At 39.0% G+C, this 140,590-nt stretch overlaps 2 protein-coding genes, 1 non-coding gene and 1 pseudogene across 4 annotated transcripts in view; 1 reads left to right on the top strand and 3 right to left on the bottom strand.

Annotated features, from left to right (window-relative positions):
• The first annotated feature begins 33,160 nt into the window (after window positions 1-33,160).
• Window positions 33,161-71,140, top strand: ACOT9 (acyl-CoA thioesterase 9). Its single transcript, XM_049766756.1, has 16 exons — window positions 33,161-33,316; window positions 35,247-35,344; window positions 37,615-37,641; window positions 39,099-39,144; window positions 41,694-41,864; window positions 42,098-42,135; window positions 51,645-51,728; window positions 52,621-52,724; window positions 57,358-57,431; window positions 64,783-64,850; window positions 68,856-68,967; window positions 69,121-69,211; window positions 69,388-69,473; window positions 69,900-69,987; window positions 70,122-70,272; window positions 70,710-71,140. Exons 1-16 carry the CDS (start codon window positions 33,294-33,296, stop codon window positions 70,796-70,798), a joined length of 1,350 nt encoding a protein of 449 aa, XP_049622713.1. The 5' UTR covers window positions 33,161-33,293; the 3' UTR covers window positions 70,799-71,140.
• A 12,287-nt stretch (window positions 71,141-83,427) lies between these two features.
• On the bottom strand, window positions 83,428-96,539 carry LOC125998759 (signal transducer and activator of transcription 1-alpha/beta-like; annotated as a pseudogene).
• Window positions 96,540-123,858: 27,319 nt separating this feature from the next.
• On the bottom strand, window positions 123,859-123,965 carry LOC126000315 (U6 spliceosomal RNA). Its single transcript, XR_007492665.1, has one exon. It is a non-coding gene; the product is annotated as a U6 spliceosomal RNA (small nuclear RNA).
• Window positions 123,966-134,068: 10,103 nt separating this feature from the next.
• The window catches only part of PRDX4 (peroxiredoxin 4), a 21,129-nt gene continuing 14,607 nt past the window's right edge, over window positions 134,069-140,590 (bottom strand). Inside the window, exons 6-8 of one of the 2 annotated variants that reach the window (XM_049766763.1) lie at window positions 140,521-140,555; window positions 134,554-134,600; window positions 134,069-134,182 (exon numbers count right to left, since the gene is read on the bottom strand). In XM_049766763.1, the coding sequence (XP_049622720.1) occupies window positions 134,179-134,182; window positions 134,554-134,600; window positions 140,521-140,555 (86 nt within the window). In that variant the 3' untranslated portion in view covers window positions 134,069-134,178. The remainder of the gene's footprint in view (window positions 134,183-134,553; window positions 134,601-140,520; window positions 140,556-140,590) is intronic. The other variant, XM_049766762.1, reaches the window with a different exon arrangement.

Here is a 140,590-nt window from a genome sequence, read left to right as displayed (position 1 = left end):
TGGCACTGAGGATAGCATCTTTCTTTGTGCTTCCAGAAGCCAGATTCCATTACAATTGTCTCTGCTAGACCTTTGGAAGTGGGGTTCATGGTTGTTGTGCAGGTCGTAGTTCAAACCCTAGACTAGGGCTTTTTTATTGGTCCCACGGTGTATACCGTCTGGTCATGGTTCTAGCAGCCAGTCATCTGTAAATCGCGATCTAGTAGCCTCCTTCAGCTGCTCTCCATCCAGCTTGCTGTCTCTGCCTCTGTTCTCATGCTGCATCTCATCTCCACTCCTCCCCCCAGGCCACTCTAATTACCAACCACAGACCCCTCCCAGCTGTGGGAGGATCTGATCATCCAGGTAAGATTAGCATTTGGCTTTGGGAAGGGATAACAGTTGTATATAAGAGAGCTCAGTGTAGGTCATCTTAAAGTTCTTGGGTTTTTTGTTTGGTTTTGTGGTACTGGGCTTGAATGCAGGGCCTATGTACTCAAGGCCTGAGTTTTATTACTGGGCTGTATTTGGGTTCCAATTTTTTAAGTTATATTTGACTGCTTTATAGCACTCACTGAAGGTTAGAATTTACTTTCTTTCAGCTTGTTGATATGTCTTCTTGTTTTTATTGTTAAAAATTGTACTTGCTCCCTTCTCTGTACCTCCTCCCATTTTAACACCCTTCTCATTTGAAATGACTCTAAATGTAGAATATGTGTGATGCTATTACTTCTCTGGTGACTAAGCATTGCTCTAGTGTATTATTAGGCTTTCTAGATTTTTCTTTTCTTTTTTGTTTTTGGGTCATATGTTGCATACTTGGGGATTACCCTGGTGGTGTTGGGGGACCATATGTGGTCTATTGGGGATCAAACCAGTTACAGACATGTGCAACTACTACCTTATAGTGATTCTCTCTCTCTTCCTAGCTACTGGAAATTTCAAAACTTTTTAGATTCCTCAATCCTTTTGAAGACCTGAGAGCAAAATGTTTCATAAAGGTATATTTAGTATAGATATTTCGTATAGATATTTCTGGTTTGTACTCATTGACTCAAGTATTTAAGCCTTTAAAGGTATTTTCTTTTTCATTCACCTTTCTTACCCTCATTAGGTCTCTGATTTGGCTTCTCTGCCTGGGTTGCAGGATGTGTCACAGAGATAGGATAAGAGATAGTACAGGGGGTTAAGGTATTTTCCTTGTACATGTCTGGCACAGGTTTGATCCCCTCCCTAAGTACCACCAATAATAATCTGAGCACAGAGCCAGGATTAAGTCCTGAGCACTGAGAAAGAAAGTGCATAAAAGAGGCCTGCAGTGACTATAAAATGAGAGGTTGGAATTTTACCAAATTACTACACCCTAATATTGAACAGGTGATTCTTTGCTGAGCAATGCTTTCTGTGTAAAAGAGAAAACAAAAGTAGATTCTTCGATGCCCTTCCCATTCCATGCCTAAGCTACTGCAAGTGCAGTAATGTCTTTCTTGACACCGTGACATATGAATGATCACACATACTCTTCATTTCTTCTAACATGTGGAAGAGAGCTTGTCACAAATTTACTCATAACCATGAATGTCCTCACTAAGCATTAATGATAACTGTCAGGTTGAGGCAAAGATAATGCCATTTTGAATTGGATTGTTTGTTTTCTAGAATAAATTTCTTCATAAGAATTTATTATAGTTTTTAATTGTTTATTGTTTTTACAGTTTAAGTTTCATGCCCTTGTGCTTCATTTTTGCCATTATGAGAAAAGCTTATCTGAAAGACAGATTGCTAAAGCAGTATCATTGTGAATTGTGTTTGTGCACATTAAGAAGCTTAAATTCCTAGGAAATTTGAATTTTCTTTATAGCATTGAATCAAGGTAGTTCTTTTAATAGTTCAAATGAATACAATGAACGACAGATATTATATACTTTTGATTAATACTGGAGCTTTATGTTGTAATTTTCATAAAAATTTATAAAAAGGGATCAAGTGCCTGGTATTTGCAAAACTTTGGATTAATGAGCCAACAAATTATCAAGTATTAATATATGAATCTTATGCTTGGTGTTTAGAGGTTATTTATAATCCTTTAGGATGACTACATTTGAAGTTATACCTCAGAGGGAACATGCAATTTACTTTTGGAGATGTGTTTACTAAAACAATGTAATTTACTAAAACAGAATTTAATCTGTGAGAAAGGAAACTATTACAGAGGAGGTCTGAATAGGGGATAAGTAGGCCTGTGGGTGTTTAATATTTATGATCTCATTTGATCCTTGAAATTATCTTGTGAAATAGGTCATTTTGGCTCCATTTTTACAAATGGGATCTCAGAGGGGTTATAGAATTACAAAAGCCAGGAAGTGGTAGAGCTAGGAAAGAAGGAATTCAGTTCTTATTAGTGTCTGTCCTTAGGAAGAGGTCATAGTTTATTTTTTTTGGTCAGGCAATTCAATATAAGGATCTAAGGATATAGGGCTGATGCAACTCTGTGGTGCAGGGCCATTCCTGCGTTACTCAGGGACTCTATCCCTGGACCACACACTGTGGTGCTCTAGGTGGGGCAGGGCATGTATTTCAGGACTCAAACTTGGGTCCAATTTGCCTGTACCCCTGTCTGTTGAGCTATCTTTTTGTCCCTTCTATTCTTTTCAAATGTACATGTACATTTAGGATCTATAATCAGTTGGTGGATATAGTGGTGGATTTAAAAGAACTACATATTCATTCCAGCTACTTCCTTCAAGAGGGAGAGCATATTTCTTCACTCCTTGAATCTGAACTGACTTTATGACTTACTTTGATTGACCAATAGAAGAGTAGAAGTGGTGGTATGTAATTCTGAGCAAGACCTGGAATACTTATTTTTATTTATTAAGATGTTAGGGTTATAATTGTATTAACATTATTGTTTTATTCTTACAATTTTATTGTACCACACACCTATCATCATAGTACCAGTACCCCTCCACCACTATCTCTAGGTCCCTCTCCCTACTCTCTGGCAGCCTCAGTTCTCAGTTCTATTGGAAATATCTCAGAGTTTGTTCTATTGGCAACTCTTTGTCTATTCCCCTGTTTGTTTCTTTATATTTTATTTATGAGGCATATCATCCATTATTTCTCTGACTCACTTCATTAGCATGATGTCCTCCAGTTCTATCCAAGCTGAAGAAAAATGTAAGAGCCTTAGGTCACTTGTGTGACTGCAAAAATCTGACAATTAGGGTGTACAATAGTACAACAAATACTTGCCTTGCTCATGGCTGACCTGGGTTTGATTGCTGGCATTCCTTATGGTCCTCTGAGGCTGCCAGAAGAGATCTATCAGTACAGAGTCAGGAACAAGCACTGAGCACTGCTGGGTGTTAACCCCAAAACAAACTAAAAAGGAACTGAGTCTGTTAAGTGTGGGGGTGGAGCGTGAGAGAAGCCCTAGAGACAAAGTGGAGAAATCCTGATGGTATGTTAGAGCAACATGGTATGCTTGAAATATTAGCACTATTATAAATCACAGTGCCTATATAAGTATGCTTTTAATTAAAAAAGGTTTATCCATATTGTAGACTATGACAAAATTTTCATACTTAGGACTGAATATATATATATATATACCATATATATATACCATATTTTGTTCATATATCTATTGATCTAAAAATAAGTTGTTTTTTTACCTTTTGGATATTCTTTTGGATATTCTGAGTAGTAATGCACTAAAAATAAGTTTTCACATATATCTTTAGGATTTTGTTTTCAATTCTTTTTGGTATATACCCAGAAGTGGGATTCTAGTTCATATGGTAATTATTTTAATTTTAGGTACTTTTATACAATCTTTTTTGTTTGTTTTGGGGCCACACCCATTTGATGCTCAGGGGTTACTCCTGGCTAAGTGCTCAGAAATTGCCCCTGGCTTGGGAGGACCATATTGGACGCCAGGGGATCAAACCACGGTCCTTTCCTTAGCTAGCGCTTACCTCTAGTGCCACCTCCCTGGCCCCACTTTTATACAATCTTATATCGTGTCTACATCACTTTAAATTCTCACCAACAAGGGCTGGGGAAATAGTACAGTGGGTAAAGTGTTTGCCTTGCTTGCAGCTTACCTGGATTCAGTCCCAGAATCCCATATGGTTCCTTAGACTCCTTCTAGGAGTAAACTCTGAGTACCTCCAGGTGTGACTCCTCAAAAATAAATAAATTCTCAGCAATAATGTGCAAGAATTCCCTTTCCTCCATATACAGACACTAGACCCTAATATTTTCTGTGATTTTAAATAGTTGTTTAATAGATATAAGAGGCAATATCTAATTTTGATTTTGTTTTTATAATTTTCTAATAATTAGTGATGTTAAACATATTTTTGTTTGCTTGTTGGATATTTGTATGTCTTATCTAGAGAAATGTCTATTGAAGTCCTTTTCTCATTTTAAAATTAGGTTATAAGGATTTTATTTTTGTTGCTGTTGATTTGTTCTTACTTTTTCTTTAATTCTGCAGACTGCTTTTCACTCTATTCATTGTTTCCTTTGATATTAATACATTTTAAAGCTTGTCAAACATTAAATTTGTTTTTTTTTTTGCTTTTGTTACCAGGAAAGATGGTCTTTAAATTTTTTTTCTCCCCTGACTCCAGGCCTTCCCTAGGTGCCAGCTCAGATGGCTAAAAGTGGGTTCAGGTGGACTCCTAGTGGTCCTCAGGCTTCGCCCCCTCCCTCCGTACTCCAAGGGGGAGGTGCATGGGGAGGAGGGCGGGCAGACATCTGGCTTCCGGTTCCCTCTTTATTCTGGAGACCAGCTCTTGCCAGGTATGGGGTTTGGGGAGGCCCCATACCGAAGCCCTTCTCCCGGCCTGGGGGGTTCTGGGAGGCTTGGCAGGCCCCCAGCCATCCTTGTCTTTTCCCCCTGACTCCTGGTCTTCCCTGGATGCCAGCTCAGATGGCCAGAAGTGGGTTCAGGTGGACTCTTAGTGGTCCTCAGGCTTCCCCCCTACCTCTCCCTACACTAATGGAAATGCGCTTTGGGAGAAGGGCGGGCCATTTTAGTAGTGGTTTATGTTGGGACAGTCACTGGAATTTTTTTCTCCTTGTTTTCCTATTGATAGTATTGTATGCATATATTTTATATATCCATAACATCCGGGGCCGGGCGGTGGCGCTGGAGGTAAGGTGCCTGCCTTGCCTGCGCTAGCCTAGGACGGACCGCGGTTCGATCCCCCGGCGTCCCATATGGTCCCCCAAGAAGCCAGGAGCAACTTCTGAGCGCATAGCCAGGAGTAACCCCTGAGCGTCACAGGGTGTGGCCCAAAAACCAAAAAAAAAAAAATATATATATATATATCCATAACATCCATCTTGTATTGTGACCTTGATACCTCCCTACAAATCTCATTTCTAATATTTTACTGCCTCAGTCCCAACCCTTATTTCCCCCCATCTTCCCATGTAGGTGCAGCTCATGACATGAAGCTCACCACATAGAGTGATAAGTGCAGTTAGAGAAATAACTACATTGAAAACTCTCATAACAATGTGAATGAATGAGGGGAAAAAGAAAGCCTGTCTCGAGTACAGGTGTGGGTGGGGTGGGGAGTAGATAGATCTGGGAAATTGGTGGTGGGAATTCTGCACTGGTGAAGGGGGGTGTTCTTTACGTGACTGTAATCATACAGTCATACAATTATATTTGTAATCACGGTTTTTAAATAAAGATAATTTATTTAAAATATTTTTTCTGTTATAACATTGTGATTTTCCAAGTTGCTAATAATAATGTCCTTTCAAGCCTTAAATGTTCAAACACCAATTCCATCACCAGTTTAATCTTCTCTTCACCAGGGTCCTCAATTTCTCATTCACCACCATAACCTGTCCCCTTGCGGGCACAAACAAATTTACTTCATATAGTTTGGTCCAATACAAAGGCAAATGGAATTATCAAAACTTAAATCAACAAGGGTCAACTGAAATGATTGTTATTTCTCTCCATGGTGTTACTAAAGTCAGCATCTAAGAGCTGTAGTTGGTGCTAGTTGACCCTTCTGTGATATTGTTTAGGTTCACTGAGCTTAGTAAATTACTATGTAACTTTCCCATCAGATTTCATGTAATACTACTGGGCTGATGATGTGTGACTCTAAGCAGCCGTGTGGTCCAGAATCTATAGATCTGAAACAAAATTGATGACTTGGAAATTTGGTAGGGTTAAGTTGTGGAGCTTGGAAGGGTGGAGGGTGTGGCATTGGGCTGCTATGGTTCATACAGAAAGGGGAATCTGCCCCATTCATTCTGAGAATACCACAGAAACATCAGTCTGGACTAGACTACCTAGAAAGAGTCGCCAGCCATTGTTTTCTTTTGGAGCTTGGTAAAGGAGTTGCACCATTTTTCTGCCAGGAAGATGGCGGGTATGGGCAAAAGCTGCTGGGTTTTCTGGTGGTGGGGTTTGTGGGTGGGGACCTTGACCCATCCTTGTTCCAAAAATAATCCTTTCAACCTGTAGTCTGGTCCCACCTGAGAAGTTTCAGTTGCTCATATTATTTGAGTTCAGTTTCAGAGCTGGGTCATTTCTGTCAGAGGAAATACGGTGTGGTGCTGGGCTTCTGTGGTTCATGTAAAGAGGAATCTGCCTACACTTATTCAAAGAATGCCACAGAGATATCAGCCCAGACCAGACTACTTGTGAAGATTCAGAGGCCATTGTTTTCTTTTGGGGCTTGGTAGAAGTAAGATAGAATTTTATCTACGGTAACTTAACTATGAAAATGACTTTATAGAAGTCTGTTGGTTAAAAGAAAATTACAGGTTATTCAAGGTGAGAGAATCACAAAAAGGAATAGATAGGAAGCAAGAGGCCACCTTAAAGTCTTTCTGCTTTTTAAAAAAATAGTTTATGGAAACCATTGTGACTAAATTTTCCATAGTTGAGTTTCAGATATATAATGTATGCCAATCCCACCACCAGTGTTGACCTCCCTCCACAAAGTTCCCAGAGTGGATCTCATGCCACTACCCCCGTCCCTAGCCTGCCAGGATAACAGGCCCTTTTTAACTTTTGGCTATTACGATTTAGATCTCATGATCTCAAGATTTTGTCTTGGATATTTAGTTTTGTTCTTTTTTAACACCACCAATGCACCTGACACCACTTGACCCCTAGTCCCCATTATTTCATATTTGTGTTTCTCCTCCTCCACTCAGTTCTTTCCTTCTCCTTGCTTTGGGGCCAAGAGTGTTCAAGACAACTCCTATTTTTTATTTATTTATTTTGGTTTTTGGGTCATTCCCAGCAGCACTCAGGGGTTACTCCAGGCTCTATGCTCAGAAATTGCTCCTGGCAGGCTCAGGGAACCATATGGGATGCCGGGATTCAAACCACCAACCTTCTGCATGAAAAGCAAATGTCTTACCTCCATGCTATCTCTCTGACCCCGACAACTGCTATTTAAAGCAGTGCATTTCTTCATGCAGTTGTTCTAAGTACCACGTCTAACTGATATCATTATGTTTAACCTTTTTCTGGCTTACTTCATTTAACATAATATCTTCCAGGTCTATGTTGCAGCACATTGCATGATTGCATCATTCCTTACAGCTATGTAGTATTTCTTTATATATATATATATATATATATATATATATATATATATGTATATATATGTTGTTGTACATCTAGTTTGATTCCAACTCTTAGTTATTGTACTGAGTGTTGCAATGAATAGCTTTTGGATCAGTGTTTTTCTGTCTTGGTGATAGATACCCAAAAATTGGAATGCTCGGTCATATGGCAAATAGATTCTGCGTTTACGGAGAACCTTCCATAGTGTTTTCCAGTGGGGTTAGACCAAGCAACATACCCACTAGCAGTAATGAGAGTTCCTTTCTTCACCACATCCCCACCAATATAAAGTGTTCTCAGTATTTTTGATATGTGCCATTCTCACTGGTGTAAGATGATATCTCACTGTTGTCTTGATTCGGAGTTCCCTAAGTGATGATGAGCATTTTTTCATGTGCCTGTTGACCATCTGTTGGTCTTCCTCAGAGAAGTGTCTGTTTATTTCCTCTCCCCATTTTTGTTTGGTGTTTGGATCACACCCGGCAGCACTCAGGGGTTACTCTTGGCTCTACACGCAAAAAATCACTCCTGGCAGGCTCGGGGGACCATATGGGATGCCGGGATTTGAGCCACTGTCCTTCTACATGCAAGGCAAATGCCTTACTGCTGTGCTATCTCCCCAGCCCCCTCTCCCCATTTTTGATAGGGTTTTTCGGTTTTGTGGAGTTAAGTTTTGTGAGCACATTGTATATCCTAGATATCAAACCTTTATCTGATGTGTTGAGTGCAAAAATTTTGTCCTACACTGCTCTCTTTTAATTTTAGCCCATGTTTCTTTTTCCATACAGGAACTTTTTTAATTTGGTGTAATCCAATTTATTCAGATTTGATTCTATAATCCTTGCTATTGGCATCCTATCATCGAAGACTTCTTTGAGGTTTCAGTTTTGGAGTGTTCTCAGTGAACTTTAAGGGCTCAAGTATAATTTCAATGTCTTTGGTCCACTTTGAATTGACTTTGTACGGTATGAAATATGGATCAGTCTTTAATTTCTTACATATGGTTATTTAATTGTTTCAATACCATTTACCGAAGACTGTCTTTATTCTATTTCAGGTTCTTGGCTTCTTTCTCAAATATTAATTTAACATATACATATACATATACCTGGAGCTTCTATTTTATTGATCTCCTATTGGTATGAAAGTCTCTCTTTGTTCTAATACCATGCTATTTTGTTCACTATGGCTTTGTTGTAGAGCTTCAAGTTAGATAATGATATGTCTCCCAGTTTCTTGTTATAAAATATGGGTTTGGCTAGCCTAGATCTTTTATGGTTCCACACAAACTTTATAATTGATTATTCTAAGTCCTTGAAGAATGTTGTCTGAATTTGGATAGAGATTGCATTGAATCTATATAATAGGTTAGGGAAGATGGTCATTTTGATAATATTGATTCTTCCAACCTACTAGCAATGAATGTTTTTCTATTTTCTTAGGTCTTCTTCAATTTCTTTCTTAAGTGTTTTGAAATTTTTTGTGGTATAGGTTCCTCACCTCTCTTGTTAGGTTGATTCCTAGGTACTTGATGGTTTTGGAGTCTGCCTGCTTTTAAAGGGAAGTAAGCGCTTGCTTCTTATTTAGTATTCAACAAACACTTATTAAGATCAAACATTGTATTTGGGTCATGCTGAAATAAATTCATTATGGTCCTTGATCTCCAGGAACAGCGTTCTGTATTTTTCTCATGGTTAAAAGGGCTCTTCCCTTCTGGAAAAAGTACAAGAAGAACAATCAAGAGTGAGAGGCATTCAGCATGTTCTAACTCCACCAACCAACCCTCTCTTCCCTGTTTCCACTTCAGAAGCTATGTGCAAAGTAAGGACTGCTACCCATCATTCAACTAAGGGATCAAAGCTATAACTCCTCATAAATACTTAGAAAATCTGAAGAGTGCAATCAGGCATCTTTAGGCCTCCTTAAATATCAGCTCTTTGATACTGGGTATGGAGGTTACTCAATAAGATCATAGGGAATAATTGCCTGTTAATGCACAAAGTATTGGACACCCCCTCTTTTCCCTGTGGCCCCTGGGTACATACAATAGATGTTAAAGTTCAGAATCAAGCCTACCAATATTTATATGGTTCATAAACTGGCAATTAAATGTTAACAGTGATCCAGAAAAATAGAGGATACTTCAAAGAAGGAAATGCAAGGGAGTGAAGGCCACCCAAGCAGACTGCTCCTTAAGGAGCAAGAAACAGACCATGTTCTGGCCCTGATGTGAATAGATTGTGGGTATATTCTGTTATAAACAACAGAAGTTGTTACTTGAGAACTTATTCTGGAGGTAAAGAGTATGAGGGTGAATCATTTTTTGGAAGATGATGGAGGTAGGAGAAAAGTACATGAAGATCAAAAGAAAGCCCATGAACAAAAGAATCTAAGGTTCTTCTAAAAGATTAATTATAGTAGTGTGCAGAGGAAGAAAGGATATATGTGCCTAATGTTTCCTAAGTGCCTACTGTGAGTAATTTGCCTTGCTGAGCATTTTACAGATACAATTTTATTTATCTTAATTTACCACTTACCATTACTTATTTTTCACTTGTGCCTTGCTTTTGTATCTAGATTATATTAAAAATATTTTGTCATACTAAAAATAATAATGAGGTAACTGTTTTAGTGGGAACTGGGAATACTATCAGTCATTTAAATAAAGCTGGCTGGAATGAAAAAATAAAAATAATCTGGAATATGATTGATTTCCTCCAAGGTTCAGCCAAAGTACCCCAATAACTATTATCTCTATGGCTAATATTTCTGTTGTCACAGACTGTTAGTCATTTCTTTGTCTAAATTCCTCATCTTCTAGCTAAGAAAACAAAACCCAGCAAGGTCAAAGTACTTTGTTGAGGTCACATAATTAGGAAGTAGGATATTTAGGGATATATCTGAGGTCCCTGAATTTTAATTAAAAAGTAATTTTGTTTGTTTGTTTTGTTTGTTTTCGGCTATACTTGGCAATCCTCACTCCTGGCTCCATTCAAGTATCAGTCCTGATTAGAGGGCTTATGGAATTATTATATGGTACTAGGAATTTGAACCCAAGTTAGCTGCATGTAAGGCAAATGCCTTACATGTTATGCTATCTCTCTAGCCCAAATGATCTTAAACTGTATTTCTCTGTAATTATTGCTCTTTTATATCTTCTACTAAAAATTAAATATAAAAACAGACATTGTATCAAATACCGCCCAATGCTAACTCTGGCTCAGGCCTGAAACTATAAGCACTTGAAACATTATTAGGGAATAATAGAAATTTTTAGTCTTAAAAAAATTCTGTTTTCAACAACTACTTCATGTGTCTTTTTTACCTTGCATGCTTGCCCATTACTGCAAGAATAGAGCTGATAAGTAGAGCTTTGGTGTCAGGTGCATCCTGAAATTTGTGAAACTTAAGGTCTCTGACACGAAGATTTTTCAGGAATTTGCTTTCACCCAGAACTCTCATATAATTATAATTCCAGAAGCCGTAGGACTTTCTTCTTGAGGAAGACATCTCTCAAAATATCTACCCAGTCAGCTAATCTGAGGCATAACAATGCCATAATTCTTTTTGAGATAAGTGCTCCTCCTGTACATTGAAAAAGATTTATATCTCTTTGTTTTTGTTCTTCCTTAACAGATAATAAACATACTAATCAGCTTACACCAAGAGTGGCTCTTCCCATCAAGTCAAATTACATGAACCAATCTGTTGATATAAGTAAAAGGAGAGTTGACTCCAAGTAAGATTTTTGGATGATGTAGCTTATTATATTCATGGGGGATAAAAGTGAGTGATTTTCAAGACCAGGGACACATAGATGCAAATCCTAGTGCTACTAGTTACCAACAGGTTTTTTTTTTTTGGACAGTGTTCTTTTTTTTTTTTTGTGGTTTTTGGGTCACACCTGGCAGCGCTCAGGGGTTATTCCTGGCTCCAGGCTCAGAAATTGCTCCTGGCAGGCACGGGGGACCATATGGGGCGCCGGGATTCGAACCGATGACCTCCTGCATGAAAGGCAAACGCCTTGCCTCCATGCTATCTCTCCGGCCCCTGGACAGTGTTCTTAAATCTTGGTTTACTTATCTGTAAAATGAAGTTAGAGATAATAATTTTATCCTTCTAGAGTTGTTAATATTAAGTACTTTTATAAAGCTCTTTGTAGAGTACTTTAGATGTGGTAGATATGTCCTAACCATTTATTTATTTCTAGCCACCTGGTCATATAATCTATATAAACGTTTTCAAATTAGGAAGAATAATCAAATGGCCTAACAGGGAAGAGATAAATTGTCCCTTAAAATGTTTGTTTGGGGGCCCGGAGAGATAGCACAGCGGTGTTTGCCTTGCAAGCAGCTGATCCAGGACCAAAGGTGGTTGGTTCAAATCCCGGTGTCCCATATGGTCCCCCGTGCCTGCCAGGAGCTATTTCTGAGCAGACAGCCAGGAGTAACCCCTGAGCAAGCTGGGTGTGGCCCAAAAAACCAAAAAAAAAATGTTTGTTTGGAGGGAGGAGCACATGCAGTGGGTCTCAGGAGTTATTACTACCCAGTTCTGTGCTCAGGAGTGACCCATGAATATGCTTGGGTGATTCTGTGTGGTGCCAGAGATTGAACTGAGGTCAATTGCATGCAGGGAAAGCATGTCACACCCATTACTATCTCTTGGGGCCTTAAACCTGTTTTTATGTTGCTCTCACATAAGATTATATTTGATTACATTTGGAACATTTTATCTGCATCACAGAGGCAATATCCAATAAAGAATCATCACACAGGATAAATTATTTACAAACTAGTCACACTTTAGAAGTGAATTTCATCTGTTCCCTGATTAATATTTAACTATAAACCACAATTAAAGTGATTTATAAAAAGTGCCAACATAAAAATACGAAGTGGAACAAGTATGCTGATTAACTATATGAAAAAAGTGAACTAAGTTCTTTCTTTAATGTTGTGTACAAAAGTCAAATCAAAATGGGTGAAAGACCTTGATATTAAACCTGAAACCAAAAGGTACATAGAGTTTCCTACATGTAGGCCATGACATTGAAGCTAAAAGCATCTTACGGATGTAATACCACTGGCTAAGGAAGTGGGAGCAAATACAAACAAATGGGACTACATTAAACTAAGAAACTTCTGCACCTCAAAGGAAATAGTAACTAGGATATAAAGATTACCCATGGAACTGGAAAAAACTATTAACCCAATACCTATCTAATAAGAGGTTAATATCTAAACTACACAAGGCTCCAGCTGAGTTTAGCAAGAAAAATAATCTAACCCCATCCAAAAATGGGGAGAAAAAATAGACATTTCTTCAAAGAAGAAATACAAATGACCAAAAGACACATGGCAAACTAATTATTATTAATCATCAGAGAGATGCAAGTCAAAACTATAATGAGATACCATCTCACATCACAGAGACTGGCACACATCACAAAGAACAATGAAGAACACAAGAACAACCAATGCTGGCATGGATGCAGAGAGAAAGGATTCTCATTCACTGCATAAAGGAATGTTGGCTGATTCATCTTTTTCAGAAAACAATATAGATATTTCTCAAAAAAACCTGAAAGTGAACTTCCATATGATCCAGAAATACCACTCTTAGAAATACACCCTAGGAGCTCCCAAAAACTCAATGTAGAAAAGCCCTCTGCATTCCTATGTTCATCGCAGTGCTATTTATAATAGCCAGAATCTGTAAATATCCCAAGTTCCTGAGAACAGATGAGTGGCTAAAGAAACTGTGGCACACCTACACAATGGAATAGCATACAGCTGTTAGAAAAAATGAAGTCATGAAATTCACTTATACATAAATGGATACAGAAAGTATGCTGAGTGAAATGAATCAGAGAGAGAGGCATAGATATAGATTGATCTCTCACACATTTGTGATATATGGAAAAATATAGTATGCTAATAATATTCACAGACAATAGATTTGAGGACCAGAAAGACCAGTCCATGGTAGGGAGTTTGCTACAAATAGCGGGAATTGTAGTTAGGGCAGAGAAGGGACTATTATGCCTATGACAATAATAGCTGGAAAATATCACTCTGATCAAGAATTGGGTATTAAAAGGAGATAAAGTTATATGCATGAATACCCCTGAGCAAACACTATTGAAAACCACAATGTCTATAAGAGAAAAAAAGAAAACACAGAGAGGAGAGAGAGGAGAGAGAGAGAGAGAGAGAGAGAGAGAGAGAGAGAGAGAGAGAGAGAGAGAGAGAGAGAGAGAATAATAATAATAATGTCTGACCCAGAAATAGGCAGAGGGATGGTGGGCAGGAGGGAAACTGGGGACATTAGTGGTGGGAAATGTGCACTGGTGAAGGATATTGCACATTGTATGACTGAAACTCAATCATGAGCAAATTTGTATATGGGAAATAAAACCCAACTGTATTATGAACAACCTTGTAACTATGATGTTTAAAGTTAAGTTTTTAAAAAAAGTGTCTGCCATATATATTGTTTTGACTAGTATCTTGATAAGGCTTTTAAGACATTAAAGATAGACTCCATAGAAATGAATGTATAAAACAACCAAGTAAGACTGAAGTATTGACCTTTTATTTATTCCTAATAAAACCTTGTCAATAAAAATGAAAAAAAAAAAAAAGGGTCTGCCATAGAGGCAGGACTGGTGGGGGGAGAGGAAAAGAAGGGGGGTATATTGGTGGAGAGTAGACACTGGTGAAGCTATTGGTGTTGGAACATTGTGCCCCTAAAACTAAATTATGAATAACTTTGTAATTCACGATGATTCAATAAAAATTTTTAAAAGACAATTATGGAAAAGATTAAAACAGGAAATTGTTGAAAACAAAAATTCATCAACCTTTGTTTCGCCATTTAACTGATATTTTATACCCATTACAAATAGAAAAATATGCTAATATATTTTATAAGTATAAATTATGCTTATACTGTTTAGGATAGCAGATAGAATAATTTCCTAAACTTTCTTTTATTACCTAGTTCCTGAATATACATTTAAAAAGTCAATTAAAGAACCAAATATTAGTTAATCACTTTTTCTTTACTTCAGCAATGTATGCCAATGAAATACAACTTACAATTTTGTAATTCTCAACTTTGATGTTATACATATGGCATACTATATGTGTAACACATACATAGAAAATCATGCACCAAAAAAATGAAGCTGGTTGGAGAGATAGCACAGTGGACAGGGTGTTTGCTTGCTTGCATGTAACCAACCTTGGTTCAAGCCCAGCATCCCTTATGGTTTTTTGAGTACCTCCAGAAGTAATTCCTGAGTGCAGAGCCAGGAGAAGCCCCTGAGCACCAACAGATATAGTTTTACCCCCACCCCCCAATAGTGTTTCCTTTGCACACAGCTGACCCAGATTTGATCTCTGCATCCCATATGGTCTCCTGAGAACCACCCAGAGTAATTTCTGAGCGCAGCCAGATGTGGCCCAGAAAAAAAATAAAGAAGCATACATGAAACAATATGTGGGTGAATAGAAAAGGTGTTTTTAAAAGTCTCCATACACTACTAAAGCACCAATGGGAGAGTAAATGAACTAGAAAGGAGTCTATAGTTAATCCCATGACAATATACTCCAAGGGTGGAGAAACCCTGTATCTCTTAGGCCAAGGGAATTCTTTTTCGAATGACCCCAATGTTTACTGTGCCTGTGCAGGAGGGGGAAAAAAAGAGACAAAAAGCACAAAATAATCTTTTTTTTTATCTATCTAGTTTTTTGTCAATATCTTTGATTTGGTGTGGATATTGAACTGATTGTCTCCATTTTATTTATTTATTTATTTATTTATTTATTTATTTATTTATTTATTTATTTATTTATTTATTTATTGGTTTTTGGGCCACACCCGGCGGTGCTCAGGGTTTTCTCCTGGCTGTCTGCTCAGAAATAGCCCCTGGCAGGCACGGGGGACCATATGACACATCGGGATTCGAACCAACCACCTTTGGTCCTGGATCGGCTGCTTGCAAGGCAAACGCCGCTGTGCTATCTCTCCGGGCCCCTCCATTTTTATTTATTTATTTATTTATTTTTTCTTCTTTTCTCTTCTTCCGTTTTGTGTTCTGTCATATTTTTTATCTCAAGACCATGGCAAGTATGTGATGTCTATCTTTATTGCTGTAGTGCTCACTAGATATTTTATTCAATATCTCTTTTTATACTGTTGTGGTGTTTCACCTCCTTTTTCCCCTTCATCTCTCAAACCGAGGATGAGAGCCTCTAGAAGGACTCCGCCCATTTTCGGCATATTTGATTTTTACCCCATCTTATTACTTTTCTCTTCAAACAAAACCACATAATTTTAACTATGTAGTCCCTCCTCCCAATTAGAGGGGGATACAAGATCACTAAGTAGTAAGCTAGGCACAGAGGGGATCACTCATTCTAGCAGCCCCGGGGGTGAGGGTGGAGGATATGGGAGGCAGGACAGGAACGGAGGTGGAGGGAGGACAATTCGGTGGTGGGAATTCCCCTGATTCAATGTTAATATGTACCTAAAATATTACTGTGAACGATATGTAAGTCACTATGACTAAAATAAAAATTATAATAAAAGAGAATGCTTAAAAGATTATTTGAGGCCAGAGTGATAGATAGCACAGCCAGCAGGACATATATATGCCTTGCATTCGGTCAACTTGGGTTCAATCCCAGGCATCACACATGACCCCCTGAGCACTGCCAGGAATGACCCCTGAATGCAGAGCCAAGAGTAACCTCTCAGCACTGTAGAGTATAGTCCCAAACAAAAAAAAGTTATATGTAACTATTTAAAATTGAGAATAATAATATATCATGGGATTTATAAGATAAAAATGGGTCAGGAATTTATGCATTTTCATTTTTGCAAAAATGCCTAAAGTGACTAAAGTATGCTACAGAGGTTGCAAATTTTAGATCTGGCTCATACCATCAAGACCTCTAATGTCTTTTTTTTTTGGTTTTTGGGCCACACCCGGTGACGCTCAGGGGCTACTCCTGGCTATGCTCTCAGAAGTTGCTCCTGGCTTGGGGGACCATATGGGACGCCGGGGGATCGAACCTTGGTCCATCCTAGGCTAGCGCTGGCAAGGCAGACATCTTACCTCTAGCGCCACCGCGCCAGCCCCGTGGACCTCTAAATATATTGTGAATGACTTCACAGCAAAATACAGTCAACAACTGAACAATATGTGTGTGAAGAGGGGCACTAACCTCTCTAGCCACTTCCCCTATCCCTAGTCCACCTTACCTTGTAAAAAGTAGTTCCAGATGAATTTCAGAAGTATTTGATCCACTTCTTTGAAAAATGTCATGGGTATCTTTAGAGGAATCGCGTTAAATCTGTACAATGCTTTTGGAAGTATTGCCATTTTAATGATGTTGATCCTGCCAATCCATGAGCATGGTATGTGTTTCCATTTCCGCGTGTCCTCTCTTATTTCTTGGAGCAGTGTTTTCTAGTTTTCTTTGTATAGATCCTTCACATCTTTAGTCAGGTTGACTCCAAGATATTTGAGTTTGTGTGGAACTAATGTGAATGGGATTGTTCTCTTAATGTCCATTTCTTCCCTATCATTATTAGTGTATAAAAAGGCCATTGATTTTTGTGTGTTAATTTTGTATCCTGCCACTTTGCTATACAAATCTATTATTTCTAGAAGCTTTTTGGTAGAGTCTTTAGGGTTTTCTAAGTAGAGTATCATGTCATCTGCAAACAGTGAGAGCTTGACTTCTTCCTTTCCTATCTGGATTCCCTTGATATCTTTTTCTTGCCTAATCGCTATAGCAAGTACTTCCAGTGCTATGTTGAATAGGAGTGGTGAGAGAGGACAGCCTTGTCTTGTACCAGAATTTAGAGGAAAGGATTTTAGTTTTTCTCCATTGAGGATAATATTTGCCACTGGCTTCTGGTAGATGGCTTTGACTATATTGAGAAAGGTTCCTTTTATTCCTATCTTGCTGAGAGTTTTCATCAAGAATGGGTGTTGAACCTTATCAAATGCTTTTTCTGCATCTATTGATATGACCATGTGATTTTTATTTTTGTTGTTGTTTATGTTGTGTATTATATTGATAGATTTACGGATGTTAACTGAAACTATAAGGTATATAGAACAACATGTAGGTGAAACACTCCAGGACATTGAGACTAAAGGCATCTTTAAGGAGGAGACGGCACTTTCCAAGCAAGTGGAAGCAGAGATAAACAGATGGGACTATATTAAGCTGAAAAGCTTCTGCATCTCAAAGGAAATAGTGCCCAGAATACAAAGGCCACCCACTGAGTGGGAGAAATTATTCACCCAATACACATCAGATAAAGGGCTAATATCCAAAATTTACAAGGTACTGACAGAACTATACAAGAAAAAAACAACTAACCCCATCAAAAAATGGGGAGAAGAAATGAACAGACACTTTGAAAAAGAAGAAAGGCAAATGGCCAAAAGGCACATGAAAAGATGTTCAACATCACTAATCGTCAGGGAGATGCAAATCAAAACTACTATGAGGTACCACCTCACGCCACTGAGATTGGCACACATCACAAAAAAGGAAAACAAGCAGTGCTGGCGGGGATGTGGAGAGAAAGGAACTCTTTTTCACTGCTGGTGGGAATGCCGTCTAGTACAACCTTTATGGAAAGCGATATGGAGATTCCTTCACAAACTGGAAATTGAGCTTCCATACGATCCAGCTATACCACTCCTAGGAATATACCCAAGAAACACAAAAATACAATACAAAAATCCCTTCCTTACTCCTATATTCATTGCAGCGCTATTTACAATAGCCAGACTCTGGAAACAACCAAGATGCCCTTCAACAGATGAGTGGCTGAAGAAACTGTGGTACATATACACAATGGAATACTATGCAGCCATCAGGAGAGATGAAGTCATGAAATTTTCCAATACATGGATGTACATGGAATCTATTATGCTGAGTGAAGTAAGTCAGAGGGAGAGAGAAAGACACAGAATGGTTTCACTCATTTATGGGCTTTAAGAAAAATGAAAGACATTTTTAACAGTGTCTCAGAGACAAGAGAGATGAGGGCTGGTAGGTGCAGCTCAGGACATGCAGCTCATCACAGAGTGATGAGTGCAGTTGCAGAGATGACTACACTGAAAACTATCATAAAATGTGAATGAATGAGGGAAGTAGAAAGCCTGTCTCGAGTACAGGTGTAGGGGGGTAGGGAGGAGGGAGATCTGGGAAATTGGTGGTGGGAATGTTGCACCGGTGAAGGGGGGTGCTCTTTACATGACTGTAATCATACAACTATAATCATCTTTGTAATCACGGTGTTTAAATAAAGATAAAAAAAAAACCTTGTAAAAAGTAAAGGACCTGGAAATCCTATCCTTAAAGTTGATCTTTGATCTTGAAAGTATCCTCATGCCCACTTTTATTTGAACTAAAGACATTCATGTGGATTTTCCTGAGATTTGGTACCTTGGAAACATGGCTACTTTAATATATTGACTCATTTAAAGTATGTGATGGATGTAGAACCAGCTGAGATTTGAGACAAGGAGTCTTAGTGATATTTCTTCACAATGGTTTTCAGATTGAGCTTCAAATCAACATCTGGGGCAGATGAATTTTTGAACAGATTTGGCGACAAATGTCCCCAGGAGAAGCAATTCTTATATGGAATATAATGTGTGTGGCTGACATGATTTTTCACAATCTGCTTTTCACACACTGGCATTATCCTGATATGGGGACTTGGCTTTACTCTGAGATTCAGCAGGAGTACCTAGATTGCTTTGTGTATGGCTAACTTGATTGACAGAACATGAGAATTTGAACCCGGAGGTTGTGGATTTGATCCCAGTGAGATTTTTATTGTTATTGTTGCTAGCTGACATTGAAGGAAGCTGGAAAGGTGATAGGATGAGAGCAAAGCAAAGGAATTGATTTTCCGCTGCTATCAAAACCTGTATGAATGTAAGCTTCCTTAAATACACACATGAGCCTTGCCATTGAGGCACACCCCTAGGCTGATAGTTATTTTTTTTGTCACACTCCACGGAACCCAGGGAATGTTCTCCACAGTTGCTTAGCAGTTTTTGCCACTGGTTTGCTCCTGATGGTACTCTGAATCCATGTGTGCTGGGGTTTGAACCGAGGCCTCTGTGTGCAAAGCATGTACTCCAGCTCTTTTTTCTTTACCATTTTTATTAAGGTACCGTGATTTACAATATTGTTCATTATATTTTTCATGCATACATGGTTTCAACACTACATCCATTACCAGAGGGCCTGCTTCCCCTATCAAAGTTCCGAGTGTGCCTCAAAACCGCTCCTCTCCCAGGTAAGTTCAGTTCTATAGTTAAAATCTCCAGTTCAAATGCTTTTGGCTATTGTAGTTCCATTACACGTTTTTTTATGTTCCATACAAGGAAAAGATCTTTTTAATTGTGAAGGTGGTGATGTCGGCACACATATAGATAAATCTACACTCCCTAAAGTTCACAAAATTGTGAATCAATTGTTAAAATGTTTTAAACACTATATATTACTTTATATAGGTTATATAAATTTATAAATGATAGCATAAATAATTTTATGTGAGTCAATTAATAGTTTTCATGAAATAGAAAAATCCTACAAATGATGGGGCCGGAGAGATAGCATGGAGGTAAGGCATTTGCCTTGCATGCAGAAGGTCATTGGTTGGAATCCTGGCATCCCATATGGTCCCCCAAGCTTGCCAGGAGTGATTTCTGAGTGTAGAGCCAGGAGTAATCTCAGAGCCCTGCCGGGTGTGACCCAAAAACCAAACCAAAACAAAACAAACAAAAAAACAACAAATGCACAATTTACTAAGAGTCAGGAAAGGAGTATAAAAAACTTTAATGAAAAATCTGAATAGGCCTATAAAAGTATAAAAGTGTGTTTAATCCTAAAAGGGAATATTGGCTTTATGTTATAATAATTATATTATATATAATGTTTAAATGTTTATATTAATAAGTAAAAGATTGGAATCAAATTTACGGATGTAAAAAATCACCTGAATAGATATAGAACACTCAATATAAACAAAATATTAATTCATTATTGAATGAGTATAAAAACTCTTAACAAGGAATAAACATACTTTTATTTTTTTAGTTTTTATTGGGGGCTGGAGCTATAGCACAGCGGGTAGTGTTTGTCTTGTAAGCAGCCTACCTGGGTTTGATTGCTGGCATCATCCCATATGGTCCATTGAGCCTGCCAGGAGCAATTTTTGAGCACACAGAGCCAGGAGTAACCCTTGAGTGCTGTCAGGTGTAGCCCCAAAACCAAAAAAAAAGTTTTTATTAAATTTCCATGAATTATAAAGTTACAGAGTTATTCATAATTAAGTTTCAGGTGCACAAAAATACTTTTCTTAATCTTGTAGAGGGTAATCTCTACATCATGAATGAATGCATCCTCAGTGATAGTGTGCTGAGTTTTTCTTGTCTTTTAAATAAGTTCCATAAATGCATCTTACAAAATTGGTTTTAAAAGACTATGAATTCTGGGCCCTGTGAGATAGCACAGCGGCGTTTGCCTTGCAAGCAGCCGATCCAGGACCAAAGGTGGTTGGTTCGAATCCCGGTGTCCCATATGGTCCCCCGTGCCTGCCAGGAGCTATTTCTGAGCAGATAGCCAGGAGTAACCCCTGAGCAACGCTGGGTGTGGCCCAAAAACTAAAAAAAAAAAAAGACTATGAATTCTCTGAATGTTTGGCTGTACATGAACTTTTGTATAGTTTCTACAAATCTGAATTTAAAGTCAAGCTGGATTCTAATTAGTGAGGTTCATTTAAATGAAGGATTATTTTAAAAACTATATCCCACCTCTCTCTTCTGACTTTGTTTGATAGATCTTCTATATGTTTTATAGGATTTTCTTCATATCTAAATTATTTTTAAAATATTGTTTTCAACATTTTGTGTCTATCTTTGGTTTTTGTCATTCTGATTATATGTCTCCTCAATTCTGGTTTTCTGTGATACCTTCAACTAGTGGTTTTTCATCAAATTCACCTTCTTATTCTTCATTGACACCTCAGAGTCTATGGAATGACCTCTTGAACTCATCTCATAGTTCTCTGGTGTGGTGTCCATTTATTTTCAGACTTTTAAAATATTTTATTGATTTTCAGAGATTTCCTGTATCTCACCATTGAGTTGGAGCTTACCAGTCTTTTCCTCAGCTGCTATTATGCTGCTCAGACCTTCTATTGAGTTTTAAAATATCACCTTTCATACTCTTCATTTCTATCCCTTATGATTTTAGTTTTCTCATTTCAGCTCTATAGCATTTGTGCCTTTCTGACTACTGGTGTTATCATTTCTTTGAGCTCATTAAACATCTATAACATAGAATAACTCAGGTCTTTCTCTGAGAGTTTACAGAGCTAATTGGTATTGGTAGAACCTTCTGTGCTATTACGTTCACTCACTGAGCTTCTCTGAAGCTTCCCTATTGAGTTTGTAGTGCTCCGGTGATTATAAGGGTGAATCTTTATAGTTAGCCCTATTAGGAGTCTGAAAAATTAGGCTGACTATTGCTCTTTATCCCTCACTTCCTGTCTTTTCCAAGTAACAAAAGGTATATGTGTAAGCAGTGTGAGGTGTGATGAGTAGAAATGTTGCCTTGGGGCTGGAGAGAAAGCTTGGAGGTAAGGTATTTGCCTTGCATGCAGAAGGTCGGTGGTTCGAATCCCAGCATCCCATATGGTCCCCCGAGCCTGCCAGCATTGATTTCTGAACATAGAGCCAGGAGTAACCCCTGAGTGTTTCCGGGTGTGACCCAAAAACCAAAACCAAAAAAAAAAATAATGTTGCCTGGCCACACAGTTCAAGAGATATGGAGGTGGGCTTGCTGAGATGGCTCAGTTTTGGCATGATGTGATGTCTGTGGGGATTCGTTTGAAAGTGATGTGAATCTGCCTCCAGTTGCAAAAAGCCAGGAGGTTAACCTCACCTGGAAGGGTGGAGAAGCAAACAGAGGGTCTGAGATATGGAAATGGGCCTGCTGAGATGGCAGAAGTCTGACCTTCAGTTTTTAAAAAGTATTTTTAAACTTTAGGCACCATGATTAACAATACTGTTACTGATAGGGTTTTTGTAATCAGTGTTCCAATAACACAAGTCTATCAAAATGTCTTTCCCCCAACCTATCCTCACCCCCAATTATGATAAGCTAAGTTCTGTAGACCAGTTCTCAGGTTCTGATATTTTGGACATTTTTTTCTTTTTTCTTTTCTTACTATATCTCCTTGTATCCCACACAGAAGTGAGAGATTATTTTTATATCTAAACCTTTCCTTCTGATTAATTTTACTCATCATGACACTCTCTGTATCTATCCACATAGCAACAAATTACATTGTCTTTCTTATAACCAAATAGTATTTCATTTTGCATATATATTATAGTTTCTTTATCCAGTCATCTGTTCTTAGAGAACTCTAGTTCTTATTTTTAATTTAATTTAATTTATTAAAAATGCATCACATAGTTGATATAATATATTTGCTTACAAATAAGTGAAAGCAAGTTTATTGAAAAATAGAAAGAAAAAATAAAATGAAAGAGAAGAGAAAAAGTACAGTAGCAAGCACATTAGTGAAAATTATTGTATCACCGAAGTCATTAATACAATGGCAGAAGGTTTAGTAAGCACCGTTATATGTGTTTAACTTGGGCGTTCCTTTAGGGATGACAGCTTTGAACAAATAAAGTTGTCCAGAAAAGCAAAGCTAAGATACTTTGAGATTTAGGGGCATATACTCAACTGCAGGGCCTCCTGAAAGAACGCCAGATTTGAAGATAGTGACTGCATTTGTGGGCGTGGTTACAGCTGACAGGCATTCCCAGAAGAAGGGAAATACAGGGGAGGGTGCCCACACTTGCTACAAAACAAGACCTGGTGATATCAGCCCAACAATCGGTATATCAGATCAGCATCCCTGAAGGGAATCATAGAAGGTCAGTGAGGAGGCAGGCCATTGAGAAAACAGTGATTCTGGGTAATGGAGGCAGCAAGTGTGACTTTGGCAGGATGGGGGCCTGGCCCATCCTTTCCTCCTGAGATGGCCAATTTTGTGCTGCATAGGTGACTGTAGCCATAATCTTTCATGGCTCCGTTTACATCTCATTTGAGAAAAGAGTGACTATGTTCATGGGTGTGGTTAGAACTGCCAGGCTTTTCCAGAAGAAGGAAGATACAGGAGAGGGTGCTCACACTTGCTCTAAAACAAGGTCTGTTGATATCAACCCAACAATCGGTGTACTTGAAGTATGGTCAGATCACCATCCCAACAGGGAATCATAGAGGGTCAGTGAGGAGGTAGGTCATAGGGAAAATGGTGATTCTGGGTGATGGAGGCAGTTGATCGAACAACTGCTCAATCTAAACATCTGTATCCATTGCTGAAGGACATCTTTGAGGGATAAAAGAGAAAATTTTAAAGTTATAAATTTGTAGTATAATAGAAAACTGTTTGATGATACCCCATCAATCAATCTAGAGCTATTCTTAACTATTTTATAATTAACTAAAATAAAAATAACTGCAGAATACATTTTTCTACATAGAGAAACAGGCCAGAAAGATGGAAAAACAAGCTGAAGCCAGGGAAATGCTTGACTATATACATCAATGGGGGAGGAGGGAATACTACAGGATTATGGTTTGAGGCTCTGTGATACCTAAGCTTCTAGATAGTTTCTCCTTTTCTAGTTTGTTTCCTCTGACTACAAAATTAACGAATTTCAGCTGTGATAGCTCTGGCTGATTTTTTTTTAAATCTTACTTTCCTAGTTGTACATGCATTTTTAATTTAGAGGAGCAAATCTTGGTGTAAGACTATGCCCTCTGGTGGAGATGGGTACAACTCATTGCATGTCTGCTGATACTTAGGAAATTGTTGCTAGCTGTGGATTGCTAGCCATCTTGATAGTTGGAAGAGTTACTAAATATCTGTAAACACTGATTTGTTTACATATAAAATGAGGGCAGCGGTAATACCTATCTCCTATGGTTGTGAGGCTCAAAAAATAGTAATGTTGAAAAAATAGTACTTTCCTTGTTACTCATCTCTTGTTTATTCATCAAATATATACATGTGTATATACATATAAATTTTTTAAGTTGGGGTCATCAACCAGCAGCGCTCAAAGACCCAAGGGCCACTCACAGTGATGGTAGTGCAAGCCTGATGGCCAGTGCTTGAACCCAGTGGTACTTGAGGACCACCAGGCCACACCTAGCAGTGATTAGGGACCATGTGGTGCTGGAAATAGAACTCAGGGCCTAGTCCATGCTAGGCATGTGCTTTATTACTTTGAACTATATTCCCTGTTCCAACAATATTATGTATTTTCATGTTAGGCACTTAGATAAGTACTTATGATATGTATTAATACTGATATTTACTCATTTGGTCTTCCCATATTATTATATAATTATGATGAATCAGGCTCCATGGCAGGTATAAAACCTAAAACAGTGAATAAGACAGAGCCTTCATGATTCTAAATAAGTTTTTTATAGTTCTACCAGCTCTCTTATGATTATTCTGAATTTTCATTTCTTTTCTTTTTCTTTTTCTTTTTTTGGTTTTTGGGCCACACCCAGTGATGCTCAGAGGTTTCTCCTGGCTATGTGCTCAGAAATCACTTCTGGCTTGGGGGGACCATATGGGATGCCGGGGATTGAACTGAGGTCCATCCTGGGTCAGCTGCATGCAAGGCAAGCACACTACCACTCTGGCCCCTAATCTGAATTTTTTTTTTTTTTTGGTTTTTGGGCCACACCCGGTAACGCTCAAGGGTTACTCCTGGCTATGCGCTCAGAAGTTGCTCCTGGCTTGGGGGACCATATGGGACACTGGGGGATCGAACCACGGTCCATCCTAGGCTAGCGCAGGCAAGGCAGGCACCTTACCTCTAGCGCCACCGCCCGGCTATTCTGAATTTTCTTAATGAAATCTTCTCACACACTTCATACAATAGTCTGAATATAGCATGGAAGCAAAGTAGTAAAATATGAAGTCATTTTTCTCTTAGTAAGTGGGAGATAAGCCACTCCTGATAGAATGATATTTCTGTGGTTTTATTTCTAGATTAAGCATACATGTACAGGGGGCCAGAGCGATAGCATAGCGGTAGAGAGTTTGCCTTGCACGTGGCTGACCTGGGATGGACTCAGGTTCAATTCCTGGCATCCCATATGATACCCCGAACCTGCCAGGAGCTATTTCTGAATGTAGAGCCAGGAGTAACCCCTGAGTGCTGCCAGTGTGGTCCCCAAACCAAAAATCAACCTCTCCTCCCTAAAATAAAGAATACAGTGTTCAATGGAAAAAGTTTTGTTGAATTGTTAGTGTGAATTTTTGCATATAGGAAAAAATAATGCAGATATCAAAGCAACATGACCAAATGTTCATATACCCTTCACATGAGACATCAGAATAAAGCAGGAATTTGTCTTTTTCAGCCTATAGGGGAAACCTAGCCCTTTGTATATTTTTCCCCTCTTCATTTTTCAGATGCCCATTTGTCATCAATTATCCAGTTCCTTCTTGAGAAGGACTGAGGATTTACTTGGTCTTGAATTCTGCAAGTAAGTAGGATAAGGAGAGAAAGAAAAAGGTCCCTTATTATGGTCCTCCTTCAGAACTACAAAAAATATCATCCTTTCCCATATGTTCTCTTGTGCATGATAATACTACAAAGAATTGCCACCTCTTTTTGTTTGTTTGTTTGTTTTTTTTCACCTCTATTTTTTAATGCCCTCTTTAAAATAAAACTTTAATGAGGCACCAGACTCCAGGAGTAGAGATAGAGAAGTCAAACAATTACTTATGGAAAATTAATGTTGTCATACACCTTTAAAATCACTTTGCTTTTTCCTTTTGCCCTTTCTGAGCTGATTGGCACGGGTGCCCTTGATTGCATCAAGCCTGACCCTAAGGTGATTTATGTTGGACTCTGACTAGTGGAGTGGCAGGGAAAAGCAGCAGAAAAGAAGCTTGACTGACTCAGTGAGATCCAAGACGCTGCTTGACAACCCCTAGCTGAAAAATGCACTTTTGACTCTGTCTGATTTCTTGTGCGAAGCTGCAAGTTGAGATCCCCACTGAATTATCCCCACAGAAATTAGGTTATTTTAATTAAAAACGAAAAATAGTTAGAGTAATCCATGGATAATAGATTAATTAAATTTAGCATACTATAGATTGACACTTACCAAAATTACATTACTATTCCATTCAGTAAAGCTTCCTATTTTTAGCGGCATTTGCCTTGCAAGCAGCTGATCCAGGACTAAAGGTGCTTGGTTCGAAACCCGGTGTCCCATATGGTCCCCCGTGCCTGCCAGGAGCTATTTCTGAGCAGACAGCCAGGAGTAACCCCTGAGCACCGCTGGGTGTGACCCAAAAACTAAAAAAAAAAAAAGCTTCCTATTTTTTTCAGTGTGATGAACCCACACTTTAAAAGGATAGAATGTGAATATGATATATAATGTGGATACTTTTGGTTGTATATTGTGTCCTTATGGAAGTTATTTTAAAGCAGTATCTTCAACTACTATTATGAGATCAATGTTGTCCTATAGATGTACAGTGGTTGAAAACCACTGGTCTATCACCACTATGCAGATCAGGTGCTGGCCCACAGGTATAGAAAGGTTGAAGAACACTGCTTTTTAATTAAAAATTAATTAGCCAGGTATGTATTGTAACATAAGACAGACAAAACATTATTTTCTTCTTGGTTGTTGTGATGATAGCATACAGGGGTCATGCACTTTGCTTTGTGCCATGGATTGCAAACCCAGAGATGGAAGATGGTGCTAGGCCTTATCCATGCAAAGGGGGTATTATACCTTAGTCACTAATGCTTACTCTTTGTAAAATTTTCCTAGACTTGTAACAAAAGTTTAATTACAAATCTGGAAAATTTAGTTTGAATGACTTAGTCTCTTTTTATCTAAGGCAAGACTCCTCAAATATCACCTCCTCTTTGGGTTTTCCATGATACTGATGTTTTTCATCAAGGTTATTCCAACAAGTGGTGCTGCAGTAATATATTGTACAGGGTTAGGGTGTTTGCCTTGCATATGGTCAACTCAGGTTTGATCCCTAGCATTACATATGGTCCCCTGCACACTACCAGAAGTAATTTCTGTGTACAGAGCTAGGAGTAATCCCCGAACACTGATGGGTGTGGCCTCCAAGCAAAACAAATTAGAAAACATTAATTCAATAGAGTTGAGGAGGTACAAATACTCAGTTTCCATCTGCAGCATCACATGGTCCCATGAGCACCACCAGAAAAAAATCCAAACACCAAGCTGGAAGTAGCTCCAGCACTGCGAGGTGTGCCCCCCAAATAAATAGACAAAGATTCTGCCAGCACACCCTCCCTGTACAATACATTATTTGTCTCTTCCTTTGAGATCTTGTGATACTGGTCATTGGGGCAGTTTTAGAAACCATATATTTTATTATATTTATGCCTTTTCTGCCTCACTGGTGAGATCCTGAAGATCATGAACTTGCCAGGTTTGATTTTTGTAGCTTCACATCTGGAAGAGCACACCCGAAAGTATACATATGATCAATACATGAATTAAAAGTACTATATAGGGGGCCGGAGAGATAGCACAGCGGCGTTTGCCTTGCAAGCAGCCGATCCAGGACCTAAGGTGGTTGGTTCGAATTCCGGCATCCCATATGGTCCCCCGTGCCTGGCAGGAGCTATTTCTGAGCAGATAGCCAGGAGTAACCCCTAAGCACTGCCGGGTGTGGCCCAAAAGAACCCCCCCCCCAAAAAAGTACTATATACGCTCTATTAATTTGTTTTTGCTTTGGGGCCACACCCAATGATGCTCAGGGGTTACTCCCAGCTATGTGCTCAGAAATCGCTCCTGGCTTGGGGGACCATATAGGACACTGGGGTGATTGAACCGCGGTCTGTCCTAGGTTAGTGCACGGAAGGCAAATGCCCTACCACTTGTGCCACCGCTCTGGCCCCATCTCTATTAACTTTTTATTTATTTATTTATTTATTTATTTATTTATTTATTTATTTATTTATTTATTTATTTAGGTTTTTGGGCCACACCTGGCGATGCTCAGGGGTTACTCCTGGCTGTTTGCTCAGAAATAGCTCCTGGCAAGCACGGGGGACCATATAGGACACCGGGATTCGAACCAACCACCTTTGGTCCTGGATCGGCTGCTTGCAAGGCAAACTCCACTGTGCTATCTCTCCGGGCCCTCTATTAACTTTTTAAAAGAATTGATGAAAGGAAGTCAGATGTGGCTAAAGTGGTATGGCTTATGCCATGCATTGGTGAAATTCTGAATTTGATCCCAAACTCCATATTGCACTTGGAACACTGTGTTGAGTGTGGCTCTGGAAGCCCATAAGCACTACCAGAAGTGGCCCATATTTAAAAATATTCATTGTATTTTATTTCTGTAGCTTACACCAGTGTTCTTCAACCATTTACTATTTGTGGACCAGCTTCTGTCCTGCACACTGTTATAGAAGTTATAACTTAGGTAGTAAGCCTGTGGTTTTCAACCCATCTACATCTGTACATTGGCATTTGTTCACAGACTGGTGCTTGAAATATTCTGGCTCTGACTATTAGAGTCTCTTGCTCAAATAAAAGGCATCCCAGAACTGTGTTGCAGATAATTCTGAGAAAAGGCTTAGGGATATGAGGGAGGAAGCAGAAACTTTTTGAGGTGAGTCAGAATTCAAAGAGAAAGTGAGAAATTAAATGTAAAATTGACTGAATTATAATCATATAAAGTATAAAATCCATAAACCTGAGAACATCACTAAAAATAAGAACCTTATGCTCAGATCTCATAAAAGTGGGGTCTAAGGGGCTCCATGGTGTTAGTAAAATTAGTGTCTAAGGATTTACTGAGCTGTGGTTGGTGCTAGTTGAGTCTTCTGTGATACTGTTTAAGGCTCACTCATCTTGGTAGATGACTGTAATTTTTCCATCAGATTTCCGGTGATACTACTGAATTGACACTACTATAAAATTAGCAGTGTTGCAGTGCTGCTTGTGGACGTGTAGTCCAGGATTTCTGAAACACACTGGGTGGCTCAGCAGTTTGATATGGCTAAGTTGTGGAGCTGGGCTGTTCCTATTGGAGAGTGTAGGATCTGATGCTGGACTGCTGTGGGTCACACAGAAAGGGAAAACTGCCCTCCCAACGATTCTGAGAATGCCGTACAGATATCATTCTGGAACAAACTACCTGGGAAGTATTGGTGGCTGTGATTTTCTTTTGGAGTTTGGTAGAGGAGCTATCTAGACCTAAAACATTTTAGACCTAAGTTAGATATATGAGATACCCAAGGAAGATGGTAATTGGATACTGGTCATTCATAATTCTATACAGAACTGACAACCTGTTATAATGTTTTGTGATTTGATTTTATTATTTTTTTTGTGGTTTTTGGGTCACACCCAGCAGTGCTCAGGGGTTATTCCTGGCTCCATGCTCAGAAATTGCTCCTAGCAGGCACCGGGGACCATATGGGACGCCGGGATTCAAACTGATGACCTTTTGCAAAAAAGGCAAGTGCTTTACCTCCATGCTATCTCTCCGGCCCCTGATTTTATTATTCTATACAGAACTGACAACCTGTTATAATGTTTTGTGATTTGATTTTATTATTCTACTTGTAATAATAACATTTGTAAAATCTTGCATACCTATCAACAAATAATTGTCTTTTATTCATTAATTTTGGGAGCATACCCAGTGGTGCTCAGGGGAGCGTGTGGTACCATTGAATACAGAGGTTTCATGTGAAAAGCATGTGTTGCAGCAATTTGTCATCTACCCAGTCTATACCTTATTCTGATGACATGTTTGATAATATATCTTATCTGAGGCCACATCAAATAGAATGATTGGAGAATAATAGGAAGCAAAACAGTGATGTTTTGTAATATTTGTAATATTTGTAATTAATTTGTGATATTATATTGTAATATAATATCTGTAATATGTTTTAATATTAATAATATTCTATTACTTAAAGGAAGTGAATGTGATGATGGGGAAGATAGTATAGCACTTAGGACACATGCCTAGCATGAATGCAAAGATGTGTACCTGATTCTAGTTGATCAATGAATCTATTCTTGGGCCTTTTTATATTTGGGACACAGAAATTTGTTCCTCTGTCTCTATGCATGTGACCATGGTTTTACAATGTTTTGTCTACAAATGTATATGTTTCTCTTTGATTTTTGGACCGCACTTGGCAGTGATCAGGGCTTACTTCCTGGCTCTATGGATAGGGAAATCAGTGCTGGGTCAGCCACTGGCAAGGCAAATGCCCTACCTTCTGTACTACCTGCACTACTCTCTCCAGCCTCTCCAGGAAGTTCTTTTTTTTTATTTGGTTTTTGGGCCACTCCTAGCGGAGCTCAGGGGTTACTCCTGGCTGTCTGCTCAGAAATAGCTCCTGGCAGGCACGGGGGACCATATGGGACACCGGGATTCGAACCAACCACCTTTGGTCCTGGATCGGCTGCCTGCAAGGCAAACGCCGCGGTGCTATCTCTCCGGGGTCCAGGAAGTTCTTTTGTAACATAGAAAAGACCATAATTTAGAATAAAGAGAAAGAGGCTCACAGGCAAAGGAAAGCAGAGGCAAATAATGGAGAAAAGGCATCTTCCTGGCATTGAGTCCCTAGATCCTGCTGTTTCAGTCCAAATTTATACTATTTATATACATTAATAATGTATTTGCTTGGAACTTTACTTGATTGCACAAGAGAATAAGCATCCCTTCTTCTTATACCATAAATACTTAAAAAATTCCCTGAACTTAATTTTTCTCCATTAACTTACCACCTCAACTAAAAGTTAAAGAAAAACAAAAACTATTAGTTAATAAAACAGTTGTTGCACTATTATAAGTATGGAAGTGTAGCTGAGGGGCTGGAGTGATAGGTCAGCAGTAGGGCATTTGCCTTGCACGCGGCTGACCCAGGGAAGACCTTGGTTTGTCCCTGGTGTCCCATATAGTCCCTGAGCCAGGAGCGATTTCTGAGCACAGAGCCAGGAGTAACCCCTGTGTGTCACTGGGTGTGGCCCAAAAATAAAACAAAACAAACAAAACAACAATAACAACAACAAGTGTAGCTGACACTGGGCAAAGCAAAAAGATCACTGAAAGGTACAGACAACCTACAGAAAAATGAGATCTCTTTAGGAAAAATGATAGTGTTCTGGATGTGGGACTAATAAAATCAGGGAATATTAGGTAGAGAGGAAGAGAAAGCCAAAATCCATGTTCCATTTTTATTATGTGAGAGTGACAATTATACACGTATATAGAAGTGAAGCTAAATTTCGTAATATGGAGGGTGCTAGGTTCAAACCCCAGCACTCCACATGGTCTCGAGCACCATCAGCAGTGATCTTTTAGTTCAGAGCCCTGAGTAAGCCTTGTGTACTTCCATGTGTTGCTTCAGAACAAGCAAACAACAGTTTTTTTTTAATTAGAAAGAAAAATATGGACCATATTCACTTGTAATTCGTGAAGTTATTTTTTAAAATCCAGATTAATTTAAATAGAGAAATTTTTACAATCATAAGTTATCAGAAGAAGAAAACTAGACCCCGATCCTTGGGAAATCCTATGTTTGATGGCAAAGCAAGACTTGTGTATATTTTGGAGCGCTCAGTTCATTACTTTATTTCTTTTTGAAAAAAATTTTTTTACCGTGTTAATCCCTAACTGCTTTACTAACTTGCTATTTTTTATACTTATAAAGTGGACAATCTAAGGGTAGGAATATTACATTTTGGTGGGTCCATAGCATCAACAATAAAGTTTGGAGCACTACCAACAGATCAGACGTGGCCAATCTTCGAGAAAAGACCAATGTGTTGAATAAAATGAAAATAAGATTAGAAATTAAAATCCTCTTAACTGTAGTATTGACTCTGGCTGGTCAAGATCCCCACTTGCAAAAGAGGGGATTCCCGCCGCCCCACCCCGTTTTTACAAGGATGATTCACAGCCTTTGTTTATTGGCAGCCAGGGCCCTTGTAGACCTCCCGAAGACGAGGCCACACCCCAGTAAATCAGCTTTCCCAAAGGGCGGGTCCCAGGCGTCTGAATTTGGAAAGGTGCCCAGAGAATTCTGACGTGCAGCTCAGGGCAAGAGCCAGAGTCCAGCTGCCGAGGCCTGAGTGCCAAGGTTGCATGCGACCTGCAGCGAAGTGGAACGAGGGAAGTTCTGCGGACTCGGGTGCATCCAATAGCTGGCAGGTGGAGAGTGGGGATGGGCAAGTCCTCCCGTTAGCAGCACGAGGGGGGCCAGCTGATTGACAGTCCCACGGCGAATGACACCAGCTTTGGGCCAATGAGATGAGAGGGCAGCGGATGCGCGATGGCCGCGCCTCCACCAGCAAGGCCCGCCCTCTAGCAGCGAGGTCCGCCCCCCGGAGAGAGGCCCAGCCCCTGGCCGTCCTTGTTGGGGAACGTGGGTGCGGCTGCTTCCACGCTCTGTTTCCACTAGGGCTGGGGATCGCAGCCTTGTCAGCGCAGCTTCCTTCAGCTAGCTGCTGCCCGGGGCCAAGATCTGTGTTTTAGAAAGCTTGCTCGGTGGCTGAGCATGATGAGGCGCACTGGACTGTGGTAGGTAGTTTGGGGCCTAGTGGGGTGCAAGCTGGCTGAGAGTGTGCCGTTCACGCCCCATCTCTGCACGGCCTGGACGGAAGGAGAGGGCCTCGGCGAAGTGGCACTAAGATTTTGGGCAACGGAAAAGAATGGGGTTCAAAGGGTATTCCGGAACTCAGGCCAAGGGTGGGGTGAGGTGCGCCTTATCTGAGAGCCTTTCTGCAGTTTTCTGTTAAATACGAAGTGGCACTTTAGAGGAGAAAGTTGGGTGTTCCCCGAAATTCCTTTCTCTTTGCTCACCAGGACTGTGACTGCAAACTGGTTTTGCAGCGTATATTTAGAACTTCCCGTTATTTATCAGACCTTTGCCCTCCTTTGAAGAGCACTTTTAGGGTTAAGTCTTAGTCCCACTTGGACTCACTTAATGTGTGTTGCAATGTGGGCACAGATTGTCCGCTACCTATTGGGATCTCAGGACTGTGTGATTTAGTCACGGTGCTAAGTCCCCTGGTGCAAAGTAGAATGTCCCTTTTAATGAGCAACAGGCCCTGTTAAGGAGGTTGGAGGTGAGGGAGCTCCAATGGGGCCACTTGGACTGAAGAATGTCTTTGTTTCTATTCTGTTAAGGCCTCGCAGACACTCCAGTGCCTGTGTGTTGGAGCATTGCCTCCAAAAAGCGAGAAAAGTGAGCTTTTCTGCAGTTCCATCCATCTTTGATCAACTGGCATTCTCTAAATCGAATTGCATTATCTGTTCTTGCACTGGAAACCCACCCTAAACTTGGGACCCAGAAGAGAACCAAGACTATTTTGGTGACTTCTGTTCATTCTTGGTGACTTCTTTGACTTTCTTGGCAAAGCATGGAGAAGTTGGGCTCTTTTCCTTGGAAAGGTTCATTGATGGAGGCTTAGGACCCTCCTAATTTTCCCACAGGCCTCTTTTTTTTGGACTTGGGGCGCACATGGTGGTGTGCAGGGCTTACTCCTGGCAGTACTTGGGGGACTATATGGGTTGCCAGGGATCAAATCCTAGTTGGCCTCATGCAAGGCAAATACCTTACCTGCTGTTCTTTCGCTCTTGCTCTCCCAAAGGGCCTTTTGATTCTTCAGTTTTCCCTTTTAGTTTGGAAATGTTTGATTCTATTTTCAAAGATAATTAATTCATACTTGCTTTTAACGTGTTTTTGTTGTGGAGTGGTGACACTTAGGGCTCATTCTTGGGTTTGTGCTCAGGAATCACTTCTAGTGGTACTTGAGGAACATATGGGGTTCTGGGGATCAAACCAGGGTTGACCACATGTAAGACAAAAGCTTTACCCCTGTACTTTTTCTCTGGCCTCAGCTTTTAGCTTAATTTTTAGTAAAATGGTATGGCAATAACGTTCCTGTTTAGTTTTCTCAGGTTTCTATTTAATTTGTTCAGGTGTTTACCCAATTGATTCTGAGCTAATAGTGTAAGAATAAATTCATTACACCCAGTTGCTATCATTTATTTGTTTTGCATATAATTGCCTACAGTTGTGTCCTCTGCTCTCCAGATAAGTTGACTCTAGTCTAGATGAAGTGATTACTTATGAAATAACTTTATATCCAAATATGCATGTATTTGAGAAACAAGCATAGTGTGTATACAAGATTGTGTATTCTTTTTTCTTTTTTTTTTTGGTTTTTGGGTCACACCCGGCAGTGCTCAGGGGTTACTCCTGGCTCTATGCTCAGAAATCGCTCCTGGCAAGCTTGGGGGACCATATGAGATGGCGGGATTTGAACCACCGACCTTCTGCATGCAAGGCAAACACCTTACCTCCATATCTCTCCAGCCCCAAGATTGTGTATTCTAATGGGATGGAATAGCCAAGAACTCTCGAAAGAGACAGTGTCTTTGGGCTTGTGAGGGAAGGAGCTGTGGTACATTGTTCTTAAGTGTGTGTGTCTGTCTTATTTTGTAGGTTTTGTAACTCAAGCAAGGGGCTGCTTACTCCTGGCAAAGGACTGACTCCAGCATCTCAGAATCTGGAGAAACAGAGACTCCTCTACACTCACAATGGCAAGCTTAAGTGTTTACCTTTTATGTCCTATTTGTGAGAGAGCATATGTATTATTTAGGGAAAATGAGGCATGCTAAAGGTAGATTATTACTATTTTTAATTTGGGGCACACCTAGTGATGCTCAGGGGTTACTCCTGGCTATGCACTCAGAAGTCGCTTCTGGCTTGGGGGACCATATGGGATGCCGGGGGATTGAACCACAGTCCGTCCTGAGTCTACTGTGTGCAAGGCAAACACCCTACCACTGCACCATCACTCTGGCCCCAAGATATTTTATAAATTTATGTATATATTTTTGGATGACCTCCCAAGTCTGGGGCACTCACTGGAAATTCTCTGCCAACTGGGCTGGTGGTTCAATGCAAGATATTGCAAGCTGTATCACCTAATGTGTGATACTTCTTGGGTCCCATAGTACCAGGGCCACCCTGGTTGTGCTTGTCTCCAGAGTGCACTTGGGACCAGATGCATATGGTGCTAGGAACTGAACCAGGTTTGCTACATGTTAGGCATGTGCTTTTGCTACTTGAGTGAAATCCTCTTCCTGTATAAGTAGTTAATGAAGGGAAAGGCTTGGAAAAAGACAACTAATATATAAGTGATGCTTCCTTTAGTTTTATTACTTAAATGCTCTCAGTTCATTGTTTTGTTAGGCAGGCCCTTCTTATATAAGGTTAGTTGAAAATACTTTCCATTACTAACATGTCTAAAATATGGATATGGGGGATAGAGACATAGTACAGGTAGAGTGTCTTCCATCCAGCTGACCTGGTGTTGATCCTTGGTATTCCTGAGCCTGCCAGGAATGATTTCTGAGTGTAGAGCCAGGAGTAACCCCTGAGCTTCACTGGGTGTGTCCAAAAACAAATAACTAAATGGAATATGTCTTTTATAGTTTATTCAAAATGATGTCTTCTTTAATGGTCCAAGTAAATATATGTATATATTATTAAAAATTCTACTGCCCAGAGAGATAGCACAGTGGCGTTTGCCTTGCAAGCAGCCGATCCAGGACCAAAGGTGGTTGGTTCGAATCCCGGTGTGCCATATGGTCCCCCGTGCCTGCCAGGAGCTATTTCTGAGCAGACAGCCAGGAGTAACCCCTGATCACTGCCGGGTGTGGCCCAAAAACCAAAAAAAAAAAAAAAAACACACACACACACAAAAAACTACTGTCTAAAGCAGCATTTCTCAAAAGGTTCCTTATGGCCCTCTGTATATTCCAACATGCTTGCCAACAGGTAAAAATCATATAAATGGGGGAAGTCACAATACTAAATTTAGGGACCAGATTGTAGTACAGGGAGCCATAGGAAGGAAAAAATGTCACAAGGTAGTCATGGTCTGAATAAAGGCTGAAAATCACTAATATAAAATATTACCTCAATAAAAATTTTTGAAAAGAATGAACTATATTAAAAAAAAAGAAAGAAACCAAAATACCTTGAGGACTTTGCCTATATCTGAGGGCTAGGGATTTGACCTAGTGGTAGATCACATACCTTGCATGTTTGATGCCCTAAGTTCAATCCCCAGCATTTGAAAAATACTCTATTGGAGTCACAGTGTTCCTTAAAACAGTGGTCTTCAGCCTCACTGTGAACTGTTGATGGTGTACAGGTACAGAAAATTGAAGAAAGCTGTTCGGGAGCACTAGCCTTGCACGTGTGAAGAGCTGGATTCAATACCCAATACTACAAACAAAATTCTACTCTCCTTTTGGCTTTTAATATTTAGCCCTCCTTCTAAGCCACACACTAAGCCAGTAATAATTATTTTATGTCAGTGAGTATCAGTAGCCTGTAAGCTATAAGATAGCTATAAGATACAGCCTATAGCCTATAAGATAGTAGCCTATCCTAGCTTAAGGAACTTTCTGGGCATTTTTTTAAAGGAAGGTAGGAGGAACAAAATAAGAAATAAGACTAATTTGCTAATAGTTTTCATACAGTTTTATTGTTAATTATAATCAATTTGAACCACATTTTTGTATATATAGAATTATGTCTATGTAATATATAATCTGTATAGGTATATATGGAAAGTTTTGATAGAAGAATCAACTTTTTCCTGCAGAAAGTTAAAGTGCATGTTAATCTAATCATATTAGCTTGTGATCAATTATTAAAAGGCCATGCTGTAGTTAATTTTCTAAAATTGGAATATGTATTTTGAATGCTAAAAACCTCCAGGAAGTTAACATATTTGACGTTATATAGGTTTTTTAACTACTGTTTATCTAATTCATTTTCTTTTTATCCAATGTAGCATGCACATCTATTCACGTGAATAATGGTAACTATTATCCACTTTTTTTAAAGCATTTAATCATATTTTTGTATAGTTAATTCTTGTATGTCTGGGCAGTGTGTATGAACTAAAATCTAATTACATTCTTCGTCTTTCCTTGATTTCAGTCTCTGCTTCATTTTTCTGGTTTAAACTTTTCTGGTAGTTAGAGGAGTATAAATAAAAGTCAGTGTACAATTCAGAGGTATTGGTTTTAGTCCCTGAGCTATGTAATATGATCTATTAACTTCTCATAAAAAGATATATGAGGTCTATGGATGTGACTCAGTGGCAGAGCACACACCTTGTTTTTGGATTTAATCTTTGGCCTGGCGTTAAAAAAAAAAAAACTCTTAAGATGGGATTCTTCGGGGCCGGGCGGTGGCGCTAGAGGTAAGGTGCCTGCCTTGCCTGCGCTAGCCTTGGATGGACCGGACCACGGTTCGATCCCCCGGCATCCCATATGGTCCCCCAAGCCAAGAGCGACTTCTGAGCGCATAGCCAGGAGTAACCCCTGAGCGTCACCGGGTGTGGCCCCCCCCAAAAAAAGATGGGATTCTTCTCATAATATCTCTATTATGAGGTCCAGGGAATGGCTCAGTGGCATGCAGAACTTGCCTTGCAAGCATGATACTATAAGTTTGATCTCTGCTGTCACCCAGATGTGCCAAATATAGTCCTAGTAGATTTGCTGTTTGGGTTCCCTCCTCAGCTACAACAATAGCCAGGCTCACCACTGTCAAGTGTGTGTGTGTATGTGTGTGTGTGTGTGTGCGTGAGTGCATGTATGCACACACGCACACACATGTGCATTGCAACTAAAGTACAGCCCTCGCTGAACATTGAAATTAAAAGATCAGTGAGCATCGTGGACAACATGTGAACCCCCAGCAAGAACATATGTGAGCTTTATAGTTGATGCCTGGCAAGTACTACAAGCAGATTGTTGCAAAATATCAAAACAAAAGAAGTGTGAAGCTCTTCTCAGCCCCCAGCAAGCACATGTTTAAGCATTGCAGCTAAAATATGTAGCCCCCAATGAACACATAGTTTAGTGTACAAGCTTGGTGACTAGTGTGTGAGATCACTGATATATACCATATAATTGCATATGCCCCCATATTGCAGTTATTACAGTCACAAAGGAAATGGAAATAAACTCGATAGCTCCACCGTGAAGGAATGCATTCATTTGCTGTTACTAATACAACTCCATTTAATGATATAATTATCATTTTGGTTGCTTATATAAAAACTAGTGATTGACATGCACAATAGTTAATCTTGTGTTTTTAGGAAGCAGAGGCCCAACCCTTGAACTGACCTAAGTTTAAAATAATGGAGCTTTAAAGCTTTTGAATGCATGAATGGTTTTCCTGGTTCTTGAGCTGTTTGCATAATCAACACATTTCTCATATCTTTTGTCTCATAGAATAACTTTTCTGTTTCATTTTCTTTTTCAGTTCGTGATAAGTTACGGGAGATAGTAGGAGTATCCACTAACTATAAGTATGCACTCTTTGATTAATTCATTTTTCCATCCATAAAGTACTAGGCTGTATTTAGGTTAGTCACATTGTAGGGATGTGTAGGGTTTCTGTGGATGGGTCAATTTTTTTAAACTTTGAGGTGATCAACAGTACAACTTATCATTCATGCACTGTTTCTATAAAATAACATGATTCACATATAATTTAGAGACTTTCAGTGTTCATCCTGATATATTTATTACCTCACTGACTCTCAGTGAAACTTGAGGTATGCTGATGACTTGCATTTCTATATCCATTCTACTATATGAGATAAAAGTTACACTCAAGGATATTGAACAATTATGTATTGGCATATGAGGCTTGAACCTAAGACTCAGGGTTTCTGGTTTATGTACACTACCTCCTTTCTTGCTTGTCACAACATAATTAACTTTGTCTTCCATATCGTTTGCTTTTTCAATATTCCCCTAATAGAAAACAGGATAATGTCTCTTTTGGTATAGAGAATTTTGAAATTGAAATGAGAGAAAGTGAAAAACTTTTAGTGATCAGTTGCTAAAACAGTAATCTATGTTGATAGTCTAATGACTTAATTTTTTGGGGGGGAGTCACTTCTTGTGTACTCAGGGACTACACTCAGCTCTGGTCACTTTAGGTGGTGCTTAGGCATCTATGCATTGCTGGGGATTTTACCTCGGCCTCCCAAATGCAAAACATGTGCTCCAGCCTACTGAGCTATCTTTTTGGTCCTCTAAAGACTGTAACTCTTGTTTTTGGGGGGGTGTCACACCCAGAAATACTCAGGTGACTCCTGGTTCTGGACTCAGAAATCACTGTGAGGTGTTCAGGAGATCATATGGGATGCCCGAGATCGAACCCAGTTTGGGTACATGCAAAACAAGCACCTTATCTTAGCTTCTGTACTCTCTCTCCAACTTTGTGACTCTTTATATGAAAACTGTTCAACATACATAAAAATATCAAGTGATCATGATATGTGCCTTAAATTTACCTTCAAAAATACCTTAACATGGTTTTGTATTGATTATATCCAATAAGAATAGGTTTCAAAAGTTCAACTGACTGTAAAGAAGAAACAATGAATATCTGTGCACTGAGTGTTGGATGTGAAACTTTTTTTGGGTGGGAGTATAGTGCTAGTGCTCAAGGCTTATTTCTGACTCTGCTCAGCTGTCACTCCTAGTAGTGCACAGGAGACCATCTTATAGTTCAGCTATCACTCCTAGTACTGCTCAGGAATTGCAGTGTTGGTAATCAAACTGAGATCAGTTGCATGTGAGGCAAGCACCTTACCATCTCTTTGACCTGATACTTAACATCTTGCCTTTGTTACCAATAAACATACATTGTCTAAGGATGTAGCTCAGTTGTAGAGCACTTGTTTTTGCATATGTGAGGACCTGAATCTGATTCTCAGCATTGTCATTTCCTCCCACAGCTAAACTATTTCTAAGTAAATATTCATGATACTACTTCCTACTGTGTAACAATTTTTTATGTATATTCAACAAACTAGCAAGTGACTATTTTTGGTTGGGGGATCAGTCAATGAAGTTTTCAGAATACCAGATGATTCTGGGGATCAAATATAGTACTCTTTTTCTGTTTTTTTTTTTGGGGGGGGCCACACCCGATGATACTCAGGGGTTACTCCTAGCTATACACTAGAAATTGCTTCTGGCTTGGGGAACCATATGGGACACTGGGGGATTGAACCATGGTCCATCCTAGGCTAATGCATGCAAGGCAGATGCCTTACCACTTGTGCCACAGCTGCGGCCCCCAAATATAGCACTCTTGTATGCAAAGCATGTGCTCTAGTCATTTGAGCCACCTCCCCAGTCACCTTAAGTCATTCTCTTACTTATTGAAGTTGATAGTAATTTCCCAATAATTTAATGGTCTTCCATGTTCATAATTCCCCAGTTGTTTGATATCATTTATAGCTTTAAAATATATCAAGGCAGGATGATAGCCTAAAGAGCTGGAAAACATACCTGGCATGTAAAGATGCTCTGCACTGCTTGATCCCCTAAGCATTACTGAAGTGGGCCTGGTTGCCTCCAGCACTGTGGGTTCAACTAGCAGCTAGCTGAGTATCACTGGGAATAGATCCCATACACCCTGAACACTGCTTGGGAGACTCCCTGAAACAATGTCAAGATTGCGTATTGGGGGGCCAGAGATACAGTATAGCAGGAAGGCTTCCTTGCATACAACTAGTCAGTCTCCAGCACTCCATCTGATCCCTTCAACCCTACCAGGAGTGATCTTTGAGCACAGAACGAGGACTAAACCCTGAGCACTGCCAAATATTGCCCCCCCCCAAAAGAAATAAGATTGCATTGGTAGTTATGATTCTTTACTTTCCCCTGATTTAGAATACCATAGTCATGTCTCTCATTTTAAGGCAGGGAGTGGAGAGGAGATGAAGCAGATACAGACCTTTTGTCTCCTATAATGGTGTGCTACTGGCTTGATCCACTAGAATTTCAGGACAGCACTGCTCCTATGTTTCATGAAGCTTGCCTGCTTTCTTCTCAGAGACCATGTGAGAGCAATGGAGGAAAGAAAATTACTTCACAGTTTTTTGGCGAAGTCTCAGGAACAACTGCCACCTAGGAGAATGAAAGACAGTTTCATCGAAGTTCTCCTGCCTTTGGGCACTCAGCCTGAATTACGGGAGAAATATTTGACTGTTAAGAATACCGTGAGGTAATACAGCACTGCCTTTATCTATATAATGTTCTTTTTTGTGTGACCTGTGATAGAATCATGTACCATATGTTCTACTTTTAGTGAAATTCTGTGCTTTTTAGTCTGTTCAGAGAGTTATACAACTATCATCACAGTCAACTGCAGACAGTTTTGATCTCCCCAATGTATGTCACTTATTTTTAAGTGGAGATCATGATTTTTGTTTAATCACGGTTTTCTTTATTTTACAGATTTGGCAGGATTCTTGAGGACCTTGACAGCTTAGGAGGTATTGGTATCATTTTAATATCTCAAAGTAGATAGTTATGGCAATTAACTGAATCTTGTAGCTGAACAGGCCTTTATTATTTTTTATATTCTAGGCCCACAGCTGGTGGTGTTAGAGGTCTTGGGCTACATCCAGCAGTATGTAGCATTCCCTCTTTCACTAGAACTAGTTACCTGGTCCAAGAACCTTTATTCTTTCTTTGGGTGTATGGCACATATTTTGAGTAATTCCTGGTTCTGTGCTCCTAGTAGGTTCTGGGCACTATATAGGGCACCAGGAATCAAACCCAGGTCAGCCACACGCAAGATAAGTACCCTAACCACTGTACTATCTCTCCAGTTCTGAGCCTTCATAAGTGAGGATAATATGAAAAAGGCAGAAAAATAAGGGTGTCTGCTTCTCCATTGTCACAATTTCCTCCTGAAAATGTAGATTCTTATTGAAATGTGTTATTAATTTCTTTATATTTTTATTATTGTTTTATAGTTGACTAAAGTACTGATTTACATTATTGTTAATAATGGTTTCCTGTGTACATACTCTAGCAAATCATCACCAGTGTACCCACTTCGTGATTAACTTTTAAAAGTCTACCAGAACAAGAACATAACTGTTCTTCCCTGATTAATGATATATTACATTGTTAACATGATGTACAACACCAGCAATATTTTCATATAGACTTCCTGCAGACAAGAACATTCTGCATAACATTAGTACAGCCATCAAAATGAGTGAAACACTGGTGTGTTGAAGTGCTAATCTTCAGACCATGTTCAACTCTTGCCAGTGCTAATAGCAGAAAGATGGAGTTCTGAGTCACATTGTGTGGTTTTCCCATCAGAAATATATTTCAGTATTTCCTTGGCATTTAGATCTTGACACTTTTGAACATTATAGGCTGGACTTTTTTTTTTGAATGGGAGTCATTTATGTTTTAATGAGAGTCCTTTATGTATGAATGGAAGTCCTTTACTTTGGTTATGTCTCCATGATTAGATTCAGGACTTGTAACTATGTCAGGAAAGCCACAGAAGGTATACTGTGTTCTTATTGCATGCTACCAAGTGGCTTATAAGTATAATTTATTCAATTATTGTGATATTCACTGTTTCCTCCAGGCAAAGGTGGAATCTGTCATGCTTCATTATCATAGTTACTCCTTTCAAAAATTTTATTTAAAGAAAATGCATCACATAGTTGACATAGTTGATCATAATATTTGTTTCCAATAAGTAAAAGCAGTTATTAAGAATTATAAAAAATAAAAAAATCAAATGGCCCCCCTGCCGCAAATATTTACCAATCTGAAGAAGGTCAGGGGGTGGGTTAGGAAGACGCCTGGGAACCCACACACCACAAGAAAAACCCAAAAGACAATGGGAAAAACTGTACTTCCAACATAGGCATAAGACCTGTAATACACCACCTCTTTACCTGCCCTCCCCCAAATGTAAGGTAGTCTTTTGCACCACTTTGGTCCCATAAAAATTTCGCTAACTCATTTTATTTCTTTTTTTTTTTAATTTATTTATTTATCTTTTTTTTTAAATGTTTGTCCTTCATATATATTTGTGAGCACATACAGTTTCAATCCCCCCCCCTTTTTTTTTTCTTCTTTTTTTGGTAGGTGACCTGTGGCTGTTATCCCATCAGTCCACCCACGAATACACAGACATTATAATGTAGCACCACTTCCCCCTACAAAGGCACACTAAGTAAAGGGGAAATTTTACATTTAAAAAAAAATAAAAGAGAGCTCTTATCTACTAGAGATAGGAACTCATAGTTATTTAAAATATAGGGATATCTCCTGCCTTGAAAATATGTCATGTGGAATCAAATTAGACCTCAGGTGATTAGATACCATTCATCCAGCCTTGAACCCTGGATCTCCGACATAGAAACGGCACAGCTCTCCACAACAGCTGCAGGAAACAAACTCCATCCAGGACGGCCTTAATACGACGAGACCAACAACAAGGCCCACCTCTAACATGATATCCTGACAACGGGGAAAATGCGATCATTTTGACCTTAGAGCAGATTAGCCTACCTTACCAACTAACGACAAGACAAAACCAGAAGTCTTGGCTCCCTTTGGTAGGACAAAAACCCAAGATCGGGATTTACAGATGACTGGCTGCTTGATTCACGACCAGACTGTATACATCTTGGGACCAATAAATAAGCCCTAGTTTAGGGTTTGAACTATGACCTGCACAAGAATCATGATCCCCAGCCCCAAAGATCCGGCAGAGACAATTGTAACGGAATGGGGCTTTTGGGAGCACAAAGAAAGACGCTATCCTAGGTGCCACCCTAGGCTCAGTGCAAAGACCAAGATCATCAACCACAGAAGATGGGTTAAAATGACACTGAGGTAACAGAACCTCTAGAACCACAAAGACTGACTTCATCATAAGTCCCACCTCAGGATCTGTACAGATACTGAGACCTCTAAACACAGAGCAGAAGTCTTCCACACACCAAAGGAAAAAAAAAAAAGAAAGAAAAAAAAAAACAAAAAAACAAAAAAACACCACCGGGAAAGTAAAGGATCCTGAGCAATGTCTAGAGTTGATCTCATGACAGTATGCTCCAAGGATGGAGAAATCCCATATCTCTTAGGCCAAGTGAATTCTTTTTCGAATGACCCCAATATTTACTGTGCCAGTGCAGGAGGGAAAAAAACAAAAATACAAAAAGCACAAAACCTTGGTTATTTTTTTGATATAAATATATATAGTACCTTCATTTATTATTGTTATTATTATTTTTGATTTACCAATCTATTTTGGTCGATTTCTCTGTTTGGGTGTGAATATTGAAAGTGTAGTCCCCAATTATACTTATTTTTTTTTTATTTTTTTTCTCTTCCTTTCTTCTCTTTCGTTATGTGCTATGCCATGTTTCTTAATTCAAGACCATGGCGTGATTTTTGTTTGTCTGTTTTTGTTTTATTTTTTTTTCTACTTGTTTGTTTGTTTGTTTTGTCTGCTCTGTGTGGTGCTTATCGAAATAGCTGGAGCCCTCACTGGATATTTGACACTTCTTTTGGTACTAGTGGAGTGTTTCACCTACTTTTTCTCCATCTCCCAGAGTGATGATGAGAGCCTTTAGAAGGACTCCGCCCATTTTCGGGGTATTAGACTCTTACCCCAGTTTATTGCTTTTTTCTCCTTCAAACAAAACCACGCAACTTGAACTAGCTAGTCCTGACTCCAGATAGAGGGGGAAATAAGGGAGGCATCAGGACCAAACAGGTGCAAGACTACTAAGTAGTGGGTTAGATACAGAGGGGACCACATATTCTAGCCGCCCTGGGGTGAGGGAAAAGGAAAAGGGAGGTAGGATAGAAACGGAGGCGTAGGGATGACAATTTGGCGATGGGAATCCCCCCTGATTTTATGTAAATATGTACCTAAAATATTATTGTCAACAATATGTAAGCCATTATGATCAAAATAAAAATTTATATTAAAAAAAATCAAATGGAATAGAAGAAAGTTTTAAAAAATAAAACAGAAAAATTATAGGAGCAAGCATATTTGTGAAAATTATTGTACCTCCAATGAAGTCATTAATACAACGACAAAAGGTTTGGTGTTAGCTGTCCATTCTGTTAAATTGGGTAGTTTGTTTAAACAAATGAAGTTTTCAAAAAATTCAAAGCACATTTACCAATACTATGACTTTTAGGGGGCATGTATTCAGCTGACAGGTCTACTGGAAGAAAGAGGATATGGAGGGAGGGTGTCACACTTGCTCCAAAAGGCCCTGGTGATATTAGGCACCAAACCAGTGTCCCTGAAATCTGGTTAGAATAGTATCCCTGAAGGGAATCATAGAGGGTCAGTGATGAGGCAGGGCCATTGGGGGAAATGGTGATTGTAGGTGATGGAAGCAGCAGGCATGGCTTCAGCAAGGTGGGAGTTCTTTTATCCTTTGCAGTACATAATTTTAAGGAAGTACTTTGGAATCTAGTAAATATCCCATTCTTCACCAGACTTTTTGTTATTAGTTTTATTATTGTGGGACTATGAATCAAACCCAGTTCCTCATCCATGTGAAATATGTGGTTTAGCACTGAACTATTGTGCCTGCTCAGTATCAATCAGTGTGCACTCAGGGATTCCTATTACATCAGTGGAGTTGTATTGCTTACTGTCATTTACTTTTATTACCAGGATTGTCACAAATATTTAAGTTGTATGGGATATTTTTTGGTTGTTCCTATAATTTTCATAGCACTCTTACTCTGGTCCTGAAATAGGCCAATTCTTTAAGGAGCCCTGGTGTTTTTCTTTTGCATTATTTGTGGGGGGCTTTGTTTTACTTTGTTCAGGTGTCCTCCAAGCTAAGCTGGGAGATTGAGGGCAGCTTCAAGCAGTGGTAGGCCAACTGAGACAGAGAGTTTAATGCCTAAACCTGGCAATGATGTGCTTCTTGAGCCTGAGTTTGAGATGATCTGGTTCCATCAGAGCCACAACTGGTGGAGTCCTTTAGGGTGCTTTGCATTCATTTGGGGTCTCATCCCTTTGAACTAATAAGTTCCCAGCTAGTTCTTTTTTTAGGCTTGGGAACCATACTTGGTGGTTCTTGATGGCTACTCCCAGCTCTGTGCCCTTAGAATTAAACCTGGGTATCAAAAATGAAAAACATTGCGCAGTCTGTTGAGCTTTCTCACCACCCAGCCCTGTTCTTTTATATTTTTCCTTTTGAGGGTGTTTTTTGGAGCTACACTCACATGTACTCATAGCCTTCCTGTCTCTACACTGAAAGAGATCATTACTATTGGCGGACCTATGCAGTGTCAGGGATTGAACCAGGGTCACCTGCATACAAGGCAAAGCAAGCACCTTCCCTATTGTACTATATGTCGAGGCAGCCCTGGTTCTTTAAAATGGAGGCAGGTGTTTACAAGCCTGGATATGGGTGCTAGGAAGAGTAGTTGCTGCCAGGGCGTCACTGCTCTCACTTATTCCCTCTTACTTAGCATCACCTAACATTTATGTGCATTTTATCTGACTATGAATCCATGGGACCACACTAATTACTCCAGCTCCAGTTCATCACCACAGAGTTTGATTTCCCTATCCATATACCTTCATTATCCTAATACATTTACTTATTTGGTCAGTTCCCTGTTTGTATAACCATTTACATATCATGGTAACTGCTGACCCATCATAGATGCTTCTCCAGATTACTGAGATTCTACTCCATACCAGGCCTCATCTGCATTCACCCTCATTGGACTCATGCTGCGTCATGCTTGCCATTATTGTCTCATCTTTCTGCATGTCCTGTTCCCACTATCTATGCTCTCTTGCTTTCTCCTATTTAATGTGTTTTGAACAGAACTATTGGGAAATGAGTTAAAGATGAATTCTATGCACATTCCTTAGGCTTATACCCAGAGACTTTCCATTCAGATTAAATAAACATGGTTAAAAATGAAAAGTCTTTAGGGGAAGATTTTATATATAAGAAATAATGCCAGGGTATAGATGGCCAATGAAAACAATCCCTAAGATTCTGCAAACAGATTTGGGACTGCCAAATTGAGAAGCAGTGTGATAGGGGTGGGAGGAGGTATGGATGAAAAAGGACCTAAGGGACAGTGGTGGAGGGATATTGCCACTTTGATGAGTATATGCTGCATAACATTGCATGCTTAAACCACTAATAACATTGTTGTGAATCATGTTACCTCAATATATTGTATAGAAAAGCTTACATACAACACATTCACTCACTAGACTTTGATTTACTTATGTGTCCTTAATTACAAGATCTCTTCCACTGTCCTGTTTATTTTCTCTCATTACTTCTGTCATAGCCACCAATTCTTTTATATTTTACACTTGGTATTTTTTTCTTCTAGGAGTTTGCCTCATCAACTATGCTTTCTCTCTAATTTTCAAGTCTTTTCTTAACTTCTGTTCCCCATTAACTTATATTCATGGCTCTTTCATATTAAACTGAGATGTACAAAAAATATCATTGCTTTTTGATACCTTCAAACTTTTTAATGTTTTTTAATGCTTTCTCTCTAATTTTCAAGTCTTTTCTTAACTTCTGTTCCCCATTAACTTATATTCATGGCTCTTTCATATTAAACTGAGATGTACAAAAAATATCATTGCTTTTTGATACCTTCAAACTTTTTAATGTTTTTTAATGCTTTCTCTCTAATTTTCAAGTCTTTTCTTAACTTCTGTTCCCCATTAACTTATATTCATGGCTCTTTCATATTAAACTGAGATGTACAAAAAATATCATTGCTTTTTGATACCTTCAAACTTTTTAGTGTTAGTTTTTATTTTATTTTATTTATATTATATTTTTAATAATTTCTTTATTTAAACACCATGATTACAAACATATTGTAATTGGGTTTCAGTCATAACAAGAAAACCCCCCCTTCACCGTGCAACCTTCCCATCACCAATGACCCCATCTCTTCCCTCTCCACCCCCTGTCTGTATTCGAGACAGGCTTTCTACATCTCTCATTCACTGACATTGTTATGATAGTTCTCAGCATATTTATTTCTCTAACTGTACTCACCAATCTTTGTGGTGAGCTTTATATCTTGAGCCGGTCCTTCTGGCCCTCTTCTCTGGGAATTATAAAACAATAATGATAGAGAAGAAATGGATATCAAAAAAACAATCCCATTTACATTAGTGCCACACAAACTCAAATATCTTGGAATCAACTTAACTAAAGATGTGAAGGACTTATACAAAGAAAACTACAAAACACTTCTTCAAGAAATAAAAGAGGCTATGCGGAAATGGAGGCATATACCCTGCTCATGGATTGGGAGGATTAATATCATTAAAATGGCAATACTCCCCAAGGCATTGTACAGATTTAATGCAATCCCTCTAAAGATTCTCATAACATTCTTCAAAGAAGTGGATCAAACACTCCTGAAGTTCATCTGGAACAAATAATAGCTAGAGCAATCCTTGGGAAAAGGAATATGGGAGGCATCACTTTTTTTTTGATTTTTGGGTCACACTCAACAGTACTCAGGGGTTACTCCTGGCTCTACGCTCAGAAATTGCTCCTGGTGGGCTCAGGGGATCATATGGGATGCCAGGATTCGAACCACTGATCTTCTGCATGCTAGGTAAATGCCTTACCTCCATGCTATGTCTCCGGCCCCAAGTGAGGCATCACTTTTTGCAAGTTTAAATTGTATTACAAAGCAGTAGTCATTAAAACAACATGGTATTGGAATAAAGACAGACCCTTAGATCAGTGGAATAGACTGGAGTATTCAGAGCATGCTCCCTGGATATACAATCAATTAATCTTTGCTTTAGGGCCAAGAAATGTAAAACGGAGCAAGGAAAGTCTCTTCAACAAATGGTGTTGGCACAATTGGTCAGCCCCTTGCAACAATACAAATTTAGACCTCCATCTATCACCATGCACCAAGGTCAGATGCAAATGGATTAAAGACCTTGATATCAGACCTGAAACCATAAGGTATATAGAACATCATGTAGGTAAAACACTCCAAGACATTGAAACTAAAGGCATCTTCTAGGAAGAAACAGCACTTTCCAAACAAGTCGAAGCAGAGATACACAAACCTTCAAACTTTTTTTGCTCTGACTTCAGATCTTTGTTTCTGGAAAGAACCAGGCAAAATGATTTGCATTCATTGCCCCCTGGTCTTGACCTGTTAAGTTTCTTCTCTGTGCCATTGCAGCGGCACTTGCCAAACTCATCAGTGGCTTCTTCATCACCTGGTCCAAGTGTATTTCTCATTGAAGTACTGACCTCAGGTGGCCTAACCCATTTTTTTTGTAGAGCTCCTGATTTTGTAGAGCACACCTTGAGCTTTGATGGTATTTCCTCCTGCTTCCCTGCTCCTTTTGGTCTTATTTGTAAGTTCCTCTTTATCCTTAATCCCTAACAGCTGCCTCTTTGGTTCTCATCACATTCTCTATAAGCAATCACATCTGCTCTCAGTGCTTCACTTGCTGTCAGCATCTCGATTACTTAGGAAATTACCTAGTACCTCATGTACTTTTCTGATATGAAGGCAAATTTGTTTTTCTGGCAACTGCACAATTTTTTTTTTTTTTTTTTTTTTTTTTTTTTTTAAACTCACATTTTTTTTATTAATTATTTTTATTATTTTAATTATGACAACAAAGATGCAAAGAAAGAGGACAGGGTAAAGTTACAGTGGAAGCCCAATCACCCATAAACAGGATTCTCAGTAGTTCCATCAATGATATCCCAGCCTTGAACTTTCAGCCAAAGAACATGCAACTGCACATCTTTGTTTGCACAGTGTACCATGTTGAAAATACCCTATTCTGTTTATCAAGTATTCCTTTATTCACTGAACGGGACAACACTTCACACATGCCAGTCTGGGTTTATTCTTATCTTTTCAGATCTATCTTGGATCTCCATTTCCAGCAATAATGCCATAGGTCATACAAGTATGATTCCTGTGTACCAGATAGACTTTTATTTTTATTATTTATTTATTTTTGCTTTTGGGCCACACCCAGTGATGCCCAGGGGTTACTTCTGGCCATACACTCAGAAATTGCTTTTGGCTTGGGGGACCATATGGGACTCCAGATCCATTCTAGGTCAGCCACATGCAAAGCAAATGACCTACCACTTGCACCACTTCTCTGGCCCCCAGATAGGCTTTTAAGTGGAATTTCTTGCTCTTATTTGTCACTCCCACAGTCTTTAGCATGTGTCTGTATAGAGAATCTGTTGTCATTAAACAGATACTTTGTGAGCTCTCCTCTGTCCTGAGGGCTTATTCTACAGATATAAAAGTCTGTGGGGGAATGAAGGAATCCACTAAAAATATAAGTACAACGACTTAAATAAGTCATTGTTATATAAAACAAAAAACGAAGGCCAGAGAGATAGTACAGAGATGCTTTCCTTGCATGTACCAGGTCCAGATTTTATTCCCAACACCACATATGTTCCCCTAAGCATCCCGAGGAGTGATCTCTGAGTACTGACGGTATAACCCCCAAACTAGAACAAAACAAAAAGTTTGAAAATATTGAATTGGGAACTGAGATTGTTGTGGAAAGGAGGGATAACTGAGCAAAATAATTTCTTCATGATTAGGAGAAAGTTAGGTGGAAAATAGCTGACTGATTTGTTTCTTGTGATGTGCCTTCTCTTTTCTAATGCCACGTGAGTCTATCAGAGTCAGCTGAGGATCTTTCTCTGATTTAGACATTGAGGTTCTGTGGAGTCCTGACAGGCCACTTAGAGACCTGAGTCTGTGTGTTTGGGTTCCTTATCATGTCTACACTGGATGATAGTGATGTTAAGAATATTTGAATGACTTCCATATGTAAAACTCGGTGTTCCTAGGATAAATAATGATTGGAACTCATGGTGCAACTTCTTTGGATTTCAGGAACTACATTTTCAATGTAAATACGTAATGTTACTTTTAATTTCCTTGCCTGCCTTCTGTTTTCCTACAGTTCTAGTTTGCTACATGCACACCAAAGTTGAAGCAGCAAAGATGTCTCCTTTATCAATAGTTACAGCGCTGGTGGACAAAATCGGTAAGCAATTTTGTTATTTATTTTGCACTTTTGGAGATCTAGTTCAGCATCAATCACACTTATGTGATTAGTGGCGAAACAGCATAGGACTTTACCACTAAGCTACATAACTAGCCTCTAATAAATATTATTTCCAATGTGTATTTTGAATGTTTGTATTCATTATAATTTATTAAAATTAGAAAAATAATTTTATTAAGTAATTTTGGTGTATATGTGCATGTAAAATATCTATCATACTATATACCACAAATTATATTATACTTTGTGTGGAATAGTGTAAATAATATCAGAAATATATATTCTTTGCCTTGACTGCCTTTCTTAAGGAGATAGCTACATTTCTTTTATATGTCTAATATTTATTTTGGGGGCAAGAGTTCAGTGGGTTGGTAGAGTGTTTGCCTTGCACATAGTTGATTCAGGTTAGATCCCCAGTATATGATATGGTCTCCTGGACAGCACTAAGAATGATCCCTGAGCACAGAGCCAGGGATAAGGCTTGAACACCACTATGTGTGACCCCCCCCCCCAAACAAAAATAGCACTTTTCAAGACAACTGTATGTGGAATGTACCTAAATTGCAAATTAAGTTGTTCACTTTAAGTGCAGTACATTTTTGGTATTGTTGAGGTGTAGTTTCATTTTTCTTTTTTTTTTTTTTTTTTTTTTTTTTTTTTTTTTTTTTTTTTTGGTTTTTGGGCCACACCCTGTGACGCTCAGGGGTTACTCCTGGCTATGCGCTCAGAAGTTGCTCCTGGCTTCTTGGGGGACCATATGGGACGCCGGGGGATCGAACCGAGGTCCATCCTAGGTTAGCGCAGGCAAGGCAGGCACCTTACCTCCAGCGCCACCGCCCGGCCCCGTAGTTTCATTTTTCTATTTTGGCAGATATGCGTAAGAAGAGCTTAAGCCCGGAACAAGACATCAAGCTTACTGGTCATGTTAGCTGGGTCGGTAAGACATCCATGGAAGTGAAGATGCGGATGTTTCAGGTGCGTATATGCCAGAGAGTGATCATGGTCTAGTGTACAACCATGTTTACAGTGAAGGTACAACTTAGTTACCTATTGATAGTAGACAGACATATAACCCTCTGCTTGTGGAAATGCAACTAAATTTTATGTGGGGCCTGGAGGATGGTCCAGTGGCTTAAAGTGATAGCTGGACAAGTATGGAACCACAAGTTCAAAACCTTGGTGCCACCCAAAATCTCTGGGACCATCCTGACATATGGAACTACCCTGACAGCTCCACTACTTAGAATTCCTGATGAGAAGGGGGAGATGGATCAGTTTCTTTAGAAGGTCTGTGGGAAGTGTGAGGTCATGAACTCAATCCTGATGTTGCATGAACTGAGGAAATTTCAAAGAACCCCATGAGAAACAACCTATAGCAAATTCCATGGCTCAGATGATAGATTATTATTGATAAATTCCTTCAGGGAAAGGATATTTTAATTTGATGTTCAGGTTTTAAGTATATATACTTATGCACACAAATGCATATCCCCATGTTAAGGTGTTTTTTCCCTGGTTTTGCACATGAGACTTTCACAAAAAAGGCATAGTATATTAGGTATTAATGGTTTGGGGGATTGGTCACTGTAACCATTTCGTAGGATTGCTGCAAAGAAGTGCCACACCTGAGGTGACTGAAATGATAACCCTGAGTTATTCCACAGTTTGATGACAAGAAGTCCAAGATCAAGATCCCACGCAGCCATGTGCCTCTGAAACCATGGAGAGGACTGTTCCTTGCCTTATCCTTGCTTTCTGTGGTTTTCTGGCAGCCTTTGACATTCCTTGACTTGACTTTGCCCTACTTCAGTCTCTCTCTGTGTCATCACATGCCATCCCTCCCTCGTGTGACCATGTCTTTGTTTTGCTTCTCCTTTTCTTAAGAAGACATCACTCATACTGATTTCAAGGCTCATCACTCTCGTGTAGGACCTCATCCCCTTGGTCATGTAGCAGTGAGACTGTTTCTAAATAGTCATATTCACAGGGGGTCCCAAGAGTTAGGACTTTTGCAAGTTTTTATGATACACCTCAACTACTATTGTACACATCAATGTGTAAAATGGTACACATTCACTTAGAATTCTCACAGCAATTCAGAACTGTTACTCTAATAAGCAAAACCTAGGATGCCATTAGTCTATGAAATGAAGAGGTTGTTCCAAGAAGAAATATCATAGGGAAATAGTAGCACGAAAATGAAATAATTCAGAGTATATCCAGGATTTTAATTAGGAAAATATGTTTAAGAATGACCTATTGAGTCCTACTAGGGTTTTTAGTAGAAACATTGTTTAGATAACATTTTTGTCATGGAGTTATGAAGCTTTTAATTTTTTTGTCAAAGTAAAGAAAACTTCAGTAGAGGATCAAATTTAGACATTATATTTTGTAATAATAAATATTTAATCTGATGTAGTATGCAAGTGGTATTATTTGACTTCTATGTTGCCTATAAATTAAAATATGACATGTTTTAATTTTGGTAGGGGCCACACTGGCATTACTTGGGTACCCAAGGCTAGTTTTGTGATTTTGGGCAACCAGGAAAATTGTAGAAATCCATGGGAATCCAGGTCCTCACTCAGCAATGCCTGGGGCACCATGAGGTATTAAGGATTGGACTGAAGACCTTGTAAATATGATGTGATGTAATGCTCTATAGTTGAGCCACATCCCCAGTCACAGTAATCCTTTTCAAAAATACTGTTTGGGGGCCAGAGAGATAGCATAGAGGTAGGGCATTTGTCTTGCATGCAGAAGGATGGTGGTTCGAATTCCAGCATCCCATATGGTCCCATAAGCCTGCCAGGAGCGATTTCTGAGCGTAGAACCAGGAGTAATCCCTGAGTACTGCCAAGTGTGACCCCTCAAAAAACAAAAAATACTGTTTGAGGGTATGCTTCTGTGATTTTTCCATGTTCTTTTTATATCTACACAGTTAATTCCCAATCTGATCCACATTTTGGATTGCAAATAGCTGGCATTAGTCCTACTTTCTGTGGATGCTTGTCAATTTTAATATTGGACATATAGTTTAAAAATCAGGAACTAATGTGGCTAGAGACCAGTGAAATTTAGTGTCAGACTATAAATTGCTAGGGGTTTTTGTTTTGTTTTATTTTGGGCTATGTGCCACACCTGGCATTTTCAGGGGTTACTCCTTGATCTGCACTCAGAAATCACTTTGGCAGGCTCCAGGGGCCATATGAGATGCTAGGGATTGAACCTGGGTTGGCTGCATGCAAGGCAAATGCCTTACCTACTATACCAATGCTCTGACCCCTATAACTTCTGTTTTAAATGTATATTTCTCATTGGCCATTTTGATAATGACTTATAATTAGAGTGATTCTTTTTTTTTTTTGGTTTTTCAGGCCACACCCATTTGATGCTTAGGGGTTACTCCTGGCTAAGCACTCAGAAATTGCCCCTGGCTTGGGGGGACCATATGGGACGCCGGGGGATCGAACCGTGGTCCTTCCTTGGCTAGCGCTTGCAAAGCAGACACCTTACCTCTAGTGCCACCTCGCCGGCCCCTAGAGTGATTCTTTCTATTTCAGAATGGACAGCTGCTATTACTTATGCTTTTTTCCTTTGTGCTTTATCTCTCTATATCCACACATATATAAACACACACACACACACACACACACACACACACACATATATATATATATATATATATATATATATATATATATATATATATATATATATACCTTATGTTTTCTCAATATATGTCCACATTCCACATGGGCTTCCATGTTTTCTTTCTGGCTTGAGTTTCTAACCTTCCTCCTAGCTCATAGTACCAATTCCTTCTCCTTTCTCAGCAGCCTTTCTCTGACTCTCTCCAAGCACCTGCTAATCTCTGCTCCATAGAGAAGCATACAAACCTGTCTTTTCTTTTCCAGGGACTCTGTGCTCCTCAACAGGATCCGGGTGTGAGTCACCTAGACAAGCTTCCTGACATTGTTCATTAATGTTCTCTTAGCCACTTTTAGTGTGCACGCACCTATTCTGTACTAGCTATGTGGCAGTGAGCAGAACTCAGGAAGTCCCACCATCTTGGATTCTGCATCTAACTCATTCCTTGCTTGCCTCATTTACTTACTGACAATTTTGTGTGCAAATGGAAAGAATTGTCTTGGTACTGTACATGGTCAGTGTCATGGGGATATGTCACATAAATACAAGGAGATGGCTCCCAGGGCTGGTGTGCATGTATTGTATACATAAGGTCCTGAATGTAATTTCCAGTAGTGCGTGACTCCCTCTTCCTGAGTACTATCAGATGTAGCCCTGGGAGCCCCGAGTAGTGTGGAGCCAAAGTGTCTCTGTATCATGGGCCTGAACAACAATCTGGCCTGCTCATCAGGACTGAGTATCACTGAGATTGGCTCTGATCCCCCAAACTCTATTTAGTAGCTCCCACCAAATGTTTATGATAGAATATACTAAGCACCATGATGTGTGTTTCCTCAGGAATGCTGTTGGCATTGTGGTTAGTGTCCAGGTATGTGGAGAGTGTTTGGTGAACAGCTGGAAAGAAATTTGGCATGTACTGTTGCAAGCTTTATACACAGTGCCAGTGGGCCTTAACCAGATATTAGGATAAAGCCAAGAAGGAAAGTTATAAGAGCCTGGACAGGCAGTAGGGATAAAAACTCAGGAGGAGGTTTGTTGAAGAGGGACCCTAACATAAGCTCAGGGACTTTCTAGAAGCACTGGCCTGTAGTGGCTAAAGGAACAGCTCAGAATATCAAAGGCCTATATGTTATAAATATTGATCTTATTCTATAGTATCCTTGCTCCTTTTACCTATCTGGAGTGATACTGTGTTCAGCAGAGAAAACAAACAAGTGCTGGTAGTTGGCACACTAAAGCTTCCTAAAATGCCTATGGTTGTGTGAGTAGCAGTAGGTCATTCTGACTGCCTGTGTCTTTGTGAACATGGACAGAATTGCAGACAGTCAGATTTGAATTCTCTGCAGGGCACTTAAATGGTCATGATGCAGAGTCTATGGAGGTAACTAAAAAGAGTGGTGTGCATGACTTTCATGTTCAATAAACACCACCAGGTGGGGTTTTTATGGCCCCCAGAACTGCCTGGCTTGAGCAGCACATTACTGAGCCTTATTTCCTGTTAGAATCCTGATCTCAGTAACTGGTGGGAAAGTGCCTACCTTCCATATGACGATGATGCAGAATGTTCCTTTTTTTCTCTCTTGGATTCCAGTTGTTCATGGATCCCAGGATGGTAGTTTGTGCCCTTGTCAGCTCTTCTCATACGTGCTCTATTTGCAAGTATCCTCTGCTACTTCACAGGATCATAGAACATGCTGCTATTCCAGAGCTCAGTTCTGTGCCTGGATCAGCATAGGAATTTCAGCATATGGTGCTTTGGTGTGTGGCTCTTGTAAAGTGAATTCTTAGCATGCTTGAGGCCCTGGTTTACATCCTCTATGCTAGAGGTATATGTGGACAAACTTATTTTTTCTAATATTAACCTTTCTTAAAGCATGCATAATAGAACCTGATCACATTTATATTAGATTTTCCAGGGAATGCTATTTTAACATGTGAATTCTCTTTTTCTTTTTAGTTTCATGGCAATGAATTTTTACCTGTTTTGGAAGCAACATTTGTAATGGTGGCTCGTGATTCTGAAAATAAAGGGTACTTATTATTTTATTCTAATTATTGTGGGTGGTGGAGTGTTTCTTTCCATGCTGGTGATACTTGACATTATGGTGCCATAACTAATGTTTAGATGCTTGGACTCATTGATGTTATGTCTGAGAGGTCATATAAGTTTGTGCTGCAGGGGAGAAGACATGTAGTGCCAGGGATGAAACTCAAGGTCTTATGCAAAAAGAATTGTTCATCTCTTTATATAAATAGTTGGTCCTATCATAATTTTTTATTTTAAGGAAAAATATTCCTCATCATTACTCAGTCAAATAGTAATTAGAATTCAGAAAATGTTTTTAACTTAAACTTTCTAGTGCTACTTACTAAGGTTTTTATGCCATTTGTTTAAAGCCTTTTTATTAAGCTACCATGATTTACAAGTTTGTTCATAATAAGTTTCAGGCATGCAATGTTCCAACACCAATCCTACCACCAATGTCAATTTCCCTCCACCAATGTTCCTAGATTCCGTCCTACCCATCATCCTGCCTCCTTGATGGGTGTATTTTTTGTTTGTTTGCTTTTTGCTCCTACCTGGTGGTGTGCAGGACTTATTCCTGGCTCTAAGCTCAGGGATAACTCCTGACAGTGCTCAGTGAACCGTATGGGGTGATAGGGATTGAATCTGGGTTATCTGCATGTAAGGCAAATGTCCTATTCACTATTTAGTGGTCCAGCTCAACAGGAATATTTTTATGTTTGGTTGTTATAGTTTGGATCTCATACTTCTAGTGTTGTTGAGTGTGGTTTAGATATATACATATATGATACTTCTATACCATTGATGTTCCTGAGGACCCTTACACTTGTTATTTAAAGCATTTCAAAGACAATAGATTATGTGCCTTGATGTGTGTGGCCAGGGTTTAATTTCTGGCACTCCTCCAAAAGGAAATAAAAACCAAATATGAATCTCCATATATCCAGTACCTAGACTTAATTTTTAACATATTTTCATGATTTTCTTTATATGCTTATTATATATATTTACCTTTATGATAATTTAAAATAAACTCCAGAGATATTTTTATTAACGATAAATATGGTCAGATAGTTATTTTTAATTTTTATAAGTAGTGAAGTTTTACTTAGGTCAGGATATATCTATGTTTCATGTCCATATACACAAACTGATAGAGTCTTACACTTAGCTGATATAGTCATTTCTTTAAAATGACTATGTTTCTTGTTAAGTTCTGTCAATATCTTGTATATCTTCTTCCTTGTATATCTTCTTCCTTGAAGACGCCTTTAGTCGCAATGTCATGGAGTGTTTTGACCTTTGTGCATGAAGGTCCAAGTTCTCTTTTTTTTTGCATGTGACTGACCAGTTACTCTAACACCACTTGTTGAAGAGGCTTTCCTTGCTCTATTTTGACTTTATTGCCCCTTTATCAAAGATTAATTGGATTGTATATCTGGGGAACATTAGATGAAAAAAAATCAAACCTATCAAAAAATGGGGAGAAGAAATAGTTACTTCCTCAAAGAAAAAATACAAGTGGCCAAAAGGCATATGAAAAAATACTCCACATCACTAATCAGGGAGATGATCAAATCAAATCAAAACTACAATGAGGTACCTATTATGCCACAGAGACTGGCAGACATCACAAAAACAAACAAACAAACAAACAAACAAAACAGAACAATCAGTGCTGACAGGAATGTAGAAAGAAAGGAACTCTTTGTCACTGCTGGTGGGAATGCTGTCTGGTCCAGCCTTTATGGAAAACAATATAGAGATTTCTCAAAAAACTGAAAATTGAGCTCCCATATGATTCAGCTATACCACTCTTAGGGTTATACCCTAGGAACACAAAAACTCAATACAAAAATACCTTCTGTACACCTATATTCATTGTATCACTGTTTATAATAGTCAGAATCTGGAAATAACCCAGATGCCCAAGAACAGATGAGTGACTAAAGAAACTGTGGTACATATACACAATGGAATACTGTGTAGCCATCACAAATTTTCCTATACATGAACGGACATGGAAATTATGCTGAGTGAAATAAGTCAGAGGGAGAGAGATAGAATAGTCTCAGTCATCTGTGGGATAAAAGAAAAATAAAAGACATTATTGTAATAATATCCAGAGACCATAGAGATGAGGACTGGAAGGACTGACCCATGATATAAAGCTTACCACAAAGATTTGTGAGTACACTTAGATAAATAACTACACTAGCAACTATCATGACAATGGTAGTGAGTGAGAGAAATAGAATGCCTGTTTCGGGCCGGGCGGTGGCGCTAAAGGTAAGGTGACTGCCTTGCCTGCACTAGCCTTGGACGGACCGCGGTTCGATCCCCCGGTGTCCCATATGGTCCCCCAAGCCAGGAGCAACTTCTGAGCACATAGCCAGGAGTAACCCCTGAGCGTTACCGGGTGTGGCCCAAAAACCAAAAAAAAAAAAAAAAGAATGCCTGTTTCGAATACAGGTAAGAAATGGGGAGGAGGGAAATGGGGGCATTACTGGTGGGAAGGTTGCACTGGTGAAGTGGGGGGTGTTCTTTTTTATAACTGAAACCCAACTACAAACATGTTTGTAATCATGGTGCTTAAAGATATTAATTAAAAATAAAAAATAAAATGAATATGTTTTCTCAAAGGATTATGTACCATTGTCACACATAACAAAAATAATAATGTGTCCTTAATATATTCTAATACTTATTTTATATGACTTTTTGCAAAAATGTTTTGTTTTTGTATGATTTTTTTGGTTTTTTGGCCACACCCATTTGATGCTCAATCGCCTCTGGCTTGGGGGGACCATATGGGACACCAGGGGATTGAACCACGGTCCGTCCTATGCTAGCGCTTGCAAGGCAGACACCTTACCTCTAGAGCCACCTTCCCAGCCCATTTTTTGTATTTGTATTGAGGATTGAACTCTCTGTTCTCAGAGACATGTAACACAAGTGATCTACAGCTGAACTAAAGTCTTAGCTTCCAAATATCTTTTGAATGTTAAGTTCAAGTCAGAGTCCAAATAATGCCACTGTATTACATTAGATTTCTATATTTCTAAAGTTTGGATGTGTTTATTACCATACTTAATGAGATATAATTCACAGACTGTAAGATTCACTTCTTGAAAGTATATCAATCATTAACTTTTAGTATATTTATAGCTTAATGTGTACCCTTAACTCTCTTTTTTTCCCTTGATGTTTTATTTTTTAAAATTAATTCTTTAATTGAATCACCATGTAATACACAATTACAAAGTTGTTCATGATTAGTTTTAATCATACAATGTACAAATACCCTTCACCAGTACAATCTAGCCACATAGTCATATGCCCCTTTTGATCCAGAATTGTTGTGTCCCCAGTGCTTCCTTACTTCAGTTCATTGACACATTTAAAGTGTAGGTAGGTTGTTCTCTGCAGTGTCCTGCTTTCTAGATTTGCCTCCTTGTTTCCTCAATGTGGTGTGTTTGAACATGATTCTCTAGCCCAGTGGTCAGCAACCTTTTTTTTCAACTGAGCCAAATCTCGCCAAAACCACAATTGAAATTTATTTTGAGAGCCACACAGGGTGCGCACTGACAGAGGCTAGGAGCAGAGTCCTTACTCCTGGAGCAGCCGCCCAGCACACAGAAGAGCCAAATTCTAAGTGTAAAGAGCCACATGTGGCTCACAAGCTGCAGGTTGCGGACCACTGCTCTAGCCATATCCTTTCTGAAGCTGAAGTTTGAGCATGAGTATCATTGATTAGATTCAAGTTCAACCTATGAGGCAAGAATACATAAACATGAGTGTGTATGCATGCTATATGCTATGGGGGGAATTGTTTCCTATAAATTGGCACCCAACTATCAACCCCAAACAAAGGTGTTCCCCCAACTTCCTCCTCCTTTAAACCTCTTCCTTTGATATGTAAAAACTACTGGATAGGTACTTTTGTCTCACTCTCCACCTTCCCCCAACCTTCCCGCTCCTTGCTCCTTGACTTTCCTGACTGGCTTGGTGTGTTCTTTCTATGCTTCTACCCTGCTTCTTCAGATCTGGCTGTGTGGATATTAGAAATATGGTGCCTGGAGTGATCTCACAAATCATGGAGTTTTATTTTACAGTTTTCCAAAGTGATGTGTAGATTTTTGTTAAATTTTACTTATCTTCTCAGGAACAGCAATAATTTACAGGGCATGGTCCAGTATGGTCTAGAGATTTTCCTAGTAACTTTGAGAATAGTTTCCCAACAGTCTTTCTTCAGTACTTGTCATGTCCAAGGCTGATATTGCTTTAGTTATTTTCATTGGGGAGTGACAAATGATTACAAATTGTGTCATTCCAAATAAATAGAAAAAAGAATGCTGGTATCCCTCCCACATTTATTTGCACGTTTTTGTTTTGTTGTTGTTGCATTGCTTTTGGGATACATTAGGCTGTGCTTAGGGCTTACTCTTGTCTCTGCACTCAGGCTTAATCCTGGTAGAGCTTGGGGGATGATATGGAGTACTAGGGATTGAATTCAGGTTGGCCATATGGAAAGCAGACACCCACTGGACTATCTGTGTCCCTATTTCCAGTTTTGTAAAGAAGCACTTCTTAGGGAATGTACGCTGGGGACATTGGTAGAGGGAGGTCTGGTGGTGGGATTGGCCTTGATACATTGTGTCTGAAACTCAACTAGAAGAATTTATAAATCACAATGGTTTCAATAAAATATTTTTAAAAAGAATAACTTCTTGTTTAGTAGGGTCATTTGATTTGTGTGTCAGAATCTGGGAGATAGTACAGATTAGGGTGTATACTTTGCCAAACACTCAGCCTTGGTGAATCCCCAAGCACCTCCAGGATATTTCAAGCCCACAGGGCCACAGGGCCTGAGCAGCACTGTATCCTCAGCCGTAACATCAGTTGTCCAGTCCAATTGACCACTAATCGCCAAACTACCAGGCTACCAGGTGCTCTGAGTACTGTGTGGGAGGCTCGTGTGTTTCCCCACCCTGCAAACGAAAGTCAGGATCCTTGTTTGATTCTTGCCCTTTATTTACATATTACAGTAATGAGTTTAGAGAGCCAAATCAAGGTACTAGAACTGTACCTTGTTACTTGTCCATGAACATAACTATGATGTATGTTAAGGGACAGCAACACAACAACCTCCCTCTTGAGTTTATAATTTGATCTCCCAGTCAAATTTAAGTGGATAGACTATTTCCTTTGATTTTGATTTTATATTTTTTCTCTCAGTTTTTGAATTCTTAGTTCTTAAAAATGGTTATACAGACTTTCACACAGAAAGAAACAAGCTGTGAGCAGGTGTGGGGAGAGAAAGTGGAAAATATAATGTACTGGGGCCGGAGAGATAGCATAGAGGTAAGGCGTTTGCCTCGCATGCAGAAGGTTGGTGGTTCGAATCCTGATGTCCCATATGGTCCCCTGAGCCTGCCAGGAGCGATTTCTGAGTGTAGAGCCAGGAGTAAGTAACCCCTGAGCACTGCCGGGTATGACCCAAAAACTGAAAATATAATGTACTAAATGCTCGTATGTCCTTGAGCTAAATTTTTCTACTTAGATGACATTTGTCTTACTCTTTCACCTTCTGAAAGACATATATTCACACATTTAAGCAATCAGTAGTTCATCAAATAGTTCTTCAGAATAAGTTAATTTTCCTTTATAGCCTTAGTTAAGTCTTTGTTAAATTGAAGAAATTTAACAGTTATCCAATTATATTTTCTAACATATGCCCAATAGTCGAACTTGATGTTTACATATATAAAACTTATATACATATATAATATAAATATATAAAACATATATGTTTACATATAAGCTTGTTTTGGGGCCACACGGGTGATGTTCAGGAGCTATTTCTGGCTCTGTACTCAGGAATTACTCTGAGTGGTGCTCTGGGGACCATATGGTATGCTAGAAATTGAACCCCAAGTCAGCCAAGTGCAAGGCAAGTGCTCTATCTACCTGAACTATCTCTCCGGCCCCATGACTATTTTTAGATATATTTTGAGCTTCTTTCCTAGAGCCAAGATCTGAGTAAGGATTATGCTTTGATTTAGTTTCCTCTCAAATAGTTTCCCTGGTTGGCATTGTAGCTCTGCTGTAAAGTACATGCCTCTCATGCCTGACCCCCCCACACCACTACAAAAATGACAGGGAAGGTATCTCACAGTGCTGAGCCTATGTTTTCTATACATGAATTCCAGTTTTAATTCACTTCAAGCACAGTTGTCAGTGACCCCTGAGTTCCAACCCCCACCTCCCAAAAACCCAAAATGGGAGAAATGAAAAAAAGTATTTTTGTAGCTCTGAGCACTGGTGTGTGTGTGTGTGTGTGTGTGTGTGTGTGTGTGTGTGACATCTGGCAATGTTTGGTGGTTCCTGGTTCCTCATAGCTTATTGTTATGGAGGATTACTACCAGGGTGCTCAAGACTGAACCTGAGTCTCCCACTTGCAAAGATTGTGCTATAATAGAGATGAGGACTAGAAGGACTAGTCCATAGTGGGAAGCATGTCACAAAAAGCAGAGAGTGAAGTTTGAGTAGAGAAGGGTCTTCTGTGAGAGGGATATGCATGAAATCCCTTCATTAACAGTAGTGCAAACCACACTGTGTGTATATATGTGTGTGAGAGAGAGAGCGAGAGAGAGAAAGAGAGAGAGGGAGAGGGGGGAGAGAGAATATGTTTGCTCCAGAGGCAGGTGGGGAGGGTGGATGGATAGGAGGGAAAATGGCACCAGGGAGGGTGAGAAGGAAACTGTTGACACTGTTGGCAGGAAATGCACACTGGAGAAGGTTGTTATATGTTGTAAATCATGAACAACTTTATCTATAAAAAAAGAGCTGTAGTATGACTAACCTTGTAACCGTTGTGTTTAAAAAAACCATCCCCAAAACGATTGTGCTCCAATCCTTTGAGCTATTTTCCTTACCCACGATGGACTTTTTGGTTTGTTTTTGGGCTGGAATACAATATGGGATGCTGGGAATTGAACCCAGATCAGCTGTGTGCAAGGCAAACACCCTACCTGCTGTGTTATCACTCTGGCTCTCACAACTGACATTTTTTGAAGCATATAGTCAAGCTGTCTTGTAGAATGTTTCACAACATATTTGGGATGTTTCCTTATGACTAAAATCAGATGAATCCTTATGGCAACTGGCATTATGTTTTTGATAATGTGAAAATTTCAGTGTATAGGTAAATTCATAACTACAGCCTCCCTAGTTGTTCTGGAATTCTTCGGTGTTACCCAGATAGAGTAACAAACTTTGAAATTTAGGTAATTATTTCCTGTTATTTTAGATAATGTCACTAATTATATTATACTCTTGTTTTTTTCTCTTTAGGCCAGCATTTATAAATCCATTGATCCTCGAAAGCCCAGAGGAAGAAGAGCTCTTTAGACAAGGAGAATGTATGTTAATTTGTTTACAATATTTTAGTTATTTAAATTTTTGACTTTCTAGTTTTTAAATTTTCACTTGCCTATCATTTGCTTGCAATATTATGGAATTTTAGGGTTTAACTTCAAAATTCTCTATATTTATAAATAAATATATTACTCCCACCCCCAACTTTCCAGTGCCCAGAAGACCACTCTACCCATTTCTCCATTATTCTCCCTTTTCCCTCTGGTATTTATCATAAATTTCACTGAATCTTAGAATTGTTTTTGTTATCTTGCCAGTCCTTGGAATATACAAATCATGATAGACTGTTAATATAACTTAAATATATTTTGAAACCATTTTTGTGTGTGTGTGAGAGAGAGAGTGAGAGTGAGAGAGAGAGAAAGAGAGAAAGAGAAAGAAAGAAAGAGAGAAAACAGGGATGAGGCACTTGCCTAAATATAGTCTCTCAAACGCTCCAGGATTGATCCCTGAGCACTTAGCCTAGAGTAAGTCTTGTGCAAAGCTGAATGTCATCTACAAACAAAAGGGAAGTTAGTCCAGTTTACTTATATATAATCATAGTAGTCTCTGATAATACTTTGTACTTCTATAGTATCATTAATAATTTAACATCTATTTTTTAATCTGTGGGGTTTTTTTTGGTACTAAGGATTGAAAACCAGGGTCTCATACATTTAAGGCAAGTGTTTTACTGCTGAGGTATATCACTGTCTCCCTAATTATTTTATTAGTCTTTTGCTCTCCTTTTTCTTGGTGACATTAGCAATGGGTATATTAGTTTTATTGATCCTTTTAAAGAACCAGCATTTTGTTTCATCATTCTTTGTATACTCATTTTGGTTTCTACTTACTTATATGTTTTTATTTAATTGGTATTTTGTTTTGGAGCCATACCCTGCTGTGTTGAGAGACTTTTCTTAGCCAGTTGTCTGGGGTGATTCTGGCTGTGCTCTGGGCACCATATGGTGCTGGGGATCAAACCCTGGCTTCCCCACAGGCAAAGCACTTGCCCTTTGTCTATCTCCCTGGACCTCAAAATTTTTTTTTGTTTTTATCCATCTATAATTTTTTATTTTTTTGCTCATTTTGTTTCTGTTTGTTCCTCCTTTTCTAGTTCCATCATGTGCAAAGTTAGATGCTTTAGTTGATAATTGTCTCGTTTATTGATCTTGGACTGTGGTATGGCAATAAATGTTCCTCAATACTCTATTTATTGAGACTGTAGTGTCTGATAGCTAGTCTTTCTTCATTGTTATTTAGGTAATATTTTATTTCTCTTTTGATTATTTTTGTTCTCCAAAGTGTAATTCAGAAGCATGTTTTTAGTCTTCAACTGTGTGGAAGATTTTATGTTTTTCTTTCCTGATCTCGATTATCATACTATTGTGATTAGAAAAGATCATTGATAATTTCAGTAGTCACTGTTTTGTTTTTGGGTCACACCCGGCAGCACTCAGGGGTTACTCCTGGCTCTACACTCAGAAATCGCTCCTGGAAGGCTCAGGGGACCATATGGGATGCTGGGATTCGAACCACCATCCTTTTGCATGCAAGGCAAATGCCCTACCTCCATGCTATCTCTCTGGCCCCAGTCACTATATTTTATTTATTTTTGAGAATATTACATGTGCAATTGAGAAATGTTTAATCATTTGTTTTAGGACAGAAATTTCTGTATATGTTTATTAAGTTAATATATTTTATTCTTTCATGTAATGCCATTGATCCTTAATAATTTTTTCTTGAGTTATTGTCAATTGTTATAAGTGATATTCCAATACCCCTACAATCACTGTGTTGATGTTAGTGAAGTTTGTTTATAATTGCTTAGATTATTTGGTGCATTTGAATTGTGTATATATATTGTGGATCATTATATCTTCCTGCTGTATTAACTCCTTGATCAATATATAATATTTATGCTTTTAGTAGAAAGTATTTTATCAGATATGAAATAGTTCCTTTCCTTTTCTCTCATTGAAGGTATGAAAGACCTTGCTCTTGCTCTTGTTCTGAGCTTATGTTTTTTTTTAATTTAATTACTGTGAGATAGAGTTAAAATTTTGTTGATGGTTGAAAATCAGTCATACAATGTTCCAACACCCATCCTTTCACCAGCATACTTTTCCTGTGACCAGTGTGTTCAGTTTCCCTTGTGCTCACCTCTCAACCTGCCTTTCTGGAAGATACTTTTTTCTTTTCTCTCTTCTCCCCGCATTTTTTGTTTTTACTTTTAAGTACTGTGGCTTGCAATACTGTTACTGAAAGGGCATTCATATCACTTTACTTCCTTTCAGCACCCAGTTCTTATCCAGAGTGATTATTTTCAACTATTATTATTATTTTTTTTTTGGTTTTTGGGTCACACCCGGCGTTGCTCAGGGGTTACTCCTGGCTGTCTGCTCAGAAATCGCTCCTGGCAGGCATGGGGGACCATATGGGACACCGGGATTCGAACCAACCACCTTTGGTCCTGGATTGGCTGCTTGCAAGGCAAACGCCGCTGTGCTATCTCTCCGGGCCCCAACTATCATTTTTTTTCTTTTTCTTTTTTCCAACTATCATTTTCATAATGGTCCCTTCTCCTTTCTAACTACACTCCCCTCTCAGTTTTGTGGCAAGTCTAAGCTTAAGTTTTTATTTCTATATAATGTGAGGTTGTTGTATGATTAGTATATATGGCTCCTGGTTTTTACTTCTTCAAGTATTCAGCTACCCTGTTTGTTTGTATTAGTGAATTTGGACAATACTCATTATTTGATATATGTGTCTTACTTCCTCCTACTATAGCTTTTGTGTTCAAGTTCTTTTTTTAAAATAATATCTTTATTTAAGCACCATGAATACAAATGTGCTTGTAGTTGGGTTTCAGTCATAAAAAGAACACCTCCTTTCTCACCACCAATGCTGCTTATCTCTCTCCTCCCCCACCCTTCCTGTATTCAATGACATTATCATTGTCATGTTTCCAAGTTCATTCTTTTATTCTAGTTTGTTTCTGTTTTTTTTTAATTTTGATATTTTCCTTATGTTTTTTTTCTTTCATTTGGATGTTTTTTCTATATCTTATTTTTTTCCCTTTTAAATGTCTCTACACCACAGTTTTGTGTTGTGATGAATATGTGGAATGCATCATAGTTAATTTACTGATGCCTCTTATTTTACTGCTGGCAAGGTTCCATTGTCATTAGAATACTGGTCCTCATCATTTTTCTCCTCCCCTTTCACTTTTTGTTGTTTTCTCAGACCACTATTGTTTTTTTCATTTGCTGTGTATCATATTGATAGAATGTTCTTATCTTATGATTTTTTTTAAAGTATAAAACATTTTTCAATGCTCAGACATCACTCCTGATAGTCTCAGGGGAGCAAAAGGTTACCAGGGATCAAATGCAGGTCAGCTGCATGCAAGGCAAACACCTGCTGTTTTATGGCTCTAGTTTCCCTTTCAGCATTTATTATAGAGCAAATATGGTAGTAATACTCTCCATTCACTTTTATCTGATACAATTTAAGAAGCAATTGAGATGAAATTTTCAAAGTACACTAATGTACCAGAGACACAATTATTTAAAAGATGTCTGAGTTTTCCAGAAATCAAATTTCTTATTCAATTAAGAATTTATTAAAAATTAAAATACCTTATTTTGTTTCATATTTTGATGATTTATTGCTTAGATAATATTTATTTTAAGTAACTCTTCTTATCATTTTTAATTAAATGGGAACTGGATCTTACTGAAAGAACTGCTGATCAGGTGTCTAGATCAGGATGACTGTAAGGGATCTCACTTGTGGTTTTGTAATTTCATTCTGAAAGCAAAAAAGCATGGGATGTTTTATGAAGCCATCCTACATCCCAGTGTAGGATAGTCTGTGGAGAATATCTCTACCTTCTAAGTAAGTTTTTAGAAAACTTGAAATACTGCCTTGATAGGGAACAAGAAACTTCTTCCTGCAGTGCTGTAGTATTATTTGTGATTATAGTTTCTTACTCTGTGTTCCAGTAAACAAGGGAAAAAGGATTGCCGTTTCATCTGCATCGTTACTGAAAATGGCTCCCAGTGCTGAAGAAAGGACAACTGTCCATGAGCTATTTCTGACCACATTAGATCCAAAGTAAGTGAAGATTCTAAAATGGGAAAACATTTAAAACTTGACCATTCCAAGAACCATGTTTGCCTAAATATGTTAGAAACTGTTTGAAAACACTGCATTTTTTTGCATGAAAACTGTTATTTTAGCAGCATTTACAAAAATCTCTATTTACAGGACCATCAGTTTTCAAAGTCGAATTTTGCCCCCTAATGCAGTGTGGATGGAAAACTCAAAACTGAAGAGCTTGGAAATCTGTCACCCTCAGGTACCATACTTTAGTAAACAATCTTTTAAATGGGGTAGCTTGCATTTATACTACTCATCAAAGATATGACTCTCATTGAAACTGACCTGAAATCTGTGGCAGTACTAATTCCTTTGTTCTTTATGGGAGAGTGGCCATACATTTATATTTAGTAGGATTTATTTTACATTCAATAGGAGCGGAACATTTTCAATCGAATCTTTGGTGGTTTTCTTATGAGGAAAGCTTACGAACTTGGATGGGCTACTGCATGTAAATTCTGGTGAGTTAGACTTAAGGCAGTCTGAGAAGCAATTTCTATTATCACATTGAAATAAAATGTTTTGAATTAATCTAGACATGTAAGGGAGTAGTGCCATATTAAAATAAACATGATTCTAATACCAGCTGGACCTGAATTTTATTCTAGAAAATGGTTGCCCTGACTTTGTAAGTTAGTTCCTTTAAGACTGTTAATCTGATCTTGTAAGTAGTAACATTAAAGACCTATTGAGAAAACAAGGTGATAAAATACAAATGGAAAAAATAATGATGTTGGCATTGGACACAGTGGCAGCTCATTATATTTTCCTCTGGTGTGGCTCTTTTCCCTTTTCATTGGTCATTTGAATTTGACTTTTGTCAATTTTTAGCAAAATTAGAGATTATGTGAATTTTACAATTTACCCTAAATTCTATCTTTCATTAGTGGTACCCAGCCATTTGTAGTAGCAGTGGATGATATCATGTTTCAGAAACCTGTTGAAGTTGGATCATTGTTATTTCTTTCTTCACAGGTAGGTGTATGATGAAAGATGAGATTCTTTTTTATTATTTGGTCCCAGGAGAGGTGTTTTCATGTTCAAAAGCCACCCTTTCTCTTATGTATGCCTCTTTTGAGAGACTAACTACCGTATCCATGATCTCTTAGGTCTGCTTTACTCAAGGAAATTACATTCAAGTCAGAGTTCACAGTGAAGTGGCCTCTCTTCATGACCAAGCACATACAACCACCAATGTTTTTCATTTCACATACATGTCAGACAAAGAAGTGCCTTTGGTTTTCCCCAAAACATATGGAGGTAAGCTGCAATGATTCCTGGTCCTTTACGAAGGAAAGAAACTAAACAGAGTTTGTCTCCCTTTGAATTGTGGGAATTTCACTGATACCTGTTAGTACAAGAGCATATTTAGGAGATTTTGATTTTGACATGCTTCAGCTTTGTAGGCAAAGATGCCTTGTGACCCTCAGGTAGCCATTGCAGCATTGTCTGCTGTTGTCTGAGGTGGGTTCCAGCTGCAAGCAAATATTGGTATACTGGTGGTTGAAGATTGGTTTTCCAGTGGGAAGAACAGGAGTTTGGGTTTGCTCTCCTGGGCAGCTTGCATACCCCTTGCCCAACCATGCATACAAACACCTAACTTTGCATGTTCATTGCTGGTTCTGGTCCTGTGTTTATACAGTGATAATTTTCTAAGGATTGAGAATTTCCCCATGGTTATTTCTTTTCTGTTTCAGAGTCCATGTTATATTTAGATGGGCAGCGCCATTTCAGTTCCATGACTCTGCCTGCGAACGTGAAAGACTCTTATGTTGTTAAGCACTAAGAAAACTCTCTCCTTTGAAGAACAGCACTCCACAGTAATAAACCCTTGATGAAGACTATTGTCTTTAGAGTTTATTCTTACCCTTGGTAGAGAAGAATGAATTCAGTTTTTTTCAAAATCAGAAAATCAGGATAAGAGAGTGGCTGGGTTATGCTATTGAACAATGAATTTTAAGCATAGGAAATTTTAATTGTTAATCTGCCATTGTACATTCTGTCTGCTAAAGAAATTAGAGCAAATATGTATGTAATTGGGTATATTATTTTATCATACACATATTACATCTTTTAAGTATTGACATATAACCTTTATGCCAAGGTATTGAGTGAATTTCTCTGTGTGCATGTTGTTGATATGCGTGTGTTTATATGCTAATGGAAATCAATCCCAGAGTCTCAAATGTGTGAGTTTTTTTCTCTGCTGCTGAACTACATATATTGCTATTCCTTGGAGGTCATTTTAAAGCCTGTTATTTGCTGAAATTCCTCTTTGTTTTCTGAATATACCATCAATTTGTCAGATTTTATTTTTATTTATTTCTGCTATTCTTGTATTTCAAGATTTTGTTGTTAGCAGAGGATAAATTGGGGTGAAAGAATTGAACAAAATGTATAGCATCTAAAGAGTCATACCAAGAAGGATATAGATATTTAGATAAACTCAGGGCCACATATTTGTTCATTATTTTATAAATTTTTTACTGAAGTGACAATGATTTATGTATGTGTTCATTGACCACAGCTAAAAAGCACACTCTACAATGGGCCTTGCAGGATCTATGTATATATATGTGTGTATATGTATATAAATGCATATACAAAACAATGCAATTAAAAGCTGCTTTTGCTTATAGAGCACTTACTATATGCTATGCAGCTACTGCCTCAATCTCATGACATGTATTAACTCATTTATTTCTTCTACTAGTGGAATGATGTTGATCTGTAACTACCTCTTGAATTAGATCACTCAAAAAACTGAAGCATGGAGAGGTTATAGCATTTGTTCTAGATCCTACAGCCAGTAATTCATAGCGCCAGGATTCAGAGCCAGGCAGTGTGAGTCTTGCATACTCTTTTATTTGTTCTGGTTAAGCAAGATCATTTTTACTGAAAGTTATTTAGAAATATGTATTGGGAGAGAAAGATAGAATTATATATTCAAGAGAGAACATATGCTTCTCCAGAGTAAAAATAAACAAGCAAAGAAACCTAGAAGCAGGCAGGATATGTGTTCAAGGGAGAACATTTTCTTGAAGAATAAGCCTCATACTTTTTATTTGTTTGGGGGGTACATACCAGGCGGTGCTCTGGGACACTGTTCTTGAATGTATACTCAAGAATATACATTGGCAGTACTCAGGAGATATATGTGGTACTATGGATTGAGACAGTGTCAGCTGCAAGGCTCTTTAATGCCTGCATACTCTCTCGCTCTCTCTGGCCCCTAATACTCTTGTCTACTGACTGTGCTGCTTTTGAGAATAAAGTCAAGAACAAGAATAAAAGTCAAGTACAATACCCACATCAGCGATGACCCCTGAAGTGAGATATTTCTGAATCTATAGCCAAGGTGCATTTTTTTTCCTTGCTGTGACTAGAATATGATTAAGTGCAGAGACAAAAGCGAGGGCACACAGAAGGAAAATGTCTCTTCAAGAAAGATCTGCCAATATGAGCAATCTTTTTCTGTGGAGTCTAGCTCAGTGGTTACATTTCCAGAAACATCTAGTCAGCTCTTAACAATTTATCACAGTTGAATGTTTATTGAAAATAAATAAAACCTCTGACATAATTAATCATGAGAACAAAGGCTCGAGGGCTGTAATTCCACCCAGAAATTCAGCCTTTACTGCAGTGTAGTGCCCTGCTGGCTTCCAACTTTGTCTTTTTATGCTGTGCCACTGTTTGGGGCTTCTCCTGACCCCATTACTGCCTTTTGCATATCTTCCTTAAACCCAATGGTGCCCCCTGATGACTAATGGGAGGGACTAATCCTGGGAAGTTGTGGAGCTGTGTTAAGTAGAGATGGATTATGAAACCCACGACAAACTGTTGGATAGATTATAAATTCTACATTTTACCAGTTCTTGTAAAGCTCTTACTAGAGCTTTCCTTGACATACATAAATATGTGCTTTATCACTTGATTTGCATTTCTGGCCTCCACAATAACATGTTAACTGTCTTTGAGTTACATTGAGATTAAACTTTAAGAATTTGCTTATTGTTGTTTTATTTCTTGTAATTTTAGTAACTAGTTAGATTAATATTAATATTAAAATCTTAAGACAAATTCTGTTATAAAATAAAGGTCTTTCACTGTAAGAATGGAGATTTAGTCTCTATTATTGTGCATTTGCTCATTTATTCATTTATGGGTGTCAGGAAACCCAGCCTGTCATGGATTCAAAGCATGTCTTCTTCCACTGAGCTTCTTCTCCAAATCAGAACTGGAGGTTTTAAAGAACACTAAGATCACTTGGCATGAACTTTAAGAAGGTATGATACAAGTTCTAGATATTTAGTGTTCTATTTCTCATCATGAAAAAATTAGAAAACTTGTATTGCATATCAGTACTGCTAAGAGTATATCATGGACTTCCCTAGTATGGCTTACATGGATCTTTTTTCTCTAGTGAGTAATCTGTGATTGATATCCCTATTTTATTGCAGGCATGTATTATCAAGCTTTTAGTTTGCCATTGATTGTTTGCCATTCAACAAATCAATGTAAAACAACATGTCTTTATCATTGCGACATGTAGAGGACTTCGCTTTCTCTAGTTTTTTTAAAATTCTGTTTTGTGTATATGTTTATTTTATGTGGGGGGTGGGCCATACTTAATGGTGCTCAGGAATCACTCTGACTCTGTGTTCAGGAATCACTCTTGGAAGACTCAGGGGACCATACAGGATGCCCAGGATTGAATCTGGGCCATTCACATTCAAGGCAAAAGTCCTACCCGCTGTGTTCTGGTCTCAGTGGGTGTTTCTTACAGAACCTGAATATACTTTACAGTCCACTTTGTGATTTATATTCTTTCTCTTTTTTTTTTTTGAGGGGGGGAGATCATACCCGGCAGCGCTCAAGGGTTACTCCTGACTATATGCTCAGAAATCACTCCTGGCAGGCTTGGGGGACCATATGGGATGCCAGGATTTGAACCACTGTCCTTCTGCATGCAAAACTAATGCCTTACCTCCATGCTATCTCTCCATCCCCAATGATTTATATTATCTTGATATCATTTTTCATTAGCTTTTGAGTTAGCCAGGAGCTTGATTCCTGAAGAATTCAAGTTTTCTCCTTTTTAAGAACACCTCAGAGAGTTCACAATTTATTTTTGTTTTTGTATGAGTTTATACAGAGAGCAGATCTTTCCTTTCTTTAATATTTTAAAAATAATTTATTTGTATCATAGTTTTCAATACTGTTAAAATTGTTTTCCACAGTTGCATGGTTATTATACCAATTCCTTTACCAATCCTTCAGGATCCATCCACCAGGAGCTGGAGAGATAGTACAGTCGGTAGGACACATGCCTTGCATGTGGTCAAACTGTATTAAATCCCTGGCATCCTGTACAGACCCCTGAGCCTGCCAGAAGTAATTCTTGAATGCAGATACAGGAGTAATACCTGAGTATCTCAGTCTGTTCCTTAAACCAAAAAATAAAAGACCCCATCACCACTATCCCACCAAACCTATTTTCTTTCCACAAATGTTGTGTGATTCTGTGGGATGGTTGAGTTCACTAGAGAGATTCTTCTGGGGATGTGGTATTGACCACCATGGGAATTCATCCCCCTAGCAAAAAATCAAAGTTGGGATGTTCCCCTAAATTAAATAGTTTAGTTCTTAGTATGCAAAGAATTTGTGAATGTGCACCCAGAGAAGATTAAAATAGCAGGAAAGAATAGAATAGATGACAAATACTGCCAGCTACAAACATATGTGCCAGAAAGGCACATAATAAAACTGCTAAGGTCTTTTTGAGGTAGGGAACAACCTGGAGAAAACTTGAATAGGAAATTGTCATACGTTTTCTATATATTTTAAGGGTGTTTTTGATTGGCTATGTAAAATACCCAAGTCTCTGCTTTTTATGTACCTATTATATATGATGTACTTGCTAACTGTCCATGTCTCTGTCAACTAAAACAATGGCTCATGTATTGAGAGGCCAGGTGGAGAATTGAATAAGTGGTCTGTCTGTGAGTCCACTGATGGCTGCACAGACAATCCTAAAGTTTGGACAGTCTTTGTGGTTATCTTACCCTCTGCAACCATCCTCATTGGTTAAGGCTGCAGGAAGGATTCATGACAGACTAAGGTCACTGAGCTGTGTTCAGCTTAGATGCTTACTGGGATGGAGTAAACTGGAGCTGCAATATCTGCCACTTAAGCTGGGGTGACTGGAATGAGTGGTCATTTGGCTAGTCTACTTCAGCAGGCTGGTTGGATTTTGTACATGGAGGCTTACATTTTAAATGGTAGCTGTCCATTGAAGTCAGATTCTTAGATCCCAAAGTTCAGCATACTATTTTTCAAAGTCATGGGGCTGGAGAGATGGCATGGAGGTAGGGCGTTTTACTTGCATGCAGAAGGATGGTGGTTTGAATCCCGACATCCCACATGGTCCCCTGAGCCTGCCAGGAGCGATTTCTGAGCATAGAGCCAGGAGTAACCCCTGAGAGCTGCCGGGTGTGACCCAACTCCACCCCCAAATGCTATCCAAAGTAAATTCCTATAAGATAATTTGAAATAGGGGGAACTACAAATACATAAGAAAATAGGAAGTAAAGGCATATACAAATTGAAAAAATACACTAAAGAAAATATTCACAAGAAGTATCTTTTCAGAGTTTGTTTGAAAAACTATGGTGGAAAGAAGATTCTGGGAAACCATTTCAGTCATCAATGGAGTCTGGAGGAGTCCAAATAAATGGCTCATAACAGTTACGGGTTAAAGATATTCCTAGAGCTGAAAACCAAAACTATAAGCTGGTATCAATCCATGGAGGTAAGCTGGTATTAGTCCATGGAGGAGATGACTGGAGGAGAGGAGAGAGTTCCTGAATCTAGAAAGTCAAGGGCTGAAGGTAGAGAGGATGACGTTTGGCAGAAAGAACAAATCAAGGGAGAGAGTGCAAAATAAGACGGGGAAGTGAGAAGGGAAGGGGCTATATACAATATAGACAGACAAAATACAATATAGGCAAGCATTGAACAGATAGAGAGGTGGCCACTACATGTGTACACACACACACACACACACACTTTAACAATTCAATTAAAATTAATCCAAAAGTAGATGAAAAACTAACCCAGATGGAATGGGTTAAAATGCTTCAAAATATAAAAGCCAGGGAGCCAGGTGGAAAAATTATCTCAAAATTGTAAAAAAAATCATCCGGGAGTGGTGAAGAGCATATCTGGAAGAGATATGAACATAATGAACATGGCATATACTCAGAATAATAGTGATAATAAACCTATAATTCTGTAAATAATGGCAAAGAGCACTGAAGAAGGAGTCCATATCAAGAAGTATAGAATCACCAGAATTGTGCATCCAGATTCCATCCTGAAAGCAAGCTGAGGGTAAAGGAATATGATATATTAGTAGACCACCATGGATTAAAACTAAATAGCCCCCCTGGGCTGACCACTTAGTCCAGGGGAACAAGATTCCCCCCACACCAGGCGGGTCTTCAGGGCCACGCCTGGTTAATCAGGCCCTGGGGGGAGGGAGGGAGAAATTCCTCCCTAGGCATCCAAAAACTACAGAGGCTCGGCTGGGCTCAGAACACTCCGCATGCCAGGATTTCTTGGTGTGTTTGCCTGGTATGTTGGGGGCTCTGGGCAGGACAGCTAGCCATAGGCCCCCTGGGCTGACCACTTAGTCCAGGGGAACAAGATTTCTCCCCCACACCAGGCAGGTCTTCAGGGCCACGCCTGGTTAATCGGGCCCTGGGGGGAGGGGGGGAGAAATTCCTCCCTAGGCATCCAAAAACTACAGAGGCTCGGCTGGGCTCAGAACACTCCGCATGCCAGGATTTCTTGGTGTGTTTGCCTGGTATGTTGGGGGCTCTGGGCAGGACAGCTAGCCATAGGCCCCCTGGGCTGACCACTTAGTCCAGGGGAACAAGATTCCCCCCCACACCAGGCGGGTCTTCAGGGCCACGCCTGGTTAATCGGGCCCTGGGGGGAGGGGGGGAGAAATTCCTCCCTAGGCATCCAAAATCTACAGAGGCTTGGCTGGGCTCAGAACACTCTGCATGCCAGGATTTCTTGGTGTGTTTGCCTGGTATGTTGGGGGCTCTGGGCAGGACAGCTAGCCATAGGCCCCCTGGGCTGACCACTTAGTCCAGGGGAACAAGATTCCCCCCCACACCAGGCGGGTCTTCAGGGCCACGCCTGGTTAATTGGGCCCTGGGGGGAGGGGGTGAGAAATTCCTCCCTAGGCATCCAAAAACTACAGAGGCTCGGCTGGGCTCAGAACACTCCGCATGTGGGGCCGGGCGGTGGCGCTAAAGGTAAGGTGCCTGCCTTGCCTGCGCTAGCCTTGGACGGACTGCGGTTCGATCCCCCGGTGTCCCATATGGTCCCCCAAGCCAGGAGCAACATCTGAGCGCATAGCCAGGAGTAACCCCTGAGCGTTACCGGGTGTGGCCCAAAAACCAAAAAAAAAAAAAAAAAAAAATAAAGAACACTCCACATGCCAGGATTTCTTGGTGTACTTCATGTATTGAGAATATTCCTTATTTTTATGTTATGTTTTGTGTATACAGAATGTTCATTTTGTATTCTGCCCTTTCCCACACCCCTGCAAAGCTCTTTTTTAGTCCTTAACTCTCTAACCCCCTCTCAAGCATCACTAACCTACTTTTTAACTTCAGTAGTGTACAATCCTAATCACAGTCCAAAGCTGTGCATTGTGTGTGACAACCCCAAACTGTTTCAAGATACATAAAATGGACACGTATTTTTAGAATATTTTGTGCTTTTTCTCTGACAGCTATAATTCTTACTAAATGTTGTTATACAGTGATGATTCTAACCACTTTTTATCTTCTCTTTTTGGGCTGTTTAACAAGGAATTTTGGTGGAAGAGTCCCCCAGTTTAATGCTTATGATTGAACCATGTCATGGGAATCATTGGAATTGTTCTTATGGCCCCCATATGCGCCAATAACACCACGTGGCATTGCTTCTTATTTGCATAGGCACATTAAAATGGGAAAATACTATACATACAAATAAGATCCTATCTAATAGAGATTGGAACACACAAATCTTGTAGTGCAAAGGGACCTTACACCCTGAACATTGACATAACGACCTGGCACAGACCTCAGAAGAAAGGGCATAATCCATTCTCCCCTGAACCAGGGAAGCCATCCACGAAACATCCAGGCTGGTCTATAACATCACCTGGAAGCAATCCTCTACCACGGAAGACCTACACTGCTCAGACTTCGACCTGCCCAAAAGAGACTTCCCTTAACACTGAGAAGACTTAACAACAACAATGACCTGCTTATAGGACAGGGCTCCCTGCATTGCCCTTTGATTGTGAGGTGAAAGGAGAGGATGCTCCACATCCTGACTTCAATGTAAGATATGCAGATTCCAGGATCTTTAATACAGAAACATGATACCAACAACAGAGACTGTGTGAAAAATAAAAGTGTGTTGGCACTACAGACAATGTATTGGATTGGACGATCTAGCTTGCCTGGAGCCTAGACTTGGTCTTGTGCCAGGAAACTTCAGGGGTCTGGTCTCTTTGTACTTAGGCCAAGGTTATTTCTTTCCATGTCCCTCATATTTTGGTGGGCCTATGCAAACAACAATTGCCACTCTAACACCATTTTTACTGTGCTCCTTTGACTCTAATCCTTAAAAATAACTCACTTAAAATTTGAGGTTAACGTAAGCTAATATGCATGTATATGGAAATGTAAGAAAATACTATGCCTGTAATGTTTAAGGAGTTACGTAAGTTTTATGGCTTTAGATTGCCTTGTGTACTGTTAAGAAATATTATAATGTGTTACAATCTGGGGACTTGAGGGACAAAGTAATTGTACATGGATTCTGTCCTATTTATCTTAATGTTCTTTGGCTGAAATTTCAAAGTTAAGATATCAGCAAGGGGACTTCTGAGAATTATGTTATGGGTGATTGTCCTTCCACTGTAACTTTACCTTGTTCTCTTTCTTTGCACCCTTGTTCTCATAATTAAAAATAAAAATTAAAAAAAAAACAAACTAAATAGCAAAATACATTCATAGTCTGGGCACTGAAACAATAGTCTATAAAATGCAGAAACTTTTTCCAGAAAATCTTGGTGGATGAAAAAAGGATCATGCAAATAGACATAATTAAACGAAAAATTAATAACATAAAATACTTTTTAGGAAATCACCACAAGTCACACCATAGTGGGAGTCCAGTGTTTCCAAATTCATTCTGCACCTGTTTCTGTGGGGGGAAAAACACATTAATATAGACAAAAAGTAAAGGGAGTAGTTAGCTGAGAACCTGAAAAAACTAAATTATTGAATCTGATGCTATAGGTCTCTAAAATATAAAAAAGAATATAAGCTGCTGAAGACTTCACCGGTGTACTGGAAATTTCTGCAACTTCTTGGTCATCAAATTTAAACTAACGTCTTGCAGCATTTTACAATAGGCTGTGAAGTGACTGCTCTCTGTTTCACCATAATGGTTCAAAATTGGTGATAAATTGAACTTCTCAGATTTTTTTTAATTCAGTGGTGAGCTGTGACAAACTGAACTTTTTCTAGAGGAAAGTTCACATAGGTCTGTAGTTTTTTTTTTATCTCCTTTTTATCATATGAAAGCATTTCAAATATATTAAAAGCACAAGTGTCAATTTCCAAATTTGTTATTTTCAAAAATCCCTTTGTGTATTGCATTGATTGCAATAAACCTTATTATCATCTCTCAGCTCTACTTTGAAAAATAATTTAAGGCAATCTTGTAATGTACAGTTACCTATAGATGTCACAGGTAAGGATAAATGAGTAAACATCTCAAATACCCAAGATTCTTGGTGGCAGGTGAAACATAGAAGTATGGATGTGAACTGGCCTTGGAAAAGTACATAAATAATAGACCCATCAAACTGCTTGTGTTTATGCCAGGTTTGTCTTGCATTTTTACCATCCATAAAGTAATCAGCACATTCCTCTAGAGATATTTCCTGCCTAGCATCTTTAAGTCCTGATGGAATCAATCTATGAGAAATATTAGTAGTTCATGAAGATCTTGTTTATTCTGTCTAGCAAACTGTTCATTTAGCTTACCAATAGTCATTTTAAAGGCTTTAGGATCAATATTCCTGTGATATTTATCCCACAAGGTTTTTGATGATTTTACTTAATTCTTCTGCTATTTTTCCTTTATGACATAAAGGATTTAACCTGGTAATGTCCTTCTTATAATAGTCCTGATAAAAAGTAATCTGTCAAACTTGGAATATTATATGGGCATTGTAGTATTGAGTTCATGTAGCAAGATTTTCCTAAATTTTAAGTCCAGTGAGAGCAGGACTCACTCTCTCATGTTCTTGTCTGAGGTTTGGGGACTGGTCAGTCTCATGCCTAACAGTCTCAGACTTAGTGTAAGGTGTGAGTTTATTGTCTTGTTGAGGAGATCTTTGTAATTCTTCTTTTGCTCTTATCCTCTTGAGTGATCTGTGTTAGATCTGAGGGAGGGTTTTCAGTCTTACTATTCACTGGTATCTGAGTTTTTTTATTTGTGAGAATTCGGTTACTGACAAGGTATAGTAGACCCCAGAATTTCTTGGCAGGGTTGTCTTCTGTGGAAACATAAGTATATCCTCTTCCTCTAATGAAGAGGTTAGAACAATTCATTTATTATCAATTTTACCCAAATAGGTGAATCAATTGGTTTCTTGCGCTTGAGTGTCCTCTTTGAAGTGTCTGTTGGCAGCTGTGTAGGACTCTCCTTGGGGTAGATTTAAGTAGTTTAGTGTAAAGTAGATTTAAAGATAAAAGGTATTTAAGTGGCAAGCCTCTTTTCCTGTATTTTAATAATTGAGTCTTTGGCATTCAGGAGTGATTTCTGAGCCAAGAGCCAGAAGTAATCCCTGAGAAACTCTGGGTGTGGCCAAAAACAAAAAAGACCAAAAAAAAAAAAAGAGTTTTGAGAGTTCTGTAAGCCCTTTCATCTATGCCTTGTTCTTGAGGATTATAGAGAGTGCCAGTGATATGTTTAATTTGCCACTCTTTGCAAAAGAATTGAAAAGTTTTACTGGTGTACGAGGGGCCATTATCTGTCTTTTTTTTTTTTTTGGTTTTTGGGTCACACCCGGAAGCGCTCAGGGGTTACTCATGGCTCTATGCTCAGAAATAACTCCTGACAGGCTCGGGGGACCATATGGGATGCTGGGATTCGAACCACCAACCTTCTGCATGCAAGGCAAACACCTTACCTCCATGCTATATCTCCGGCCCCCATTATCTGTCTTAATGCAATATGGAATTGCCATCACAGATAAACACTGCAGTTAAAAGGTGTAAGCTGCTTTAATCTCTTTCTGAAGTCATAGTTATGACCCATATAAATTGAGAATAAGTGTCCACAACTACATGGAGATAAAGCTTCCTTGGGAAAAAGTCTACATGAATAATATCCATTTGCTAAAGCTCATTTGTTTGTAAACCTCGAGGGTTCGCTTTTTCAAATGTGTTTTTTATTTAAAGGTGAAAAACAGTACATTCCTCTACAATTTGGTCTTTCCTCCATGAAATATGATAGTTCACATGCAGGTGGCATGCACTTGTATGAAAAGCTATGTTCTTCAGAAGGTGTATAAAATATAGTCATGGCCAACTGACCTGCAATTTTATTCCCTGGAAGACCTGAATGGGCTCTTATGTGATTGATGAAGACTGGTTCTAAACATTTCTGGAGAATAGTCTGTAATTGCTTGAGTAAATCCTGTATTATCTTGTTATTGGCATTGAGGAAGCTGTAAGTATACCAGGTAATATTCTGACTATATAAGCTGAGTCACTTGCAGTGTTACACAGTCCTGTTATGTGGTAAAGCAAATAAATCAGGGGAGCAAGTTTCACCTGTTGAGCAGAAGTGTAACTGGTACACACTTGTATTCAGTGAAGAACCAGAGATATTGCTGTTTCCTAATAATGAGCCATCAGTATGAAACATTGGGACATCAAGTATAGGTGAGGACCAAATAATTAAAGAAATTACAAAATGAGTCCTTCTAAAAAAAGCCTCATGCCTTTCCATCAGGGCAATGGGAAGAAATTTCTCCTTAAATGTCTGAAAATCCCTTTGAAGAGGTGCCCTGAGGGATAAGATAGATTCAGTTTCTTTTTTAGGAATTGGCTGTGCTATTGTATCAGGATCAAAACCCAATAAAGAAACTATTCTGAGAGGCCAGAGAGCTAGCACAGCAGTTTGCCTCAACCCAGGACCAATGGTGGTTTGAATCCCGGCATCCCATATAGGTCCCGTTGCCTTCCAGGAGCGATTTCTGAGCAGTAACCCCTGAGCACAGCTGAGTATGACCCAAAAACAAAAACAAAAAACAAAAAATAAAAAACAAAAAACAACAACAACAACAACAAAAAAAAACGAAACTGTTCTGAGTCTTGTTTTGATAAGAGCAGAGATCAGTTCTAAATAGGGCACCCCAGTACTATGTTGCTTGTTATGTAAATAAACCAAAGTCCCATATATGTGGGTGATAGCACCTGTAGCCACACCTTCTCTCCAGGTATGAACCTGGAAAAAGGGATTTTTTGAGTCTGTCCAAGAAAAAATCCAATTCTTTATGACTTGCTTCAGAGATGATTCTTTTCTTTTCTTTTCTTTTTTTTGTGGAAATTATAAACGAATCTTTCAACACGTTTCCCTAGGCTACATTTTATGGGACTGAAGGAAAGTAACACGATATACTTCACAAAACAGCAACCAGTCACAAAAGAGATTTAGGAAAGGCACAATAAAGAGAAAGGACCATTTGCAAGTGTATTTGTCAGAGAACATTAAGAATTAGTGAAGAATATACAATTGATAATGCAGTTACACAGGACAAGTTTTCAAATTAGTTGTCAGATTCAGGTTAAATGATTACTCAGTAATTTTTTTCTTTTGAGTTTGAAAACTCTGAATAACTAAAATCTAGCAAGCTAATACAAATAAAGTCAAATTAAACAGAGAGACTATCCACATTTATGGTTAACTTCAAGTTTTGGAAAATTAATAGGATTTGTCTCCCAGAATACTGTTGACAGGCTGGTTCCCTTGATGGAACTATGAAGGCAACACAGAATGTATTAAATTCTTGATATCAAAGTTTAAAAAGAAAATTCTAGGCATGTATTTGTAAGTGCACTTACTTTCTTCTCTTGATAATAATCTGTATCCTAAAGTTACAGCAAACAGACTATTTCCTTTCAAAAATACAGAATTTGTGTTTTTCTTTAAATATGGAGGTGTAATAAAATATGCCCCATGAGCTGCTGAGATGCAGGATAAGTTCTTGTGATAAAGGTTTTTTTTTTTTTTTTATAATGTCAGCCTCAGTCTGAAAATTTTCACTAATAAACCAATGGAACACTTCCAGTTACATTTAAAGCAGAAAACCCCCCAAGAATTTTCCTGAGCAGAACCATGTCATTCTCAGATCCAAAAGTTCCCTGTGACCTATCCAGCTACCTTTAACAGGTAGATATTGCACTTGCTTCTGCAAACATTTTCTCAACATTTTCTAGATGCTGCAAAACTTGTACCTTACCAAAGCCCTCCCGCTAGAGTTCTCGTGCTTTGGGTATCTACAAAACCCACTCTTCAGAGACTCGGTCCTTCATTTTTACCTTGGACAAGATAAATGAAGGCCTTCAGAGTGTCTAAATAAAGGGGAAAATTCACTTGTTATCACAGGTTGCAACACATGTGTTGGCCGTTCTTTCATTTCCCAAGAAACACAGGATGTGGAGGAACAGAGTAGCAGGAGGAACTCACAGATGAGAACACATGGAAATAGCTGGCCAGAGAAGCTGAGAAAAATGCAGGATCTAGACTCCACTCATCATGTCGAACTGCACATTGCCCACTATCCGGGATACCTCATCAAAGTCCTCGGGAGACATGAGGAGAAGGTTGTCCATGGACTGCAGTCGAGAAGGGTGGACTTCAGACACAGAAATCAATTCGGTCTTGATATATCCTGTTCCTTTAGGGCCATCAAGCTCCATTGGTTCGGATGCTTCCTTTGGCCTGGAGTAATACTTCCGAAAGGCCTGGTCTTTATCAATGTTTGGATACAGATACTTCAGAGGATTCTCCGGGATATTTTCTGCGGCCATGACTTTGTAATTGCGGATAATGTCAGGGAAAGTCATAGCAGACAGTTCTTTCTTGGTGTAAGGTTCAACTGCATGGAAGTAAGGCTCGCCTCCACTCTGGGACCGTTCCACCCACGTGAAGGTGCTGGCGACCTCTCGGCAGCTATCGCTGAAGCACAGCAGAAAGGTCCCGGGCTGCTGGTCCTTGAGCAGTGCTCGCTCTGCCTCCTTGCTGATGAAGCCCACAATGCAACCGTCATTCCAGAGTAACAGCAGGTGCTTCTTAATGAGTTCAAGGATGCTTTCAATCCAAAGCCAGAAAGAAAAAATTTTATTGTTGATTGTTGCAAGTCAGCCCCTGAAGAGGTTGACTGATGGAGGGATGGAGGATGAGGTCTTTCCCCCTCCAGCTCTGAGCACGCGTCTGCCACCTTGTCTAACCAACAGTTCTGAGGTGAAACGGCGGGTAAACAGCTCGCAGACAGTCAGGCTTGTGGAAATATTAGCTTTATTCGGTGGACAAGACTGAAGTCCAAAGACTCAGCATAAGTTTCAGCAAAAAGCCCCTCGCCTTCTACAGACCCTTGTTTTTATCCCCCAGAATCAGGTACCACCCAATGGTGGGATCAGATACCACCCAATGGTGGAAGCAGAATCAGGTACCACCCTAGGGTAGGGGCAGAATGCCAGGTCACACCCTAGGGCAGGGCACAATCACCGATCAGGGTAGGGTCAGTAACATAATAATTCCCTAAAATATTTACATACACAACAAGTCCCCCGTTTGTTTTTAGTAAACAAACAGTATTGTCTACAATTATTAAAGGAAAAACTAGTCAATAATAAAAGAGCGGCTGTTTGCATAAGCGCATCACAGGAAAATTTAAAGAAAAACTTCTAGCATAAACACAGGGTGTCTAAAACCAGAAACATGTATCAAGGAATCAACTACAAGCTCCTGAGAAGATAAATCTAGGACGTACATAAATCCTTCGAAGACATGCCAGAAAGGTTGTGTAGCAGACGAGAAGAAGCAACTTCATTATTTATAGTTGTTGTTGTTGTTGGTTTTTGGGTCACACCTGGCAGTGCTCAGGAGTTACTCCTGGCTCCACGCTCAGAAATCGCTTCTGGCAGATACTAGCATTCGAACCAATGACCTTCTGCATGTGAGGCAAATGCCTTATCTTCATGCTATCTCTCCGAACCCATTTTCATTCAAGTCCAGGTAGACCAGAAAGCCCATCTTTGAGGTCATTGAATTAGGCCCTTATTTTGGAGGAAGAAGCATATACCCCCTACACAGTGGGGGGCCACTGCAAAGATAATTAATAGGCTTCTGAACTTAATCCAGTTCCTAATCCAGGCTGAAGTCCATATGATGTCCGAAATTGATGTACCAATAAGGTCGATTATTTATAGATGGGAGTTTAAGTCACAAACCAAAACAAAATGTTAAGGCAGAGACCCTCCCTGTGTAAATAAACAACTTGAGGGCCCATCCAAAATGGATGGAACCTCTTATAAACCTAGTATTTTGCCTATGATGTGCCCACGCAAAAAGCCCTGAGACCAGACAAAAATATTATTTAGGAAAATATAGACAACAATGTCTAACCCACTAACCTAAAGTCAAGAAAGCAAAACCCTAATGTAATACAACATCAACTCCTAAGATTAAAAACTAAAATAGAAAAACATTAATTACAATAGTCAAAAGAAGTGTAGTACCAAATATAAATTTAAAGGATTACAATTATAATAAAAATACAAAAGGTGAAATTTCTACAGAGTCCAATACCAATCTGTAAAGATGAGAGGTCTGGAACTCTGAAAAGAGCGACCAAAGACACTTGATGGGTCTGGAAAAGCAGGTTGAAGCCATCATGAGTTGGTTGGGCTTCTGCATTTTCTTAGGGATCAGTGCAATCTAGGGGTAGCCATTGTAGAGATGGTCAACAATAGCACTGTGTATGTGGATGGAAAACCAGAGATTCAGATAACACAGTTTAACTGGGATCCAGAGATTGTGGGTCTTATCCATGGATTTTTTCTCTGGGGTTTCATTGTGACACAAATTCCAGGTGGCTTCATTTTCAACAAGTTTGCAGCAAACTTGGTACGAAACTACAACAGTCACGGATTTCTTCCTCGGACCGAGATCAGGAGGCTTTAATTGTGGGTGAAGGAGATGAGTTGCACATGTGAAGGGAATCCTGAGAATTAAATGTTAAGGACTAGGAAGGAAGGATAAGGAAGACTAAATTGGGGAAGATAAAGTTAGGAAGGAAAATAAAGTTAGGAAAAAGGGAAGTATATACAAAATATGCAAAACAGACAGACACTGAACAAGACATGCACATACAGACTTAACAAAAATATGGCCATAACACTCACTCATACGAAAAAATATTTGTTGGAAAGGATCCAAAATAGAGCAAAAGAAAAGAGAATTCAGCTGAATCAACTAAAAGCGCCTTAAAATGTAATAGCTGGTAACTGTTTAGAAAAATCAGTTCAAATTAAAAAAAATTTTTTAATGGCAGAGCAGAGCAGACCTGAAAGAGAATTTTATGCATAATACTAACATGGAAAACTCTACTATAAGTGTATAACAGTAACTCTATAATAATCAATCATAGGCAAGAAGCACTGTGAAGAAAGTCCACCTAAAATTATCATTATGTCAGCGTCTTAAAACCTAAATTGAGGGAAATAAAGCAATGATGTTAAAATAAAAAGAGTGAAAGTCGTTAAATGAGTATACATAGAAAGAAAAACAACATTAATATGATGAGAAATTTTTCTTTCAGGTGAACCTTGACTAAATTAAATTGTAAGATTTCATGATTAACTGAGACCTAGAGCAATAATGAAATTAAGACATAAATCCATCATACAAGGAAACACATTGGGGGTCCATGATTTCAATCCATATTCATTGATCATGCCTGTGGAAAGAATCCTAGAGCATTAATAGCAACCGATAAGGAAGTGAAATGATTATGTGGTGTTCATTGTAGATCTTTAAGAAGTATAAAACAGGATGTATGCTGCTGTGGATTTCACCAATGTATTAGGGACTTTTTTGAACTTCTTGTCATCAAAATTGATCCAGTGTTGTTTTGCAGCAATTTTACAGTATGAAGTACAGTGTCCATAGTGAACTTTACCATAATAGTTTGACACTGATGATAAGTTGTGTTTCTTAATCTTGCTTTTATTCTCTGAAGTGAATTCTACTAAATTGAGGTCTTCTAAGGAAAATATACATAAGTGTGCAATTTTTTTATTTGTTTGCCATCAAAAGCAAAACGTTTCAAGTGTATTATGAGTACTGGTGGCAGTTTCCATAAGTACGTTTTCTTTGAAAAATCCCTTCTAGTTTTGCAGCTGTTGCACAGAACTTTGTTGTCATCCCTTAACTCTTCTTTAAAAAATTCAGAGAAGCATTCTTGTAATGTACATTTATCTGAAGATGTAACAGCCAGAGACAAATGAACAAATGTCTCATAAACCTCAGACTTTTGGTGGCATGTGTGACACTGTAGTATAGATTTGAATTGTCCTTGAAAGAGATCATAAATAATAGATTTGTGAGCCTTTTGGTGTTCTGAACTAAATTGTTCATAATTTTCATTTTCCATAAGATGTGTAGTTTTGTCTGTCATTAGATTTACAGTAAGCAAGTCCTGATGTAGTCCCTCTATTAGAAAGTTTATTAGTAGTTTGTGTGGATCCTGCTGATTGTGTCCAGCAAACTGGTCATTAAGTAAACCAATTGTTACTTTGAAGCTTTCAGGGTTAATATATCCATGAAATCCATTTTTCATGGTTCTGATGAGCCGACCAAATTCTTCGGCTAATTTACCTTCATGCCCCATTGGATTTTTCTTGTCAGTATTATTTTTATAATGATCTTGATGAAAATACTGAGTCAAGTCTGAAATATTATGCAAGCATTGCAATATTGAGTTCATGTAGCAAGAGTTTTCTATATTTTGGAGCCCAGTTAAGACAGGTTCCTGTCTTTCCTTTTGCATCTTGGAGTGTAAGGGTTTATCACTACCATCAGTCTCACTCAATGTATGGTGTGTGACAGCTAAATCCTTGTTCCCGGCCCCAGAGACCTCAGCAATATTACTGCTGTTAGTGTCTGGAGTATTCTGTTTTTGCTCTGAAGAGGAGTTTATAGTCTGAACCTGATCATTTGTGCTAGCCCAATTTCTTTCTTTCTTTTTTTTTTTTTTTTTTTTTTTGATTTTTGGGCCACACCTGGTAACGCTCAGGGGTTACTCCTGGCTATGCGCTCAGAAGTTGCTCCTGGCTTGGGGGACCATATGGGACGCCGGGGATCGAACTGTGGTCCGTCCAAGGCTAGTGCAGGCAAGGCAGGCACCTTACCTCTTGCGCCACCGCCCGGCCCCGATAGCCCAATTTCTAACAAGGCATTATGGAACCCAAAATTTCTTGGGAGGGTTGTCATTTGTAGAAACATAGGCATAACCCCTTCCTCTTAGGAGAAGATATCCAGCTATTCATTTCTCATATTCCTTGATCCAGATAGGTTTCTGGGTTGTTTCTTGTCTCTGAATATCTTCTTTAAAAAGTCTTTCTGCTGCAGTGTAACTTTCCCCTTGGGGTAAGTTTAAGTAATATAGTGTGATAAGAGTCAAAGATAGCAAATCTGTTGGTGGTAAACCTCTTTTACTATTTTTTTGTAATTGAGTTTTTTCTACAATGGCCTGTCCCCAACAATTGTAAGGAATTCCTTAGAGATGTCTTATTTGCCATTATTTACAAAAAATTCAAAAGTTTTGCTAACACAGGCTGGCCCATTATCAGTTTTTATAGAATATGGAATACCCATCACAGAAAAACATTGTAAAAGAAAACTACAAACAGCCTTAGATTTTTGAGAAGACATGGGAATTGCCCACATAAAAAGAGAATAAGTGTCCACCACAACATGAAGATAAGATTTTCTTGGAAATAAATCTGTTTGAGTTATATCCATTTGCCAAAGTTTGTTAGACTGTAAGCCTCTTGGGTTTGCTCCTGCTACGTGAGTCTTTTGTTAACAGTGCACATATGTTGCAGTTTTCTACAATTTCTCTAGCTTGCCTCCATGGAATTTGGTAATTCACATGTAAACGGCGAGCATTTGTGTATAGGGCTGAATGTTCCTATACAGGTGATTTAAATATAGGCATTGCTAGCAAGTCAGCAGTTTTATTTCCTTGAGCCATAGGTCCTGGAAGACCTGAGTGGGCTCTAATATGCGTGATGAAGATGGGCTCAGTTCGTTTTTGAAGAAGCTGCTGTAATCGTTTAAGTAAGTTCTGTATGACCGAGTTATTAGCATTAAGGGAAGCAGTGGCTATCACATGACATAAATTTACCACATACAAAGAATCAGAAACTATATTCATGGCTTCAGATATATTTTCTAATAGGTAAATTAACGTTGCTAATTCAACTTTCTGTGCAGATTTATATTTGGTATCTATGGTCATATTAATGTTGTCTCCAGTTATTCCTCCTTTTCCATTTTGGGATCCATCGATGTAAAAAAACTTGGCATTGGGAAAAGGGGAATCCCGAACAATTGAAGAAATAACAAACTGAGTTTTCTTTAAAAAGTCTCAAGTTTTTCCTGCTGGATAATGGGAGAATATTTTTCCTGTGAAATCTGAGAGGGCCCCTTGTAGAGATTCATTAAGAGGCAATATTGACTCAATTTCCTTTTTTGGTATTGGCAAAACTATTATATCTGGGTCAAAACCTAGTAAAGATATAGATCTGAGTCTTGCCTTGATAATAATCTCTGAAATCAGTTGCAAGTAGGGGACAACTAAGTGGGGCTGTTTGTTATGTAAATACACCCATTCCAAAGGTCCTGACTGTTGCATCAAAGCCGCTGTGGGGGTTTCTATCATAGGGAAGATTAACAGAAATACCTTTTCTCCTGGGAAGAATCTTAAGAGAAACGAGTTTTGTAATCTGCTCAAGAAGATGTCCAATTCATTTTTGGCAGCTGTTGTTAAGTTTCTTGGGCTATCTAAAGCAGGGTCACCCTCCAACGTTTTAAATAGATTAGATAACTCTGCATTCGGGATTCCTAGTGCAGGACAGAGCCAATTTACGTCACCTAAAAGTCTCTAAAAATCATTAAGCGTTCTGAGGTTTTCTATTTTGATAGAAATTTTTTTTGTGGACGTATAGATGTCCAGTCCAAAATACAACACAAATATTGATACGGTGGCATTATCTGTATTTTTTCTAGAGCTATTTTCAGTCCTGATATTTGTCAACAGTCAATAACATAAGAGTATAAGTCCTGTAAATATGTTTTATTGTGAGCAGGATATCATCTGTATAATTAAATATCATGGCTTGAGGAAATTTTTCATGAGCAGGGCTCAAAACCTTATCTACAAAATACTGGCACATTTTTGGGGAATTCAGCATGCCTTGGGGAGAACAGTCCATTGGAAATGTCTTCAGGGATGGGTATTATTGACAGAAGGAACTGAGAATGCAAAACCTTTTTTATCATCTGGGTGGATAGAAATATGGACGAAGCAATAACTACAGGTGATGGTAAACCAGTCTGCAATTTGCCCATAGGTATCATGGATACATTTACAGCTCTAAGATACATCAAAAGTCTCCATTTACCGGATTTCTTTTTTATAGTGAATATAGGTGAATTCCATTGAGAAAAAGATAGTTCAATATGTCCTAAACTTAGCTGTTCCTCCACTAATTCTGTCAGCACCTTTAATTTATCAATTTTAAGGGGCCACTGACCTGTCCAAATTGATTTGTCAGATTTCCATTTTATTTTTATTGGTGCTGGTGTTTTTATGGTAGTGACCCCTACTAAAAATTTTGGGTTTTTTAATCAAAAGAAGGTTCAGGCTCTTCTGGAGCTAATGGGATGTGGAATTCTGCTGTCCACTGTTTGTGTAGGTCACGGCCCCACAGGGATGGTGAAAATGGGCCCACATGAGGTCTGATTATTGATTTTTGATTTTCTGGGCCATAAAATATCATAGTCCTTGTACTCAACAGACAGGAAGGAGCTCAGACCTCCTATTCCTTCTAGCGAATATGGGATTTCCTGAAGAGGCCAATTTTCTGGCCATTCTTTATCAGAATTTATGGTAACCTGAGCACCCGTATCTATCATTCCATCATATTGTTGCCCTTCCAAGTGAAGTTTGATCATTGGGTCTTCATCTTTAAATTTAGTAACCAGAGCCACGGTTGGGTTTTGAGCAGCACCTGGATCTGTGCTTCCAAAACCTCCAATTCTAGTCTGATCTGAAGCCCCAAATTTGACATAAGGCACTATTACTATCTGGGCAATCGCTTCTCCTTTTTTTAAAGGTCCATGTAACTGGTACAGTAATAACTACAATGATTTCTCCCATAAAATCTGAGTCAATGACACCAGTGATTACTGATATACCCTTTATCTTGAGGGAACTTCTGCCAAGAATCAAACCCATAGTATCTGGGGGTGGTGGACCCAAAATGCCACTTTCTAATATGTAAGGGCATGATCTTGGGTTAATTGTAAAGTCCTCTGGGCATAATATGTCTAATCTGGCACTCCCTGATGTGGAGTGAATTAATTCCCTTATTGTGATGAATTTTCTTGGGCTGGGCTTGGAAGGATTATTGTCTGTGAGCTTTGCCCTTGATTTGGAAGGACCTGGGGGGAGGCCCTGTGGGCGTTTCACTACATCTTGTATGTGTGTCCTTGAGGAGCTGCATTTATAAGGAAACAGCAATTTCTTTTGATATGCTCCTGTTTTCCACAATGGTAGCAGGCGATTTGCCTCCTGGGGACTGTGTTAAAACCTCTACTTAGGTTATTATCAATGAGGTTTCTGGTTCTGCAATCTTTCGCCCAGTGGCGACCCCTTTTGCATTTTGGGCAAACACCTGGTTTATGAAAAGTGTTTTGTCCCTGAGGGGAGTAAGGCATCATTCCCTTGATAACTGGGAAGGTTTGTACGAAGTCTAAGTGGGGTGGGAGTTGGGGTTCCCCATAGACATTCCCACAGGCATAAAGGAAATCATTCACATCTGCCTTTTCATTTAATGTATTCAATATTAATCTTCAGGCCGAATTTGCATTATGATAAGCCAAAGATTTTACTAGGAAGTTTCTCATCTCCTCATCTTCGACTTGTAACTTCAGAGCATCTTTAATCTTACCTACAAACTCTGCATATGACTCATAAGAGCCTTGAGTAATTTTTAAAAAGTTTCCTCTACTAATGCTGTTAAAATCAATTTTTTCCCATGACAATGCAATATCCCTAATTAAATTTAAGATTTCTTCAGGTAAAGCTGCTTGCGTCTGAATATTTGCAAATTGATTTTCTGCCATGAATAATTCATACAATAGAGTAACACCTGCCACTTGCTTTTTCGTACCATCTGGGCTATATAATTTGGCTTTTACACCTTCTGAATAGTACATTTCCCATTCAGTTTGCTGTTTAGATGACAGGCATATTTCATCGATTCTTTTAAAATCATACAAAGTCCAAGATGAGTTATGACTCCAAAGTCTTAGTAACTCCAAACTGTATGACGATTTTGGGCCATACTCTTTACATGCTTTTTTAAACCGATCTAATTCTTCCATCTGATAGGGTACATAGTTAGAAACATTTACCCCATGTAAAGGGGATGAGGCCGGATTAGCGAACTTACTCTGAATAGAGCTCTGAGGTTGTGCGTGTGGTTCATCGTCTGAATCTGCACTGTTGTGCGATTCAATTTTGTGAATAGAACGAAGCCTCACTTCTTGAGTTAGCACTGGAGGTTGATCATTGTCTGAGTCACTACTGTCTTGCGATTTGCTAGAATCAGGCTTAACTTTCCGAGTTGTTTTTCTTCCAGCAAAAATTTCTATATTGTTGATGGTGGGGATGGATTCATCAGCTCGCACCTTGGTCTGAATTTTTGTCGGAAAGATTTTCTTATTATCCACACTGGTTTTAGCCTCACCATTTCTACACTTTCTATTTCCTAAATACCAGCAATAACTATGCTCACAGTAACAACGTGAGCCAACACAGAAATTCCACAAACTATGATGGCTGGAGACAATGCAATTTTCATTTGAAATATAGTCCACAACCACCCAACTGCAGTGATTGTCCTTAGATCAAAATCAATTAGTTTTAAACAAAATGGAATAATCCACTTGTATACTAGAGCACCAACGCGTAAGCAAAAAGGTGGCAGAATCCACATGACTAACCACAAAAACCATTTAATAGTCAGCAGAGGAAATTTCCAATGAAGTATTTCACTTACAGTTATTGAGGGTCCAGGTTCAGCCTGTTCAGGCGCCATTATGTTGCAAGTCAGTCTCTGAAGAGGTTGACTGATGGAGAGATGGAGGATGAGGTCTTTCCCCTCCAGCTTGGAGCACGCGTCTGCCACCCTGTCTAGCCGACAGTTCTGAGGTGAAACGGCAGGTAAACAGCTCACAGACAGTCAGGCTTGTGGAAATATTAGCTTTATTCGGTGGACAAGACTGAAGTCCAAAGACTCAGCATAAGTTTCAGCAAAAAGCCCATCGCCTTCCACAGAACCTTGTTTTTATCCCCCAGAATAATACCTAATACCCAATGGTGGTATCAGATACTGCCCAATGGTGGAAGCAGAATCAGGTACCACCCTATGGTGGGGGCAGAATGCCAGGTCACACCCTAAGGTAGGGCACAATCACCGATCAGGGTAGGGTCAGTAACATAATAATTCCCTAAAATATTTACATACGGGCATGGACGGGCAGCTGGCATGGATGGCTCCTGGGAGGAGCTGACGGGGCACCCTGGGTTTTCCCCACTCCCAGGCCGGGCCGGGACACTGACCTAGGGTGGGGCTCAAATCCCTGTCCTTCGGGCTTGGGAGGATCTCTCTCCCTTCCTGGAGCAGGATTTTTAGCCGGCACGGACGGGCAGCTGGCAGGCCCCCCCATGTGCCAGCGGCCTCGTGGTCCGGCCTAGGGTAGGGGGGCCCGGATCTGGGTCACCCGACCCCCCTCTCCCCCATTCCTCTGGATCTCCAGGTGGGTTACTGGGAGGAGCTGACGGAGCACCCTGGGTTTTCCCCACTCCCAGGCCGGGCCTGGACACTGGCCTAGGGTGGGGCTTAGGGGGTGAGTTTGATCTGGTGGGTGGCAGATAGCTGCTCAGCTATACTCAGGCTGTCATGGTAATTTCATACCAGTCTACATTTTGCAAACCGCGTGATGGCTAGCGCCCCCGCGCGAACATTTGCTCCTTCCAACCATCAGTACCCCAGATTTACCCTTCTTAACTTCAGTAACACATAGTTCTAATCTCTGACCTAAGACATACAGTAGATCTAACAAATCTCAGAACTATTTAGAAGGACACAAATTGAACACATATATCTTTTGAATATTTTATGGGTATTTTCTTTAACTGATGTAACTCTCTATATATTCTTCTACCATGATGTTTCTATTCACTTTTCATCTTGTCTTTTCTTTGTAAGCTGTTCAGTAAGGATTGTTTCGTGGAACTGTCCCTCAATTTGATGCCTATGATTGAACTATGTCATGGAAATTGCTGGTCTTGTTCCTATTGCCTCCAGATGCACCAATAATGCCCCATGGCATTGATCCTTGTTTGCATAGACACATTAAAATGGGAATACACCATACATACAGATAAGTTCTTATCTAATAAATCTCAGTACAATGGACCTTACACCCTGAACATTGATATAATGACCTGGCACAGGCCTCAGAAGAATGGGCGTCCTCCATTCACGCCGGAATCAGGCAAGCTATCTACGAAACATCCAAGGTCTTTTATAGCAACAGCTGGAAGCAGTCCTCTACCAGGAAAGACACTACCAAGGGTCTGACATCGACCTCTTAAAAAGAGACTTCCGTTTACACTGAGAAGACTTGACAGCAACAATGACCTGCTCTACAGGACATGGTTTTCTCTAGTGCCCCTTAAGTGTGAGGTGAAACGAGAGGATGCTCTGCACCATCCTGACTGCAATATGGGATATGCAGACTCCAGGATCTTTAATACAGAAGCATGATACCAACAACAGAAACTATGTGAGGAATGGAGGTGTATTGCCACTACAGACGATGACTTGAATTGGACAAACGAATTTGCCTGGAGCCTAGAGTCAGTCCTGTGCCAGGAAACTTCAGGGGTAGGGTCTCCTTGTATTTAGACCATAATTTGTCTTTCCATGTCCCTTATGTTTTGGTGGGCCTATGCAAACAAATGCCACTTTAATACCATTTTTTACTATGTTCCCTTGACTCCAATCCTTAAGAAAAACAAGCCACTAAAACTTTTGAGGTTAACTTAAACTAGTTAGCATGTGCATGGAACTAGAGAAATGTACTTTGCCCTCAATGTTTAAGGAGTTACATAAGTCTAATGTCTTTAGATTATATTGTGTGCTGCTAAGAAATAGTATGTACTACAACTGGGGATTTGAGGGACAAAGTAATTGTATTGTACATGGGTTCAGTTTTGTTTTTCTTGATGTTCTTTGGCTGAAAGTTCAAGGCTGGGATATCATCGATGGGACTACCGAGAATTCTGTTTATGGGTGATTGGGCTTCCACTGTAACTTTACCCTGTCCTCTTTCTTTGCATCTTTGTTGTCATAATTAAAATAAAAAAATTAAAAAATAAAAAAAATGAATTACACACATGAAAAAAATATTTACATACACAACAGTTGATGTTCTCCTTACAGTACCTTGTCCACGGAATCAGACCTTCAGGGCTGGTGTTAGGACCCAGAAGTTTCTCTCCCAGCATGTTCAGCTGGTCCATGTTGAGACCTCTCTTGGTGACAGAAAAAAACTGCCAGCTCAGCACCTCTGACAGTTGGGCCCAGCTTGCACATGGGGAGTTCAGGAAGAAAGACAAATTCCTGGTTTCTGAATTCAGCATGTTGTACTACAGGATGGAGACCCAGCCACTAGGCAATTGGCTGACATTGGAGATCACAACAACAGGCAGGGAGGTTGTCTCCAGGTCAATGATCAAACCAGGATGGCACAGCTGAGTTTCAAAACTAAGGGAGTGAAGCTCCTCAGAAACAATGAGAGGACCCTCATTCATCCTGGTGCCCGCATTTTTCTGTTCCTTCAGTTACAGATGTCGAAACTCAGCTGCCAGACTTCCATTGATGGACTCCTCCATGTTCATCACCTTAGTGTGTGTGCCCAAGATGTTGAACTTTCTAAATCCTTTTTACTGTATTTTTATCATTCACATCTTTATCAAATAAGACTTTGACTTTTACTCCCCAAAGCATTGTACAGATTTAATGTGATCCCTCTAAAGATACCCATGACATTCTTCAAAGAAGTGGATCAGGCACTTTTGAAATTCATTTGGAACAATGAACACCCTCGAATAGCTAAAGCAATCATTGGGAAAAAGAATATGGGAGGAATTACTTTCCCCAACTTCAAACTTTACTACAAAGCAATAGCTATCAAAACAGCATGGTATTGGAATAAAGACAGGCCCCCAGATCACTGGAATAGGCTTGAATACTCAGAGAATGTTTCCCAGACATACAATCACCTAATTTTTTATAAAGTAGAAAGAAATCCTAAATGGAGCAAAGAAAGCCTCTTCAACAAGTGGTGTTGGCACAACTGGCTAGCCACTTGCAAAAAATTGAACTTAGACCCCCAGCTAACATCATGTACGAAGGTTAAATCCAAATGGATGAAAGACCTCGATATCAGACTGAAACCATAAGATATATAGAACAACACATAGGTAAAACACTCCAGAACATTGAGAATACAGGCATATTCAAGGAGGAAACTGCACTCTCCAAGCAAATGAAAGCAGAAAATATCAGATTGGAATATATTAAACTGAGAAGCTTCTGCACCTCAAAAGAAATAGCGCCCAGGATACAAGAGCCCCCCCACTGAGTGGGAGAAACTATTCACCCAATACCCATCAGACAAGGGGCTAATCTCCAAAATATACAAGGCACTGACAGAAATTTACAAGAACAAAACATCTAATCCCATCAAAAAATGGGGAGAAGAAATGGACAGACACTTTGACAAAGAAGAAATACAAATGGCCAAAAGACACATAAAAATGTTCCACATCACTAATCATCAGGGAGATGCAAATTAAAACAACTACGAGGTACTACCTCACACCCAAGATTGGCACACATCACAAAGAATGAGAACAAGCAGTGTGTTGGCGGGGATGTGGAGAGAAAGGAACTCTTATCCACTGCTGGTGGGAATGCCATCTAGTTCAACCTTTATGGAAAGCGATATGGAGATTACTCCAAAAACTGCAAATCGAGCTCCCATACGACCCAGCTATACCACTCCTAGAAATATACCCTAGGAACAAAAAAATACAATACAAAAATTCCTTCCTTACACCTATATTCATTGCAGCACTGTTTACCATATCAAGACTCTGGAAACAGCCAAGATACCCTTCAACATATGAATGGCTAAAGAAACTGTGGTACATATACACAATGGAATATTATGCAGCTGTCAGGAGAAATGAAGTCATGAAATTTTTCTATACATGGATGTACATGGAATCTATTATGCTGAATGAAATAAGTCAGAGAGAGAGAAAGACGCAGAATTCTCTCACTCATCTATGGATTTTAAGAAAAATGAAAGACACTTTTGCAATAATAATTTTCAGGCACAAAAGAGAAAAAATCTGGAAGTTACAGCTCACCTCTTGAAGCTCACCACAAACAGGGATGAGTTTAGTTAGAGAAATAACTACGTTTTGAACTATCCTAATAATGAGAATGTATGAGGGAAATAGAAAGCCTGTCTAGAGTACAGGCGGGGGTTGAGTGGGGAGGAGGGAGATTTGGGACATTGGTGCTGGGAATGTTGCACTGGTGATGGGTGGTGTTATTTACATGACTGAAACCCAAATACAATCATGTATGTAATAAAATTGGTTAAATAAAATAAATAAATAAAAAATTATTGAAAAAAAAAGACTTTGACTTTTAAATTATAATTCAGCCCTGGCAATTTCACCAACAATCTCAACTTCCCGGTGAACTGCACCCCAGTCTTCAACATCAACAGCCTTTGGGGTGAGTCGGCATGCAGGGCTGCCTTTCCATTACAAATGATCTCTGGATGAGCTGCTTTAACAGGCTGACGGTTCGGTCCCACAGTACTGACTTGTTATTAGTAAATGGGTTATGCTCGTAGGGAACTTTCTGTTCCAGCTTCTCCAGCTTTTTCAGCTGCTGATGAACTTGCTGCAGACTCTTCGCAATGATGGTCGAGATGATTATTTTCTGAGAAAAGAATTCAATTATTATAGGGTCTCCCTCCAGTGTCTGGAAAAGATTGGCCAGTTCAGAATTTGAGTATCAAGAGATGGGCATACCCAATTCACGTCTCACAGGAGCTTTTGATTCTAAGAATAAAATTGATATTTTATTCTGGAATGAGGGTTGCATGAGTCACGTTATCTTATGAGATGCTAATAGGAGAATGGGAGCCCACAGAAGTAAATTGACAGGCAAGACTACCCTGTGCTGTTTTGAAAATTGCCAGGAAAATTGCATTGAAGGCTTGGGAAAATTGACTCAGATATTGAGTTTAAGGGTAGTTATACAAAGATTATTCAGGTAACTATAAAGACTTACAGAATTTATGGAGAAAATTGGGAGTGGCATTTAAAAGACAGTTTAGAAATACAGAAATTCAAAATCTCTGACGAAAACCTTAAACATTGACAATGCCAATGAATATTGTCAGGCTATCTTAAATACAATTAGGGAGAGAAGAGATGTCCTGAGATATCTACTTGCTTGTAGAAATGCTTGGACTTACAATTATCCCTCTCCAATTCCCACCACTGCACCTTTAAAAACATATGCTATTCAGATGCAAACTCCAGGAAATCAGATAAGTGGCTTTTGCCCAAGTAAATCACCTGGTCTTTGCTCAAGGTGTGGAAGGGATTTCACTAAGCAAAAAGACTGTCATTTAGTACCTAACCACCTCCCCAGCAACGCGAGGAAGGGTCCAATGCCTATCTCACAAGGTCAGGTCAAATGCATTAAGTGTGGCATAAGGGGCTATTTATGAAAACAATGCAGATCACAACCTCTATTTGTTCCTGTCCCTTGCGACCAAGACTTAATCAACCTGTCTCAACCTGTCTCAGAAAACTGAGTCAGGGCTCATTCCTAGCCCCTCAAAATTTGAGAACCTTTACATTAATAGTTTAGCTTTTTAGTCCAGACTAAGATAACTCTGCAGTTTAAGCTCATTAAAGCCTTCCACTGTAGGAAGCTGTGGTTTAGATATTCCCTGCCCACAAGACTTGATCCTCCTTCCAGCTTATTGCCCTTATAAAATTATGTCTTGCATAATAGGGCCACTCTATCAAGGAATTGTGGGGTTTATTTTAGGAAAAAGCAGTTTAATGCTCAAAGTAATAGTAATTCACCTGGGGATTATAGACTCTGATCACATAGGGAAAATAATAGGTCTTGTTTCAGTACCCAGATTCTGGTCCTTTAAGAAAGGTGGAAAGGATCCTAAGGATATACCCTAGGAATACAAAAATACAATAAAAAAGCCCTTCCTCACACCTATATTCATTGCTGCTCTATTTATAATAGCCAAACTCTGGAAAATACCACGATGCCCTTTAACAGATGAATGGCTAAAGAAACTGTGGTCCATATACACAATGGACTATTATGCAGCCATTAGGAGAGATGAAGTCATAAAATTTCCCTATACATGGATTTACATGGAATCTATTATGCTGAGTGAAATAAGTCAGAGGGAGAGAGACACAGAATATTCTCACTCATATATGGGTTTTAAGAAAAATAAGAGATTTTTGCAACAATCCTCAGAGATAAAGAGAGGAGAGCTAGAAGCTCCAGCTCACGACATGAAGCTCACCACAAAGAGTGGTGAGTGCAATTAAAGAAATAACTACACTGAGAACTATCATAACAATGTGAATGAATGAGAGAAGTAGTAAGTCTGTCTAGAATACAGGAGGAATTTTAGAAAAGAAGGTAGAATTTTAGAATAGAATTCAGTATTTTTAGAATTTAGAATTTAGTGTTTCAAAATAGAATTTACAATTTTGAGATGAAATTTAGAATTTTATAATAAAATTTAGAATTTTAGAATTATAGAACAAAATGTATTTTTTTCAGAATAGAATTTAGAATTTTAGAATAAAATTTGGAATTTTAGTTAGAATTTAGAATTATAGAATAGAATTTAGAACTTGGGCCGGCGAGGTGGCGCTAGAGGCAAGGTGTCTGCCTTGCAAGTGCTAGCCAAGGAAATGACCACAGTTGGATCCCCCGGTGTCCCATATGGTCCCCCCAAGCCAGGGGCAATTTCTGATTGCGTAGCCAGGAATAACCCCTGAGCACCAAACGGGTGTGGCCCGAAAAACCAAAAAAAAAAATTTAGAATTTTTGAAATGTAGAATTTAAGAATAGAATTTAAAATTTTAGGAAATTAGAATTTTAAATAGAATTTAGAATTTTAGGAAATTAGAATTTTAAATAGAATTTAGAATTTTTGAATATAGAATTTGTAATGTTAGAATAGAATTTTTAATTTTAGAATAGAATTTAGAATCTTAAAATTTAGAATTTAGGATTTTAGAATAGAAATTTGAATTTTAATTAGAATTTACAATTTTATAATAAAATTTAGAATTTGAAACATTTAGACTTTTTAAAATAGAATTTTTAATTTTAGAAATTTAGAAGTTTAGAAAGAAGGTAGAATTGTAGAATAGAATTGAGTATTTTAGAATTTAGAATTTAAAATTTTGAAATAGAATTTATAATTTTGGAATGGAAGTTAGAATTTTATAATAGAATTTAAAATTTTAGAATAGAATCTAGAATTTTAGAATTTAGAATTTTCTATTAGAATTTAGAATTTTAGAATAGAATTTAGAATTTTAGAAATTTGAAGACTTTACATTAAGTTTTTAATTTCTACTACTGAGTGGCTTTTACTGCATGTTGTGTTGTGGTTCATGGCTAAGAAGATGTGATAAAAATTGAGGGATGCAGAGGCTTTAACAGGTTCCAGGCAGAAGATGGCAGCCTTGTGGACTGGGACCTCCTCCTAGGCTAGCAAACATTGGTGGGATTAAATTTGACCATTGATGGGCTTAAATTCACTGGATTCTTCCTCAGTAGTCTCATGCAAGGATCATGAATCCCTTTAGAAATATAAAATTTAGAATTTTAGAATAGAATTTAGAATTTTTGAAATTTAGAATTTAAAATAGAATTTAGAACTTTAGGAAATTGGAATTTTAGAATAGAGTTTAGAATTTTTGAATATAGAATGTGAAATGTTAGAACAGAATTTTGAATTTTAGAATAAAATAGATGAAAATCAAGGAATCGCTAGCCTAAATGATTAAGAAATCTAAAGATGAACAATTCAACCAACTCAAAGAAGAAATTTTACAGAAGATGGAAGAATCCATACAATTGGAACAAAGGGAAATAAAAAAAAAAGTTAGCAAGCCATAATAGCAGAATTACACAATTAGAAGGATGCATAGAGGAACTTGAAGAAAAACCACAAAACAACAATGACAAAGAAGTTGATAAGAAAGCAAGAGAAGGGGGCCGGGCAGTGGCGCTGGAGGTAAGGTGCCTGCCTTGCCTGCGCTAGCCTAGGACGGACCGCGGTTCGATCCCCCGGCTCCCATATGGTCCCCCAAGAAGCCAGGAGCGACTTCTGAGCGCATAGCCAGGAGTAACCCCTGAGCGTCACAGGGTGTGGCCCAAAAACAAAAAAAACAACAACAACAACAACAAAAAAAAAACAAACAAAAAAAAAGAAAGCAAGAGACAAAACATGGAAGAAAAAGTTAGATACCTAATGCACAAAGATAAAAGAAATAGCCTACGAATTATAGAATACCAAAAGGGGAGGAAAAGGGAAAGGAGAAGAACCAGTAGTGAGGGAAATAATAGCAGAAAAAATTCCCACCCTTTGGATAGAGACACTTGTACAAATCCAATAGGCAAAAAGAGTCCTTAATAAAATAGACCCTAACAGACCAACACCAAGAAATATAGTAATGAAATTGGCAAAAAAGAGAGAAAGATGAATTCTTAAAGCAATAAGGGAGAGAAAAAAATTCTCAAGTACAAAGGAGGGGACAGAAGAATCAAACCAGAAATCTCATTGAAAACAATTCAAGCAAGAAAACAATGGAGTAACATATTTAAACTGCTGAATGAAAGAAACTTCCAACCTAGAGTTCAATACACAGAAAAACTCTCATTTCATATGGGAGGGGGAAATAAAAACATTCTTAGACAAAAAAGAACTCACACTATGTGCACTAACTAAACCACCCCTAAATGAACTACTCAAAGTTATATTACACAATCCAAACCCCATATTGTAACAAAAACCACTCTACTCAATACAATAGCACAACCCTTTTTGTCGATGATCTTCTTAAATGTTAACAGGCTAAATTCCCACATTAAAAGACACAGAATACAGGGTTGATCAGAAAAGAAAAACCAGATATCTGCTGCCTATAAGAAACACACCTGAAAGTACAGAATAGACACAGACTTGGAATAAAAAGATGGAAATCATTTATTCAAGCCAACGGAAAACAAATAAGCAGGGATAGCCATTCTTATATCAGACCAAATTGCATTAAACCACAAGAAAGTGGTCAGAGACCAAGAGGGTCACTACTTACTGATCAGGGAAACATTAGAAGCGGAAGTGCTAATGCTGATTAATATTTATCCACCTACTGTAGAGCTAAAATATATGTAAGGCATTTGCTCACAAATCTAGAGACACATATGGAAGAAAATGTGATAGTAGTAGGAGATTTCAATACTGCACTATCACCACTAGACACCACCTCAGGCAGAAAACTAGCAATACATAAGAGACATAAGTAGAAATTTGAGGAAATAGGACTAATGTACTTATACAGGGCTCTCCACCCCAAGAAAGTAGAATACACATTCTTCTCAAGTGCACATGGCACCTTCTCCAGAATAGACCATGCCTTAGGATATATATATATATATATATATATATATATATATACACACATGTCTTGCACAAAATCACAAACATAAATATTATCAGAAGCACCCCATAAAATCATTATGCAACAGAGATCAAGATTGACTGTAAAAGAAGCTGTGAATAAAATCCAACACCTGGAAATTAAACAACATGCTACTCAACAACAGCTGGATTAAAGAGGAAATAAAGGAAGAAATAAAAAGATTCCTTGAGATAAACGATAATAGACAAATTTTTAAAATCTGTGGAATACAGCAAAAGCAGTAATTAGTGTGAAACTCATAGCAATACAGGTAAATGTCAGGAAAGAGGAAAATGACAAAATCAACAGTTTAAAGGACTTTACTGCTGTAAAAACAGCAGTAAAGAAACCCAAACAGAACTAGAAGACAAGAAATAATAAAAACCAGAGCAGAAATAAACAACATAGACACAAAGAAAACAATACAAAAATTAATGAGACCAGGAGCTGGTGTTTTGAAAAAATAAACAAGATATACAAATCTCTGGCAAGACTCACCAAAAAAAGAAAAACTCCCAAGTAAATAGGATCATAAATGAAAGGGGAGAAAGTACAACAGAATCACAAGAAATCCAAGACATCATGAAGGAGTATTATGAACAACTGTACTCAGTTAAGCTAGAGAACCCTGAAGAAACAGACAGATTTCTCGAAAAATATCTTGCGATACTTGATAAGGAGGATGTAGAAAGCCTAAACAGTCCAATCACATCTAAGGACATTGAAACAGTAACTAAGAAACTCCTCAAGAATAAAAGTCCAGGGCCGAAGAGTTAGCACAGCGGTAAGGCGTTTGCCTTGCATGCAGAAGGATGTTGGTTCGAATTCCGGCAATTCATATGGTCCCCCGAGCCTGTCGGGGGTAATTTCTGAGCGTAGAGCCAGGAGTAACCCCTGAGCGCTACCAGGTGTTACCCAAAAACCAAAAAAAAAAAAAAAGCATAAAAGCCTAGGCCCAGATGTTTTTACAGGTGAATTCTATCAAACATTCTGAGAAGAATGACAACCATTGATCCTCAGACTCTTCCAAAATATTGAAAAGACAAGAATCCTTCCTAACTCCTTTCACGAGGTGAATACAACACTCATTCACAAAAATGGCAAAGACACCGCCAAAAAAAAAATCCCAAAAAACTACAGACTAATCTCACTAATGAACATAGACACAAAAATTCTCAACAAAATCTTAGCAAACCGAATCCAACAATACAACAAAAAGATTATACACTATGATCAAGTGAGTTTCATCTCGGGGATGCAAGGATGGTTCAACATATGCAAATCAATCAACATCATACATCATATTAACAAGAAGAAAGACAAAAACCACATGATCATATCAATCAACGCATAGAAGGCATTTGACAAAATCCAACACCCATTCATGCTGAAAACACTCACCAAATTGGGCTGGAAAGAGCCTTCCTCAAGATAGTTACAGCTTTCTATAAAAAGCCCAAAGCTGACTTTATATTTAATGGTGAAAAACTGAAAGCATTTCCACTAAGGTCAGGAAATAGGCAAGGCTCCTCACTTTCTCCACTCCTATAAAGCATAGTTTTAGAAATCCTAGCAATAACCATCAGACAAGAGAATGGAATCCAAGGAATCCAGATAGGGAAAGAGGATGTCAAACTATCTGTTTTTTTTTTTTCTGGCCACATCCGTTTGATGCTGAGGGGTTACTCCTGGCTAAGCGCTCAGAAATTGACCCTGGCTTGGGGGGACCATATGGGATGCTGGGGGATTGAACCACGGTCCTTCATTGGCTAGTGCTTGCAAGGCAGACACCTTACCTCTAGCACCACCTCACCGGCCTCACTATCTGTTTTTGCAGATGATATGATGACATACATAGAAAACCCTAAAGAGTCCACAATAAAACTCCCAGAAACAAGAAGCCAATACAGCAAAGTGACTGGATAGAAAATCAATAGACAAAAGACAATAGCATTCCTCTATCCAAATAATGAATTAGAGGAGACAATTAAAGGAGACAATCCCATTTAAAAGACTATCTAAAAGTATCAAGAACCTAGGAATCAACCTGGCAGAGGAAGTGAAATATCTATACCATTAAAACTTCAAAAACGCTTCAGAAAGAAATATAAGAGGACCTAAGGAACTAGAACAATATCCCATGCTCATGGGTAGGAAGAATCAAATAATCAAAATGACTATATTACCCAAATTACTATATAGATTCAATGCAATACCTATTCAAATTCAAACATAATTATAAGGAATTAGAACAATCAATTATAAAGTTCATCTGGAACCACAAAAGACCTCGGTTAGCCAAATCCATACTGAAAAACATAAAACTGGGTGGCATTTCTTTACCTAACCTGAATCTTTATTATAAAGCCACAGTCATCAAAACAGCATGGTACTAGAACAAAGACATAGTCAGACCAGAGAGTTAGAACAGAATATCCACAGATATACAGTCAAATATACTGTCAACTAATATTTGACAAAGGATCCAAGAACTTGAAATGGAACAAAGATGATCTCTTCAACAAATGATGTAAGAAACTAAAGATTGATCCATACCTCACACCCTACACAAAAATTGACTCAAAGTGGATTAAAGACCTGGAAATCAGACCCAAATCTATAAAGTTCATTGAAAAAATGATAGAGAGAACACTTCAAGACTTATATCTCAAAAAGTCTTTGATGATGGAATGCCAATGGCAACAGTAATAGCATCAAAACTAAATAAATGAGACTACATCAAACTAAAAAGTTTCTGTATGACAAATGAAACACTGGCTAAAACTAGAAGACAGAATGGGAAATTTTTTCACACTCAACACATCAGATATAGGGTTGATATATAGAATATACAAAACACTCAGAAATGTGAGCTCCACAAACTTAATACAGCCATAAAAATTAGGGGAAGAATCAACTTTAAACTGTACTATAAAGCAATAGTTATCAAAACAGCATGGTATTGGAATAAAGACAGGCCATCAGATCAGTGGAATAGACTTGAATACTCAGAGAATGTTCCCCAGACATACAATCACCTAATTTTGATAAAGGAGCAAGAAATCCTAAATGGAGCAAAGAAAGCCTCTTCAACAAGTGGTGTTGGCACAACTGGCTAGCCACTTGCAAAATATTGAATTTAAACCCCCAGCTAACATTATGTACGAAGGTTAAATCCAAATGGATGAAAAACCTCGATATCAGACCCGAAAGTATAAGATATATAGAACAACACGTAGGTAAAACACTCCAGGACATTGAGACTAAAGGCATCTTCAAAGAGGAAACTGCACTCTCCAAGCAAGTGATAGCAGAGATTAACAGATGGAAATATATTAGACTGAGAAGCTTCTGCACCTCAAAAGAAGTACCGTCCAGGTTACAAGAGCCCCCACTGAGTGGGAGAAACTATTCACCCAATACGCATCAGACAAGGGGCTTATCTCCAAAATATACAAGGCACTGACAGAACTTTACAAGAAAAAAAGCATCTAATCTCATCAAAAAATGGGGAGAAGAAATGGACAGACACTTTGACAAAGAAATACAAATGGCCAAAAGACACATGAAAAAATGCTCCACATCACTAATCATCAGAGAGATGCAAATCAAAACAACTATGAGGTACTACCTCACACCCCAGAGATTGGCACACATCACAAAGAATGAGAACAAGCAGTGTTGGCGGGGATGTGGAGAGAAAGGAACTCTTATCCACTGCTGGTAGGAATGCCGTCTAGTTTAACCTATACAAACAACTACAACCAACATGTCTGTTGACCCATGCTTGGTGGCCCCTCACGCCCCCATCAAACTATGGACTGTTGCATGATACCGGAATCAGCTTCAGTATAACCCCTAGTTTAAGGACAATATAGGGTTCTGTAATGCCGCAAAACATGTCTCAAACTCAACTATCACCTGTTGTCTTCAAATACCCTTGTTTTCTTTCTTTCTTTTTTTATAAAAACATAAAAGGGTCACATGCATCTCTTTTGTATATCTCAGATGTATTCCCTTACATCTATAACTCTTTTCAAATATCCTCATATAGTGACAATTTTGCCCACTAGGTTAGTTATTTGATTGTTTGATTTCCCACCTGTGAGATCTGTTTTATAAGCAATACTGGTAGAAGAGTAACTCTGTATAGATTTCACGTTTATACCAAGTTACGGGAAATGTTGGACTTTATTCGTTGGCCCCCAGATGCACCGAAAATATCTTGTGGCATTGCTTCTCTTTTGCATAGGCACATTAAAATGGGAAAATAATACATATGCAAATAAGTTTTTATCTAATAGAAATGGAAACACAAATTTGGTAATGTAATTAGGCCTTTTACCCTGAACATTGGCATAATGATTTGGCTCAGGTCTCAGAAGAATGGGCATCGCCCACACACACCTGATCTATGGAAACAACCACAATTGCCTTTAACATTCCCAGGATCCAAGCCTCTACCAGAGAAGACCTACCACTGCTTTGGCATCGAATTACTCCAAAGAGTACTCCCAACACCCAGGCGACTCAGCAACAGTCTGCATGCAGGGCAGATCGCTCTGCATTTAATGATATGCTGAAACTAGAGGATGCTCCACATCAGCCTGACATCGACGAAAGAAACGCACAGAATCCAGAGTCTTTAAATATAAAAGTCTGATACCAACTATAGCTAAAGTGTGCAAAAGTTTCACTGGGACCTTGAGAATGACTGGAGTTGGATAGACTGGTATGCCTGGAACCCAGAGTCTGTCTTATGCCAATAAACTTCTGGGGTGAGGCCTTTTTGTAATCAGGTCAAGGACTTTTTTTTTTCATTTTCTTCATTTTTCTGGACCTATGCAAACATTGGCGATTGCCAATATCACACCTTTACTATATTTTTTTTACTCTTATCCTTTATGGAAAAAATACAACTTACTGAACTTAAAAAAATATATGCCCATCTCTTTATCTGTGCTTCCACTTGTTTGGAGAGTGCTGCTTCCTTCTTAAAGATGCCTTTAGTCTCCATGTCATGTAGTGTTTTACCTATATATTGTTCGATATATTTTATGGTTTCAGGTCTGATATCAAGGTCATTAATCCAATTGGATTTAACCTTCATACATGATGTTAACTGGAGGTCTATATTCTCATTTTTGCAAGTGGCTAACCAGTTCTGTCAACACCACTTGTTGAAGAGGCTTTTCTTTATCCATTTAGGATTTTTTGCTCCTTTATCAAAAACTAGGTGGTAGTATGTCTGGGGAACATTCTCTGAGTACTCAAGCCTATTCCACTGATCTGATTGTCTGTCTTTATTCCAATACCATACTGTTTTGATAAGTACTGCTTTGTAATACAGTTTAAAATTGGGGAAAGTAATGCCTCACATATTCCTTTTCCCAAGTATTGCTTTAGCTATTCGAGGGTGTTTATTGTTTCAAATGAATTTTAGAAGTGTTTGATTAACTTCTATAAAGAATGTCACGGGTATGTTTAGAGGGATCACATTAAATATGTACAATGCTTTGGGCAGTATTGCTATTTTCATGATGTTATTTCTGCCAATCCATGAGCATGGTATGTGTTTTCATTTCCGCATGTCCTCAAGGTGTTATAGTTTTCTTTGTATAGATCTTTCACATCTTTAGTCAAGTTGACTCCAAGATATTTGAGTTTGTGTGACTCTAAATGTGGATGGTGTTGTTTTCTTAATGTCCATTTTTCCTTATCATTATTGTTGTATAAAAAGGCCATTGATTTTTGTGTGTAAATTTTGTAACCTGCCAATTACTATATGAATCTATTGTTTCTAGAAGCTTTTTGATAGAGCCTTTAGGGTTTCCGAAGTATAGTATCATGTCATCTAAAACAGTGAGAGCTTGACTTCTTCCTCTCCTATCTGGATTCCCTTGATATCTTTTTCTTCCCTAATTGCTATAGCAAGTACTTCCAGTTCCATGTTGAATAGGAGTGGTGAGAGAGGACAGCCTTGTTTTGTACCACAATTTAAAGAAAGGCTTTTAGTTTTTCTTCATTGAGGATGATATTTGCCATTGGCTTATGTTAGATGAACTTAGCTATATTGAGAAAGGTTCCTTTCATTCCCATCTTGCTGAGTTTCTATCAAGAATGGATGTTGGAACTTATCAAATGCTTTCTCTCCGTCGATTGATAGATCATGTGATTTTTATTTTTCTTGTTGTTGATGTTGTATTACATTGATAAATTTATGGATGTTAAATCATCCTTGCATTCTTCTTGATGAGGCATTGGATGCTATTTGCCAGATTTTGTTGAGGATCTTTGCATCTGTGTTCATCAGGAATATTGCTCTGTAATTTTCTTTTTTGGCAGCATCTCTGTCTCGTTTTGGTGATGTGGCTTCATAAAAGCTATTTGGAATTGTTCCCATGTTTTCAATTTCATGAAAGAGTCTGGCCAGGATTGGTAGTAGTTCCTCTTGAAAGGTTTGAAAGTATTCATTAGTGAGTCCATTGGGGCCTGGGCTTTTGTTTTTGGGCTGACATTTGATTACCGTTTTAATTTCCTCAATGGTTATGGGGGTGTTTAGATATGCTACATCCTCCTTATTTGACCGGGGAAGGTTATACCAGTCCAAATATTTATCCATTTCTTCCAGGTTCTCATATTTGGTGGCATAGATTTTCTCAAAGTAGTCTTTGATTACCCTTTGAATCTTTGCAATATCTTTAGTGATCTTCCTCTTTTCATTTCTAATATGGGTTATAAAGTTTTTCTCTCTCTTTGTGAGTTTTGCCAATGGTCTATCAATCTTGTTTATTTTTTCAAATAACCAATTTTTGCTTTTCTTGATCTTTTGGATTGTTTTTTGGGTTTCAACTTCATTGACTTCTGCTTTAAGCTTTTTTATTTCCTTCTGTCTCCTATTTTTGGTTCCTTTTGTTTATCATTTTTTAATTTTATAATCTGCATCATTAAGCTATTCAGGTATTCCCCTTCTTCCTTCCTGATGTGTGCTTGCAAATCTATTAATTTTTCTCTCAGTACTGCTTTTTCTGTGTCCCATAGATTCTGATAGTTTGTGTCTTCATTGTCATTTTTTTCCAGGAAAGTGTTGATTTCCTCTTTGATTTCCTCTCGGAACTAATGGTTATTCATTAGCAGGTTGTTTAATGTTCAGTTGTTAGAGTTTTCCTTCTGTGCTCCTCTGTAGCTCATATCTAATTTTTGAGCCTTGTGATTAGTGAAGGTATCCTGAAAAATTTCTATCCTCTTGAATTTATGGAGGCATGTTTTATGTGCCAGTATGTGGTCTATCCTGGAGAATGTCCCATGTACATTGGAGAAGAATGTGTATCCAGGTTTCTGGGGATGGAGTGTCCTATATATATCCACTAGGCCTATTTCTTCCATTTCTCTTTTCAGGGCTAGTATATTTTTGTTGGGTTTCAGTCTGGTTGACCTATTAAGTGTTGACAGGAGAGAGAGTAGTAGGAAAACATGCAAAGGCAACAGGTCCTATATTCTCTCCAATAGGTAATCGCACAGCAGGAACAGACTCCTTCTGCCTGCCCACACAGAAAAAGAACAAATTTACCTTTCTGCCAGGGCATATCTGGTAGCTGATTTTCACTCACTAAGTCTTTCTTGGCCTTTATGCTTGGGCACATCTAGAAGAGCGTTTTTGCTGGGCCCTTGTTGGCCCTCTCAGGAGCATTTCCGAAGACAGATGAGTAGAGAAATATGTGAAGGCGACAGGTCCCCCAAGTCTCTCCCAGTTGGCTATCTCATACCAGGGGCAGACTCCTGCCTGCCTAAACAGAAAAAGAACGGATCTGCATTTCTGCTGGCGCAAATCTGGTAGCCAATTTTCACTCACTCAGTCTTTCCTGGCCTTTCTGCCTGAGCACCTATAGGAGACTGTTTTTGCTGGGACGCTTTTGTCTCACTCAGTAGAGTTTCAGGAGACAAAAGAGTAGAGAAACACACAAAGGCGACAGGTCCCCTCAGACTCTCTCAGTTTGTAATCACATAGTAGGGGCAGACATCTCCTGCCTGCCTACAGAGACAAAGGACTGATAAATGTTTCTGCCAGGGCACAACTAGTAGCAGATTTTCACTCAGTCAGTCTTTCTTGACTTATCTCCCTGGGCATCTCTGGGAGAGGTTTTGCTAGGCTATTCTTGGCCCTTTCAGGATAGTTTCATGAGACAGAAGAGTAGAGAAACACACAAGGTGACAGGTCCTATCAGTCTCTCCCAGGTGATAATCTCACAGCATGGACAGACTTCTCCTGCTTGCCTACACAGACAAAGAAAGGATATACCTTTTTGCCAAGGTAGATCTGGTAGTCTATTTTCACTCACTCACTCACTCACTCACTCACTCACTCACTCACTCACTCAGTCTTTATTGGCCTTTCTGTTTGGGAACCTCTAGGAGAGAGATTTTTCTGTGCCCTTCTTGGCCCTCTCTGGAGAGTATCATTAGACACAAGAGTATAGAAACACACAAACGTGACAGGTCATCTCACTCTCTGCCAGTTGGTAATCTCACAGCAGGGCAGACTCCTCCTATCTGCCTACAGAGACAAAGAACGAATCTACCTTTCTACCTTTCTCCCTGGGTAGAACTGGTAGCTGATTTTCACTCACTCACTCACTCAGTCTTTCTTGGCCTTTCTGCATGGGCACCTCTGGGAGACAGTTTTTGCTTGGTCATTCTTGGCCCTCTCAGGAGAGTTTCAGGAGACAGAAGAGTAGAGAAACACACAAGGTGACAAGTCTCTCAGTCTCTTCCAGTTGGTAATTTGACAGCAGGGACAGACTCCTTCTGCCTGCCTACACAGTCAAAGAATGGATCTACCTTTCTGCAGGGGCAGATCTGGTAGCTGATTTTCACTAACTCAGTCTTTCCTGACCTTTCTGCTTGGGCATCCACAAGTAGACAGTTTTTGCTGGGTCGCTTTTGTCTCACTCAAGAGAGTTTCAGGAGACAAAAGAGTTGGGAAAAAACCCACAAATGCAACAGTTCACCACAGGTTTTCACAATTGGTAATCTCACAGAAGGGGCAGACTTATCCTGCCCCCATATACAGACAAAGAAGGGATCTACGTTCCTGCCGGGTTGGGTCTGGAGGCTGAATTTCACTCACTCAGTCTTTCCTGGCCTTTCTGCATGGGCACCTCAAGTAGACAGTTTTTGCTGGGCCCTTCTTGGCCGTCTCAGGAGAAGTTCAGGTGACAGAAGAGTAGAGAAACATGCAAAGGCAACAGGTCCCTCAATCTCTCCCAGTTGGTAATCGCTCATCAGGGACAGACTTCTCCTGCCTTCCTACACAGACAAAGAAAGGATCTACCTTTCTGCCGAGACAGAAGTGGTAGCTGATTTTAACTCACTCAGTCTTTCTTTGGCCTTTCTGTTTAGACACCTCTAGAAGAAAGTTTTTGCTGGGCCCTTGTTGGCCCTCTCAGGAGAGTTTTGTGGAGAAGGAAGTGTAGAGAAACAAGCGAAGATGACAGTTCCCTCAGTCTCTGTCAGTTTGTAATCTCACAGCAGGGGCAGACACCGCTTGTCTGTCTAAACAGACAAAAAACGAATCAACCTTTCTGCTGGGGCAGATCTGGTAGCCGATTTTCACTTACTCAGTCTTTCCTGGCGTTTCAGCTTGGGCACCTCTAGAAGACCGTTTTTGCTGGGCCACTTTTATGCCATTCAGTGGAGTTTCAGGATACAAAGAGTAGAGAAACATGTAAAAACTACACGTCCCCTCAAACTCCCCAGTTGGTAATCACACAGTAGGGGTAGACACCTCCTGCCTGCATACAGAGACAAAGAACCGATACACCTTTCTGCCAAGGCAGATATGGTAGCTGATTTTCATTCACTCAGTCTTTCTTGTCCTTTCTGCTTGGGCACCTCTGGGAGAAAGTTTTGTTCGGCCATTCTGGGCCCTCTCTGGATAGTTTCAGGAGACAGAAGAGTAGAGAAACAAGCAAATGTGACAGGTCACCTGTCTTTCCCAGATGGTAATCTCATAGCAGAGGCAGACACCTCCTGCCTGCCTACAGAGACAAAACCTTTTTGCAGTGGCCAATCTGGTTGCTGATTTTCACTAACTCAGTTTTTCTTGGCCTTTCTGCCTTAGATCCTCTGGGAGAGCGTTTTTCCTTGGCCATTCTTGGCCCTCTCAGGAGTGTTTCAGTAGACAGAAGTGTTGAGTAACATGCAAGGTGACAGGTCCTCTCAGTCTTTCCCAGATGGTAATCTCACAGCAGGGACAGACTCCTGCCTGCCTACACAGACAAAGAACGGATCTACCTTTCTGTTGAAGTAGATCTGGTTTCCGATTTTCACTCACTCAGTCTTTTTTATTTTTTAATATTATAATAATTTTTATTTTGACCAAAGTGGATTACATACCTTTCAGAGTAATACTTTAGGTACATATTAACCTTGAATCAGGGGATACCCATCACTAAAGTTGTCCTCCCTTCACCTCCATTCCCAGATTGCATCTCATACCCTCCTCCCTTACCCCCAGGCTGCTAGTATAAGTGGCCCCCTCTGCGTATAGCTTGGTGTATATTGGGTATCGATTCTTTTTTCATTGGTTTTGAATTTGATGTATAAGTATGATCATTTTTATTACTACTTAGTGATCATACAACTGTTTGGTCTTGGTACCCTCCATTATTTCCCCCTCAATTTGAGAGGTGGAGCATGATGGTTCAAGTTTTGTGACTCTGTTTGAAGAAAAGAAAAGCAATAAAATGGGGTAAAAATCAAACAAGCAGAAAATGGGCGGAGTTCTTAGAGGCTCTCAACATCAGTTTGAGGAAAGAAAGGGAAAAAGGAAGAGAAACATTACAACAATACAAAAAAAATCAAACAAAAATCCAATGAGCACTACAGCATTAAAGACAAGCACCACATAATAACCACAGACCTGACGTAAAAACAAAATACATCAAAAAAATGAAAACAACAACAATAACAATAACAAATCCAACCCCCCCAAATAAGTAAATAAACAAATAAAAATTATTTTGTGCTGCTTTTTTTTCTTTTCCACAAAGGAAAATAAAAGTAAATATTGGGGAAATTAGAGAGGGAATTTCCTTGGCCTAAAAGATACAGGTTTTCTCAGCCCTTGAAGTATACTGTCATGGGAATAACTACAGACTCCTTGCATGTTCATTTACTCTCCCCTAGTCTTTTTGTGGTGTATGGAAACTTTCCGTTCCATCGTGAATGATAAAATACTGCCTCTGTAGCTAGAGATATTGGTATTTGCACAGGTCAAGGAATGGAGCTTATGAAGAAGTCTTTCTTTACAGTTCTAGAAGTTCTGTTCCTTTACTGTTGTTTTAATCAGTCTTCTGTAGTTGGTGGTCTTGGTTTTTGCACTGATCCTAGGATGAAGCCTAAGATAGAATCTTTCATTACGTTTACAGAAGACCCGTTCAGTTGCAGTTGTCTCAGTCAGATCTCTGGAATTAGAGATCTTGGTTGTTGAATAGATCATAGGCCAAAGCCTATACTAGGGCTTTTTTATTGATACCAGGATATATTCTGCCCAGTCATGGTTTTCACAGTCATGTGTAGATAGCGACCTTGGTTTTCACTCAGTCTTTCTTGTCCTTTCTGTTTGGGCACCTCTAGGCGAGAGTTTTTGCTGGTCCCTTCTTGGCCCATTCTGGAGAGTTTCATGAGACAGAAGAGTTGAGAAACATGCAAAGGTGACAGGTCCCCTCATTCTCTCCTATTTGATAATCACAGGATCAGACACCTCCTGCCTGCTTAGAGAGACAAAGAACTGATAAACATTTCTGCTGGGGCAGATATGGTAGCCGATTTTCACTCACTCAGTCTTTCCTGACGTTTCTGCTTGGGCACCTCTAGGAGAAAGTTTTTGCTGGGCCCTTATTGGCCCTCTCAGGAGCATTTCAGTAGACAGAAGAGTAGAGAAACAAGCAAAGGTGACAATTCAACTCAGTTTATTCCATTTGGTAATCTCACAGAAGGGGAAGACTCCTCCTGCCCCCATATACAAAGAAGGGATCTACGTTCCTGCCAGGGTAGGTCTGGTAGCCAAATTTCACTAACTCAGTCTTTCTTGGCCTATCTGCGTGGGCACCTCTAGAAGACAGATTTTGCTGGGCCCATCTTTGCCCTCTCAGGAGATTTTCAGAACAGAAGAGTAGAGAAACACGCAAAGGTGACAGGTCCCCTCAGTCTCTCCCAGCTGGTAATTGTTCATCAGGGACAGACTCCTTCTGCCTTCCTACACAGACAAAAAAAGAATCTACCTTTCTGTTGGGGCAGAGATTTTCACTCACTCACTCACTCACTCACTCACTCACTCAGTCTTTCTTGGCTTTTCTGCTTGGACACCTGTAGGAGAGAATTTCTGCTGGACCATTCTTGGCCCTCTCCAGAGAGTTTCAGTAGACAGAAAAGTAGAGAAACATGCAAACATTACAGGTCCCCCCAGTTTCTCCCAGTTGGCAATCTCACAGAAGAGGCAGACTCTTCCTGCCTGCCTACACAGAAATAGAACAAATATACCTTTCTTCTGGGACAGATCTGGTATCCAATTTTCACTCACATGTCTTTCTTAGCCTTTCTGCTTGGATACCTCTAGGAGAGAGTTTTTGTGAGGCCCTTCTTGGTCTTCTCAGGGCAGTTTCAGGAGACAGAATAGTAGAGAAACATGCAAAGGCAACAGGTTCCATATTCTCTCCCAATTGATAATTTCACAGGAGGGAGGCTCCTCCTGTCTGCCTACACAGAAAAAGAACTGATCTACCTTTCTGCTGGGGCAGAAAAAAATGCTCCTCATCACTAATCATTAAACAACGATGAGATACCATCTCACACCACAGAGATTGGCACACATCACAAAGAATGAGAACAATCAGTGCTGGCGGGGATGTGGAGAGGAAGGAACTCTTATCCACTGCTGGTGGGAATGCTGTCTAGTCCAACCTTTATGGAAAGCGATATGGAGATTCCTCCAAAAACTCGAAATTGAGCTCCCATTCGACCCAACTATACTATTCCTAGGGCTATACCCTAGGAACACAAGAATACAATACAAAAATCCCTTCCTTACACCTATGTTCATTGCAGCACTATTCACAATAGCTAGGCTCTGGTAACAACCAAGATGCCCTTCTACAGATGAATGGCTAAAGAAACTGTGGTACATATATACAATGGAATATTTTGCAGCCGCCAGGAGTCATGAAATTTTCCTGTACATCTATATACATGAAATCTATCATGCTGAGTGAAATAAGTCAAAGGGAGAGATATAGACGCAGAATAGTCTCACTCATATATGGGTTTTAAGAAAAATAAAAGTCATTTTTGCATCAATCCTCATAACAAAGAGAGGAGGGCTGGAACTTCCAGCTCACTTCAGGAAGCTCACCACAAAGAGAACACTGAGAACTACCTTAACCCTGTGAATGAATGAGGAAACTGGAAAGCCTGGGGTTGGGGTGGGATGGAGGGAGATTTAGGACATTAGTGGTGAGAATGTTGCACTGGTGAAGGGGGGGTGTTCTTTTCATGACTGAAACCTAATCACAGTCATGTTTGTAATCAAGATGTTTAAATAAAGATATTATATAAAGAGTAGAAAAGCACGCAAAGGCAACAGGTCTCCTCAGTCTATCCCAGTTAGTAATCTCCTCCTTCCTGTCTACACAGACAAAGAATGAATCTTCCTTTCTGCCACAGCAAATCTGGTTGCCTAATTTCACTTACTCAGTCTTTCTTGTTCTTTCTGGGAGTGAGTTTTAGTTTGGCATTTCTTGGCCCTCTCTGGAAAGTTTCAGGAGACAGAAGAGTAGAGAAACACGCAAAGGCGACAGGTCCCCTCAGTCTCTCTCATTAAGTAATCACACAGTAGGGGCATACACCTTCTGCCTGCCTACAGAGACAAAGAACGGATAAACCTTTTTGCAGGGGCCGATCTTGTTGCCTATTTTCACTCACTCAGTTTTTCTTGGCCTTTCTGCTTGAGATCCTCTGGGAGAGCGTTTTTGCTTAGCCATTCTTGGCCCTCTCAGGAGTGTTTCAGGAGACATAAGTGTTGAGAAACATGCAAGGTGAGAGGTCCTCTCAGTTTCTCCCAGTTGGTAATCTCACAGCAGGGACTGATTCCTTCTGCCTGCATACACAGACAAAAAAAGGATCTACCTTTCTGCCAGGGTAGATCTAGTAGCTGATTTTCACTCACTCAGATTTTCTTGTCCTCTAGGAGTGAGATTTTGCTGGGCCCTTCTTGGCCCTCTCTGGAGAGTTTCAGTAGGCAGAAGTGTAGAGAAACACACAAAGGCAACAGGTCCCATATTCTATCCCAGTTGGTAATCTCACATCAGGGACAGACTCCTCTTGCCTGCCTACACAGAAAAAGAACGGTTCTACCTTTCTACTGGGGCACACCTGGTAACTGATTTTCACTGACTAAATCTTTACTGGCCTTTATGCTTAGGCACCTCTAGAATAAAGTTTTTGTTGGGCCTTTGTTGGCCCTCTCAGGAACGTTTCAGGAGACAGAAGTGTAAAGAAATGTGCAAAGGTGACAGGTCCCCTCAGTCTCTTCCAGTTGGTAATCTCACAGAAAGGGCAGACTCTTCCTGCCTGCCTACACAAAGAAAGGATCTACCTTTCTGCTGGGGCAGATCTGGTAGCCGATTTTCACTCACTCACTCACTCACTCACTCACTCACTCACTCACTCACTCTGTTTTTCTTGCCCTTTCTGCTTGGGCACCTCTAGGAGACAGTTTTTACTGGTCCTTTCTTGGCCCTCTTAGGAAAGTTTCAGGAGGCAAAAGTGTAGAGAAACATGTAAATGTGACAGGTCCCCTCAGTTTCTCCCAGTTGGTAATCTCACAGCAGGGGCAGACTCCTCCTGCCTGCCTATGCAGACAAAGAAAGGATCTACCTTTTTGCCGGGGCAAATCTGGTTGCCGATTTTTACTCACTCAGTTTTTCCTGGAATTTCTGTTTGGGAAATTCTAGGAGACAGTTTTTTTGCCCTTCTTGACCCTCTCCATAGAGTTTTAGGTGTCAGAAGAGTAGAGAAACACACAAAGGCGACAGGTCCCCTCATTATCTCCCAGTTGGTCATCTCACAGCAAGGGAAGTCTCCTCTCACCTGCCTACACCGACAAAGAACGAATCTATCTTTCTGTCAGGGCAGATTTGGTAGTCGATTTGCACTCACTCAGTTTTTCTTGGCCTTTCTTTTCTTTTGTTTTAATTTTTATTTTGGTAAAAGTGAATTACAAATCATTCACAGTAATATTTAGGCACATAGTGTCAATTAATGAGGGGCATTCCCACCACCAGCATTGTCCTCCCTCCATCCCTGTTCCCAGGATACACCTCACTTTTTTCTCCTTTACCCCCGTATTGCTTGTGGAACTGTTACTTTCAAAGCTTGTTGAAATTTGGGTATCGATTCTGTTGTCTTTGACTTTGGATTTGGCATTCAAGTCTTATCATTTTTTATTTATACCACATGAACATATGACTGTCTCCTCTCTGTACCATTGGGGGGGCAGGAAGAGAAAGGGAAAAAAAAGGAAAATCTAGGAGGAGTTCGTCTGGGTGTTATAAATATCCATTTAGAAGAAGGAAGGTAAAAAAGAAGAGAAAGGTAACAAATCAACACAAAAACAAAAAAACAATAATGGCATAACATTAAAAGTACAAAAATAATAAAAAACAAATCAATACCAAAACTATCAGCTATGGCAAAAAACAAAAAAACAGACCTTCAACTTCTTAAAAAAGGGCTGTTTCTTCTTTCTTCCTTCTTTCTCTTTCTTCTTTCCTTCTTTCTCTTTCTTCCTTCTTTCCTTCTTTCTCTTCCTTCCTTCCTTCCTTCCTTCCTTCTCTCTCTCTCTCTCTCTCTTTCTTTCTTTCTTTCTTTCTTTCTTTCTTTCTTTCTTTCTTTCTTTCTTTCTTTCTTTCTTTCTTTCTTTCTTTCTTTCTTTCTTTCTTTCTTTCTTTCTTTCTTTCTTTCTTGCATAAGCATAGTAAATATTGGGGAAATTATAACTGGAATTCCCTTGGTCTGAGATACAGGATTTCTCAGCCCTTGAAGCATACTGCCATGGGAACAACTACAAGCTCCATACTCACTCATTTACAACACCCCAAAGTCTTTTTATCATGCCAGTAAACTTTGCACTCAGATGTGGTTGATGACATCACTCCTCTGTAACTGGAGCTCTTGTTATTAGCATAGATCATAGGGTGGAGCCTAGGAGAGAGTTTTTTTTATGGTTCTAGGAGTTCTGTTCCATTACTGTTGTTATGATCAGTCTTCTAAATTAGTGGTCTTGGTTTTTGTTCAGATTCTAGGACAGAGCCTAGAGTATAGTCTTTCAGCATGGCTCCAGAATCTCTGCTCAGTCGTAATTGTCAAAGTAAGACCTCTGGAATTAGGGATCTTGGTTTTTATACAAATTCTAGGCCAAGGCCTATGCTAGGAACTTCCTCATTGGTCCCTCAAACCAGACCATGTTTGTGAAAGTCAGTCTTCAGTAATTTTGTTTTTTGCTTAGGGAAAAGGGTGACATGTCTCCCAATTCAAGTTGTTGCCATTTCCTCATGTTAGGATGCCATGCTAAAACTGGTACAAGTTGGTGCCGGGACAGCATTCAGAGTTTCCCCAGGAGAAATTTGGTTCCTGGTGCTTTTGCTGGAACCTGTGTCAGTTTCACTTCTGGGATCTGGGGTCCTGGATTGGGCAGTCACTGTCCAAACGCATGGAGTCTAAGTTGGGTCCTTATGACACAAGCTCAGCATGGGAGGCGATTCTGCATTATAAAAAGTATGGGTTCTTATCCCTGATAGATAGGAACTTGTTTATGTGCATAATATTTCCCTTTATTTAGAGTGCCTATGCAAAAGAGTATGGTGACATATTATATTAATGGTGGATTTGGAGGTAAGAATGATAGTCTGCACCATCTCTGTGCCCTGGTTTTGACCCAAGGTTTTATCCCAGGCAAGACTTTTCTTGTAGGTTTTCATACCAAGTAGAGCCAAAACAGGTGAGGTTGGAGAAAGAGAGAAAAATATCTCTATATATAGATATATAATAGAAGAAATAAATAAAAATACATTTAAAAGAGGCATTAAAGAAAAATTCTGTTCGTGAGGCTAACTTACTTTTGGGGATAAACAGGCTAGGAGGTATTATAGAGGTATTAAACGCATAAGGGGAATATAGGCTTCCCCATTGAGTCTTTTGGGCTATACTTGTGGGGGGGGGTCCAAGGCATTTTTTCATCACACATCGTGTCTTGTTGAGTTTGTGAAATTATTTGTAGCCATCAGGGCAGTGTCCTTGTGTTCGTGTCCTTCTGGGGCTGAGTCGTCAGCATGCCACAGTCCACAATTAGGAGGATAAGAAGAAGGGCCATAAAGCATGAATCAGCAGGTGTGTTAGTTGTAATTCTTTGCCAAGGCATGTGATGTGGGGCTGGGAGGTTGTCTTTTCAGTTTGGGTGTTTGGTGGTGGTTTATTGAAGCAGGAGGTTGGTCTTGGTACCTAATGGGTTAATAACTAAGGTTAAAGAGGATTAAACAGGGAAGGATAATGGATCAGGATTGAGGGATGAGAGGATAGAAGGATTTCTGAAGAGGGAAGGGGGATTAATATATAATATATAATATAATATATTGGCATGGCTTGTTTACATTTTGGGTTTGGCAATCAGTGAGAAGTCCACTGTCTACAAACTAATGCCAACATAAAGACATTTATTAGTGTTCTATTCTTAGGTTGTTGTTGGAGGCCTGACCCTCATAGGCTGGGTCTGAGCTCTTAAGGTATGATTGAGTTAAGAAAAGATAAATAATTGGTTACAATATGGCTTAGGAGAGAAAGGAAGGGGAAAAAGTAGATAGGAGAGAAGAGAAAAGAAGAATAAGTAAAACAGTGAATGTAAGTTAAAGAGGATTTGGCCAGTGAATCAGCATTGGAGGGTTTTTTCCTTTCAAGGCTCTTCTTCACTGACAGGGGTGGTCTTTGCTAAATAAAGGTTTCAGGATTATATAGTGACTGGAGCTATTTAGGCCAAGCATGTATTTCACATCTAGAGTACTAAGCAATGTGGCAGTGAGGACTATAGGATGTGGTTAACCTATGTACTCTCCTGTGCTGCATCTTAAATATAGCGGTACATTTTCTAAGGAGCAACTGATAGCGAGAGCTTTATTTAAACATAGATTGAATTGATGAAGATGATGATGTAACCGGCTTTCACTCACTCACTCACTCACTCACTCACTCACTCACTCACTCACTCACTCGTCTTTCTTGGTCTGACTGCTTGGGCACCTCTAGAAGACAGTTTTTGCTGGGCTCTTCTTGGCCCTCTCAGGAGTTTCAGGGGACAGAAGAATAGAGAAACACGCAAAGGCGATAGTCCCCTCAGTCTCTCCTTCCCATTGTTTTTGTATTTAGTTGTTTGAAATGCTCAAGTCTCAGGGTGTTTAATAAAGTCATCTTTGAACTTTGAATGAAAGGTGTCTAGAAATATATCTTCTTATTTTTCTAAACAAGCAAGGTTATCTAAGTAAGATAAAATATTCCAAACTAGTTCATTGCTTTGTCCAGATCTGTTTTGAGTTGGGCCACACCCGGCGGTGCTCAGGGGTTACTCCTGGCTGTCTGCTCAGATATAGCTCCTGGCAGGCATGGGGGACCATATGGGACACCGGGATTCGAACCAACCACCTTTGGTCCTGGATCGGCTGCTTACAGGCAAACACTGCTGTGTTATCTCTCCGGGCCCGAGTTGTATATTTTCTAAGAGAAAGAAAGAAGTACTAGATGCAATCTGCTTTAAAGTATATAATATAAATTGAATTGTCTTCAATTTGGGAAAATGAGAGCTGATGAGAGGGAACAGAACTTCCTTGTTCCCACCCAGACACTGAAATGAAATCTATTTTCAAATAAATTTCTGTGAGGTGTCAGAAAACAGATACTAAAAAGATGCATTATCTCCATGTTATCAAATGGGAGAGGCAATAGAGAATATATCAAATAATAAAACTGGTTGATTTATCTGAAAAATTTAGAATGTAGGATTAGATGTGCTCTTGGATAAAGTAGAAATGGTAAAATGACTTCTTGAGAATGTAGGGTTTAAAATATTTCTGAGGGGCCAAAGAGAATGCACAGTGGATAAAATGTTTACCTTGCATGCAAATCCAGGTTTGATCATTGGTACTGCTTATGGTAGGCCAATCTCCACTAGGAGTGATTCCTGAATGCTAATTCAGGATAAAACACTGAAAATAAATGGGTGTGACACAAAAATCCTGGTTGGAACCAGGGAAAGGAGTCAGCTAGGGAAAGGCCCAGAGAAAGGGAAACAGTAAGAGAATTGGCAAAAGAAAACAGGAGTAGAGAGTTTGATGAACAGTTTCTCCAGCAATTTTGCAGCAACTGTCCAGCAGGAGCAATTTGTCAGAGTGCAACAGTGGCTAGCACTTTAGTCTTGGCTTTTATGCCCCCAGGCTAATTGCTCTCCAGTGGCAGTTACAATGGGAGGGATTCTGGTAACTGATGTCTTTACCCTTAAAAGGACAGGAACCCTCTTATGGCTGACCAGGGGCCATAAGAGTCTCTGCTTCCTTATATTTCCTATTTTACCATAGGACGGAGGCGGGTACAGGAAAAAATGGGGGAAAGGGTATAAATAAATAACATTATCCAAGTATTGTTCTACACAGCCGATCAAGTTTCAGGTAGGTCAGATTTGAAAGATTTAAGCTGATAACATAATTATTAGGGCAGTATAGTCAGAAAATCAAGAAAATCAATGGTCTTCTGTAGGTCAAAATAGCCAAGTTCTAACCCAGAACCCCAGTCAAAAAAGCTGATTCAAGTACATGGTGGATTAGTTGCAAGCAGCAGTTCTTTTACTAATAGGGAGGTTTGGCACTCCATTGCCAAGGGATCAGAAAAGGAAACTTTTTTTAGGAATAGTAAAAATGACAACTTGTTGTAAGAGACATAGGACAAAAAGAAAAGCTATTTAGTATTTATAGAAAAACCAAAACAAATAGGATCATAAAGTAGCTCAAAAGAGAGAACATTTGAAACATCAAGGAACTACTTAAAACAAAAATTGTTATTTTAAATAATACCCAAGTACAGGAGGTTGTCAAATCCTATACAAAAAAGCCAAACTTATGATCTTTCTTCAAGAAGTAAAATTGTTGTTTTTTTATTTTGTTTTGTTTTTTAGGAACTAAGGTGACAAGATCATCTGACTACTTGTTGCTAACATGGGGTGTTGTGGAGTTCCCAGAGTTTTACTTTTTGATATCTAGGTAGATATAGAGGATAGTGAAAATAACAAAATTGTATTCTTTATGGTCAAGAAGATAAATAACTACATTCTAATTGCTGTACAAAAGTATAAGTGCAACTGAACTGCTTGAACAAAAAGAGGATTCACATGTTTTTTTTTTAATATGGAACACTTCACGAATTTGCATGTCATCTTTGCGCAGGGGCCATGTTAATCTTCTGTGTATCGTTCCAATTTTAGTATATGTGCTGCTGAAGCGAGCATCTTCACATGGTTTCTTAAAGTGATGAAAAGAGTAAAAGCCTTTCTGATCTCAAGATGTTGACTTCTGATGAGGTGTATGGAATCCAGAGTTTCTCTTGGGGATTATTCTTTGTAGAAATATAATCATAGCCTTTCCTTTGTATGATTAGGTTGCCTGCTACCAAATCTTTATCAATTTTCACCCAGATAGGTTAATTAGTTATTTTCTGAGCCTGTACATCTTCTTCAAAGTGTCCTTCAGCAGTTGTATGAGGTTCTCCTTGAGGTAAATTTTAAAAAATTTAAAAAAATGTTAATGATAGGAAATCAAGTGAGGCATACCCCTTTATGGTGTTTTTTTTTTAATAATTGAGTTTTGAGGGTTCTATGAGCACATTCATTATGGACTTATCCTTGAGGATTATAGGGGATACCAGTCATATATTTGATATTTGCAAAATGACTGAAACGTTTTACTAGTTTAGGGTGGATCATTATCAGTTTTGATGATATTGGGAACACCCATAACAGTAAAGCATTGTAATAGAAAGGAACAAATTGGCTTTAGCTCTTTCTGAAGTCGTAAGGACAGCCCATATAAAATGAGAAAAATTATCAATAACCACATGTAGAAATGTTTTTTTTAGGAAGAGGTTAACATGAGATATGCATTGCCATAGTAAATTTGTCGCAGACCTTTGGTGTTAGCTCTGGTCACATGAGGATGCAATGCAAAGGAATGCAAATAGAGCAATTGTGAACTATTTGGCTTGTGTTAGTTGGATGCTATAGTGTACATGAAGGTGATGGGCACCCGTGTGTAGAGCATTATGCTCTTCTACAGGTGACTTAAATATTGGTATTGCTAGGTGATCAGCTGTTTTTTTTTCTAAATACATTGGAACAGGGAGACCAGAATCAGATCGTATATGAGTGATGAAAATAGGCTTGGAGTGCTTTTGTAAAAAAAGCTTGAACCACAGGGTTGTGAGCATTTATAGAAGTAGCTATTTTAAGTAAAAGGCTAACTTCATAGACTGAGTTGCTTACCATTTTGCATAAGCCTGACACGTGGGAAAGTAAATATATCAAGGTGGCAAGTACCACTTGGACTGAATTATGATTAATACACACTGTTGTGGTCAGGGATGGGCCAGTGATCCCACTGTTCCTGAAGATGAGCCATCAATATAAAATACTGGCAAATAGAGAATAGGAGAAGAGCAAATGATGGAAGAGACCACAAAATGAGTCCTGAAAAAGTCCCACGTTTTTCCCGTCGGGTTGGGGGAAGAAAGTTTTCTTGTGAAGTCATCCAAAGCTTTTTAAAGAACATCAATAGAGGTCATAACGAGTCAATTTCATTTTTAGGGATAGGTAGCACAATAATGGGTTCATGTCCCAATAAAGCATATACTCCAGTCTCCCTTTAGAGTGTTATAAATTCCAAAAACGGTACAACAGTGTGAGGTTGTAAATAATTCCATTCTATTGGACCTTACAATTGGACAATTGTAGTGGTGACTGAGATGTAGCAAAAATTAATAACCATAGCCCATTAAAAACTCAAATTCCTGGAGGGAGGAAAAGCACAGTGGTGTTTGCCTAGCAAGCAGCAGATCCAGGACGGACAGTGGTTTGAACCCCATTGGCCCATATGGACCCCCTACCTGCCAGGAGTGATTTCTGAGCACAGAGCCAGGAGTAACCCCTGAGCGCCACCAGGTCCAAGAACAAAACCAAAGAAAACAAAAAACTCTTAATCCCTTCTGGCCTCTGGAGTTAATCATCTTGAGCTATCCAGAGCAGTTTCCTTCTAGTGTGAGGAACAAGTTTCTAAGCTAAGCTCAGAATTAGGAAAATCAAGAGAGGATCATACCCTAATGTCTCCCAGCAGTTTCTGAAAACCATTGATATCAAAATTGGTCACTTGGTCACTGATGTGTTAAAAGGTGATCAATAGTTGCATGATGATGAAACAGTAATGCAAGGCTATTTCAAATAGTGCTAAAAATTGTACTCATTATGTCTACAAGAGCCTAGAAAATCTCCAAAGTATGGTAATTATTATGCATGAAGATACGAACTTATTTCGTGGTTAAATTCTGGACTAGAAAGAGACAATCTCTAAATAGGATTCCAAGAGTATCTGAAGTATTGACAAAATTATTATAAATCTGCTTTAGTACAAAAGCACTAGAAATCTTCAACTTTATTAAGATGCTGGTTCCTAAATTTCATTTTTGATTTTGAGCCACATGAGGGAGTGGCTCAGGGGTCATTCCTGGCTCTGTACTTAATAATGATTCCTGGTGGTGCTCTAGAAACCATATGGGATCCTGGGCAGAAACATAGGTCTGCCATGTAAAAGCATCTTCCCTGCTATCCTATTACTCTGCCCCCTGGTCTCTAAAATTGTACTATAAGCTAGCATTTAAGTAATACTTTGCTGTAGTTTTTATTTTTTCTTTTTTGTTTATTAATATCTTTATTTAAGCACCATGTTTACAAACATGTTTGTAGTTGGGTTTCAGTCATAAAAAGAATACGCTCCTGGAGTCATACAGGAGAGGAGTTGTGGATAAAGCTGACTCTGCTGGGCCCCTTAAGATCGGCAGACATTTTGAGGCTTCCCCCAGCTTGCTTCAACCTGGGAACTTTGATCTTCTCTGGCATCCATCTTCTGAGGGTTTGCCTCTGCTAGGCGAGTCATTCAGGGCAGGAGTTGTGAATAAAGCTGACTGCTGGGCCCCTTAAAATCAGCAGACATTTAGAGGCTTCCCCCCACTTGCTTCAACCTGGGAACTTTGATCTTCTCTGGCATCCATCCCATGAGGTCTTGCCTTGCCTAGGTGAGTCACTCCGGGTAGGAGTTGCAGGTAAAGCTGACTCTGCTGGGACTCTTAAGCTCACCTCTTACTGGGTTGAAGCAGAACAAGGCCGCTCCACTTCTCTTTGCGGCCGTGCACTCCCCCTAGCCAATGAATACCACCACAACACGTAGAAAAACCCACAACACAAGCGTGGCAATGGGAAACTTTGCAGACCAACATCAGGCATAGAGAATGAAGATGGCAATTCTGATGACCTAAAAATGGCCAACCACCTAGTCTTTCAGATATGGAGTTTAGAGTAGAAATATGGAGGATGCTCATAGAACTCAAAGAAAGTATAGAATAGAAGACTAATGAGAATCTAGAGAATATGAAGATAGAAATCAGAAAACTCCAAACTGCTATATCAGGTCAAATAACAGGTCTGAAAAATCAGTAGAATTGAAGAACAAAGCTGAGGATAGAATTACTATGCTGAAAAATGTGATGCATAACAAGTCCACACACCAGAAGAGATTGGAAAAAAGCCTTAAAGCAAATGATCAGACAATGGAAAAATTACTCAAAGTATAGGAACAGATGAAAATAGAAGTCTCTGATAAGCTCAACAGAAACAACTTAAGGATCATTGGAGTACCAGAGACCCAAGAAGAAAATCTCCAGGAAGAATCAACAGTCAAGAACATCATCACAGAGAAACTACCAGAGCTAAAAAATACATGTGGCCAAATTCTGCATGCCCGAAGAGTACCAGCTACAAGAGACCCCAGGAAAAACACCCCAAGACACATCCTAGTCACAATGATGACTCCCACAGATAGAGATAGAATACTGAAAGCAGCAAGATCAAAAAGGGAAATTACATTCAAGGGAGCATCCTTGAGATTTACAGCAGACTTGTCACCAGAAACACTCAAGGCCAGAAGGCAGTGGTGGGATATAGTGACAAAACTCCATGAAATAAGTGATTCGCCTAGAATACTGCACCCAGCAAAACTCACTTTCAGGTTTTAAGGAAGTATAGATGGCTTCACAGATAAACAACAGCTCAAAAACTTCACAGGCTTAAAACCAGCCTTAAAAGAAAAACTGAAAGATCTACTTTAAAGACAATACCAATAAACACACCAAACTTCTACACAAAGATGGCAATAAATCCCATGACAATTATCTCTCTCAATGTCAATGGACTAAATGCACCTGTTAAGAGGCACAAAGTGGCAAAATGGATCAAAAAACTGAATGCAACCTTCTGCTGCCTACAAGAAACACACCCGAATACTCAGAACAAACATAGACTTAAAATGAAAGGCTGGAGGAAAATCATCCAAACAAATAACACCCTTGAAAAAGCTGGAGTGGCCATACTAATATCAGATGACACAAACTTTATACTCAGGAAAGTTGTAAATGACAAAGATGGACGTTATGTTATAATCAAGGGATATGTACAGCAGGAAGAAATCACTCTCCTAAACATATATGGACCCAATTAGGGACCAGCAAAGTTTTTAATAAAATTATTGACAAATCTGAAAAAGGTTATCAATAATAACACAATAATAGTGGGATACCTCAACATGGGCCTGTCAATTCTTGATAGGTCAGCCAGATTGAAACCCAACAAAAATACTAAACCTGAGAAGAGAAATGAAAGAAAGAAGCCTAGTAGATCTATATAGGACACTTCATCCTCAGAAACCTGGATACACATTCTTTTCCAACATACCTGGGTCATTCTCCAGGATAGACCACATGCTGGTACATAAAACATACCTCCATAAAATCAAGAAGATAGAAATTTTGCAGGCTACCTCTGCTGACCACAAGGCTCTGAAATTAGATGTGAACTACAAAGAGACACACAAGAAAAACTTTAACAGCTGGAAATTAAACAGCCTACTACTGAATAACAGTGGGTTCTAGATGAAATCAAAACTTTCCTGGAAACAAATGACAATAAAAGTACAAACTATCAGAACCTATGGAATACAGCAAAAGTAGTCCTGAGGAAAATTTATAGCTTTACAAGCACACATCAGGAAGGAAGAAGGAGCATACATGAATAGCTTAATGACACAGCTTATAGAATTAGAAAATGATCAACAAAAGGAACCAAAAATAGGGAGATAGAATGAAATAACAAAGCTGAGAGCAGAAATCAATGAAGTGGAAACACAAAAATCAATCTGAAAGATCAACGAAAGCAGAAGTTGGTTCTTTGAAAAAAAGTAAACAAGATTGATAGACCATTGGCAAAACTTACATAGAAAAAGAGGGAGAGAAACTTGATAACGCATATTAGAAATGAAAAGGGGAGATCACTACCGATACTACAGAGATTCAAAGGGTAATCAGAAACTACGTTGAGAAACTCTATGCCACTAAATATGAGAACCTGGAAAAATGGATACATCTTTGAACGCATATAACCTTCCACGGTTGAATAAAGAAGATATAGCATATCTAAACACTATTGAGGAAATTAAAACCGTAATCAAAAATTTGCCCAACAACAAAAGCCCAGGCTTTTCATGAATGAATTCTTGCAAACATTTCAAGAGGAACTACTACCAATCCTGGCCAGGCTTTTTTATGAAATTGAAAAAACAGGAACACTTCCAAATAGCTTTTATGAAGCCAACATCACCTTAATACCAAAACCAGATAGATGCTGCTAAAAGAGAAAACTACAGACCAATAGCCCTGATGAACACAGATGCAAAGATCCTCAACAAAATCCTGGCAAATAGGATCCAATGCCTCATTAAGATCATCCATTATAATCAAGTAGGTTTCATCCCAGGAATGCAAGGATGGTTTAACTTCCATAATTCTATCAACATAGTACACATCATCAACAACAAGTAAAATAAAAATCACATAGTCATATCAATAGACGCAGAAAAAGCATTTGATAAGGTCCAACACCCATTCTTGATGAACACTGTCAGCAAGATGGGAATGAAAGGAACCTTTCTCAATATAGTTAAGGCCATCTACCACAAGGCAATGGCAAATATTATCCTCAATGGAGAAAAACTAAAAGCCTTCCTTCTAAATTCTGGTAATAAGACAAGGCTGTCCTCTCTCACCACTCCTATTCAACATAGTATTGGAAGTCCTTGCTATAGCGTTTAGGCAAGAAAAAGATATCAAGAGAATCCAGATAGGAAAGGAAGAAGTCAAGCTCTCACTGTTTGCAGATGACATGATACTCTACTTAGAAAACCCTAAAGACTCTACCAAAAAGCTTCTACAAATAATAGATTCATATAGCAAGGTGACAGGCTACAAAATTAACACATAAAAATCAATGGCCATTTTATACACCAATAATGATGGGGAAGAAATGAACATTAAGAGAACAATCCCATTCACATTAGTGCCACACACTAAAGATGTGAAGGATCTATACAAAAACCATAAAACACTGCTCCAAGAAACAAGAGGACACGCGGAAATGAAAACACATACACTGCTCATGGATTGGCAGGATCAATATCATTAAAATGGCAAAACTTCCAAAAGCATTGTACAGATTTAACACAATTCCTCTAAAGATACCCATGACATTCTTCAAAGAAGTGGATCAAACACTTCTAAAATTCATTTGGAACAATAAACACTCTCAAATAGCTAAAGTACTCCTTGGGAAAAGGAATAAGGGAGGCATTGCTTTCCCCAATTTTAAACTGTATTTCAAAGCAATATTTATCAAAACAGCATGATATTGGAATAAAGACAGACCCTCAGATCAGTGGAATAGGCTTGAGTACTCAGAGGATGTTCCCTAGACATACTACCACCTAGTTTTTGATAAAGGAGCAAGAAATCCTAAATGGAGCAAGTGGTGTTGGCACAACTGGTTAGCCACTTGCAAAAAGCGAACTCATACCCTCAGCTAACACCATGTATGAAGGTAAAATCCAAATGGATTAAAGACCTTGATATCAAATCTGAAATTATAAGGTATATAGAACAACATGTAGGTAAAACACTCCATGACATTGAGACTAAAGGCATCTTTAAGGAGGAAACAGCACTCTCCAAACAAGTGGAAGCAGAGATAAACAAATGGGACTATATTAAGCTGAGAAGCTCCTGCACCTCAAAGGAGATAGTGCCCAGAATACAAAAGCCACCCACTGAGTGGGAGAAAATATTCACCCAATACCAATCAGATAAAGGGCTAATATTCAAAATATACAAGGTATTGACAGAACTATACAAGAAAAAAAATCTAACCCCATCAAAAATGGGGAGAAGAAATGAACAAACACTTTGTAAAAGAAGAAATGCAAATGGCCAAAAGGCACATGAAAATATGCTCAACATCACTAATCGTTAGGAAAATGTAAATCAAAACTACTATGAGTTACCACTTCACGCCACTGAAATTGGCACACAGCACAAAGAAGAAAAACAAGCAGTGCTGGCGGGGATGTGGATAGAAACTCTCTTTCACTGCTGGTGGGAATGCCGTCTAGTCCAACCTTTATGGAAAGCGATATGGAGATTCCTCCGAGAACTGGAAATTGAGCTCCCATATGATCCAGCTATACCACTCCTAGGAATATACCCAAGGAACACAATACAATACAAAAATCACTTCCTGACACCTATATTCATTGTACTGCGATTTACAATGGCTAGACTCTTCAAACAACCAAGATGCCCTTCAACAGATGAGTGGCTAATGGAATTGTAGTACATATACACAATGGAATACTATGCAGCCGTCAGGAGAGATGAAGTCATGAAATTTTCCTATACATGGATGTACATGGAATCTATTATGCTGAGTGAAATATGTCAGAGGGAGAAAGATGCAGAATAGTTTTACTCATCTATGGGTTTTAAGAAAAATGAAAGACATTTTTAGCAGTATCTCAGAGACAAGAGAGATGAGGGCTGGTAGGTGCAGCTCATGACATGAAGCTCACCACATGGAGTGATTAATGCAGTTAGAGAAATAACTACACTGATAACTATCATAACAATGTGAATGAATGAGGGAAGTAGAAAACCTGTCTTGAGTACAGGGGTGGGCGGGGTGGGGAGGAGGGAGATATGGGAAATTGGTGGTGGGAGTCTTGCCCTGGTGAAGGGGGGGGTTCTTTACATGACTGTAATCATAGAACTGCAATCATGTTTGTGACCACGGTGTTTAAATAAAGATAATTAAAAAAAGAATACACTCCTTCACCAGTGCAACCTTTCCACCACCATTGTCCCCCATGTTCCTCCTCCCCCAACCCCAGCCTGCTTTTGAGAGAGGTATTCTATTTCTTTCATTCACTACCATTGTCATGACAGTTGTTGAAGTTATTTCTCTAACTGCACTCACCACTCATTGTGGTAAGCTTTGTATGATGGGTTTGCTGTAGTTTTTAAAATGCTATTTATGGACACGGATCACCACATCCAAGTACTCATCATTAATCACCTACTATTAATGAGAAATGTTTAAGCTAGGAGGCCAGTAATTCCAATTCTACTGACCTTCCTGGCTTGAAGTACTTAAAAATTTTGAACAAATTAAGAACAGGAAACTAAAGAAAAGGGGATTCTCAAAGTGCTGTTATATATAGTTCTGGAGTTTGGTTGTCTGACAGATACCATGGAAGGTGACTGCTCAACACTTTTGTTCTTCACCCTCAAAAGTGAATTGAGGGTGAAGAAGTGAGCTTTCATAAAGTAAGAAAAGATCAGAAGAAGAATGATCAATTTTGGGGTTCAAAAGTCTGACTCTACCTCTACTTGATAGCTGTGGTAGTATACTGCTCCTTAACTAATTTATTTGATCTTGAGGCTCTTCCACATCTTAAAATAAACTGGGGACAGGAGAGATAGTACAACAGATAGTGTACTTGCCTTGCATGTGGTCGACAGGGTTCAATCCCCAGTACCCTTTATGACCTTCATCAAAAGTCAATCAGATTGGCACCTCCAACTTCCTTCTAGTGGGAGTCAGTCAGTTGCAGAGAATGAGACATATACAAAAGAAGATAAACACCCACGGAATGCTCAAGCTTAGGTTCACCTGAGTGAGCTCAGTGAGCTCATCATAGGCTGGCTGTTTATTCAATATAATATCACTCCTCCACCACGGCTCCCAATAGCTGAACCATTTTTTTTTTTGGTTTTTGGGCCACACCCGGCTGTGTTCAGGGGTTACTCCTGGCTATCTGCTTAGAAATAGCTCCTGTCAGGCACGGGGGACCATATGGGACACCGGGATTTGAACCAACCACCTTAGGTCCTGGGTCGGCTGCTTGCAAGGCAAACGCCACTGTGCTATCTCTCCGGCCCCAGCTGAACCATTTTTTAAGTTGACAGAGACATAAAGGATAGTAAGCACTACATTCATTATGTACATGAAGGCTAGATATTTCACATACCTAATAAGCAGGCATCATTAAAGTAAAAAGTTGTGACAACTTTCCTATTCTATTTTTGTCTAAGTTGCCCTCTATATTTAAGACCCTTAACTTATGGGGCTAGAATGATAGTGCAGTGGGTAGGGCACTTGCCTTACACAAGCCTGGCCCGGGTTCATTTTCCCAGCAACTTATATGGCCTCTGGGCACCACTAGGGTTAATTTTCAAATGTAGAACCAAGAGTAAGTTCTGGGCACTGCTGTTTGATCCAAACAGCCTAAGCTTTTAATTCTGTTCTTTTTTGGGTGTACTTTTTGCTGCCTATTTGTATTCTAAGACCTACAGAGTTTTACCCAGGGACTATACTGAATTTAGGATTGGGTTATTGTTAAGGGGATAATCTCCCAGTCTCCTCAGCATGCTAGGAGTGATCCCTGAGTGCAAAGCCAAGATTAAGCCCTGAGGGCTGCCAGTATGGTTCCCAAACAAAAACAGACAGGAAAACTAAAAATATTGCTGTAAAGATTTAATGAAACAACAGACCTTATATGCTTAATACAATGCCTGCTATCTACCAGGTACTTCAAAAATATTCTTTCTTTTTGCTTCAAAAATTTTTAAAGAACCATTATTTACAAAGTTATTGACAGTTTTAGTATATAATATTTCAACACCAATCCAACCACTAGTGTCAACTCCCATTACCAGTGCTCCCATACTCCATCATCTCCCACCCTCCAACCCCTGCCTGCCACTTTGACAGGCACAAGAAATATTTTATTGTCACTAGTTATTCTATATGTAATTTCTAATTGTGAATGATAGAAACTGCCAATTTTTGTCAATCTTAAACACCTCTGGGCTGTGAAATGTTTTTATATTGTCCAAGAAATCACTGTAATAGTGTGGAACTGAAACAGTGAATTTGTTTATTGAGAAATTTCAAGCATTGAAATCTGAGGAAGTATTTTCATTGAGTTTATCAAAATACTTCAGTTTTCCAGATGGATCTGGGATTATCTGTAAAAAAACAAAAACCAATGAATCATACATTTTAAAAAACAAAGTACATCATTATGTTGGACATTAATTGCATGAATCTTAACTGAAGTGAATAAAGATTTTTTATACCAAATTTAGAAAAATGAGAATTGTCCTACAAATATTAGGTACCCCCAAATGGCAAATAAGGTGTCACAGATATAGTACAGGGGATAAGGCTGAGGGAGGGGTTTAGGTCCCTGGCACCATATATGGGTCCTTGAGTACAGTCAGGAGTAGCCCCTGAGCACCATTGGGTGTGTCCAAAAATATAAAAACAAACAGAGAAACTACAAAGTAACTTGTTAAGAAATTAACATCTGTACTCAAGTACCCCAAAATTTACTTACAGCTCTTCTCTTGACCACCAAGCTTTCATGACATCATCAGGTTTGATCTAATTAAATCAAACATATTAAGAGAGCATGCTACAGATGTGAATGTGTTTTTAAAATTATCTGATGAAAAGATCATGTGTCAATGGCTAAAAAGGAGGAGTGCATGCAAATGCATATGAAGAGATATACTTTCAATAACAAGTGAATGAACTGTGAAAGAAATGTTGACTCTAGGGACATAAAAACTTTCTAGGCTTTTACTTTTAATTTTCAACTTAAACTCATTATAAATTATGCTATTTGTTATGGGCAGAATTTATTCTTTTATTAAAAAGAAATTAGTGAAATCAGCCCGATTGCTCTATAATTGCTTAAGAATATTTCTTTAGTGTAATATAAATATAATCTAATTTTTCAGGTATCACTTGAAGGAATATTATCTTTACCAATTTATGATTTCAATTTGCAAATACCTAAGGAATAACTGCCATGTGCCAACAATGCACTAGACAGTGGGAGATATACAAAGCTAAGGATCAAATTCCACAGCATTGCAACTCATACCAGTACAAAGGAAAGATGTACATGCATACAACTGTGTTTGATGCAATGGAATCTGAGATGCCATTAGGAAGGGAAAATTTCTGAGTGAGGGGGACATTTAAGTTTGTTTTGGAAGATGAAGAGAATTTAGAGAAGGGGACAGGTATGCCAGACTAGTATAGAAAGATAAAGGCAAAAAAAGTATGCAGGACTTATTTTGGGGAAAGATGAATCATGTAATTTGGTGACAGCACAGTGCAAGTGAGAGGAAAAGAAGAAAATGAGAGAGAAGTAAAAGAGAGGCAGAGAGACAAAGAGAAAAGAGAGGAGGGGTGTCAGAATGATTCTCTGTATACTCAAGGTTCTGTTTGAGAAAGTACATTGATTGGGAAGAGGGGGAACTGAGGTAAAGGAGACAAATCAGGGGTCTATGTCATCCAGGAGAGAAATGATAGTGATAGAGATGAAAAATCATCATCTACCAAGAAACATAGCAAAATTATTATTTCTTTGGTTTGGGAGCTATACCTGGTTTTGCTCATGGCTTACTGTTGGCTCTGTGCGCAAGGATTGGTACTGGTGGGCTTGCAGACCATATTTGGTGCCATAGATTATACCTAAGTCAGCCACATGAAAGGTACCTTACCTGCAGGTGCCTTTTCTTCAACCCAAACAAAATGACTTTTGATCCCAGACTGTCTCTATGGTAGACAATTTTCTCCCTTTCTTTCTTCCCCCTTTTTTCTTTTCAGGTACTGTGGTTTGCAATACTATAACTAAAAGGATTATCATGTATATCACTTTACCTCCTTTCAATACCCAGTTCTTGTCCAAAGTAATCACTTCCCACTATCATTGTCATAGTGTTCCTTTCCTGTCCTAACTTCCCTCCTCTCATTGTGGTAAAATTTCTAATCAAGAATGCTGTATTACTTAAATAAATTTTGTATATTTTGCCTCCTTTTCCTTCTTTTCCCCCTCACATCCTCAACCTACTCCACACTAGATGCTGCTCTTACTGTGTCAGTTCATCACACTAATGCTCCATGCCAGGAGACACTGGTGTTCCTACTACCAGCCGTATAGCTTCCTTTCTTCCTGCCACTTATCCCTTGTTTGTTTTCCTTGAATATAAATGCTTAGCCTCTGTCTTTACTTTTCTTCTGTGCTGCACTTTATCATTTTTTCTTGGATCCAGTTCCTATTCTTCTTTTGAGCACCTTGTTGACTCAAATGAATGTCCAAGATTTTTTTAATAATATCTTTATTTAAACACCATGTTTGTAGTTGGGTTTCAGTTATAAAAAAAAAGAACACCCCCTTCCCACCACCAATGCTGCACTTTAAAATGACTGGCTCTTTCCACTTGGTTTCATTGAATCTTTTAGTTTCAAATTTCAGTTTCACTCAAATGTCACTTTAGAAATGCATACTAACCACATTTTCCCATAAAATGGGATATGACACTTGTCCCTTCCTATCCCTATCAACTTGTTTCTAAAGGCATCTGCCACAATCTAAGATTAGAATGTAACTCTGAGGGTAGGGACTTCGACCATGCAATTCACTGATAAATACTATCTTACTATTGTTGGAATAATTGTTTTACAAGAGGTGTTGAATACATTTCTATTGAGAGAACACCATAGAGAGATGGAGAGCTAGTACAAGGGGTTAAGGCCTATATGCAGCTGACCCCCAACACTGCCAGGAGTGATTCCTAAGCACAGAGCCAAGAGTAATCTCTGAGCACTGCCAGACAAGAAAAAAGAATATCCATAGAAATGCAGAGTAAAATGGTGATTACCAGCGGGTGCAGGTAGGGAAAATGAGATATTGGGCATAGGACACAAACCTCCAGTTATAAAGTAAGCAAGTTCTGTAGATCTAATGCACTATATTATGTATGTTATATTTGCTGTTAAGAGTAAATCTCGGGGCCGGGTAGGTGGCGCTGGAGGTAAGGTGTCTGCCTTGCAAGCGCTAGCCAAGGAAGGACCGCGGTTCGATCCCCTGGTGTCCCATATGGTCCCCCCAAGCCAGGGGCGATTTCTGAGCACATAGCCAGGAGTAACCCCTGAGCGTCAAACGGGTGTGGCCCAAAAACCAGAAAAAAAAAAATAAAAGAGTAAATCTCAAAGGGCCAGAGTGATAGTAGTGCTCACTACATACATTCCATGTATGTGGCCAACCTGGGCTTGTTAAATCCCCAGGATACCATGATCTCTCGAGCCCGCCAGGAGTAAGTCATGAATACCACTGGTTGTGGTGCAAAAATTAAAAAAAGTGTATTTTTGGGCCAGAGTAATAGTACAGCGGTAGGCCATTTGTCTTGCATACAGCTGACCTGGGTTCAGTCCTCAGCATCCCATATGGTACTTGGAGCCTGCAAGGATTGATTTCTGATTTCTGAGCGCAGAGCCAGAGGTAAACCCTGAGTGCCACTGAATATGACCCAAAAGCCAAAAAAAGTAGATCTTTAGGGGCAGGAGTAATAAATAGTACAGCAGATAGGGCATTTTCCTTACATGAGGGTAGTCTGGGTTCAACCCCCAGCTCCTAAGCACCACCAGGAGTAATTCCTGAGTGCAGAGCCAGGAATAACACTTGACCACTGCTTGATATGACCCCAAAACAAAGAAAAATGACAACTAGGATAGATTATAAAATACATAAATTAATATCATTAATATAATATATTGACAGAGAGCATCAATATTAATTAATCCAGATTTTGCTTTTTTTTTTTTTGCTTTTTTTTTCAGCCACACCCATTTGATGCTCAGGAGTTATCCTGGTGAAGCGCTCAGAAATTGCCCCTGGCTTGGGGGGACCATATGGGACGCTGGGGGATCGAACCATGGTCCTTCCTTGGCTAGCGCTTGCAAGGCAGACACTTTACCTCTAGCGCCACCTCACCGGCCCCCAGATTTTTCTTTAAAGCTTTTACTACACATTGTAAACTTTTTTTGTTTTTTAATAATCATATATATAGTGATATATACTATATAGAAGAAATTCACTATATGATTTCAAAGATTCCTGTGTGTTTCACCAAACTATACTGTTTCTTATTTCTCTTGGTTAATCTGGGGGAGCCATACCTAGCAGTGCTCAGCAGTTCTCATAGGCATATGTAGTGCCAGGAATCAAACTCAGGGCTTTACACATGTAAGGCATTTGCTCTGCCACTTGAGCTACAACCACAGTCCTTCCTTCCTTCCTTCCTTCCTTCCTTCCTTCCTTCCTTCCTTCCTTCCTTCCTTCCTTCCTTCCTTCCTTCCTTCCTTCCTTCCTTCCTTCCTTCCTTCCTTCCTTCCTTCCTCCCTCCCTCCCTCCCTCCCCTCCCTCCCTCCCCTCCCTCCCTCCCTTCCTTCCTTTCTTCCTTTCTTTCTTTCTTTTCTTTTCTTTTCTTTTTTTTTGGTTTTTGGGCCACACCGGAGGTGCTCAGGGATTACTCCTGGCTGTCTGCTCAGAAATAGCTCCTGGCAGGCACGGGGGACCATATAGGACACTGGGATTCGAACCAACCACCTTTGGTCCTGGATCGCCTGCTTGCAAGGCAAACACCGCTGTGCTCTCTCTCCGGGCCCAACTACAGTCCTTTTCTATAGTGTGTTTCTATGGATACTTAGCATTAAAATTCACAGCATTAAATACCATATATCCTCAATCTGTTACTCTCCTTACAGTCCAAGGAATGCTGTTACTCTTAAGATTTAGATCTAGTGGGGAGGAGGGAGATCTGGGAAATTGGTGGTGGGAATGTTGCACCGGTGAAGGGGGGTGCTCTTTACATGACTGTAATCATACAACTATAATCATGTTTGTAATCACGGTGTTTAAATAAAGAAAAATTAAAAAAAAAGAAGAATATAAATAAAGAAGTAGATTATCAGAATGTTTAAAAATTTTAGTAATAACTAACTTTTAAAAATGATGCTAGTTTAAGAATAAGTTCAAAGAAATAATATTGGTGTATATAGACATGATTAATATCCACACTACCTTAAATGATAATTCAGGTATATAGAGCTAGAAAGTAAGAGAAATTAAAGTGTAAGATGAGTAAAGATTAAAGGAAAGGAAAGATAAGAGGAAAAAAGGGAAGGAGGCTGAAGAAGATAAATAAAATCTCTTAGTACTAGAATAACAACTGGAAGATATTTAATAGACATTTAAATAGTTGTGTGAAATCTATAGACATATATTCATTAGAAAAGTATAGATATGCAATGAATAGATAAAATAATATAGAAATAACATTGTCCCTAAATTTTTCATTGAAATTTAATTTTTCTAAACATGCATATCACTTCACTTTCTTATCTATATTCTTTCTCCTAGTATCCCCCTCTTGATTTATAAATGCATTGCCTTTTAACTAATTCTTATTTTAAATTCTAAATAATCTTTCTCTTACCAGAACACAATACCATTTCTTTTAGATATACCTATGTTTAGGATATTTATGATGTAAATAATGGGAAGTTTCTTCATATGTGGATAAACATGCCAATACTTAAAGACCACCCTCTATTTAAGAGTCTTCCCAGTGGCATTCAAGATATTCTTAAGTCAATCAGGACAGCAGATGTGCTGCTAAGGTCTTTCACTACCAGCTCAACCCAGGGTTACTTAAGGACCTTCAGTAATACTCTGTGAAAACCTGCAACATGGCTGCATTGAGGAAGAGATGGCTGCATGCAATACTTACATTTTAACCCCGAATGTTCCCTATGTTCCTTCAACAACTTTATTTTTTTAATTAAATTTGTCAACTACACATCTCAATATAGAAAACAAGAACATGGGGCCGGCGTGGTGGCGCTAGAGGTAAGGTGTCTGCCTTGCCAGCGCTAGCCTAGGACAGACCACGGTTCGATCCCCCAGCATCCCATATAGTCCCCCAAGCCAGGAGCGATTTCTGAGCACATAGCCAGGAATAACCCCTGAGTGTTACTGAGTGTGGCCCAAAAACAAACAAACAAACAAAAAACAAAAAACAAACAAAAAAAGAAAACAAAACAAAACAAGAACATTCATTACCTATTATTGTTTACCTAAAGTCAAGACACCTAAATCCCAAAATCAAAATAATTTCAGGGTAAGATGGTAAGTAGCCTTTATAATATTTTATGTATAAAAATATAAATCAGTGTATTGTGAATAGGTATTCTTTCATTTACATGGTTCTAGTAAAACTTGCAAAAGTGAAACTGAAAATAGCAATTGTAAATTCACTAAAAGAGTTTTGTGATGAGAAAAGCAATGCTGGAAAATAAAAAAGCACTTAACATTGAAAAAAAAAAGATTTAGATCTAGTTACGTCTACCTTATTTTACAAGACACAGTTCTATTTTAAGGGAAGATTAACCATAGAGTATCTTTTATTCTCATCTCAACCATCCCCTTAATGAAAAAACATCAACTTACTGTTTCACTACCAGGCTTCCAACCAGCAGGGCACACTAAAAGCAATAAAACAGACAAGAGACAGTTTAAA

This window comes from Suncus etruscus, chromosome X, assembly GCF_024139225.1.
Source record: "Suncus etruscus isolate mSunEtr1 chromosome X, mSunEtr1.pri.cur, whole genome shotgun sequence".
Lineage (NCBI taxonomy): Eukaryota > Metazoa > Chordata > Mammalia > Eulipotyphla > Soricidae > Suncus > Suncus etruscus.
Note: the sequence above shows the minus strand (reverse complement) of the source record. Positions and strands in the feature narration are given on the sequence as shown.

Excerpts from the sequence above, each read along its gene's own strand:
- ACOT9 (XM_049766756.1), top strand. The coding sequence starts at position 33,294 with ATGATGAGGCGCACTGGACTGTG. Across the intron at positions 35,345-37,614 it reads ACTCCTCTACACTCACAATG|CATGCACATCTATTCACGTG; the intron begins GCAAGCTTAAGT and ends TATCCAATGTAG. Across the intron at positions 37,642-39,098 it reads ATCTATTCACGTGAATAATG|TTCGTGATAAGTTACGGGAG; the intron begins GTAACTATTATC and ends TTTCTTTTTCAG.